Source organism: Eulemur rufifrons, chromosome 25, assembly GCF_041146395.1.
Source record: "Eulemur rufifrons isolate Redbay chromosome 25, OSU_ERuf_1, whole genome shotgun sequence".
Taxonomy (NCBI): Eukaryota; Metazoa; Chordata; class Mammalia; order Primates; family Lemuridae; genus Eulemur; species Eulemur rufifrons.
The window spans coordinates 15,621,086-15,765,264 of NC_091007.1; the positions used below are offsets into that span (position 1 = coordinate 15,621,086).

At 40.6% G+C, this 144,179-nt stretch overlaps 1 protein-coding gene across 1 annotated transcript; it reads left to right on the forward strand.

Annotated features, from left to right (window-relative positions):
• The first annotated feature begins 24,081 nt into the window (after positions 1-24,081).
• ARMC3 (armadillo repeat containing 3) lies at positions 24,082-103,688 on the forward strand. The gene is made up of 18 exons (XM_069458847.1): positions 24,082-24,127; positions 27,011-27,059; positions 40,156-40,273; positions 47,518-47,643; positions 50,319-50,387; positions 50,662-50,837; positions 53,214-53,408; positions 56,175-56,358; positions 63,997-64,149; positions 64,251-64,356; positions 79,344-79,593; positions 83,779-83,915; positions 85,101-85,269; positions 88,521-88,621; positions 89,670-89,771; positions 90,612-90,707; positions 101,428-101,628; positions 103,496-103,688. The coding sequence occupies exons 2-18, from the start codon at positions 27,012-27,014 to the stop codon at positions 103,686-103,688; spliced, it is 2,424 nt and encodes an 807-aa protein (XP_069314948.1). The 5' UTR covers positions 24,082-24,127; position 27,011.
• The last annotated feature ends 40,491 nt before the right edge of the window (positions 103,689-144,179 follow it).

A 144,179-nucleotide genomic window follows, 5' to 3' on the forward strand; every position in this document is an offset into this window, starting at 1 on the left:
GGAATTGCAGAGGATGAAATGACTTGCTCAAGGCTGCCCAGCTAGAAAGTGGTGGTGCTAGCGTTCTAAACAAGATCTACCTGCTTTCCAAGCCTGGACCACGGCTACTCCATAAAGAAGATAGGGCCTGCACCGTGGCTCTTTGGCATTGGATCCCTGACTTAAACCCTAAACTGCTTGGCAGAAAACTTGGGACCCTTCCCAGTTCTACCAGACCCTTTATCTTTTCCTAAAATGCATTTCAGGGGGAAGAATTTTACTGCAAGTCATCTGCAGAGGGATGGGTTCTGGGAGCAATGAAAATTCCCCTCTTGGAGATTCACATTATATAGTAGCATCGTAAAGGTTCAGGGAAGTCTTGCAGTAAGGAAACACTCTCTAACTCAGTGTTTGCTACACTGATTTGAATATATTTTCTGTTCCATAAAACGTATTAATGACCCGTGAAATTTTTATTCTGCAGAACACATCTTGGGAAATGGTGACTTAGAACATTTCCTGGGCTTTCTTTTTGGACTCCTGCTGCTATATTTCAACAGTTCTTGTATCTTTTTGGATATCACACTGCTCGAATCAAGCTGGAGTTTGCTCCATCTCTTTGGACACAAGGTCGCTCTCTCTAAGAGAATCAATTCTCAGCTCCAAACTCATCCAGATCCTCTATCTTTGACCACCCCCCATGACTCCATGTTGCCTAAGTCCCAACCACAACAAGAGTAAATTCATCTGAGATACAACAGTCACAAATGTCAAGATAAAAGAGAAAATAATCGAGAAAGATGATGGAAACAAAGGAAAATAGAATGAAAGAGGAGAAAGCAGGTGATTCAATTTTCCTGTTTGAAAACTCAACACTCATTTCCTTAGTGACATATGAGAATGTATTTGTAAACTTTCTTATTTTGGAGCCATTCCAAAAAGACTTAATTACATTTTTGTGTATAGAATTGCAAACTCAAAATGGGAAAAATTCTGTCTTCCACAACAGGGATGTCATTCAACGAAATAAGTTCTGTCATTCAGTGATTTGGAGCACCAATTTTCCGTAGAGAGAGTAATTAGCTCATTTATTCATTCAACAAATATTTACTGAGCACTTACTAAATGCTAGGCTTTTCTATGTACTTAAACAAATAGGTTAAAAATATTGTGTATTCGAAGGTAATAAGTACTATGGAAAAATAGAGTAGAAAATCTGATCAGGCATGATCTCTTTTAGGAGAAGGGTACAAATCACACTGGTAAAGTGGTGAGATCAGAGAAGGTGAGATGTGAGCATAGATTTGAAGGAATTGAGGAATTGGATATTTGGTGTATTTTTACAGCCACAACTTTCTTCTTCATCTCCTCCGCCCTCCTCCTTTCTTCCTCCTATTGTTTTTTTTTTTTTTTTTTGCCTCTACTTCCCTTATTTTTTAAAGTAAGTATTTTTAAATGCTTTGTTTTTTAAAACATGGATATTCAAATGATTCAGGAAAGTATAAATAAGAAAGAGAATGAGAAGTGATCTTACAAATGCGACTTGTCCTTTTCGTGTTGATTTCCTATGTGAGAAGCAGCAAAAATTTGTTATAAAACTTATTTAAAATAATACCTCCTTGGGTTTTCTTCTGGTTATGAATATTTTATAAGCATCTGTCTGGTCAACATATAATGTCTATCTATTTAAAATGGTAAAATCAGTTAACAATTCTATAACAAATATTTCTATTGTAAATTTTTCATCATTTCTCAGAAGATAAAAACGAATCATTGTGAGCATTAGTCTAAGGAAGGTTACTCTTCGAAATAGTTTATGTTTTTGACGTGGTAAGTAATAAAAAGTAACACTGAATGAGTGAACATCACATGCCAAGTGCATGCAAAATTTACACTGCTCGATCCTTACAAATCTGTGAGTTAGATGTCGTTACCCTCTTTTACAGATGGGGAAACAGGATCAGAGAGGCGAGATGCTGTGCCCACAGTTACAGCTCTATTCAGCGTAAGAGCCAGAATTCAATACTAAGTGTTCTCTCACGCTAGGGTCTGTGTATTTGAACAGTACATTGCTCTAACCCTCTGTCCAGTTGATTGTACGTGGCCTGTGATCATTTATTTGTTGACAGTTCTTCCCAGATAAATCATCTTCCTTTAAATTAAAAAAAGAAAAATCATTTTCACTTCCTTTAAATTAAGAAAAGAAAAATCATTTAAGGGTTTACAAGCTACAGAGGCCAGATTTTTTTTTCCCTTCTGGAAAATAAGCAGCCCTGAAAACAAGTGATGGATATTAGATAGTAGGTCTTGGTTTCTAAAATTTAATAGTGGTGCAACAATTTTTTTTTTTTAGACAAACCATTGCTCCTTACAAAGATAAAGGTAAAAAGATACCTAGAAAAAAAAATCACCCTAACGCACAATCTCAGTTTTGTCCACAAAGAAACTAGATCTGGAGAGATTAATATGTCACCAAATAAGAGAAAATAAAAGAAAAATGGAGTAATTAAGAATCACATCTCCGAGTCCACATAGCACAACCACACTACAGTCCCCTGTTGGCAGAAATACGCTATCATTTACTGCCAGAGATTATCACTGGGCACAATGTCCTTTATAGAATTATATTAGAAAACAAGTTTAAAAAGGAGGACTCCTGTGATTCACATACTGGGAAAATCTTGAGTATAAGTAAGGTAGCTCATCCTCTAGATTAAGTTGTTGATGTGTTTTGTGAAATGCATATGACCTGGGTTTCTCTTCTGATATGATCACGTCTCTCTTTCTTTCTTTCCTTCTTTCTTTCTCTCAAAATTGGAGAAGCGATTTGGATTTGAGGTTCTCCATTGTGGTGTCACTCATCGGGGAGGATGTGAATGCAGTCTGTGTGTAATAAAATCAGGATATTCATCTGCAAGAAATAAAGTCAAAATGATATTAATGAAAAAAATGGACATTATGACACCTGTCCCAGCACATCCCAGCTCTGCAGGCATTCAAATCTCGTCCGTCAGGGAGTGCTTACGTGTTCATGGATTGCTGCATGTACGTGCTGCACAGCAGGTGCCGTGCGGTGGGACAGCTAGGAGTGGTCCAGCCCCACTCACCACAGGCAGTGATGGGCAGAGGCAGCAAGTCTTTCCTGCCTATGGGCGGCAAAACACGTCTACCTATGAGAAAAGATATAGCCAGAGAAATGAAAAGATCTTTTCCCCAATTTTCTTCTTCTCAGAGCAGAGCTAGGGCTACACACGATGAGACCAAAGGAAGGCATCCATCACCGGTGTTACACACATGTAAAAATACAATGTGTATGTAAATAGAGATTTAGTACAAAGAACTGGTTCACATGGTTATGGAGGCTGAGAAGTTCTACGATCCTCACTTTCCAAGCTGGAGACCCAGGAGACCCAATGGCATAGTCCTCATCCAAGCCCCAAGCCCTGGGAACCAAGAGAGCTGGTAGTGCAAGTTCTGGTCTCCAGCGGGCTTGAGACGACTCGAGAAGAGCCGGTGTTTCCGCTTGAGTCTAAAGGCAGGAGAAAGACCCATGTGCCAACTCAAGCAGTCGAAAGGAGGAATCTCTCTCATTCAACCTTTTTGTTCCATTCAGGTCTTCAATTGCCTGAAGACATTAGGGAGGACACTCTGTTGTGCTCCATCTACCAATGCAAATGGTAGCCGCATTCAGAAACACCCTCACAGACACACCCAGAATAATGTTTGACCAAATGCCTGGGCACCATGTATCCCAGTCAAGTGGATACGTAATGTTAACCATCACACATGTATGCTGGTTCACACAGGTGTGCCAGCTCACACATGCCTGGAAGAGATGGTTTTGGGGTTGATATAAACATAATAGATTTTAAATTATAAACCTAAGGAGGATCTAAACATTAATTAGCATTACTTAACTATAGCTATTTCATCAGTCTACCTGCTGGTTCCTCTAATCAGAGAAATTTCCAAGGAATTTAGATGGGCTTTATACTTACATCATTTAGATTAAATATCAGATAAACTCAAGTTGATGAATTCCATGTCTTCTGGAAGATACACCATCCATTTTCTGTCTTCCTCCCTCCTCAATTTGACAGTCTCCTTTCTTGCTTACCTCTCTCATTTTCCCCATTCTTTTTGTTCTGAGTACCTTGTTTACAATAACACAGACAGAGCAATCTTTGAGTTAAGTGCAATAGTGAATGAAATATGTTTGATAGTGTTGCTACTTTCAAAGAATAAGTTTGTCTTGCAGATGCTGAATTTTTTATTTTTCCAATGTTAATGTAAAAATAGTTACTGTTACAAATAAAAACAACAAATTCTCTTACTGCAAACCCCTTACAATGGAAAAGCCCATTTAAGAGGGGAGATTAGAATCTCTGCAAACAGAAGAGTGCAGTTGCCATGATTCTTCCTTCACTCTTACTTACTGTACCCAATTTTCTCAAACTTCCCTTGATAGATGTTACCCCAGTGACTGTCACAGATGAAAACTGGAATTTTCCTAAGCCTACTTAAGCACTTTTCGCCTTGACTAACACTTTGGGGACAAATCGTGGTTTTTCTAGGAATAATATGTAACTAGTTTCAAAGTTTGCCAATAACTGGAATATATTCATATGTCAAACAATCTATATCTGTGATTATGTTGTGTTAGTGTGCCATTATATAATTAGCAATTTTTAGATCACTGTAATATTCAAAAGAACACATATTTTGGTAATGCACTGCATTATACGGCCCACAGAATACTGTAATTCTTTAGGAGATGCTTGCCTCTGAGTGTTTTGGAAATTTATACAGTGGAAAGTCAGCTCATCTGGTTTCTCAGCTGCAAACCACTTGACAAATCCAGAGTGAATTTTGAAAATGCCAACCCTGCTATGTGAAGAGCGTGCTATAGTGCCAGATTCTGCTGCTGGGGGAATGTTTTTCACAGCTTGAATATCAATTCTGGAAAAATATCCAACAGAAAGCAGAAATATTAGACAAAGGGGAAGACTGTAAATCCAAGGATGTTATTATCTCCCTTAACTGCAGTGGTTTTGCTCTCATGGTTGTCTGAATCCGAACTTTTCAGATTTGTCCATTTCAGAAATGTTACTTTTACTATTTTTAACTTGAAAACATTTTACACTGTGCAAGATCATTAACTCACAATTTAGTTGAGTGTTAATCAGAAAAAAAAGGTCAAGTATAATGCGTATATATTTAAGCCAAGTTTATGAATCAAAGTAAACAATTGTTCTTTCTTCCCCCTAGAATATATTCTGTGATGTTTCCATAGGAATTGAAAATACACAGTAGGTGTGAATGCATGAGGCCAGGATCTACGATAACTGACCTCACACCAAGCCTACTGGGAGAGTTAGAAACCCTAAGGCCAGGGTGTCCAAGAGAATATAGCAAGAGTCACCTACATAATTTCTAATTTCCTAGCAGCCACATTAACAAAGGCAAAAAGAAACAATTGAGATTAATTTTAACAATATATTTAACCCAATATATCTAAAATACATGATTTCAACATGTAATCAATACAAAAATTATGAATAATGTATTTGACACTCTTTTTCTTCATGTGATGTCTTTAAAACCCAGGGTGTATATTATGCATACAGCACACCTCAATTTGGACTAGCCACGTCTCAGGTGCTCGATAGGCGCATGTGGCTGGTAGATACCTTATTGGACAGCACACCTCTAGGTAGACCTAGAGGTAGACCTGCCATGGATTGGATGCCCTCTGCTTCTTAGACTTTTGGAAAACAAATTAAGTTTTGGATTTTTTTTAATGTAAACTTTTTTTTTTTTTTTTTTTTTTTTTGAGACAGAGTCTCACTCTGTTGCCCAGGCTAGAGTGAGTGCCGTGGCATCAGCCTAGCTCACAGCAACCTCAAACTCCTGAGCTCAAGGGATCCTCCTGTCTCAGCCTCCCGAGTAGCTGAGACTACAGGCATGTGCCACCATGCCCGGCTAATTTTTTCTATATATATTTTTAGCTGTCCATATAATTTCTTTCTATTTTTAGTAGAGATGGGGTCTCGCTCTTGCTCAGGCTGGTCTCGAACTCCTGAGCTCAAACGATCCACCCACCTCGGACTCCCAGAGTGCTAGGATTACAGGCGTGAGCCACTAAACTTTTTAATGATGCATAAAAATATACAAAAATGCATAAGTCATAAGTGCATTTTGATAAGTTTTCAGGAAGATCATAGCTGCTGAACTTGAACCCAGATCATGAGATGGAACATTAATAGGCACACACCCCCAGCTCCTTTCTGCTCCCCTTTGGATTTTCTTTTAATATCACAAATATCAGGACCTTGTTTTTCGTGCCGTCCACTTTCCAAAGCTGACTCACTTATATGACCAGGAAGAGGACGCTTTAGACACGTTGGAAGCCAATCCTTTGGTGCTCAGGGCTGTCTTCTCCCTGGTCCCGAGCCTGCATTATGGATCTTCACATATATGAGGCCGTGCCAGGAAGGGCGGATTAGGAAAGAAGGAAATCCCTGACTACTTAAAAAATTGGGTGTATCTCTATTTATCTCAGCTCTCATTTAGTTTCAAACACAGAGTGATTCAAATATCTTCTGAATCTGCTTTCTTTCTTCACATGGTCATTACATGTGAGAGAGGAGTAAGAATGAGAAAATAATTCTCAGTTACATCAACTTCCATGGGCTGTTGCCAAGGCTGTAATCATTTCTGATCAGGCAAAGTTTTCTCTTGGCATAAGAAGAACTGGGTATACAACATATACTCTATAAATACATGGCATGGCTAGGAGGGTGAAAGTATCCAAGCATTTTATGTATTTTTCTGTTAAAAAAAAAAAAAAAGCGCCCCACAACTTTTTTTTGGAAGGTGATCTCTGAGGTTTGTAGATGTCAGTTCTTTCTAGAACCAGGCAGAGAAGGGCACAGGAAGGGTCAGAGGGAGGTTAGCGTGGATGCACAGAGGCAAACATTGCCAAGCTAGAGATTCAGTCACACACCTCCCTGCCATCCCCTCCAGGGACCTTCTGCCTGGGAGAGGACACTGCATGCCTTTAAGGGTCTTTGCTCTACAGAGAGCAGGCCTCCAACAGCGCAAGTCAGCAGGGCTCCCCCAGAAACAGAACGCCTCGTTCCTGCTGTGCATGTGATGGTTCCCTCTCTCTCCTCTTTCCGGCTCATCCTTCCCTGTGGCGTACATTTCTTTGGCAGCAAAAGTGTCTCAGCTATTTGCAAGCACCTGGAGAATAACAGGGCCATCCTGAGAGCTGGTCTGCTCCATAGCTATGTAGGTGGTTAAATGTGGAGAACGATATTGGCTAAAACCCAGTCTTTCCTTAGCTTAGTGACTGTTTTGTCACACCCTGTTCTGGAGTGAAATCATTTGACACTGGTGTGGAGGGAATGAGACTGAGTGTTCCACCTTCTATCATTGTTTTATTTCATAGAATGGGATTGAACCCATGACGTATCTGGCCGGGCTGAAGAGCTGTGTTATCATGGCGTTCTGCTGCTCCATGGGCAGTGGGGCTGGCAGAGCTAGGTAAGCCAAGGGGTTAAATCTCTCCAGCTCCCCACAAAACTTTTGGAGGGGCTGCTGCCTGGCGGCAGACCTCTGGGGGAACTCTCTGCCCAGCTCAATCAAGGCGTTAGAATCTTCAGAAATAAGCCAATAGCATCTTGCTATGTGTGTGCAAGAAAGATTTTCAAAAAACAATGGGAGTTCTAAATTTACTTTAAATACCAACCACCAAACAGCTTGAATAATAAGAACACATCGTGCTGGACTCCACTGGTTCAGAATTTGTGACAGTTAGGATAGGGGCTGGGCGGAAAGGCTCGTGCTAGCCACACGGTTGCTGCTTGTATTGAGCAAGAGGAGAGGGGAGCCAGCTCCGTGGAGACAGAGTTCAACGGCAGCAGGAGTTTGATCCCCTGGTAACCCTCAGTAACCCCAAAACCCCACCTATTCCCGATACAAGCCTCCCTAACCTGCACCTGGACGAGGCAGGAGGGTGCCCAGGTGTGGAAAAAAGGAAGCCTCATAATCTGGAAAGACACAATCCCAAAGGCCATAATCCTGAATCCTGAAATCCTGAAAGATCAAAATCCCGAAAATATAATTCGGGAAGAAATAATAAAAAAAAATTGTGGGACATTTATTTACATTGTTAAAAGGGGATTTATTTGAGAAACATGTAAACACATGACAGAACACTTCATGGGCTGCTTTACACAATAAAATAGACAGTAACATACCTATTTTTGCAAGCATAAACGTGCAGCTAAACTAACGACGGTCACAGGGGTATAACAATTATGAAAACTGTATGCATTAAAGAAATACTTATATAACTGTGGTCATCTGAAATACCATACAACCTAAATCTTTCAATGAGATGGATCAAAAACTGAGATGGGTCACCATCGCATAGGCAGTTGCCCAAAGAGCCGAGATCTGAGAAATTTTATCTTTCACAAATCAAATGTACAAAAGGGACATCTCTTCATTATGGAGGAAGTTTCAGCATTTTTACGTACATGCACAGCGCTTACACAGAAAGTCACTGTTACCATTACACACCTTTGTGAAGTCAGATTTGCAAAAAAAATAAATAAATAAAAATGCGTAAAACAAGTTAGAACTCTATAAATAAAGTCCTTATAAAATTTATACCTCCAGTATTGGAAATGATGTGAAAATGAAATACATAACATAGTAAATTATAAGAATGATGCTGACAATTTAAAATAGTGCGAAAAAAAAACTAAACTAAAATAAAATGAAAACAAAACAAAAACCCAAAGAAAAAGCCTAAAAAGAAATTTTGACATATGAAAAAGTGTATTATAGGGATAGTTTATGGGCAATTGCACAGAGAGTCCACAAGAGCTAGATGACTTTTATGATCATTCACTATATTTTGAAGCTTTGAATTGCAACGAATACCTGCTTTTTTAGGACGTGGCTTTCCTTGGAGAAGAGGTTCACGTTCATTTCCTATGTGATGCTGTACTTTGTAAAATTCTTCTGTGATTCGATATGCATGGACATGAGCATTCCCTATTCTGCTAAAATGATGCAACTATCCTGTGATTGTGATTTCTGGGATTTTACATGTTAGGGATTTTGATCTTTGGGGATTTCAACATTTGAGATTATGGCGTTTGGCATTGTGTCTTTGGGATTATGATCCAAGCCCGGAAAAAAAAAACTGTGGAGTTCTACTTCCTCTCGTTCTTCCACCCAACTTCTGCCCCAACCTAACTGTTATGCCTTGATCAAGCTCCAGAGGGTTGTGGAGTTTGAGCAGAGGACATAGCTAAAGTAGTACCAGAGCTTCTCTTTGTGCAGTCTCTCCCTAGGTGAGTTTATCACTACCAGGGACTGGATTCCTTCTATGCACCAACAACTCCTAAATCTACATATACAGCACAAGCCTTTCCTCTGGGCTTCAGACTCACAAACATAGCTTTGTACTAGACATCTCCAACCACATGGTTTATAGGTACACCAGATTCAGCAAGTCCAATTGAACTTCGGATGTTTCCTTGACAAGCTTGTCTTCTTCTGTGTTCTCTGCCTCAATGAATAGCACCATCGTGTCCCTAGTCATGCCTGACACCCAGAGGTCATCCTTAGCATCTCCCACGTCAGCACTCCGGCTTCCAAACAATCACCAAATCTGGTTGATTCTAGCTCCTACAGATCTTAAATCATCCTCTTCTCTCCACCCCCCTTGACTGTGCTACTAGGATTACTCTTGTACAGTCATGTCGCTGGAGTGGATTTAGGGTCTCCTCGTGCACACTAAGTAACTATTAAAACACAAATCTAATTGTCACTGCTTAAAACCCTTCAAAAGCTTCCTATTTCTCTAAAATAAACTCCAAAATCCATAACAGCGTGCACCAGGCTCTGCATGAGTGGTCAACTCCTTCTTCCCTCTCAGCTGGCCCCACTTTCTGCTGCCCAGACACTGTAGCCCCCTTTAAATTCTTCCAGTGTTGTGCTTCTTCCTGCCTCAGGGCCTTTGCATATACAAGTCTCTTCTCCTAGAATGCTCTTCTACTTCTAGGGAGGCTTCATTGAAGTCTCTCTCTCCCAAAGTAACCGCAAAACCTAGAAAGGTCACTTGCTCCCTTCTCCCTTGAATTCAAGCCCTGCCCCGTACCTGGGAGGAGGTAACGCTACACAGAGAGGCCAAGAAAAATCTGAACAGACAGGCCTTGCGGAGTTCCCTCCTCTCAGTCTATTACCATGAGATCACACCTTTGTGTCCAATCACATTTCTACATGGCTGCCCACTCCTCATCAAACCTAAGTATAAAAACAGACGGTATTCCTGGGTCTCTGGGTCTCCATTTCTGAAGGCCCCCGGGTCACATAAAACTTTGATTAAATAAATTTGTTATTCTTTTTTCTTGTTGACCTGTCTTTTGTTATAGGCGCGTCGGCGATGATATAGGGGCAGAAAGGTCTGACTACTGTACAGTGCATTGCTGGGTATACAACAGACACCCAATAAATGAATGTTTGTTGAATGAATGAATGAAAGAATAAATGAAAAGTCACTCAGTGATCCCATGAGGACTGGAAGGAAATCACTGAGCAGAGGGGAAATAAAGAGCGGGGCTCCAGGCCTCCCCCTGGGGTTAGTCAAACTCAAGGTTAAAGGCACAGACCTCCTGAATGCCACAACTGCGCAAGATTTCTGATACTAGCTGCCAGTTCAGGGGTCCCCAGGGCTACCCTCACTTCACACTAGCTGGCTACAAATTTGGGAGGGCCCCAGGGAGCTTAGTTAAGTGAAAGAGTACAATAATTTTACCTTAACCTTTTCCTAGTGGTTTACAGCTTGCTAAGTGCTTCATATACCTTATCCCTTGGACTATTAAAGTCATAGCAGGAAAAGAGTATAAATAAATAATTCAAAAATTGAGTGGCAATTAACAGAACAAAAAGATCATTCAACTTATTTAAGAATTAAGTGTGCAAGAATTCCTTTTTCTAGCACCACAGAAGCCTCATTTACATAACAATTGATATGCTAATTAAGATTTATCTAGAAAATCTGCTATGGAACAATACTTTGTTAATATATTTCAACATATTTTATGAGTTTGAAAGTTTAAAATGTGATAGACAGTAGGTTTTTGAGTGTTTTTTCTTTAAAAATCAAACAGTGTGACATGAAAAAATTAAGGTAAAGCAGACAGTAAGATTTTCTTCTTAGAAGCAAGATATTTTCTATTAAGCAGAATATTTGCTCTTTTCCCTCCTAAATGACTAGAAATTCTATCATATCCTTTTTTGAGAATGTGTAAAAATTCTCCATATATTTTATATTTGTTCCTCTGTATGTAATGTACGTTTTTTCCTCTGGCTGCTTTCAAAATTTCTCTTTATCATACATTTTTGGCAGTTTGGTTATGATGTGTCTCAGTGTATTTTTGTTTTTATTGTGATTGGGATTTGTTAGACCCCAAACGCCAATAATTTGTGGAAACTAAACTTACTATACCCCGAACGATCTGCTGTGGAACCGGATCCATGCAGGGTGTCATGGCCCTCCAAGCAAGGAGGGTCCTCTAAATGCAGGTCGTGGGACCCTCCATAGATCAGGATGGGAATCTTCACGCCATTGGAAAGGCTTGAGCCCAGACTTCCTCTTCTAGCAGTAAGCGTGTATCAGTCATGACCTACCCTAAATCTCTAGCCCAGTTTGGCTAAGAAAGCCCAAAAGAGATTAGACCCAGGAACCTGGCCTCAGCAGTTCCAAGTTCGATAGGATTACCTTACAACCCACCGTAACAGGTGAAGAAGAGAGCTCGTAGAACAATTTCCTCTACTGTCAGCTCTCTGGCTTTCTCGGGGGAGCCCCTGAACCACGTTATACTCAATATAGTTTATTCCGGTGATTTTGAACCGGGTTGTATTTAGAATCAGCCCAGTTATTCTCAGTTCAGGGGATCCTTCCCTAAACAGGCACAATTATTCAGCTGTGTTTTTTCTAAGACACACTAAACGTCAGGAGCCAAACTAGGGGAATCACCGGCAGCATGGGTCACACATCCCGTGTAGAAGGCTGGGCAGGGGTGGAAGAAGCCATCCTGAGGCATCCTTCACAGAATGGGATGTTGTCTCAAAAGGATATGTTGTCTCAGACATCTGTTATCACTTTTTCTTTAATTGGGATGGAACCTATTGTCTCTTAAACCTCACATCCTCTAGCAAAGAGGCTTATATCTCCATAACGCAAATTCTGGAAACCGAGTTCCGAGTCAAAAGGATGTAAAAACTAGCCTAAGAACCAAATGACTGCTACTTCTGGACCTAATGCACTAAGTTAAGCTGATTTTCAAGGCCTGGAGTCAAGTACACAATGAGCATTATTTACTCTGAAACTCTATCGTTCAGGCTTTCAAGTGCTCTTTTCGTGGTGTGGCCACCTCTTGTGTGAGGGGGTCTTATCTAGGCTGTGCTGCTCAGTAGTGTCACCCTTCTGAATAGCCAACAGGGCTCCCCACTGTTTCACGACCATTTGCAGAACAGTGTCAGTCTCTGGAGCCATTAATTTTTTTTCTCCCCCAGTGCAAGAAGACAAACACGCTGAAATGGTGCCAAGATTTCACTTCAACCATAGCATCAGATGAAGAGGATTTACAAGCAAAGAACTCCCTTGAACAGCAGCCAAAAAAGCAGATAACTTTTTTTCCCACTGTGTGAGAATTTAATAAAGAGAGTTTTACACGTACGTGAACATGAGCAGGGCTTGGACGGGCCAGGTCCTACTGGCAGGCCCCAGGGCCCCAGAAGTTCTTTGCCTACAGCCAAAGAGTTCGTCTTGGGATGGGGGAGGCTGAATGGCAATCTTACAGGCTGGCAAGAGTCCATCTTCTTTTAGCAGTTGGTCCCAATATTTTGTAGAATTTATAGGTGTTTGGGATCCAATTTATATCAAGTCTGGGAGTTTGAATGTTGTCAGCTGATTATCTTGTATGATGTCATTATTAATTGTTCTGGCTCCACGCCCAAATGGTATTTGGGGATTTATTGATCACATCTGTGTTCCTCTGAGCCACAATGCTGATGGTTTTAAAGAAGCAGCAGTTATTCGTCTTAGTTTCAGACTGAAGAGCCTTGATTCTTACACATGTCCTCTCTTAGTCCAATCTTACCTGTCCCCCAGGAACACTTTAGGACTGCAGGGCATACCTGGTGGTGTGCTGGAGCTGCTTCACACCAGCTCATGAAAGCTGAAGATGCACATCACTTCCCAGTTCTGCGTTCAGTGACGTCACGTTGGTAGCTTGAAATTAGCCATGAAAGGAATCTTTACACCACAGGAATCGGCATATACCACAAATCAGGGCATTTTTTTCCCTGGGGAGCCTATTGGTAAAAATTTACTAGCACACTATTAATATAACTCTGTAGTTTTATCTAAGGGTTGTGGGTTTCAATCCTGACACCTCTACTCACAACCTGAACTACTCTGGTCAAGTGACCTTTACCCCTCTGAGCCTCCGATTCAGCATTTGTAAAATGGGGATAACCACACCCACTTGAACTTTTAAATAACACAACGTGGTAGAAGAAACTGCCTTATGGCAATCTGTTGAGAGGAATAGCAGCTATTTGTAGTATGTGTTGTCAAATTATGTATGCTTAAGCTCTACAAATGGTGAGAGGTTACCATACTGTTTATGGTTTTCCTTACAGGCCAACACTGAAACAAAGGTTACATAAAACAGAAGTCTTACATTTTTATTATTATCTTCGACCCATTTCAACTGATTGACAACCATCAACCATATGACTAATTCAACTTGAATGGAAATGAATTAAAAGAATACATTAAAAGGAACATATTAGGATAAATTACCTAGTATCTTATGGATGTATCCCCTCACTTGAAACAGATTTAAATTTGAAAAGTAGATAAGTAATAGATAATTGCTTTCTTTACTGAAGAGGTATCGTAGTTCAGGTTGTTATAGCAAATACCACACAAGTGGCTTAAACAACACACATTTATTTCTCACAGGTTTGGAGGCTGGGAAGTCCAAGATCAAGGTGCAGGCAGATTGGGTGCCTGGCAAGGGCCCACTTCTTGTGCACATGGCTGCTTTTTCAATGTACCCTCCCGTGGCAGAGAGAGAGGGAGATCTCACGTCTCCTCCTCTTTTTACAAGGGCACATCATGAAGGCCCCACATGATGACTTCATATAACCCTGATTACCTTCCAAAGGCCCCATCTCCAAATCCCATCACATGGGGGATTAAGGTTTCCACATATGAATTTGGGAGGGACACAAACATTCAGTTCATAGGAAGGTTTCTTATCTTTTTCATTATAAAGTGATTCATTCTCAGATTTCTCAAAATAGCAAATGCTCTTAATGTTCTCAAAGTATAATTAGATTTCAAAAATTCTTTCCCAAAACATTTTCTGGAACATGTCTGCTGAATCAAATGAGGTTTTTTATGCTAAGACTCTCAAGTTGCTAGCAAGGGAGAGTTGATACTATGATGTGGTTTAATTAGTTTCCAACACTAACGGCACCAAAGTTCCTGTGGGTGGTGCGTGAGGGTGTCAGTACCGGGGAACACGATTGTAAAACACAGAATGTGAGGAGACAAAATGTCTTCTAGCCATGGAAATAGCTGCCCTGACTGTGACACCGTCCAGGGGAGACAGATGCAGAGTCTCAAGGTCAGTAACAATCCGGATGCAAAAGAAACGTTTTCTACGGTGGGGTAGGAAAATCCATCAAGATTTCTCACCTCCCTTAGTCTTACTTTGTATTCATCTACAACTTTAATTATAACATTGTAAATTAACATAAATTAACGTAGTCAATTTGCTGCTCAAATAAACCAGGAAAGAAAGCTGACTGATTTAGAAAGGATGGGACTAACTCTTATGATACATTGTATAAAAGACACATTTAATAATCTCTGCATGTATACATAATGTCGAGTTACTAGACCAGGACTGTTTGGAACAAAGTTCAGTAGATCCAACCAGAAACTTCTAGTAGTGGGCAGCAAGCCTGTAGATCAGTGGTTCTCCAACTTTTCCACACTGAGACACACATAGAAAATGATAATATTTATAAGTCACATGGAGATAAACTGGAAGGATTTGGGGAAAGTTCAATGGGCAGCTTGGTGAAAAATAAATTATTAAATATTCCTTATGTTACATATTTATGGAAAGGAAAATGAAATAAAAAACTAATGTGGATATACCAAGCACCGAATTTGCAAAATATTGACAAATAAAATAGCCTCACATTTTTAAATGAGATAGTTGAGTTTGCCCCTGTAACTATTTTAAACACACACACACACACACACACACACACTGATTTGCAACTCAAAACTGCTACATGTAATTCCTGATCAAAATCTTTCACATTCTTGGCTGTCACCTTGGTCAGAACCGATGTTTACACAAGTAGAGGCAGCAAACAGGAGATTATCACTTTTTCCTTAATGAATTAAAGCTGCTTTCTTGCCCTTTATCAGATCATTTGATATTTGAACTTTTAAAATCATGTTTCATAGGTTTATCATTTTACAATATAACAGCTCTTTCTTTTCTTTCTTTGACAAATGCAACATTGAAATATTTTGTAATAATGAATGGGTTTCGGATCCTTTAGAATGTTTTCATATTAAGCATTTCAAAATTTTAATAAAGTTTTTCTTCCAACATAAATAGATATTGCTCCCGCTGTTCTTACTAATTCTTTAGTGTATAAATTCCAACACTTACTAAACATCAGTAGTAAGTTTCCTTTAATCCATTACTGTTGACAGGGCACAGTATTATATTTCACGACAGTCTGTCCAATCTTGGATTATATTTATGAAGATGCTCAAAATGTTAGTTAACACGTTTTTTAAGCCGACAACTAACCTTCAACTCTACAAAGTAGGAATCATTTATACCTACACAAATCTCAATTCCTCTTTTCACTCAAATTCTTAACACAATTTCTTACTGGTAATCCTCTTATACATGAACCAGCAGAGAGTTTTTTCTGATCTTAATCTTTTGCATAAAGCTTAAACAGATGTGACAACAGTGGCTTAGACTCATCATTTTGAGGGTTTCGTTTAATGCCGACTATAGATTCATGGACAGTTTTTACACCAATATTTCTCTGTAATTGAAACAACGAGTTCTCTCACTGATAGGGTTTTTGGAATAATCTCTTGATGGGAAGTCTTTAACCTACAACTAAAACATTATCACACACATTTAAGCAATGTTTCTAGTGTATCTTACTTGTTTCAACATATTCATATAGTACTTAAATATTTTATCTCATGAACTTGGTTTTGGTACCTCTTTGCAGATCAAATAATGTCTTTTTTCCAAGCATTTATCTTTAGGCAGTCTTAACTGGATTTATTAACTGGGCACTCCTAGCAATGGGCATAGATTCATCACTCTTTGATTTAACTATCTTCTAGCTTAGTGCCATCTCTTTGTCACCTCATGTCATAAACACATCTACTAATGGTACTATCCACAAGTGACATCTTTTCCACAACCTTGATTTGCTGGTCTCAAACACAGATAATTTTCACAGAGGTTGTTAAATTGAATGATTCTGTAATTATGCATGTTGCTTGGTTTTAGCTATGAAGCTAAGCTTTATCTAATAACTAGCATAACTGATTTCACAAAAGACTTTTGTTTCTTATTTTGAGCTTTCAGGTGCTTTAAAAAGTTCAAATTTTTTTTTCTCTTTAAGATCTACATTTTGTGGGGTGGAACTGGCCTGATTTGCTAGGCACTGTTGTTTCTCTTGATAACTTTTCCATGACCAAAAAAAAAAAAAAAAAAAAAGACTGACTGGGTTGAGGAGGAGAAGAATTAATGAAGAACATAAATGCCAAATTGAGATAATCCTCATTATTCTGCTTGAAAATGGCTTAGGCTTCCTGATTCCTTGGCTTTCTTGGTTGGCCATTTCTGCACTATTATTTTGAAAGTCATCTCTGAAAGCTGAGCCAAGAACCTGTTCCTCCAGCCCTTGCAAGATCACTATAGGTAGCTAATTCTCTGCTAGCTAGAATCGATTTTGTTTTCTGCAACAGAACTTCAAATGATGTAATACTTAGAGCCGGAAGTGGTTTTTGACCTTAGAAGCTCAAAGATGGAAATCTGGAACTGGTTGTCTGGCCTGTTGGAATTTGAAAATGGTGCAGATTTGCTTGCTTTGAGAGTCACCTGTGGTCTCCTAGAAAGAAGTACCTACTGGAGATCATTTTGGCAGACGAAGTGGCTACTGCCACAGCACAATGTGGTGGACAAAAGGACTACAAGGATGTGAGGTGGGTGGGTTACTTCTAATTACACTTAGTAGTTCAGAGACAGAAAATGACAGGTGTAGAAATTTAAATTCCTAGTAGAAGCCATGGCCAGAGAACTAGAGAGTTCCTATGACTTCCACACAATCTCTCCCCTCTTGGATCCACTGTCTGGACCTATAGATTTCTGATTTACAATATGCGCTGAATTCACAGCCTCACCAGGCTTCGGAAAAGGCCTAGAACCAATGACTAACCCAGTAGCAATGAGCAACCTAGTGTGTATATTATGGTTTCTAAATGTTATTTTCCAGTATAATGAACCTGGGCTCCTTGGATGTCAGTTTTGAGACAGAAAATATACAAGATGAGCTGGAAACATTTTTCATACTAGAAAACAGGGAAGCTATCAAAGACTACTCGAGTTACATCAAAAGGACACTGAAGCCAATTTAAAGGGGTTCCCACTAGCCAATATACGACAATTTCAGTATCAAAAAGAATAGTGACTATGATGGATTTAAATACATCTAATATGTTAGAAACCCATGAATTCATATTGATAATAAACAAATGACCAAAACTCATTAATTACCTTCAGAAGTGCTAGAGCAACAACTCATCCCAAAAAACTGGTAAAAACAAGAGAAGAATCAAATATTTATCTTGCCTTTCCTATATGAAATCTATTTCATGGTAATCAGATAGTAGATGAGGTAGATAGTAGAAAGATCCTAGAATTCTCCTGAATAAGCTCAGAAACAATGAAAGACATACAAGATAACCACTGTGCAAAAACCTAATAAAATAATAGACCTAGAAAATTATTCTCAAGGGCTGCTAAAGCGAATAGATAAAAAGCTGAGTGGAATGTGGTTATTGGTAACTTTTCTCTACAATAGTGAGAAACATAGCTCCCACCTTTACCACCCATTTATTTATTTGCTCAATCCCAAAATAAATGTACAGCCACTTTAGAATTGTTAACCTTCGTAAACCCCATGAGAAACAACTTTTCCAATCTGCTACTTATGTACAGTTCTGTTTGTTTTTAGTCTTACAGTTTCCATTTAAAACATAGTTTTCCCAAGTTAATTAGATCAGCTCATTTTCCTCACCCCCTTCAGTGAGGTTATGTCACATGTTTGTAATACAGTTAAGTTCTTTAACCACAGTCTGTTTGCCGTCCTAGGATCTTCCAACCTCCTGATTAATTTTACTTAATCTGCATGCATTAAGGTTCACTATTTGTGCTGTAAAGTTGTATGGGTTTTGACAAAGGCATAGCATCATGCATCTATCACTACAAGACCACATTAGTTCCGTCATCCTAAAAATTCCCTGTGCCTCCCCTCAAAATACTGCCTCCTCTATAAAATCTCAGCAACCACTAATCTGTTTTCATCCTTATAGTTTTGCCTTTTCTGGATTTTAATAGGAGTGGAATCATACAATTTGTAGGCTTTTTGGTTTGGCCATTTTCACTTAGCAAAATACATTTAGGATTCATCAATTTTATTGTGTGGATTAATAGCTAATTCCTTTTATTGATGAATAGTATTCCGTCGTAAGAATATACCACAGTTTGCTTATTCAATCCCCTCTTGAAGGACAACTTGCTTGCTTTTAGTTTTGAGTGCTTATAAATAAAGCTGCTATAAAACTTTTATGTGTAGGTTTTTGTATGAATATATAATTTTGAATCAGTTTTCAAATTAGCAATATCAGGAATGAAAGAGGGGACATTACTATAGATACTACAGATATTAAAAGGATAATAAGGAAACACTAAGTGCAACATGGCAAGAAAACTAAAACAAAAAACAAAACAACGCACACAAAAAAACCCAAGTAATCCAGATTGCAACAGATGAAACAAAAATGTCTTTATTTGTAGATGATATAATTATCTACATGAAAAATCCCAATTAATCTACAAAACATTGACTAGAATGAGTGAGCTTAAAAATAGCACAGTAAGCAAGATCAATATACAAAAATCAAATGTATTTCTTATACTAGAAAGGACCATTTCAAAATTGAAATTCTAAGAATCATTCTTTACAATGGTATCAAAAAATCACAAAATACTCAGGTATAAGTTTTTAAAAATACAAGTGCACACAGAGGGGGGATTTTAAAATACTCAAATAAATGGAGAGATGTACTGTGCTCATAAACTGGAAAACTCAATATTATTAAGCTGCCAATTCTCCCTAAATTTATAGATTCAATGCAATTCTAATCAAAATCCCAGCAGGTGTTTTAGTAGAAATTGAAAAGCTAATTTTAAAATGTGTAGAAAAATGCAAAGAACTTAGAGTGGCCAAAACAACTTGACAAAGAACAAATTTGGAGGACTTTTGTTACCTAATTTCAAGACTTAGGGTAGAGCTACAATAATCAAGAGATTGTGGTATTAGGGTAAGGATAGATGTATTGATCAAGAGAACAGAATAACAACCAGAAATAGACCAGCTTGCAAAGGATAAATTTATTTTTGACAAAAGGTGCCAAAGTAATTCAATATGTAAAGAATAGTGTTTTTTTTCAAGTGGTACTGGAACATTTGGACATCCATATGCAAAATTGTGATCCTCAAACCATCTCGTACCATATATAAAAATTAACTTGACATGGATCATACACCGAAATGTCAAAGTCAAACCTATAAGACTTCTAAAACAAAATGTAGGAGAAACTTTACTTTTTTCTCTTTGGGTAAGGCAAAGATTTCTTAGGTAGGACAAAAGCAAAACAAAACAAAATTTCTAACCTTTTTACAAAAATGAATGAATTGGACTTTATCAAAATTCAAAGCTTCTGATGTTCAAAAGATATTTTTGAGAAGTGAAAAGATAAGCCACATCAGCAAATATTTCCAAAATATATATCTGACAAATGACCTGTATCTAGATTATAAAGGGAAATCTTACAACTCAATAATAATAATACAAACAACCCAATTAAAAGTAGGAAAAATATTTGAACAGATTCTTCACCAAAGAAAGTACAGAAATGGCTAACAAGCACATAGAATGAGCTCATCACCATCAGTCATGAAGGAAATACAAATTAAAACCAGAAGGATACCACTATACACCCACTAGAATGGCTAAAATTAAAAGGACTGGCATTATCAAGTGTTGTCGAGCATATGAAGCAATTGGAGCTCTCATCCATTGCTGACGGGGACGCAAATATGGTATAGTTCCTTTGGAAAGCAGTTTGGCAGGTCCTTATAACATTATACATACACATGGCATAAGACCCAAAAATTCCACTCCTGGGTATTTTCCCAAGGAGGGGGAAACATATGTTCACACAAAAACCTGGATATTTAACCAGATTTATTTATAATAGTCCAAAACTGGAAAGGACTAAAATGTCCATCAACCAGTAAATGGAGTTTGAGCATCTATGCAGTGCAATACTACCCAGCAATAAACAGAGACAAGCTACTGATACGCGCAACAACATGGACCAATCTCAAAAACATTATACTTTCAGAAGTATAATTAAAGAAGCTGGACACAAAAGCCAGCATATTATGTGATTCCATTTAGAAGACATTCTAGAAACGGCAAAATTATAGGAAGAGGAAACAGATCAGTTGTTCCCAGGAAAGTGGGGTGGAGGGAGAGGTTTGACTTCAAAGGGGCATGAGAGAAATTTGGGATGATGGCAATGTTCTGAAAATTCATTGTGGTGGTGGTTATACAACTGTAAATCTTTGTCAAAAATGCATCCAAGTGTATATGTTAAAAGAAACATGACTAAAAAAAATAGACATACTCAGTAAGGACTAAATCTATAAAAAAAGAATCAAAACAGTAGTTTTAATTATTTCATAAAAATGCATTACAACTTGTTATAACACTGCATTTTCAAGATGGGGTGGTATGATGTATTGGTTCAGAGCACGGCTATGAAGTCAAGCCAACCTTGGTTCAAGTCTTGACTCTACCATTTATTAGTGGAGTGACCATATGCTAATTATTTCATTTATACCTCATAGGGTTATGACGGGGATTTAACGATGCACTTTAACAACTTCATAATTGCCTGGCTTCTAGTGAGTATTCAACAAACATCAGTTATTTGAAGAACAGTTAGAAACAGCCTAGGTGGGGAGACACATACATAGACAAATAAATTACAGTATCATGTAAAAATAATAAATAGAGCAAGTGTAAGGTACAGCAATAGCACAAAATGAGAAATGTTGGTGTCTGAAGAAACCAATAAAGACTTTCTAGAAAAATCATGACTGAGATACATTTTGAAAGGTGAGTAAGTGGTTTTCTGGCTGATTATGGGAGTGAAGGGCATAAAATGTCATGGTACTTGGAGAATGGTGAGCAGTTTGCTATTTTTTTGAGGGATGAGAGAAGCTATTGCAGTAGGAAGGAGACAGTCAGAACAAGGAGGATCTTGAATGCCAATTTAAGAATTTTGTTGCATTTCATCATGTGTGTGGTAGAGCCACCAGAGCCAGCAAGGAGAGAGACAAATTAGATTTGTACCTTACAAAGATACTTTGATCATCTTGGAGAAGATGAATTGAAACTAGGATGAGTCTAGAGGACAGAGACCTGTCAGAAAGCTTGTTAGGTGCATTCAGGTAAAGGATGGTGAGTTATAGGAATGGAAAGGTGCAAATAAATTCAAGAGACTTTTAGGGGAATCCAATAATTGACTCTATGTGAAAGAGAAGAAATCTAGATGACTCTGAGACTTGACGGTCGGTTTGGGTATCTAGGTAGGTGTTGGTACCCCTTAATGAACAGAAACACATACCTATACTGAGAAAATGATGAGTTTAGGTGGGTATTGTTGATGTCTGAGGTGCTTATAGACATGCAGTTGGAGCTGTCCAGCCAGTGGATGGATATACGAACCTAGAGTTCAGTATTGGAGTCTTACGGGGATATAAATGAGATAGTTGAAGTCACAAATATAAGTAAGATCACCCCAGAAAAACATGTAGTGTTGAAAGAGAAGCAGTGACAGATCCCTGGGAAATACTGACATTTAAGGCTGCATAGCAAAGACCTTAAATAATGGTCACAAAAGGAGGAGGAAGATTAAGGAAATCAAGGAAGGAGTTTCAAAAATGAAGTATCATCAAGAGAGTTGTATGAGGACTAAGAAGCATCCAACGGATTTGGGTAGGTTTAGTGCTGGGTCAAAAACAGATCACTACAGTCGGAAGAGTGAGTGGGAAGTTAAAAATGTGGTTGTATCTAATGCAGGGTACTTTTTTGGAAAATCATGATCAAGAATAGAAAGAGGACAATAGAATGACAGCTAGAAGGAGAAACAGGATCAAAAGGAGTTTGTTTGTTTTTTATATGCAGCATGAGAGAGACTTCACTATATTTATATATGGACAGGAAAAATCTAGAAGAAAGGGGGAGGCTGATGACACAGGTGTATATTATTCAAGGTCCAATCAGGAGACAGAAATCCCACCAGATATTTGACCATAGAAAATTCAATATAAAGAATTGTTAAATATGTATAAAGCTGTTTATCAAGTAATTTAAAAAGCGTGAGGAGAACATGAATATATATAAAAGTAGCCATTGTAAGAAGCATCTAACACTCTTAGGGCTGGGGGACCAACAGGGACAGGTGGGAGCTGGAGTTTGCAAAGTGTAAGGGGGAGTGAGCAAGAATTTTTGCTCAGGGCAATCAAAGAGTATTTTATGAAGACAGCATTCGAGCTGGGCTTCATAAGTAGAAATGAAAGAATATTCCCGGCGTTGCACATGACCTGGAAAATAGTGGGTACTTAAGAAATATCTGCTAAAAATGAAATGACGAATGAACAGAGCCAGCAAAAATCTATAGGAGAAAAGTATGGAAAATTTGGGGGGCACAGTGATTTTGGCTGGGGTTTGGGTGGTAGAGAGCAGTTGGAAATAAGGTCGCATAGACTAGGAATAGGGATGGGGCACACAGCCTGGACAGCCGAATGTGTTTAAAGTTTATCTTAGGAAGCCACTGACATTTGAGCAGGGAAGTGACTAGACTGGAATGACTTCTGGAAGGTTGGTTTGCCTGTGGTATGTAGAAAGAACCGGAAGGAGCAAGACACTGAAGTCATCTGCTAGAAGGCCAAAAACTGATGAGCTGGATTGAAGTGACAGTGAGGATACAGGAGAGAGAACAGGCAGGGAACAAACTGTAGGCGGTCAAAAGATGACTTAAACGATGACTTTTTTGAGGAGGCAGGGGAGGAAGAAAGGAAACAGGCGGCTTCTGCATCTAGGCGATTAGGAAGAATGGCAGAAAGGGGGGCGGGGAGGAAGAGAAGGGGCTTTTAAAGGGCCATGATAAGTTCTGTGGGGACAGACAGGACTTTGGGCGCGCTCTGCACAGAGACGCCGGCTGAGGCCCTGGGGGAGAATACAACAGTGTCTCAGAGTACTGAACCCAGGGCCGGTCCGCGGGCCAGAAACTGAGGCTGAACTGCCCCCTGATCTCCAGCTGTCACCTGGTTGGCCCTTACGACTAGGAGGAGGATGATTCCCAGTATGTTCTGCCCCCAAGCACTCACTGGGCTCCGGGAACTGAGGACCCGCTTGGCTCCTCCGGCACTTAGCGCCGCGCGTGGTCTGGGTAATACGCGCCTCCAGCAGCCCGGCACGTGCTCCCAGGGCGGAGGTGCGCAGGCGCGGCGCTGCGCTGCGCGACGTCGCCTAGCAACCAGGGACAACAAGGACCCTGAGGCGGGCGCCGGCGGCAGCGGCGCAGTTTGCTGGGTCTGAGGAGCTCCTGCTCCGCGGGACCTCCCGGCAGGTAAAGGCGGGCCCGCGTCTGCACGCGCACCCCCGCGGGGTGGACGGCCCGGGGCAGAGGCCCGAGCAAAACCTGGGGAAGGACAAGGTGCCGTGTGGCTGGGACTGTTGGGCCCGCTGACGGGTCACCTTGTTAGGGGTTGTCAGTCCCTGTCCCGCACCCGCAGGGTTAGACCGGGTCCAGGTGGGCTTCCTGAGCCTCCCAGCCAGCTGCCATTTAACAGGCGACAAAACTGAGGCCCCAGGAGGGGATCTGAGGGTCTAAGGTTCTGTCAGTTGGCCGTGAGCAGCTCAGGTGGCTTCGATTTCTCAAAGCCGATCTCCCCACTGGAAAATATTTCAAACCGGAGGCTGAACATTCACGAAGGAGAAATACAAATGATCCATAAACTCGTGTTTTCTCAATAATTGTAAAAAAGATGGCTCCAGTATTCAAGAAGATGCATATTTAAAGCAGCCTTGTTTGCATATCCAATACCCTGACCTCCATCCGTAGCTTTTCACCCGGTTAATTTACTGCTAGACATTTATCCTAAAGAAACAGTTGGGGGTGTGGATGAAAGTTTTATGTCCAAGGATGTTCTTTGCAGCTCTGTCCATAATTCCAGAACATTAAAAACAAATGTCCAACAATCAGAGACTGGCTAGATAAATCATGGATTTAAAAATATTATTTTAAAGGGCAAGTTATGCTGCTGCACTGGAGGTGATTGGAGCGAGAAATGGAGACGGAGATTTCATGGACTTGTCCATTCATTTAAGAATTTAGTAGGAAAATGGTCCCAGGAAGGGAAGGTGAGAAAAGAAGATAGAAATTCAGGCAGGATAGTAAAATCACTCAAGAAACACACAAAAAGAAACTATATCAAGAGCTCATCTTTGTGTGATTTTTATTTTATTCATTGTAACCTTCTTTGTTTTCCAAATTCTCTATAACGAAATGTATTACCTTTAGAAGAAAAAAAAGTCAGGGGCATCTCTGAGACTCATTGTCCCTGGCCTATGTTAGCTGTTTACTCTCTTCCCCCTTTAACGATTGCACCCAATATGGTGATAAAACACACGTTTCTACACTCACGGTATTGCCTAGGACGGGCTCTATCATTGCAACTCCGTGTGTTTAGCCTGTTCCCACCTCTGCACTCTTCATTATACAATTGCTCAAAAACCCTATCCTGAAACAGGAAAAATTAGTTTCTGAGTGAAAACTCAGATGATTTAAAACAACTTTATGGAGGTGTAATTTAATTGCTTCTTGAATATTATTCATAAAGGATTCTTTTATAAATCAAAGGCTGCTATATCTTGGAATTGGTTTTAGAGCACTATGAACTCATTTTTTCCTAGAGATTAATTAATTATAGGATAGATTCTCATTTGTCCAGAATAGTTTCCGTGTGTCTGCCTGGAACGTTATAAGCACAAGTCCCAGGGCCTGTGCGCTTTTCAAGCACCTATGAAAGATGTTTGAAATTTGAAAAAAGAAATATTGGCTCTAAAATATGAAAAGAAAATTGAAAAATTAATGTTAATTAAATGTTTTTATTAATGTTAAAATTTTATTACATCTGAAAACAGTTTTCTCATTTTGCAAGAATTTGCAGGTGTGCATACTGATTGCTGAATGATTTCAAATATAAATTTCAGAAAAAAAATTATGGTGAAAATTACATTTCATGGGGGATATGGGTACATTTTAACATTTTAATATATTGGATATAGTGTGACTAAGCTTGCCCAAGCCCTCAAAGATCTTAAAAGTAATGTGGTCTAAAGTTAGGGACCTGGAAAAGATACCTTTCCAAAGTCCCAGTGAGTTTCTATGAACATGTGGCTTTTTAATGTATGTGCTAAATTCCTGTCAGTGTCATTAATGCTAGGAGTTGCTTTTGACCCTTGACAAGCAATTTGAACTAACCCTGACATTGTAGATTCTCTCCAAGGATTTTCTACTTCCCAGAGTTTCTCTTGAGACTATGGTAATTTCCTTGAAGTGAGGCTAGACTATCTGAGATTGCTCTGATGCCAAACATAATCTCACAAACTCTAATTAGAGAAAACTAGAAAGATTTCTTGGGTTATTGTAACAGGCATCCATATCTTGGAAAGTTCTCTGTACCCAGGTGGAACTACTCCTCTGTGGTATGTCAGCCATGCATATATATTATTCCTTTGACTTTTTTCCAAAAAAAGGGTCTTGCAAGGAGTAACCTTGGTTTCGCCAGAGTACATCTCTTCAGATTCTCAATTGAGTTTTTATTGAGCTATGGATTACATTAGAGAAAACTTTTTGTTATCTGGGAAAATGACGCAGATGTTGATTCAGATTTGGTAGATCTTGTATACCATTCATAAAATCAGTACTCCCAGGAAAAACTGAGTTGATGGTTTCTATAAATATTGAATGCCTGCTATGTACCAGACACTGTTGTAGGTGCTTAGGATAGAGCAGTGCAAGAAAACAGACAAAAATCCCTGACTTTGTAGCACAAATATTCTTGCGGATTCCAAAAGTAAATTGGGTTAAGTCTCTCGAGTCCAACATAAGTGAGCTATAAGCATGGTAAACAATTGTTATATAATAACTGTTATGTAAGTAAAAGTTATATCACTAACATATTCACCTCCTTTCCAAACTGAAAGCCAGCACTAATGCTCACCAATCTGATGAATAAATTCCTTTAAAATTGTATCATTTGAAATGGGGATGGGATATAAGTAACATATTTGTACAGTGCAATAAGTTTCACATGTATTGCATGTTTTTTAAGAGCTAAAAATTTAAAGGGGGAAATAAACCTCTTCTAAGAGCATAGATAACATGAGATTTATACACATATAATGCACAAATGATGCTTTAACCATTTATTGCATCTTTTTCCAGGATGGGTAAAAAGATAAAGAAGGAAGTAGAACCTCCTCCTAAGGATGTGGTAAGTTTCTGATGTGAATACTAGTAGCACTTTAACAACCAGTTTTAGGAATACATTGTTCAGACAGTTTGGCATGTACCAGTATATACATGAATACATGGTGGCAGAAGTCCAAAATCTGACTAATGATAAGATTAGTCAGAGAAATCTAACATTATATAAACAAACATTTACAACATTGTCATTATATAATTAGCACAATTAGAGAGTAATTATTAGCTTTCCCAGTGTGTGGATGGCATGTTTATAGCCTACTTAATGAATAAATAATTTGGGTTATTCTTTTAAATACTTTACATTTACATTTGCGAGTCTCTCATTAATGTTAATTACCCAAGTGAATTTCCAAAAATAACTGGAAGTTATGCTGTAACTATTAGATATACATGTGAGGTTTTCTGGTAATGACCATTCGAACATGAGAAGTCCTGTATTTTCCAGTTCTATTGACAAGACTAGTCTGGGATCATATTTTTCTATTCCAAATGCTAAGCAATGCATTCCCCCACTACAGAAAGCTCTTCTCTCTCTCTTTAAAAGTATGGTTTTATCTGCTCTCTTTAAAGTTTATCAAACATTGAAAGGTTATATTAAAAAATTAAAAATGACCTTTGATAATTTTCAGTTTAGAAGCTTATTTTGAAAGTTCTTGAGATAAAGTATGATTTTCAAGTTTGGAGGAAACAGCTTCCTACTGAAATCTCCCCTGCAGCCTGGGAGCATTGTGGTTAAGACCTGGGGCTTTGAGCCAGCTCTGCCTCTCACCAACTGTGTTATTGTGGCCAAGTTGCCAAATTTGGCCAAGTTATTTCAGTTTGTCTTTATGTCTTCAATGGGAATTGTGATATCCGACTCATTTGGGTTGTTGTATGAAGTAAAACAAAATAAATTACATAAAGTTCTTAGTGCCTGGCCCATAGCACTTGGTAAATAAGATCTGTTATGATGGGAATCTTCTGGACTGTTTCACACCCACACACCTACACACCCCTCCCTGTGCAACCACCTAGGTATGATACTTCCATACAGCTGGGAACAAAAGCTATAGAAGTGCCTGTATGCCCAGGTCCGGGAAGGCTTTGCGAAGATTGCCACTGTGGTCTCACGATGCTTCATCGTTCCGGCTGCTTTCCTTTGGACATATTCCTAAAGTGTTGCAGATTCTCTTATTTTTCTATTGCATCCTAGGTTTGCATTACCCTACCTTTTGCTGCCAAATAGCATTATTGGCATCTTATTAGCATTAATGGACTCATGAACACAGTACTTGGCAAACACATTCTGATTAAAATTAGAATTAAGGGGCTAAAAAACACTAGATACACTTGTCTGATTTACTCTCTATAACTTTCTAGTGTCTTGCTGGTATTGCCCTCTGTACTCTAATTCTTGGGGACACAATTGGGGACTTGAGACACACAATCCTTGCATTAACAAAACACAGGTCTTGCTTCGTCAGTTCATAAGAGCCTTGCAGGTAGCCAAGGGCATGTGTAACATTTGCCAGTGGTCCCCGAATGTTCATTTTGCCTTTCCCAAGAGCCTGCCATCCATCCCCTACTCTGACCTTATGTTAATAAAGCTGATAGAGTGGTGTTAAAATATCAAAGCCTTTTCTACCTTATAAATTCTAATATTTCAAAGCAGAATGCCACAGTTTACAGTATCTTAACTTGGTACTTGTTCCAGGGTATACCTCTTCAAAGTCTATGAAGGGTTTGTTCTATAAATTGTAAATGAAAACCAGATTTAAAGAGGGATATATAACTACTGAAGAAAATAAAGTTTTCTCTGTCACTAACGGTAATTTGCTTCTTATGTGTTTCCTAGAAACATTGTTTCCAAAGATTTTAATTTTTATCAGTCTTTTGTCTACTGGTTAAGATGTGTAGTAGAGACAGCAAGAAGAGTGTTTGGTAATATGATTCAAACAAAAAGCTCCCTCTGCTTTTCTTAATATTCTCATTTGTCATAACATGCATTTATATATGCACGTATATGGTTTATTGATCTACATTTCCTTCTCATAAAAGAGACACTGGCTACGAAGATGCCTAGATGTGGAAAAGACATGGCTTGAATGACCAGGACAACTGTAAACTGCCTTCCCAAACCACTTGCAGGTCCGACCGAAAGGTCGTTTGCTATGCTTTAATAAAAGGCAAACTTACTGTGGAATGATTGCATACAAGAATTCCTAACAGGAACAACCCTATTAGGCAATATTTAGTATAAGACAAGATGTTCAGTGACTAAGAGTATCAGCTATGGGGTTGTGCTGCCTGAGTTTGAGTCCTCACTCCCTTCTTCACTCATGCCTTCCGTGACCCTGGGCAAATTTCCTAACCTTTGTGTACCACGTGAGGACTTAATTCATAAGAATACCTACACATAGCAGCAAAGTTAGGTTATATGCATGTAAGATGCTTAGGGTAGGGCCTGGCAGTAGGTAAGAACTTAGTAAATGTTGTTATTACTAATGATGTAGTTGAAGGTGCTGTTCATGCTCCTACAGAACCACACAAGTTCGTGGGAACTGTGGAAGGGAGGCAGGGATTTCGGCTGTGGAGGGCCAGCTGGCACTAAAGTTCCCAGAGGCCTAGGTGTGTGGCCGTCATGACTCGAGGTCAGGTCTTTGAGTTTGCAAACATGGAAATTATATTCTCTTAGTATTTTCATAGGTGATTGAGCTTCAGTGGGTAAATCCACAGCATCTAAACTCACAAGAGACTGTGACCTGACCCCGGAATCCTGGTAATTAAGCATCAAGTTAACTGAACATTTATGTTACTAAATCAGTACTTTCTAGCCCTAGTTACATGCTTAGCACAGGTGAAGCTAAGCATGATGAGTATTGAATCAGAGCAACAGGAAATAGAACATGATCCCTCACCTGGACAACCCGATCCAACTCCTTTGAGAGTGGGAGTGTCTCCTGGGGCTTGTTTTTCCCAGACCTTCATCAGTCTCAGAACTCAACCTTTAATTCTTTGTCATGGACTGACAAAAGTGCCATGGATTTTTTTTTTTTAAATAAATGAAGACTCATGGGGACTTATTTTCTCACATTTCTCCCCATCACAGATAAACAAAGCACCAGGAATTAATAAAAATAGAAATTCAGAAATAATATACATATGTAAAACTGTATAGATAACTATCAGCTTACTTACTTTACTCTGAAAGTTTGCTACTTTGATTCAGATTATAAAATAAACTAATGGCCATTTTAGCTATTTTCATTTTAACCTTTCGACTTTTTATCCGATTTTTACTAATGTCTAGATATTCTCTACTAAAAGTTTCTATCAGACGAATGCTGTTTACTTCCTTCTGTTTATCTGTCTCTCCTTTTCTCATGATTTGAGACCAGTGTTGGGGTAAACATGTTCAAACAGAAACTTCAAAAACTCTTTTATTTGTGCTTATTGGCAAATAAACATCACTCAACTACCCTGAACTGTTTTCACTGACTTCAACTTTATCCTTTTATATTTTTTTAGACCTGTGCTGTCTAATATAGTAGCCACTACCCACATGTGGTTATTGAAATTTAGATTTATAATAATTAAAATTAATAATTAAAAAGGGAACAGACTTAATTTCCTATTCACATTAGTTACATTTCCAGTGCTCAAGAGACACCTGTGGCCTGTGACTGCCGTATTGGACAGCACAGAATCAACATTTTCATCATTGAAATTCTACTGGACAGCACTATTCTAGACAGTTCTATTTCCTTCACAGAGGTATAAAGACATCTCTATAAATCTATGGCCTCTTTAATTGACTGGGCCTAAAATTCAAAGCTTAGCCAGGATGCTTTCCCCTTTCTTTTACTTTTTTGTAAAAATTTTGTCTTATCATTTATTTTATACAGAGTGTGAAATTGTAATTTCTCAACAAGCTTGTTGGTGACTGTGACTTCCCCACGGGAAAGCAGATGGGATATGTAATTACAGCACAGTATTATTTATTTAGTCATGTGGCATTCTGTTATAGCTATCATTGTATTCTCAGCGTCTTTTTAAATAAAAAATTACTGTAATGCTGTAGGCTCTGCAGGAGAAACAAATGTCATGCCAAGTCTCTCCTCTCTCTGCCAAACATTGGTATTTCTCCTCCTTCGACAGCTCTTTAGATAGTGACTCTCACAGTCTCAAGCTTCCCTTTAAGCTTCTTGTACGTTATGTGACCTTTTTCTTAGTGATGACCGGAAGACATGGCAAAATACTCAAGTGTTTTCTAAATCATCGAAGAGAGCTTACACGGTATTTACTGTAGCTTTTGTTGAAATGTATTTTCATGCACTCTACTCCTTTGAGACTTGTGGTCACTCTGCGGAGATCACAACATACCCATGCTTAACCGTCGTGTGTTTATTCACATGCTTATAACATCAGCTGAAAAAATATTGAAACATTAGAGGTCTCTGAGATGAAAGGCCTGAAATGGAAAGGAAATCGCTTCTGAGTGTGGGTGGTAGAGAAGGTGACCAGCCGGAATGTCAGGGAAACTGCCGCGGGTGATGAAGACCATCTGAGGCTGCGGTTCGCAGGGGTTTGGTGGGCAGCCAGGAGCCTTATGAAGACAGGACGGGAACCGTGGACCCTCTCCCCACAAAAATGCACTCCAGATCTTTTGCATGCAATTCCAGAGGGAGAATGTACCCCCAAAGCCCGCTGATGACTCCATCACCAACCTCAGATTTAGAACCTTCTTTCCGGACGCGAGCAGACAGTACACAGTTAAAGCACTGAGAGGCTATAAGCATAAAAACAGTTCCCAGAGGCACTTGAATTCATTCCTTTCCAGGCATTTATTGAATACTTCCAAATCCCAGGTATTGTTCTTAGGTAATGGAGACAGAGAAAAAACATGGTCGTTTGCCTGCAGAAATCCATTAATTTACTGGACGAACATTGAGTGCATGCCACACGCAAGTGTTCTTCCACATCCTGGGCTTAAAGATGGGGACAAAACAAAGTTCAGGCCCCAAGGCAGCTTACATGATAGTGAGAGAAGCAGTCAATTGACAAATTACGGTATAAATCAGGTAGTGATAAGACCTATGAAGAAAAATAAAGTGCACTGTGGTGTGGAGAGCGACTCAACTACTGAAGTAGACTCTGGGCCAGGGCAGGCCTTCCTGGTGGGGTCACGTTTGAAAACCACTGACATGAAATGAGGAGTGTCCCGTGCAAACGTCTGGGAGAACAGCCCAGCAGAGAACAGTAGCTAAACCCTAAGCAAGGAGAAGGAGGGGCCACAAAGGTGGTGCATGGTGGCAGTCACGTAGGGCCTTTTAGGCCATGTTAAGGAATTTGGATTTTTTTCCAATATGCAAAAAGAATTCATTGGAAGGCTATGAGGAGTAGCAACATCTGATTTATATTTAGAATGAAAACTAAGATCATTCCAGCACTAATGTGGAAGAAAGGCAAAAACCAGAACAGCACCTCGGAGGCTGTTACGGTGGTGCAGTGAAGACCCAGTGGCAGCTGGGACCAGGAGGTGCCTGTGACAAAGGTGAGAGGTGGCCTGGGTGAGGATACGTGTTGGAGGTGCAGCTGACAGAGTTTGCCGATGGATTGTACGGGAGTGTGAGAAAGAGAGGAGTTGAGAGATGTTTCAAGGTTTTAGGCCTGAGCAGCTGAGTAAGTGATAGTACAACATACTGAAGTGGACACGCAAGTCAAAGAAATAGTGCGGTGGCTCGGTGTCCTGACAGAGAGGTCAGGAGAATATAGCTGTGGAGAAAGAGAAAGGAGGGACGGAGGGAGGGAGGGAAGGACGAAGGAAGGAAGGAAAGAAAGAAGGAAAAAAGAAAGAAAAGAAAAGAAAAGAAAAGAAAGGAAAAGAAAAGAAAAAGCAAGCCAACCTGCCCAAGGATTTTCAATACCCACACTATCATGAATAAAACAATAAAAAATTTATCCAGAGAGATGGAGGCCTGACAATTAAATAAGCCATACTCCTCTATAGTTTCAAGTATTTTTTTATTATTTTAATTCTTTAAAGATGAAATAAAACTATCAAGAAAAGGTAGGTGACATGTGACAGGGTGGTCACAGATGGTGGCCTTAACGAGAACTATCTTGGTGAGTTAATGAGGGTGAAAGTCAGATTGCATATGCGCAGCAGGGAGTGAGAATGAGAAAATGGGGAAAAGTAAATATTCATAAGATTTTTGACTGTGAAAGGGAAGGAAGGAGAGTATGCTGTATGGGGGATGATTAACGTCTAAGGAAAGTTTGGTTTTGTTTTAAAATAAGAGAGTTTTGAGAAATCAGAGTGTCAGGGAGGATAAGGTGGCTGGAATTTGCAGGACCAAGTAGCAAAAAGAGGAGAACAACATGGAAAAATAGCCCCAGAAATCTGGTTAATGGTCCTCTTGACTCTTTGAATTCTAAGCTGTTCAGGGTGAAACTCCACGTGGCAAAGAACATGCATGAACAACTCTCAGGAACTATAAGCTGAATCATTTTTGGAGCGCACACAGGTCTGAAAGGCTTTGTCATTTGATCAGAAAGCATGGAGAGCCTTACTGGACATCGGAGACAGAAGAATCCCCAGAAGGATCATACCTTAATAGCAGTACAGCTAAACTAGCCCTACAGTAAAGGCTTTCCTAGACCCGCCCTAATAAAGCTTAAAAACAGGCCTTAAATAGATCAAGCTGATCTGTAAGATAACTGCCTGGCAGAACAAAATTCAATACCCTTTAAGAGAAGACTCTTCCCTCTGCTGCCCCTGAAAAGAATCTATTACAGACACTCAACTACATAAATTTCACAATGTCCAGTATCTAATGAAAAATTATGAGATATGCAAAGAAGGCAAATGTCACCCATAACCCGAAGAAAAATCAGTTGATAAGCCAACAGAGGAGATAAAATAGGATATTTAAAAAATTCAATTATCTAGAAGAAGACAGGAGAAAATGAACAGGGAACAAGTGTGACAAAGTAAGAACAAATAGCAAGGTCAGTTAAAACTCAACCATGTCAATAACTACATTGGATATAAATTATCTAATATTCCAATAAAAAGGGAGAGATTGTCAAATCAAATAAAAAAGCGAGACTCAACTCTAAGCTTTCTACAAGAACCTCTTTTAAATATAAAGATACACATAGATTAAAAGTAAAAGATATACACCATGCGAGCTGAAGGGCCTGTGTTAATACCTGACAAAATATATTACAATTACAGGACCAAGAATATTACCAGAGAAAAAAAATGGACATAGTGTAATGATAAAAAAAAAAAGGTTCATTTTTAATGATCCTAAATGTTGTTCACCTAATAACGCAGTTTAAAATACATGAAGGGAAAAAAAGCTATGCAATAGCATAAAAAGGAATGACATACTCAGACATAAGTTTGACAAAGTAAAAGCAACATCCATAGGTTGAAAACTATAAAACATTGCTGAGATAAATTAGGGAAAACCTAAATAAATGAAGAGATAAAGTACTATGCTGGATACAGATACGTTGCTGATGGGGATGCAAATGACAAAACTACTTTGGAAAAAAAAAAATTGTATTTTCTTGGAAAGTTAAACATGCACCTGCCAGGCAAGCCAGAAATTTTACTCCTAGGTATTTATGCAAGCTTAATGAAAACATTTGTCTAAAAGAAGACTTGTATAATAATGCTCCTTGCAGCTTTATACATAATGGTCCCAAACTGAAACTAGCTGAAAGTCCATCAAGCAGTTGAATGGATAAAGAAATTGTGATCTGTTCATACAGTGGAGTACTGCTCGGCAGTAAAAAGTAATGAACTGCTGATCATGGAACAACGTGGATGAATCTCCAAAACATTCTGCCAAATGAAAGAAGCTATAGACAAAGGGAACCTGTGCAATAATTTCATTAATGCTAAATCCTAGGACAGGCAGAACTCATCTAGAGTAAAAGAAAGCAGATGAGTGCTTGCCTGGGACCAGACCTGGGAAGGAGACTGTTCTGGGGCACAGGAAATTTCACAGACTGTTGGGAGTAGTTGGCAGTTGTATACATTTCTCAAAGCCCATCACACTTACATTTAAAATAGGTGCATTGTATTAAATCTAAATTGGCCCTCTGTAAAGTGGATTCAAAAGAAGTAATGAGAGAATTCAGTTGATAGGGAGAAGTTGACTGGCACTTACAAGGATTGAATAAATGTTTATCGCATGACCGAGTGAATTAAGGTGAATGCGTTAAAAATCCAAAGCACATATTAGGGATTGACTTTAGGTAGTGGGAGAAATATTTTCTCTAATGTAACAGAAGAAATGTATAGCTATAGGTAGATTTGAATATGCAAGTTAGAAGCTGATGAAGTTTCCATCTGATAACTTTATTTTCTCTGCAAGTTTTGCTGCGTGAGGAGGAAAAAAAGGGGAGAGGTAGGAGTGTTAAATGTTCAAGGATAGTAGAAAGGTTTGAAATAATTTTTGAGAAGGGGAAATCAAGTTTACAAGAGAACCTGGTTTGCAGTGAGGCCCTTCTAAAATTGTTGATCATGAGTTTCTAGCAATACTAATTTTCCTGTAGTTTAACATTCTCGGAGGATGGTTGGACACTTGGGTGCAAATGTAAAGAAAGCAAATACTAGTGTTTATTCATGGTTTGAGTTTCGTAAGATGGATTTGATGAAAAGACAGAAAGACAAAGGGGTTAGGGTTTAGCAAAAGTGTTACTAGAATAACAGATCATAAAATTTAAGCAGTTTAATGAATAAAGTGAAAAAATGAGGAAGCTGATAAAGTGAGAGAAAGTAAAGGGAGTGACTAGACTAAATGAAATTGGTGAATAGCTGTAGTGGGAGTAGCTGAAAACCCAAGGCGTGCCTTTCAGGAAACCCTCAGAACCTGTACACCGTGGGGACAAAAGGAAACCCACCTGTGAGTAGGCAGCGAAAAATCAATGGGATATCAAGAATAGTAGCAGAAGATGAAGCTGAATGATAGATAGATGCTATTGAGTAGGAATTAGTAAAAGAGAGAGAACTTTCAAAAGCAATGAGAACACCTCTGCTTCTGGGACATAGTAGGAGTGGGTGGCAGCTGGCATTTTCCCAACTACAATAACTATGAAAAGCAGAATATGATCGAAAAGCTGTGCAAAGGCAAATTTAAAAGACTGATAATATTAATTGTTGGTGAGGATGTAGAATGACTGGAATTCTCATTCACAGCTGGTAGAAATGTAAATTGATAAAACCACTTGGGAAAACTGTCCAACAGTGTCTATGAAAGGGAAATATCCGTCTACCCATGACTCATCAATTCCATTACTAGGCATACACCCAAGAGAAATCAATGCATATATCCATAAAAAGACATGGACAGGAATATTCACTGCAGCTTTATTTGTGACTGCCCCATACCAGAAAGGAAAGAACCCAAACTGGTGTATTCATACAGTGGAATACAACAGAACATAGAAAATAGGACTTAGCTGTACAAGCAAAAATGTGAATGAATCTCAAAGGCATTGTGCTGAGCTAAAGAAGCTAGTCATGAATGAATGCATGTTATATGATTTCATTTATATGAAGTTCAAGAACAGGAACCATGAATTGATGTTTTTAAAAGTCAGAATATAGGCCGGGCGCGGTGGCTCACGCCTGTAATCCTAGCACTCTGGGAGGCCGAGGTGGGTGGATTGCTCAAGGTCAGGAGTTCGAGACCAGCCTGAGCGAGACCTCGTCTCTACTAAAAATAGAAAGACATTATATGGACAACTAAAAATCTATATAGAAAAAATTAGCCGGGCATGGTGGCACATGCCTGTAGTCCCAGCTACTCGGGAGGCTGAGGCAGTAGGATCGCTTAAGCCGAGGAGTCTGAGGTTGCTGTGAGCTAAGCTGACGCCACGGCACTCACTCTAGCCTGGGCAACAAAGTGAGACTCTGTCTCAACAAAAAAAAAAAAAAATAAAAATAAAAGTCAGAATAATGGTTATCTCTCATGGAGGTGGGGAGGTTTGGTGAAGGAGTGTGAGGAAATCCTCAGAGGTACTAGAAGTGCTCTATATGTTGGTCAGAGAGATCTGAATTGATTTTCTGGAAAATAAAGCAGAAAAAAATATCTATAAAAAACAGAACAGATCTTTGTTTTTTAATACAATCTGACATCCTTTAGTTGAGATTTATTTACTCTCTGGATGTTTATTTTGATCATTGACATATTTGATTTAATTGCTATCATTTTATTTGATGGTTTTGATTTTTCTTTGCTATATTTTCTTTTTTTTTTTTTTTTTTTTTTTGAGACAGAGTCTCACTCTGTTGCCCAGGCTAGAGTGAGTGCCGTGGCGTCAGCCTAGCTCACAGCAACCTCAAACTCCTGGGCTTAAGCGATCCTACCGCCTCAGCCTCCTGAGTGACTGGGACTACAGGCATGCGCCACCATGCCCGGCTAATTTTTTCTATATATATTTTAGTTGGCCAGATAATTCCTTTCTATTTTTAGTAGAGACGGGATCTCGCTCTTGCTCAGGCTGGTCTCGAACTCCTGGCCTTGAGCGATCCACCCGCCTCGGCCTCCCAGAGTGCTAGGATTACAGGTGTGAGCCACCGCGCCCAGCCTTCTTTGCTATATTTTCATGTTGTATTTCTTTTATATTTTTTTTCTTTTTCTGAATTGAATTATTTTCCTTTGTTACGCTTTCCTTCTGGTAACAAGGAACTTCTGTTGCTTGTTGGTAGCCTGTTCTTTATACATACTTTAACTTCATTTTTCTATTAATGTAAAAATAAATAACAGCTAGGAAACATTCCCTTTTTTTTTTTTTAAACCAAAAGCTTCCTTTATGCATTTAGTTGGAAAAAGTCTAAATTTTAATTCCAAGTCACTATTTTTTTTATTATAATGTGTCATTACTTCAGGAATCCTCTCTTAAAAATTGAATTTTGATTCACAATGTCATTATCAACATTTAGTAAGTTTAACAGTAAAGTATATTTTATCTGTATTTATTGATCCACGACTGTTGTTTTTATATGTTGGCCCTCCCCGGTTTTGGCTGGAGATCTTGACTGAATAATTTGTTTTAGAGTGTTTGGTTGATACACTTTTTGAGTTTGTGAATGCCTGAACACATACATGAATGATAACCAGATATAAACTTCTAGAGTCACAATTCTTTTCCTTCTGAACTATGTTGATTGTCCTCTATAAAGAGTCAGAAAAGGTATAGGTCATTTGCTGAATTCTTATCTTTCCTTATCATTCAATATTATTTCTGCTTTCTATTGTGTATTTTCTATTTGGTCAAGCTAATATTTTATCCACCATAAATACACATTTATTCCCATTTTAAACCTTTCTAGTGTCATTTTCCCCATTTGAATATCCTTCCTCCGGACCTCAATCTGTCCCATTTTACCTATTCTTCAAATGATATCTGAAATTCTACTAGCTCCTTGGACCTTTCTGCATTTACCCCAGTTCAAATTAATTTCCCCCTCCTCGTTACAATATTTATTGTCTGTGCCATATGCTTTTGCGCTCCATAGAATCCTAGAATGTTATATCTGGAAGAGACTGTATAATCCAGTGCCCTGATTTTTCATATTCAAAAAGCTGTGGTCAGGGAGCCACATGGGTAACCCGGATGATATGAGGTCCTTGGGCATTCTGGGGCTACCCTCTAATACCTAAATAAGGTGGTTCTCAAGCCCCAACCCCAAGTACTTTCAGAAGTTCTCCCTTAAAATTTCTGTGGATGTCCAGGGCCTCGTGCTCTCCCGATCAATGTTGCAGCCAGCATCCCAGCCATTGCTCTTGGCTCTGCTAGAGGCTACCTTTTCTCACTGGGTCATGTCGCTGGAAACTCACAAGTGTCAGCAGCCTGATGTGTAAGGCAGAAGCTTTGTCTCCCCAAAAGGAGTCTAAGAGGCTTGGGAACAAACATGACTCTTGTAACTCCTATAGCTTCTGGAATAGAGTGAGTCATAGATGAAGGGTAGCATTAATTTGGATGTTAGACAGTGCTGTCTTAAAATCCAACAGCCATTTATCCTCCAAGGGGAGTTTTTTATCCTGGCTAAGTCCTTTCAGGTCATTGTTTATTGCCATCTTCTCTTTCCTCTTCACTCTTTCAACATCGCACAGTTATGTTTCCTTATTTGGAGTAATCTGTCTCTCCATTCTGTACCTAAAACTAAACATCACATTTTTTTTATATCCTGTAGCATAGTAAGACGTCCATATAGGAAGAGCCAACACAAAGAACCAGCTAAAACTTTGAAGTACAGTTTTTTTTTTTCCTTTATCATAAACGGAACTCCCTCCTTTACCAATCTCTGGAAATGGAAGAAAAATAATATAATAATGTATTTTCTCCTTGCCCACAGAAAACCTTTAGGGGGCAGAAATTCGTTGTTGTTCATTTCAGCTACACATGAATTCCCCGGGTCTCATGGTAGGACCTAGGTCTTAGAGTCCTATACTTTGTCTTTATACTATATTGCTATTCCCCTGTTCCAGATTTTATCCAGTTTTACATTTTTATATGCTCTTTTCTATTGCATTTTCATTGTTTCACATATTCCTGCTTTTCCAGAATCTATTGGTTGGAAAGCAAGTATTGACTGTTGAGATAGTCAGGGCATCAAATACATACAGGTACTCAAGGAATTCTTGTGTATTGACTAAGAATTAGAATAATATATGTTATTGAATGAACATCTGGTATGTGCCAGATGTGCTAAGTGCTTACATACATGATCTCTAATCCTCTCCTTGATCCTTTGAGATAGGTAGTATTGTCCCTGTTATACAGAAAAATAAATTGACATTCTAGGAGCCTGAGAAATTTGATTCCATGCAGCCGAAGTGAGAAACTAGATCTGTTAGATTCCAAAACATTTTGCTCTTCCCACCATATCCCAGGAATTCCAAGCCACTAGTACTGACAATTGTTTCTCTAGCAGTGATGTTCTTTAAAATAAAAACTTTATAATGCACCTGTTGGGAAGTGCCACATACTTTTTGAAAGACTATATTCTCTTTAAGTTTTAAGATACCATTCATTTTTTTATGTTATTTTTAAAAGATATATGTGAACCTAGTATTTTTCTTTTTGCCTTTCAGTTTGATCCATTAACAATTGAAAGCAAAAAAGCAGCAACCGTGGTGTTAATGCTTCATTCTACAGAAGAAGAAATTTTGGCTAAAGCATGTGAAGCCATTTATAAATTTGCATTAAAAGGTTGGGGTTTTTCAGTTTACTTTTCTATTTCGTTAGTTTCTTTAAATATTGACTACATAATGGGCACTTTTCTCCCTAGTCTTTAACTTACTTCCTGTCAGATGAATTCTTTAAGACAACCAGAAGCTCACGTAAGGCATCATCTGAAAGTAATGCGTCTCCCTAAGTGCCTAACTGCATCTTAAGGAGTAATTTAGTCACGTGATAGAATAGTCATTTTGAAGGTTTCATTGTAGTTTAAAAAATTGTAAATGTCACAGGAGCTAAGAGAACTCCCCGTGGTCAAAGCTGAAACAATTTGGGCAACAAAACAAATAAAGTAGTATTGGATTATAATCCAAGTAGAAAATATAAATCTGAGTCCACACTGATATGAATAAATGATTGAATAAATAAATAAATGGAAGAGAAAAGACAAATGTCCCACAAAGAATTCCAAATAATTCATGTAGATACTCAGCCCTCAAGGAGGTAAAATACAACTTCCCACTCTTGAGGTGTAGGGTGGCTTCTTTCCCAAGAGTCCCATATAGAAACAGAGAAAAAAGAATGAGCTTACAGTGGAGGAACCTGACAAACACTGCCTCAGCCAGGTGACCAAATCAACACCAGCAGTGAAAGTCATGTTGATAATAGGTGTCCTTGATATGATGTGATGAAAATGGCACATTATTTCTGTATTATTTTGCCCCAAAATCCATAACCCCAGTCTAATCATGGTAAAAAAAAAAAAAAAAATCAGACAACTCCTAATTCAGGGACATTCTGCAGAATACCCTATCCATACTCCTCAAAACTGTTATGGCTATCTAAATCAAGAAAGTCAGAGAAACTCTCACGGCCAAGAGGAGCTAAGGACATAATATGACTAAATGACACAGGGAACCCAGATAGGATCCTGGAACAGAAGGAAGATGTTAGGTTATAAAACTAAGGAAACCCAAATAACTAATGACTTAATAATAACATATCAATATTGGTTCATTAATTGTAAACAATATACCATACTGGTATCAAATGTTAATAATACGGGTAACTGGATCTGGGGTATGTGGGAACTCTCTGTACTATCTTTATAATTTTCTGTAAAACTAAAATTATAAAACAAGTTTATTAAAAAATTATAAACATTAAAAGTCAGATTCTATGGAAAGGTTTGTTTGTAGAGAATTCACAAACATACAAGGTTTTAGTTCATCAAATGGTGATAAAATTAGACTTTTATATTGTGTGACATTTTAATAATTGAGAAAATTTGAAGAGAGTTTAGCATTTTTAATAAAATATTTCAAACAAAAACAGGAACAATTTTATTTTAAAGAAATGATACTTTAGACCTTGGTTAAGAGAACAGCAAATCTTTCAATTAGCAAATGGCATAATACTCACCTTGCTTTGTTACTCTGGTCATCATTGGGAATCCAGATGAAAAACAGGAGTGTGGTTCTGGAACATGTCATGCCTTCATGAGTGGATTGTGTGGATTTCTGGGTCAAATTTCAGGGAGATGTTGGATTATGCATCTATGGCAGAATAAATCCTATTCAGCCTTGTAGAGTCATCATATGTCATCTGGCTGTCATATGTATCTAATTATAGATTATGTCCTTTTGTATAACATGAGGTAAAGAAATAGGCATGTATTTCATGTGAAATCAATATAGAAATTTTTGTAAGTCTGGTGTTTTATACTATTAGTAGCAGTATTTTCTAAAATTTTTTTAAAAAGATAAATGGTGGGACTTTGCCTTCTGGCCAAGATGAAGCAAGGGACTGGATTTACCCTACTGCCTGAAACGACAACAACAAAAACAGACAAAATATATGAAATAACAGTTGGTAAGATACCAAACATCAGACAATAAAAGACAGTGATCACTGAGAGACAGGAAACGAAGGAAATAGGCCCTGTGATTGTCCCAGCTTGTTGACTACAGAGAGTTTCCAGGCCATAGCACAGGAAAGGGTGACCTCGTGGACCCTGTGAGTTGAGAAGACAGACCTGAGAGTCCAGAGAGACAGATGCATTTAGAGTTTTCAGGACAGAATAAGGAGAAGAACGAGTTTCACAGACAGAAAACTTGGGAGATCTGAAAATGGTTCCACACAAGTATTCAGCTGAGCAGCACATAGATGTGAAGGAACTAGTTGATCAAACGAAGAGGCACCCAAAAGCGTTGAGGTAACAGTGCCTGGTGCTCACATAGGGCTAGAAGTAGTGCCTGTTCTCATCAGCCAGACTGAAAAGCCTTGAAATTCATGGAGCATTCTGTAGAATACACAGAGGAGTCTTGCCTCAGCATGAGAAATGATTAGTCCTATACTGAGCACTTCCCATACCACCTAACAAACATTAAAAACAAGACCTGAAAGGATTAAACTGTTTCCAAGTAACTTAATTGTGTCCCTGAACAAGTTTCAAGAATACATGAATATCCATTTCCCAACAAGGTTAAAATTCACAATGCCTGGCATACAATAAAAAATTATCAGACATGAAAGAAAGCAAGAAAAAATAATTCATAGTAAGATATAAATCAACTAGTAAATCAAAACTGACCCAGATGTTAGAATTGGCAGAAAATAACATTAAAAGATTAATTACAGTTATAGTCTATACATTCAGAAAGTAAGTTAAGATTAGGAAGATATAAAACAGACCAAAAAACACTAAAATTTCTAGAGATGAAAACTTCAAGGTCTGAAATGAAAAATACATGGGCTTGGATTAATAGCAATAGAAATTACAGAAGAAAAAGGTTAATGAACTTGAAGACAAAGAAACAGAAGCTATCCAAAATGAAGCACAGTGAGAAAAGAGATTTTTAAAAGATGAACAGAGATTCAGTGAGCTATGGGAAAAATTCAAGGTTTCAATATATGTGTGATTGGAGTCTCTGAAAAAGGGAGACAGGGACAGAAAAAGTATTGGAAGAAATAATAGCCAATTTCCCCAAATCAGATGAAAACTCTTCAGTCCACAAATCCAAGAAGCTTGTCAAAATGCAAGCACAAAGAATATGACGTAAACTCTACCAAGATACATCGTAATCAAATTTCTTAAAACCAGTGATAAAGAGAAAATCTTAAAAATAGACGGGGGGGGGGGAGGGGAACATGTTACATTTAGACGAACAAAGATAAGAATGACAAGAAATAATAAATAACAAATGATAAGTAAAGATGATTTACCGTCAAGAATGCTACAAATGAGAAGTCAGTAGAGCAACATCTTGAAAGTACTGAAAGAAAAATAAAAACTTTCAACCCAGAATTTTATACCCAGAAAAAAAAATCTTTCAAAACTATAGTTGAAATAAAGTCTTTTTTTTTAGATATACAAAATCTAAAATACTTTATTGTCAGCAGACCCACACTACTAATTATGGTAAAAAAGAGGCCCTTCGAACAGAAGGAAAATAACACCAGATGGAAATATAGATCTACACAAAAGAATACAGAACATTAAAAATGGTAACATATGAGATTTTTTTGTTACTTAAATCACTTTAAAAGCAAATTTATTATTTTAAACAAAATAATAATCATATATTGTTCAGTCTAATACATGTGTATAAATTAAATATATGGCAACAACAGCACCCAGGTAGAAAGGGGAAAAATGGAAGTATCCTATTGTAAGTTTCTTGCAATAGATACAGTACCACTTGCAAGTAGACTGTGATAAGTTCAAGACATATGCTACAAACCCTAATGCAACCACTAAAATAACAAAACAGAGAATATCAAATAATCCAACAAAAGGAAATAAAATGGAATCATAAATAATTTCCATTTTTACAAGAAAGGCAGAAAATGAAGAAAAAAGGAAAACAAGGAATAATGAGACGAACAAAAAAAAATAATATGGTAGATTTAAATATTAATATAACCATATTAATAGTGAAATAAAATGTAAATTGTCTAAATATCTTAATTAACAGGGAGAGATTGTCATATTGGATAAAAAGCCAGACCAAGCTACACGCTGCCTTCAAGAAGTGCACTTAGAATATAAAGGCATAAATAACTAAAAAGTAAAAGGATGAAAAAATTAATGCTAGCATTAATCAAAAGAAAGCTGGAGTATTAATGTCAGAAATAGTAATATGAGAAAAGTAAACAGAGAAAAGAGTAGAACTAGAGATAAAGAAAGTCATTTTATGATCATAAAGTGTCAAATAATCAAGGGGCTGTAAAAAGTCCTAAACAATTATGTACCTAATATCAGACCTTCAAATTCATAAAGTTGGTGATGCAAGGAGAAATAATATCCACAATTAAAGCTGAGAATTTCAATACCCCTCTCCCAATAAATGAAAGAACAAGTAGACAACAATCTATAAGGATATAAAAGATTTGACCACCAATATCAATGAATTTAACCAAAGTGATATTTACAGGACACTCAAAGAACAGCAGAGCACACATTCTTTTCAAGTGCATACAGAACATTTACCCAAAAAGATCATATTCAGGGCCCCAGATAAGCCTCAATAAGTTTTAAGTGATTCCAATCATACAAAATATATTCTCATACCACAGTAGAATTAAATTAGAAATCAATAACATAACTGGTAAATTCTACCAAATATTTAAGGAAGAAATAATACTAATTATACACAAACACTTTCAGAAAATTGAAAAGGATGAGATACTTCCCAATTCATTCTGTGAAGCCACCATGATCCTATATCTGAAACAGAAAAAGACATTACAAGAAAAGGAATCTACAGGTCAATATGCCTAGTGAACATAAATGTAAAAATTCTAAACAAAATACTAGCAAATTCAGTTCAACAATATATAAAAAAGCTGATACATCATGACCAAATGACTCTTATCCCCAGATTTTAAAGTTGGCTTAACATCTGAAAATCAATTAAGGAATTTTACCTTGTGTGGCAGGTATTAGTAGATAAATAACCCCAAAATATCTACATCATAATCCGTGGAAGCTATGAATATATTATGTTACCTGGAAAGGGGGAAATGAGGTTGCACATAGAATTGAGGTTGCTAATCAACTGACTCTGAGATGAGGAGATTATCTTGGATTATCCAGGTGGGGTCAACACAGTCACAAGGACCCTCAGTTGAAAGAAGGAGGCAAGAGAGTCAGAGTCAGAGAAGATGTGACAGTGGAAACAGAGGTCAGAATGCTGTGATTTCTGGCTTTGAAGATGAAAAGGGCCCACCAGCCAGGGAATGCTTGGAAAAGAAAAGGAAATGGAATTCTCCCATAAACTTTCAAAAAGAAATATAGATGCCAACACGTTGAATTTCACCTACTGTGACTTCTTTCAGAATTCCGACTTCCAAACCATAAAATAACAAATTTATGTTGTTTTAAACTACTAAGTTTATAGTAATTTGTTACAGCAGCAGTAGGAAACTAATGTACCTAAGATCAGGAGCAAGAGAAGGATGTTTTTATTCAACATTGTATGGGAGGTTCTAGCCAATCAGTCAAGAAGAAGAAACAAAAAGGCATCCAGATTAGACAAGAAGAAGTAGAATTCTTTATTTGATTTCTAGAAGATGACATAATCTGGCTTTGTTCACTCTGCCTAATTATTTTGAGACTAATCCATGTTGTAGCATGTATCATAGTTCATTCATTTTTATTGCCAAGTACTATTGCACTGTACCTATATACGACAAGTTGGCTGGATCATATGGTAGGTGTGCATTGACTTTCTAAGAAACTGCCAAACCATTTTCCAAAGTGATTGTCCTATTTGACAATCTCACCAGCATTGTGTGAGGGTTCCAGGTTCTCCACACACTAGCTGACACTTTTTCATCTTTTTGATTATAGTAACCCTAGTGGGTATGAAGTAGAATCTCATCATGGTTTTAATTTACATTTCCCCAGTGACTAATGATGTTAACCAAATGTGCTTTGTTGCCATCCATATATCCTTTTTGGTGAAATATCTGTTAAAATCATTTGCTCAAATATGTTTTTTTAATTTAGTTGTTTGTTTTCTTATTGAATTTTGAGAGTTCTGTATATATTCTGGATATAAATCCTTTACTCTTATCAGATATATAAGTCACAAAATTTTTCTCACAGTTTATAGCCTTTTCTTTTTAATTACTAGACTTTTTTTCTGCAAGCAGTTTTAGGTTTACAGAAAAATGAGTGGCAAGTAGAGTTCCCATATACCTCATCCTAGTTTCCCTTATTATTATAATCTTTTATATTGTATCGCTCTGGGTTCCCTAGAGAAACAGAACAATGGGTCATATATAGATACATACAAGGAGATTTTTTATGAGCATGGCTCATGTGATTATGGAGGCTGAGAAGTCCCATGATGCTCTGTCTGCTAGCTGAAGAACAGAAAAGCCAGTGGTGTAATTCAGTCTGAGCCCAAAGGCCTAAGAACCAATGCTGCTGGTATAATGTCCTGGAGTCCTAAGGCCCAGAATAGGAGTGCCAATGTCTGAAAGCAGGAGAAGATGGATGTACCAGCTCAAGAAGAGAGAATTTTCCTTTCTTCCACCTTTCTGTTCTATTCACACTCTCAACAAATTGGATGTTACCTGCCCACTTTGGGGAGGGCACATCTTCTTCACTCAGTCTACAGATTGGAATGCTCATCTCTTACAGAAACACTCTCATAGACACACCCGGAAATACTGTTTTAACCTTAGCTCCCTTAGCTCCCTTAGGCATCCTTAGCTCAGTCAAGTTAACTATAAAATTGACCATATCACATATATAGAAAATCCTATTGGATCTACAGAAATCTGCTAGAACTAATGAATGGTGCGAATGAGGATTTACTGAGTGTCTACTACAAGACCGGCACTGTGCTGGCACCGAGGATGTGAGAGAATAGGGAGAAAGAGTGTCTGTCCTCATGGAAAGGTAAGTTAGAGTGGAACAGGCAAACGAAACACAGAGGTCATTAAGCAGGATAAAGAGAGATAGGAAGGACTTGGACGTGGTGACAACATCCGGCGGGGTGGTCAGGAGGGACCCCTCCAAGGAGGTGCATGATGAGAGCAGAACTGAAGACAAGATGACGCCAGCTTTGCAGACAGACGTCAGGGAGAAGGGAGAGCAGGGCGTGTCCGGGCCACCTGTGCTCTAAGTTTATTCTGAGAGAAATACGGGTGGAAGCCAAGCAGAATGTGAAAGGCAAATGGCAAATAAATTGCAGTGACACAGAGAAGAGTGCTGATGAGATTAATGATATCCATGTGTGATTTTATTTTACCTGTGCTGTCAGGTGAGGAAAATAAAGCAACCCTCCTTGAACTTGGAGCTGTGGAACCTTTAACCAAACTGCTCACCCACGAAGACAAAATTGTAAGAAGAAATGCTACCATGATATTTGGAATCCTGGCTTCTAATAGTAAGTAGCAACTTTTTAAAATAAATAATGTCATGTAATGCCTTATCTTTCTTTTATTTTCTATTTATTTATTTATTTTGAGACAGCGTCTCACTCTGTCACCCAGGCTAGAGTGCCGTGGTGTCATCATAGCTCACTGCAACCTCAAACCCTGGGCTCAAGCGATCCTCCTGCCTCAGCCTCCTGAGGAGCTGGGACTACAGGTGCATGTGACCACCATGCCCGGCTAATTTTTTCTGCCTTTAGTAGAGACGGGGTCTCGCTCTTGCTCAGGCTGGTCTCGAACTCCTGAGCTCAAGTGATCCTCCTGCCTTTGCCCCCCAGAGTGCGAGGGTTACAGGCATGAGCCACGGCGCCTGGCAAGGCAAGTGCCCACTTCTCCCCAAGGGAGACTCGAACCCCAGTCTCCTGCATGACAGGTGGGGATACTCACCACCACTATACTAATGAGGAACGAGCTGCTTTCTTTTAAATCTAACATTGAGGGATTTATTTTAATTTTATTTAAACTGACTTTAATGTTAACAAAAAAGTTAAATCAATATAATGGAATAAATAAATGTATATTTTGTATTTTAAGGAATATTTTTAAAATATAAAAATATGCACAAATGTATCCATGCAAAAACTCCTAAGTTGGTGTTGTATATTCCAGTCTTACAAGTTGGGAGAGCAAACCTTTTCTCTCCAAATTAAAGTAGCTTTTTCCTTGAGTTAGTGTAATGTTGTTTGCCTGCCCATATGTATGTCACACTTCTTATATATCCCATAGTGAATGAAGCCCAGAGTAAAGAGTTTCAATAAATTGATTTTTTTGAAACTGTAAACTATATTTTGCCAAAAATAAATGTAGATATGTATTTACTTTTTGAATCAGACCTATTACTTGTTTGGAATATTTTCATATATTTAATGTGGTAGGATAATAGTATTAGTTAAAACATGGTATTATGTCTATTAGAATTTCAGTTTGACTAAAATCATGCCAATAAAGTCAGTCTCTGACTTACAAACAGCATATATTTTCTTTATCATTTTCCTAGGTTATAATGGTAGTTTTTGAATCAGCTGATAAAAGCCTTGTAACTTATAATAAATCTTAAATGACAGCATTAGTGGGGACTGATTTCTAACGTGAACCTCACTCAGGCTTCTAGGAATAAACATGTGTCTCTACCATGGTACGTGGCTAAAATCATTATACTTTCCCCTCTTCCCATGGTCTCAGTAAAACACAGCACAGATTCCTTCCCTGACTTCCTGCCCCTTTTTCCTGGACCCTGGGTGATGACAGTGAGGTCTCCTTATTCCTGGTGTCCAGCAGGAACTGGGGCATTAGTGTCTTCAGAGACCATTATGAGTGGAGGATGGGCAGAGGAGGGAAGGGAGGTTGTGTGTGGCATCTGTGTCATTACAGCCTTAGCCGCAGAGCCTGGGTCTCACAGCACCTGCACGCTAAGAGCAGGGGGCCATGTTGGGACAGTTAGTGGACGGCAGCAACTTCAGGAGCTCTGACGGTGGCTGTGCTGGAAGGCAGGGGCTCTGGGAGTGTTTACCCGGAGATGCCAGCAGGACGAGGACAGTCATGGCGGAGTGGGTGTCCCACCAACTTAGATTATGATAACAATACTAGTTAGCACTTACATAGCACTGACAACATCCCAGGCACTGTTCTAAGTGCCATTTATATGTCAAATAATTTAATCCTAATAAGCAACCCTGTGAGGTAGGTGCTATTATGATTTCCTTTTACATATAGGCAACTGAGGCATGGAGAAGTTAAATAAGGGGGTAATCACTTGAATTATGGGGCCTTCGTACATTTATCTCAAGGATTGTCTGTATAATAACTCTATATTAGAGCCATATTGAATGTATAACCAAAAGCCAAAATGAGAAAATTTATAACCAAAAAAAGGGAAGATTTTAAAATTTCTTATGTTTTATAATGAATTTGAGAAACAAAGTTACTTTGAGAAACAATGGTACTTCATAATACCTCTTGTGCAACTCCTCATTTTAAAAATAGGAAAGATACCGCAAAGGATTAGGTTTCTTGTCCCAAATCAGGCAGGTGGTTCATAGCAGAACTGAGGTTAGAGCCTGGCGCATGGGCGTACCTGTCCTGCCTCAGTTAGGCTAATGCCAATAGCACAAAAGTGCACTTTAAAAAAATCAGTACACTTTATTATATTTTTAAGCAGTTTTGGCATTTCTAACAGTCCAATGAAATGTAAGCAATCAAGAGGTATGAATCGAAATAGGCCGGGATAATTCTCATCTGCATTCTGTACAAGTTTTATGAAAACCAAAATTTAAAAATAACCTCCCAGCAAAACAAAAGAATTATAATGATATAATAAACAAATATGGGGCACAGTAGCTCAATTTTTCTAATAGGTGTCCTAGGCACATTTCACACATTTACAGTTATTGTTCCTAATGTTTTGGAAGGTGGTACAGCTCACGACCAAGGAACATAGGTTAGAGTTTGTGTGGGGTCAGGCTGACCTGGGTATGGAACCTGTCATACCCGCTTGCTGTGTGATTTTGAGCTTCAATTTCCTTATCTGTAAAATTAGATAATAATATTGCCTATCCCATAAGAGACTGTTTCATAGCCATTGCCATTGTTATTATTAATAAACATTAATGTTCTGTTTCTTCCTTTGTAGGTGATGTCAGGAAATTGTTAAGGGAGTTAGATGTCATGAGTTCTGTCGTTGCCCAGCTCGCTCCCGAAGGTAATTTTGCATGCTACATCTGTTTCCAGAAAGAAAAAAAAATGGAATTAGTTTATTTTTTACATTTGATTAAATTACATATTGAGAATAGTTCATGAAATATCCATTATGAATTGTCATTAAAATCTCTCAAGCCACGCTCCATTTTGAGTTTATAAAAACGGTAGGCTCTAAACAAGGTGTGATTTGTGGAGCTTTGGTTTTCAAAGCATATTTTAAAGCAGTGGTGGAATAAGCAATTGTCATTCTTGTGCTGTTTGTTTTTGATGTACAGAAGAAGTCGTTATTCATGAGTTTGCCAGTCTTTGTCTCGCAAACATGTCGGTAGAGTACACTGGTAAAGTGCAAATATTTGAACACGGTGGATTAGAACCTCTCGTCAGACTTCTGAGTAGCCCAGACCCGGATGTAAAGAAGAATTCTATTGAATGCATTTACAACTTGGTGCAGGTAAGGTTAATTTCTAAAAAGTGTTTTGACAAAAGCTGATTACAGAATTTATTTTCCCATTTTAAAAAAGGGGGAAAAAGCTTTTAATAACTCACCTGTTTTACATCATTAGTTCTTCTTAGTACTATTAATATGTAGTATTTATCACTCGGAGAAAAAATAATGGAAGTTTTGTGTAAATATCTTTCAATTTCCATGTTTTATAAAGTAATTGTTTCCCATGAGCAAGTGTTTTAGAAATGTATTTCTATTTTTAAAGAACAGAATGGCAGCAAATTAAGGTGGGATTAGACTAGACAAAATGTACTTTTTCTGAAACAGGAAATCTAATATTCCTATTGAACCTGGGCAGTTCCTATTATTGATCTTCCTGGTGATCTGAGCACATTGGATGTAATATATACCCTACTCAGTGTACCAAGATTTTGGATTAGACTTATTTATCGGTAAAAACCTAGTGATTTGAATATACTGAACAGAATTCATTGTTCACAATAGCAAGAGGCTACCTCCATGTGCTGTTTTCCTTTATAATGGAAAGAAACTGCCCACCTTCCCCTCCCCCATCATCCTGTCCTCCCCCCACAGCCCCTCCAGCTCGCAGCCCCTCGCACCCGCAGCAGGGCAGCTTCCCCCAGGCTCTCGGGCCGACCTCTCTGCTGCTTTTCCTGCTCAGCTTCCTTAACGATGACCACACGCATTTGATAAGCTTTAGAGCCGCTGAAAACACAAAGACACCAGTTTAAATAGCCCTATGTTTTTCTTAAGTGAAAATAGTCACCTCCACAATTGTTAATGACAGAAATGCTAGCTAATTACAGTGTGCCAGTTTTCCTAGGGCTGCTGTCACAAAGTTCCACAAACTGGGTGGCTTAAAACCACAGGCAGTCACAGTTCCGGAGGCCAGAAGTCCAAAATCAAGGTGTCGGTAGGGGCCCTCTCAGACCGAGTAGAATCCTTCCTCACCTCCTCCCAGACTCTGGTGGTGGCCGTCACTCCTTGGCCTTCCTTGGCTTGTGGCTGCATTCTAGCAATCTCTCCCTCTCTCCCTCTGTCGTCTCTCTTCTTATGAGGACACCAATCTTATAAGGACACTGTTAAGAGCCCACCCTACTCTGGGATCAGCTCGTCTTAACTAATTACACCCACAAAGACCTTGTTTCCACTAAGGTCACATTCTGAGGTACGGGGGTTAGGACTTCAGCATGTATTTTGGGGGGACAAAATTCAACCCATAACAAAAAGCAATCTGCAATTATTATATCTAAAGGAAGCTGAATATTAGAGATCAGTTGAAGGATGGGCAGGGTAAAGCTAACCAGTAAGTGTGGCCTTTTCCACCTTTAATGGTGTTTTGTGTTTGCTACGTTTTGATTAAAGATGTCACGACTTAATAGTCAGTGTTGGAAGTTTTCCCCATTGCTCATCCCAACCACCCTCTCCCTCCCTCTCACACGGCATCACTCTCAGACACGCATGCAGAACAACTTGTCTAAACCATCATGATGCTTTGATACTGTAAATGTCTTTTTTTTTTTTTTTGAGACAGAGTGTCACTTTGTTGCCCTGGCTAGAGTGAGTGCCGTGGCATCAGCCTTGCTCACAGCAACCTCAAACTCCTGGGCTTAAGCGATCCTACTGCCTCAGCCTCCCCAGTAGCTGGGACTACAGGCATGCGCCACTATGCCCGGCTAATTTTTTCTATATATATTTTTAGTTGTCCATATAATTTCTTTCTATTTTTAGTAGAGACGGGGTCTCGTTCTTGCTCAGGCTGGTCTCGAACTCCTGACCTCGAGCGATCCACCCGCCTCGGCCTCCCAGAGTGCTAGGATTACAGGCGTGAGCCACTGCGCCCGGCCTGTAAATGTCTTAAATCAAGGCCATGTATTTGAACTAAACCTGCTGTAAATCTGCATGTCCAAGGCCTGTCAACAGCACTGCATGCAGATAGGTACTTCATGAACAATCCATTTGAATGGAGTCAGTTCCCTCATTTCATCAATTACTATCTGAAACAGTGTTTCAGAGTGTGAAAAGAATTTCATTATGCAGAGATTTTATTGTAACGCTGTCTATAGTAATAGGAATTTGATGTACAATAAAGAAACAATGGGTACTATAATACAAAAGTCATAGATCACGTATGTTTCCTGTTGTTGACAATGTCTGCACTGTTACAAGGAATAGTTTGATGTTGTCAATTGAGAGTTTGCTTATTTTTGAGTTATTGTGAGTTATTTCACAGGGGAATGTGGAATAAAAGATGGGAAAACTATAACTTATGTCCTTTGTCAGAAAATAGAATTTCTCCATTCTTGAGACTGTATTTTGCTTAAAAAAATTACTGATTTGATCATTTCTATTTCATGGCAGGATTTTCAGTGTCGAATTACACTTCCAGAACTAAATGCAATGCCTGCTATATTAGAGCTTTTGAAGTCAGAATATCCAATTATTCAGTTGTTGGCTCTCAAAACCTTAGGTGTTATTACAAATGATAAGGAGGCCCGAGTAATGCTAAGAGACAGTCAAGGATTGGACCACCTTCTTAAGATCCTAGAAGCGAAGGTATTTTCAACATTCATTCAACTCTCTATAACGAAACGCATCGCTGGTAAATGTTGTTATAAAATGTGAATTGTAGAGTATTTTTAAAAAGTGAAAGTTTATTATATTTAAGCCTGGTGTACTAAGTCAAATGGACTAATTTGCTTATTGCCACATAAAGTTAATTTGCCTGATTAAATCAGACTAATTGTAGAGGCCATTATGAACTAATTTTAAAACGTCTTCTGGTTTAGAAGATTTAAGATTTTAAAATTCTTGTTTGTGGTCTTCCTCCTGATTTCCTGAAACACCTAGAATGAGTCTTTCAATCTTTGTCTATCATGGTTTTCTCTGGAGTAAAGCAAGGAGAGTAATTTACCCTGTAGACACATCTTGATAAATATTGGAGCTACATTTCCATAATTGCTAATAAGTTCCTTAGGAATGAATTACATACTTTAAGAATATGTATGGCTTCTAGTATCTCCTAGTTACAAAAACCAATCTAACAATTTATTAAATACCATTTAATTGATTTGAAGTGATTCAGATAGCTTCTAAAGTGTCCAACATCTTGACTCCACAGTGAGATGGTAATAAGCAGATTTCAGATCCATTGTCCCTACTTGAATATTTAGTAAATTAACTTAACTCTAATGACAGAAATCTACTCTTAGTACCTCTCAGAAATTCAAGAGACAAGAATAGATTGAAGGAGAACAAACTGAAGGAGTAACAAATTTGTAATAAGTTTCAAACTATCCAGTCTTTATATTTTTTCCTAAAAAACCAACCCCCAGAGCTTAATAATACTGAACTGGGAAAACAAATGTAAAACGATGTAAAAGAGCAGTAATGGTATAAGTGTGTTCCCAGCCATGTAGACCTACCTACCTTTGATTTGTTGAGCCCATACATGATCCCATGTGATTATATTAGTGATACGCTATTCTAATAACAACTACATAGCAAATATTTTATCCTGTTTTTAAAAATAGAAACTGAAACCAGAGAGGTTACTGAATTTGTCCTATGTCACATAGGTATAAAGTGATTAACTACAGGGATGAACCTAGGTTTGTCTGATACGTCACAAGATGAAGCTTCGCTTGCTCACCTGCTGGCCTGGGGCTTGGGGACTGCAGGGTGACTTTATTAAATTTGTAATTCTTTGAAGAATGTGATATTATTTTTTATTTATAAATGGAAGTAAGGATAATGATTATATCATTATACATATAACAATATAATAATTGTATCATCAATCCCATTTTAAAAATTTGAAAAATGAGGCTCGGAGAGGTTGAATAACTTCCTTATGATCAGAGTTAGGAAATATATGAGAAGGATATTTTTTTCAGGACAAATATACATATATTCTAGTGGGAGAAATTCAAAGAATACAAAAACATACAGAGCGAAAAATAAAAGTGCTTCTCCCATCCTCACCTAAGATTGGGTTTTTCTTTTTAGTTTTTGTACTTTTGAAGTCTAAAGTTTCCATTTTTGAACTTTCATTTCTCTGTTGAGTTTTCCTCTGTGAACATATTTATAGTAGCTGCGTTAAAGTCTTCAACTACTTGATTCAACAACATCCGGCCCTATTCAGAGTGGATTCCTACCGACTGCCTTTTTCTCCTGAGTTTGAGTAACACTTCCCTGTCTCTTTGCATGTCTAGTCATTTTTGCTTAAAAATGAACACTGTAGATAATATATTCTAGCAATTCCAGGTTCTGTTGTCTTCTTCTGAGGATTGCTGATATTTTGTTCTAGGAGGCAGTCGGCTGCAAGCTCTGTCTCTCTTGTGGTGTGCACCGGCTCAGATCTTAGGGTTTCTAGTTGCTGCTGTATCAGCCTGACTTCCTGGAGGTCTCCCCAGAGCTTCTGCGATTTGGTGGTCAGCATGGCTCTTCTGCCAGCCTCGGGCTCTGACCTCTGACACCCCAGGCCAGTGAGGCTTCAGCTTTCTGCCAGCTGAGCTGCAGATGGCTTGAGGAATGCACCCTATTTAAAAAGCAGTAAATTAACAGATCTCACCTAGCACAGCTCCCTCTTTCCTGGACAAGATATATATTACTTTCTGGTCCCTGCCTGTTTATTTTCATCAGGGCCCCTGGGGTCTCCTCTATGCTTATATCAAGCCAGCTGCTTCAGGAAGGTGGGGAACATGGTAAAGCCAGTGCATGCCTTGAACATGGGCCACAGTTTATTGCCACAGTTTATTTGCTGCGAAGTGAGCTCCTTGGTCGGAAGCAATGCCATGTGGAATGCCATGATGCTGGCTCACCCATTCTGTACTTTTCGCACTTTAGGGATTTTCCCCTTAGATTTCTAGCTGTACAGGTAAGGCTGTGGTTTTCCACTGCCGTGGGGATTTGAGAAATTCTTCAGGCAAGATAGCCACAAACTCACAACACTCCCCTCTACTAGTTGTAAGTTTAAAGGACTGTATTTTCATCAGCTTTTGTCTGCTTTTTCAAAAAATACTTTCTCCTGATTTTGAAATAGTTTTTGGTGGATTGTGGGAGCAACATCACTGGCTACTATCACTAGGAGTTTTCTCTCTAGCATTATTTTTTGCATGCCCCATTTTGCAGTAAGAGAAATGAGAAAAGATGAGGCAAATGGTTCGGAAGAGTGATATTACTTTGATAAACAAAACTCCTATTTCCTGAGGCCTCTGTCACAGCAAAATTAATCACATTGTGTCCCTCTTGCAGTAAAGTTTGGAAAGTGTAAAGTTCTTTTAGTACAGTTTCTAAAGTTGTATTTGCCTTTGTTATTAGGAATTGAATGACCTTCATGTCGAAGCACTGTCAGTGATAGCCAATTGCCTGGAGGATATGGACACGATGATGCTTATTCAGCAGACAGGGAGTCTTAAAAAGCTCCTGTCATTTGCAGAAAACTCTGCAATTCCTGATGTGCAGAAGAACGCAGCAAGAGCAATTACTAAAGCAGCTTATGATGGTACGTCTCATTTTATATAAACTAAGCATAAGTATTTCTTCTTGTATCCTTAATTTTGATTAGCACTAACAAACATTGGAGTATTTGTCTGCTTTTAAATAACCATTTGAGAATAGCGCTGTTCTTCCATCTTAAGGCCAAACTCAGCTCACTTCCAATGAGTTAAAGTAGAGATTGCTTTGTTAGGGATGTAATTAATAGGATTTAATTATAATCTTATTTTTTTAAAAATTCATTCTTAAATTAAGTTTTAAGCCTTTATTTCTCTTGAATTTAGAGTTATATGGAATGTATGCATTGTTTCTGAACCTGTAAGTCTTGTTTCAAGAAATACACATTCAGAATGTTATCTACAAAGTCATTTTCAAGTTTCACCTGGAGCCAGTTAGGGCCGTGCTATGCAGCTGTGAAAAGTAATGTGCTCGTACTATATACATAATACAATTCTCATTTCAGTGACAAGCTATGTTGACATAAATCTGTAAAATATGAGAGATTAATTATACCATGAGTGCTGAAGATGAAATTACAGTTTTAATTTATGTATTTTTGGAGTCTTTTATTTAATAAAAGATGTGATTTTATTTTTCCCCTTCCACATCACTACTCTTACAAACGATGACAGTGTTGACTATTTTAAGTGATTTATATTCTATGCATGTATACTCGCATCCGTATGTATGTCTGTGAGTATATTACGGGAAACACTTCCTCTCCAGCCCCTGCTGGGTGTCTTCAAGGCGAAGCTCTGGTGCAGGCCGCAGAACCCCACTGTCCGGCACGTAGCGTGCACAGAGGGGCTGCACGAGTCACATTACAAATGCCCAATCTAAAGACAGGCTGTGAAATTAAGGTTTTTAATATTGGCAAAAGCTGTTTTATTCCGTATTCTGTCAAATGGAATTTAGACAGTGCTGTAGCTGGTCAGTTCTGTTTTCCGTCTATTCCAGGCCTTCTTAGCTAATTGAGACCCAAGGAGAGGTGTAATGGGACAATAGGGAGAATGTCAAACCTACAGTTTTTGTGTATCGCAGCTTCTCTTTGGAGAATCTGTATGTGTGTGCGTGTGGCCAGGTCATTCTGAGTCTGTTCCAGCCCCTCTGGGCTGAGCTCCGCAGTGCCCCCTCGTTGCCATGGTAACAGCAGGAGCACTGGCCGTAGCCCCTGGTGTTCCAGTCCTAGTACCAGTTCCACTGCTGGCACCGCAGTGACCCAGTTATGTGACTATGAGCGGACTACAGCCTGTCTGGATTTGTTTATTAATTCCTTTATGAATGATTTATTGGGCCCCCACCCAGAACAGGCAAGTAGACAGGCAATGGCAATACAGTGTTCAAAGCGCTGAATGAGGGAAACAGGACCCCCCAGGAAAGCCACCCAGCGCAGACCTGGATCAGAGAAGTCCAGGTGGAACAGGTGACTTACAAGCATTAATAGGACCTGGTTTAAGTGCTAGAGAGCGGCTGGGCAAGGAAGGTCCAGGTGGGGTGGAGGAGGATGAGTGTGTGTAAAGCCGGAGGAGGGACAGAGCTTGGTGAGTTCCAGAACTGAAAGTTTTCGGAGTGGCTGGTGAGCAGAACGTGGAAAGCTGAGAGTTCAGGCTGTAGAAGTAGTGAGGGGCCAAATGACACTGGCTATTACAAACCATTTAAGGACTTTGGACTTTATTTTAATGACAATGAAGAGCCATTGAAGTGACTGAGAGAAGGGAGGGAACATTTAAAGAAAGAGCATTTTTGCAGCAAAGTGGAGAGGAGATGGGAAGCTTGTAGGCCCAGACATGGAAGAGCAGGAAGGGGTTGCTGTGGTGTCCTAGGTGAGATGCGGAGGTCCCCGAAATGGAGATGTGCTGGTCCTCACGGGCTCCAGGCGTTTTGCAAGAACCACTAGCACTGTGCTTGGCACGTTGTGAGGACTCTGTAAGTATTTGTTGAATGACTACAGGGGTTGAGGGAAGCAGAGGGTGATGTTAAGGATGAGGCCATTTCGCAAATTAACTAGACTATACATTTTCAGCAAAAAATTTCTTTTTTCAGGAACATCCAAGAGTGGCATGTTTTTGAGACCTTACCTTACCTGTGAATATGTTTGTTGCCTTTAAACACATATGACAATTTAACTGGGTTTGGAATTCTTGCATCATCATACTTTTTCCTTAAATATCTATGAACCTTGCTTTTGTAGAGTCCAAGTCTGAGGCCAGCCCGGTTTCCATTATTTTGTATATGTGATTTTTTCCCCCCTGTGTTTGGGTAGAATGTTTTATCCTATCGGTTCAAAACTTTTGCCACAATGTGTCTGAATGTCCCTCTCCACTCTCCACAGCGCAGTAAAGCCTTCTCCCCCCTTAACTTAGGAAACTCTATTTTTCTATTATATTCTTGACTGTTGTTTTTGTTTCATTTGATCTTTTTTCTCCCAGGAATACTTGTTATTTTTAGACCACCTCTGCTCTCTGTCTTCCACACCTATTCACAATTTCTGCTTTTACTGTTCGCCGTGGCACAGAGAATGGATGCTCTGTCCAGGCCTGGCTTTAATGACTAGACAGGCTTCCAGGTCCCCTCCGCCTGTTTTTTCTGTCAACTGAGGTGACAGTGGAATCCTCCAGCCCAGCTTTGGATGAGGCGGAGACTCCCCTTTGATGTGGTGTTGCGACACCAAAGTTCCACGTTCTACTGATCCCACTGCTTGTGTAGGGAGAAGGTGACAGAAGTCTGGAGCATTCTGAGAGGCCCATAATAGTTTGTTGGCCAGGGGTGATGTGTGGAAATTTGTTTCTCCCTCTCTTACTCAGGGTTCTCTTTTTCTCCTTTTCTTCTCTGTCAACCCCTCTGATAGACTAGTCGGTTTTAAAGCCCACCTCTCCCTCTCGTCTCCGTGGCCTAGCCTAGGTGACTTCTGCTCCCGACATTCTCCCAAAACAGTCCTGGTAGAATTGGACGTTTCCTCCCAGTTCCTAAATCTACAGACACATTTTCAGTGCTTTTTCCTTGATCTCTGTGTGGCATTTCTCACTGTCAATTGTCCCCTCCTCCTCAAAACTCTTTATCCCTGGGCTTCCAAAACCCGTCTCTGCTGACTGTCCTCCTCATTGTCAGACCACCCCTTCACTGTCACCGCTCCCTCTCCTCTGCTTGTCCTTTCAGTGTTAAACTTGCCTGTCTCTTCTCGGTCTCGCTCTCTTTTAAATCCCCCTGAGCAATCTCACTTAGGACTGACGTTTCGGCTGCCTCCGTCTTTGCTTTTGAATTGTTTCTAATTCTGACCTGTCTTGGAGTTCCTGCCTATATTTGTGACAGCTTCCAAGCACATCCAACTACATTGCCCAGAGTTGTCTTTGAGGAGTCTTGAATTTCTTTGAGAATCTGAACAAAGAGTGGCCTTGCCAAAATGTACATGATCACGACATTCTGCATATAATTTCAGGGAGTTCATGGACTGCTTAAAGCTCTTCTGTGTCTTCTGGATCCATTGACCCCAAGTTAATGGCTCTTGGACTAGAATAATCAGGATCAAGTCCGGGTACCCTCCTCACTTGGCATTAGAGATTCTTCCATTTCATGCAATCACTTGGCCATTGGTTATTAGTTTGATCTCCATTGTGTTCTGGAGCATGTAATTTACGCTAGACTCATATAACCTGTGCTGTACTCACTTGCCCTGGTTTAGGCCCTTAGTCTGGATTCTGATTTTGGAAATCCTGTTTTGCTTTATTGGTATCCATGCTCTTCAATTGGCTAGATTTAGAGGTAAAATCAAATTTTCTAATTACGTTGATTCTCAAGGTCTCAGTGAAATAACTGGCTTCTCTTTCTGCCCGTAAGAAATTTAAAAATTTAGTTTCTCATGCTTTAACATAGTCTAGCCCACTCTGCTTTAAATATGTTATTAGTTTCCTCACACCAGACCTTCATCTGTCCCTACTATGATAGATTAAAGCAACAACCAGTACATGAACTAAAGTAATCTGACCCTGCTGCTTTGGAATACCGAGCTCGCACAGCACAGAAGTTAACTTCCGTTGCTTAGCAGAATCTCCATTTTCCAGATGGCAGAGATTCACGTCTACCCTAATATCACTCAAACCACTGCCCATCTGTCCCACAGTAGGGCTCCCTCACCACTGTCTTGCAGGTCTCATCCATTATGGTAAGAACTTTTGTTTTATAATTTGACTTACTCAGCTGGTAACCTTCCTCCATCCTTTTTGGCATAGTCTCCTTTCTTCCTAAATTGTTTCCACCTTTGGTGTCTGTATGAACACTGACAAGGTATGTTAAATGGATCTTCAAATCCAGTGGGTGCAGAGATGGTTTAATTTTCTTATAGCCTAGGAGATATCTGGTTTGAAAGCTTGATTCTTGATTCTTGGAGCCTCTGGAAAGGTATATGATTCCCTAAAAAGTCAAGCTTTCTCTCTAGGGCTTTGAGAAAAATTTCTCCATTCCAGAAGCAGAATTCCCCTAGGGACTCTGAACTGCCTTAGCCATACATTGTGGGCGGAACTCCCCGATTCTGATCAGGACACGATACTAGGCCAGAACCAACATCCCTAGGGCAATAGTGCTAGAGAGTAGGTTGGCATCTTCCTCATTTGCCTGATAATTCTCTTCTTTTTGTTGATTTGTGTTTATGTACCTCTTAATCCACCATAGCCATCTCTGCCGCCCTGCCTGGGTTCTAGACCTGCCTTCTTTTCAGGTCCTACCTCTATTTCTTTGTATAATCAATTTGTCTAGTCCTTTGTCTAATCAATTCTTGTCTACCATGACCTCTGCCTGCCAGACCCAGCCAGCTGAACCATACGTGTCTTATTTTATATTAGTTACAATGGTGAACTCTAAAACCTTAACAAGGATTAACAAAGTTATCGCCTAACATTTCTGTATTGAAAGTAAATAATCTTGGAGAAGTCTTAAGAATTTCTCACAGTTAGAAAATTCCATTCCTAAGTAGGTTTTGACAAATATTGCTCCTCACGCTGTTAAGAACAGTGTAACTATCAATATTAATTTGTAACTTTTTATTACTCTCCATCATTGTAAGAATTCTTTTTAGATGACATTGTATGTCAAAAACACAGTTGAAACATACAAACACACAACACACACTCTCTAAGTTTTGTTTGTTGAGTAAAGTTTTAACATGCACCCCTCCCCGCCCCCCCCCAAAGCCCAAATCAATATGTCAATATGCTTTTGACCTGGTACCAGTAGGAGGAAGGTGTTAATTACTATGTTGCCAAGAGGTTTATGAACTGGCATTAACATCTCAGCAGGAGCAAAGGTGGCACAATAGCAACTTCTGAGAATGGGAGAAGAAAAGCATCATTACATATAGATTTATTTTCAGTAACGAAACCTCATGCTTTTTATTTTAGTGATACTGAACAAATGTTATTTTCAAAGGACATTACTCTATTAGTACCAATAACTATCTTGCCATCTTTATGATCTGCGTAATTAAAACACAAATACTTTACTTCTTAGTGTAGCAATTCAATGAAAGTACTTGGTTAATATGTTAATTCATCTCTTAAATCTATTATAGCCACACTGCAGTCAGCACATTTGAGGTTTAGTGATCCCAGCTGGATTTTGAGAACACTCCCAGCAGGGTTGAGAAACTAATTGCCCACAGTATTTATTTACATTATTTTTTAAAAAAAAATCTTTCCAATAATTGCATATATACTGTTTTTTGAATGCAACAATTACATACTCCAATGTTAGTCTTTTCAAATTAATTATTTTGGCCAATTTTCCTGATGGAATCTACACTAAATTGCTGTTTAGGAAATCTGGTTTAGAGCCGTCAGGAAAGCCTTAATGATAAATCTAAGCATTTTAGGTCAGAGACTCTAGAAAAGTTTCAGATATTGTATCTTCAGTGAAAAATAATAAAGATTACATATATTTTAAAATATTTGAGGAGCCACAGACTTGAGTTTTAAAGTATTAACTGCAGCTTTTTTCTTATGAAACACAGTTATGCCTGAATTCTAATGTTAAATGAAAATAGAAAGGGGTTAAAATGATAGGATTACAGTACATAGCTCATGATTGGTTTAAGACAAATAAGCAGAAGTGTTAGTAACTTTCCCTGCACCAGTTATGGCCAGGTTGCTTGGTATACGTCTGTGTATCAGATAAACAAAGACCAAAAGTATTTGCAACTATGGTGCCATCTGAGTGTGATACTGCTCCTGTGCAAAAGGGCTATTTTTTTTTTTGAATCATTGTTAAAGGAAGTAAGAAATCATATCTTAACTTTAACGTAGAAAGCTAATTGCTATTAATTTCTGAAAATATTCTTGGGAAAAAAGCTAATTAAAATATGTGTAAGTAATGAATTAGTTCCACATGAGATGTTGTAATCTAAATTATCAGCATTTTTTTTTTGCAGAAATTCTTATTCTAACAGAATATTCTTCTCTTAAATATTAATATCCTAAGAGCACATATCACACATTCTTCTATTGTAATCATGAAAATTGACTTTATAAAGGTTAATTTTATAAACTTTATGAAAGTTATTAATGGAGAATTAAATCTATGATGAAATTTTTAAAATAACTAAAATAATTTAGCAAGGAATTATTTGTAAGCTATTTCTTTTCTTACTCTGGTACCTCTTTATGGCATTAAAACTGAGTTTGGTTTAATATATTTTTTCTAGTATACACTTAAATAACTAGTAACATCTTTAGAATTAACCTAAACCACAAAATAAAAAAATATTATTTCAATTTAATTGAACACAAAACAAAAAATAGGTTTTAATATTCTAATTTAGCTTAATGCAATATTTACTTTTGTATAGTAATAAGCTTGTCATGTATAAAAAATCAAACTAAATCAAGAGAAAAAATATTTAGGGAACAAAAGAACATTAAAAATACTTCGGTTTCAAATGTAATGTTTTAAATGGGGTGAATATCATGGTATGTATAATACTTGTTTTCAAATAAAGGAAACTATTCCAATGTATTTTTAGATTATGTTTACGGTTTTTTATCAAATAATTATTTTCATTTTTGCTACTTAAGCATGTACTGTAATTTGAGAGAAAGATGATTATGATTTTTTGATTTAAGACTACTAAGTTCCTTAAGCCTCCTCGGGATCTTACTTCACTCCTTAGTTTTACTGTCTCCTCTCCTCTGTTCTTCTCCTGAAGTCTTAAGCATCCAGCTCACCAATTTGCACACCTTAGGCATTCTTCAAATATTGAGTTTTGTATTTAAAACAACCATCAAAGAAATCAGTTTTTGTCCTTAGTGAGAAGATCACCTATGTGAACATTAGACACCAGGCCAGGCACAATATTTGTGTTAAATCAGTGCTTGCTAAATCTGAAAACTAGTATCTTTATTATTATAGAATTTTCTTTGCCATAATATTGATATATATGGGAATAGGAAAAAATGCAACATCCATGATTCATCATGCATAATGACTGTGTTCTAAAGTTAAATAGACATATATTTTGTTTAGTTTAGACTCTAGTATTATAACTAGAGAGCTACCAAATGGTTTGAATTCCTGTCCTACTTTGGGTGGGTTAAGTAGTAAATACTTGCACAGTTGTTGCATCAAAATTCTGAATTTTTCTTTTCCTTTTGGTTTATGAAAGCTGAAAATAGAAAACTTTTTCACGAACAAGAGGTCGAAAAGTGCCTTGTAACCCTTTTGGGTTCTGAAAATGATGGAACTAAAATTGCTGCTTCCCAAGCTATTTCAGCAATGAGTGAGAATTCAGGCAGCAAAGATTTTTTCAATAATCAGGGTAAGCAAACCGGAAACAAATATTTTGAGCTTTTTTAGATTGTCATATTTCAGTGTACATGGGCATTGTAAAAATCACATTTTACCTTTGTTTTTCGGTAGGGATCCCACAGTTGGTTCAGTTGCTAAAAAGTGAAAATGAAGAGGTAAGCGAAGCTGCCGCTCTAGCCCTGGCAAACCTGACCACGTGCAATTCTATTAATGCAAAGTAAGTTCAAAAACCCTTACTCAGTGCTGAGTTGTGGGATAAGTCACAGTCCAGAATGTTCTAATTTTAATATTTTGGCTTTCAAGATTGTTCACATATTTCTTCAGATAGTCTATCTTGGGTTGTGAAAATAGAGTCATCAGATTAGCCTATTTTCCAAAGATATTACAAAATCTTGACTGTTTCCGAGTTTGTTGGGAAAATGTATGGGCCATTTGATTCAGGCAACAGGTTTACTCTTGTAGAAGCTTCTACTACAAATAAAACTGGATAATGCTGGAAATACTAAAGAGTATTAAATAAACATTTGACAAATCTGGAAAATTTTAAAAGATCCATTTTAAAGGGATGTAAACATTGGATAAATATAGAAACATTTTAAAAAGTCAATTAAAGCAACATCTTATGGGCAAATAATATGAAGAAAAGAGACAGGAATGTCCTCTATATCCCAAGCACTCTGGTATGTGATTTTTATTCATTGAAAAATTAATTATCAAAATAATCTGTCAGCAATTAAGGAAACAGATTCTGCAAGCTTACCTAATTTTCCTAGGCACACATATTTATTAAAATAGCTGAGCTGGAAATTCATTCCATGTCTGTTGGACTCCAAACTTTGTGTTCTTTCCTCTACAGAAGGTAAAATTGCCTTATAAAACAGAATTTCTTTAAGGCAACTTTCATAAATAAAATAACTATTTGCCGTCCTCTACATCTCATTTGGTATGTTAGTCAACTTTCATCCATTATTGTTTTATGACATTGTGGCTAAAATTACCCTTTTCTAACTTGAAATAACTCCCCTTTGCCCTGTCACATACTTAACGTATTTCCTAATCTTTCTTTCCCCTTCTCTACTCCCACACAAATATCTTATAAGACCTTAAGGACTAAAAATCTAACAATGCCTGATAAAAACATAACAGAAATGCACAAGCATCAAAACGAAACTGTGGTCTTTTAATAGCTACAATCTTTGACATAGTAATTTCCCAAATTAAGGGTCATCATTATCTCTATGAAACACACAAAATTCTGGACTATTGAGTCATAGTAAGTAGCAATTTGAAAATAGCATATTCAGTGATTTTTCCAGTATAGTCCCACGGTGCAAAAAAATCATACCCACAACACTAAATTACTTCTGTCTCCAGTTCATTTAGATTTATACATCATCTAAAATACTTTAATAGGCCTCCAGAGTGTACAGACATCTTGATTTGATATGAATTTTCCTGGGTTCTATTGTTTCACAATTTTATATAAAATCATAGAAAATTAGGATGGGAAGTGGTTCTAAAAGGGGCTGCCTTCAGATTTCCTCTTTTAGTATCTGTTTTACAGACTTTTGTCATCTGAATCTATAGTTCCATTTTGTCAATATAGAAAGATCAGTTAGGCCTAAATGATGCCTGACTTCTTCCCTACTACAATGAACTTTATTTTTGTAATTTGATTTCATTCTTATAAATTTTTAATTGCAGTTATTTCTTCAACCTATTATATACTGTCTGTTCTGTTTTTTTTTTTTAATTTGTATTTGATAAGGGAAATGAGACATGTATGAAAGTGGTTTTCTGGATGTTCTTTGAGGTCTATATAATTTTTACTTTGGACTTTCTGAGTTAAAGAATATTGAGAATAAATGTTTTTGATGAGGCTATGGAGTTAGATTTGACACATCTGTGCCAAATGCTAACGGCTGGAGTTGAAACAGATTCCACAGTCAACCAGAAGGAATGAACACAAATAAGTCACATTGTTGATCCTTCTAGCAAGCCTCCTAGAGTATTAATAATGCCAAACACGACAGAAGTGACAACAAAGATAATTGGCTATTTTTTTTTTTTTTTTTTTTTTTGAGACAGAGTCTCACTCTGTTGCCCAGGCTAGAGTGAGTGCCGTGGCGTCAGCCTAGCTCACAGCAACCTCAAACTCCTGAGCTCAAGCGATCCTCCTGTCTCAGCCTCCCGAGTAGCTGGGACTACAGGCATGCGCCACCATGCCTGGCTGATTTTTTCTATATATATTTTTAGCTGTCCATATAATTTCTTTCTATTTTTAGTAGAGGTGGGGTCTTGCTCTTGCTCAGGCTGGTCTCGAACTCCTGAGCTCAAACGATCCGCCCACCTCGGCCTCCCAGAGTGCTAGGATTACAGGCGTGAGCCACCGCGCCCGGCCGATGATTGGCTATGTTTAATAAAAAGTGTTTTCTGCTCAGCTCATCTTTAAAACACTGTTAGCTTAAACTCAGCACTGGCGAGTGTCTCCAGCATCCCTTTGAGAAGCAGCCCATTCCGTCGTCTCTCCTGGCAAAAATCGGGGCTTCGCTGCTGGGCTGGTTGGAATTGGACCTTCCTCATTGCTTTTCTGTCGCTCTAAGTAGTAAGGGAAGGAAGCAAAGACCCAGAGCTGAAATCCTCCAGGTGCCTTTGGCAACTGTTTGGGCATCTGATCATTGCTAGCTTAGTTAAAAAAAAAAAAAAAAAACTGCATTTAAGCACTGTTAATACTAATTCTGTGTATATTAAAATGTAACCCCTTCTCCTACACTCATACTTTGATATGCCGAAAATGATTTTCTAATTCTTCAACTCAGGGCATCTTCTGGAATTGGAAGCTCATTTCAGGCATTGAGTAATCACTGGTGTTGCTATGGTAACATATAATGTTGGTGCAGTTTCCTTTATGTAATGGATTTTTGCCTGGAAAGTTGTGGGTAAATCAAAATTTCCTAAATTAAAGAAAATAATCAGCCAGGGAAAGGAGAAACATACTTTGTGGTGACTATTTCTGTAAAACTCACAAATGCTTTTTGTATTAAGACATTTTTATAATCTGAAAGTAGAGTTTTATAATCTACATGTAAATTCATTTATAATCTGATTTCAGATTTTCCCACATCTTGCTTTCTCACAACAAGAAAACACTTAAATGTAATGAAATAGCTTAACAAGGAGCAATTTTAGTAGCAATGATAAAGAAATAACCAGACCATCCATACCCCATTGTGGAAGATTTTCAACTTTAAAATAATTTGAACATCACCTTAACCGATGCCAAGAGAACTTGCCCATTTGGTATTCTCTGTGAATGAGGCTTCCTAGATACTCAAGTTTTCTGGATAGTTCAAAATTTATTTCTTTAATCAACAAAACATTAAAAATTTATAATGAGTTTGAACTAAAATCTAAAATCCTTCCCTCTCGACCTTCTGAACTGATGACACTGTTATTAAACTTTGGTGGGGAGGGTCATGGTTGTCCTTTTGAGTAACTGGCTGTCACATGCTCCCCAGTGGTGTTTCAGGGCCCCTTAGGGGAGGTGGGACTACTTGCCCCGCTCGCCGAGTGTAGCTTCTGGGTGGCACTTCCTTTGGGCCTTGATGCATTTTGTTGACTCTTTATTAGACTCCTAATAACCATCGACTATTAATTCCCACTGCTGTCAGTGGATCTGATTGACTGAGCCTCTAACTTCCTCCTTGCCAAAGTTCCTTTCAAATCCCTTCCTTTCCCATTAAAACTTGGATACCAAGTGACCCAGCTTATCAAATTGTATATAAAAGCCATAAAGGAAAGCCTGAGGCCTTTTCTCTAAGTATATATTTTGGTTTCTCAGAGGCCATTTCTTCCTCCCCTTTTTTTTTTTTCTTCCTGATAATTCTCATGTATGTTCTGGATATGTGACGTTTCCAGGTATTTGAGTTATTATGAGTGAGATTGTAGTTTAAAAATTGTTAACAAACATGAATCCCTTTACTTACAAATAAGCTAATGTTGTGGAGTAAAATGATGAAGAGTAAAATGCACCATAAAATATATTCTAGAAGTTGTTCAACTTCCAGGAGTATTTTGCCTTAGGGCTTTTGTGGTGACCTCCCTCTTGCCTGCAAAGCTTTTTCCCAGACAGCCTGTGGCTCACTCCACACTCCCTTCAAGTCCTTGTTCCAGCGTCACCTTGGCAAAGTGACCATTACTACACTGTTTAATATCGTGACCCACACGCATATTCTCCACCCTCCTTCCTTGCTGCCCTTTTCACATAAACTTATTATCTTCTAACATACTGTATAACTCACCTATCATATTTATTATCTATTATTTATTTTCTGTTCCATCATCGCCACCAGCATCCATGAAGGGAGCGACCTTTGTCTATTTAATTCACTGATGCATCCCAAGCATCTAGAACAGTGCGCGCAGTAGGCGTTCGGGAGGAAACAGGCTCACAGCAAATAGACAACCAAAAGCAAAGGACAGTGAGGAAAACACAGTCTCTTTGACATCAACCAAGGCCCATAACTTAAAACAAAAAGTAATCATGAGTGTTGTTTTGTTTGTTTTTATATAATTTGGATCACAGAAGCAACAGTGGAGGCTCACCTAGAAAAGCCTTCTGTTGATACTTTTCAGTCTGTATTTATCTGCAGAATGAAGGCTTATGTGGGTAAAAATATGAAAAGGCAATGAATAAGAATAAAAGTAACTATTTGAAGGCATAGTAAAGAGGACAGCCAGATTCACTTATTAGAAGTGAAAGAAGGAGAAAGAAAAGTAAAATTATTTTTAAGTGAATAAATGAAAAGTGAATAGGCTAAAACAATGCCCATATAAAGGATTAAATGGCAATGGAAACCAAGAAGCAATAAATAATTCTATATAAAAATGTAATCCATTAGATAATTTGGACACATATCCTTTCTTGGTACACTGCTAATCTCTTTGGCAAGTTTCAATTTGTAATACTTTTTGGAAATGAGAAAGCTGTTAATTTTTGAAATAGGAAATATTATTTTCAGCTAAATTTTATGTTATATTTACCCTGAATGCTTCTATCCAGTTAATCGTATCAAAATTCTACATTATTTATGCAAGTACTGAGAGAATTATTCCTGGTTAATTTAACATTCTTCTGAGGAGTGGATCCTGCATATTATAAGAATATTTTAAACTATTAATTTATAACATCACTGCCATCTGTTGGATCTGATCAGAATTAGAGAATAAGTTATCCCAAGAATAAAAAGGGTTCCGTGTTTCTTACATCCCTATGGCAATGCTAACTAAAATTTGGCCATTCATAAACTATGAAAATATTAGAAAATTAGTATAAATATTGGCTAGATATTTTTCAAAAGATGCAATTATTTTAGGAAACAAAATGCAGTGAGTAAAATAAAAATATAAAAAGTAATAACTATTTTAATATGTATAGATAAGTGAAAACTGTGGTTTTGCTATAGTATAAATACATGATCAAGTCTCCATTGTTTATACATAGATCATACCCTGATTCTTCATACTTAATACTTCGTAATTCTTAGAGACCCTTTCATCTCCATTTTTTTGTTTCTTATTTTTTTACTTCTTGTATCCGCTTCTTGGTTTCTCACAGCAGCAGAGACCCAGAAAGTTCTAAATGGTAGCACACAGAGTGGTTACTTAAAATGACTGGTTGCTAGGCCACTGCCAGCCTCCCCAGTACCACAGAGAGCTCTGCTTAGGGACTGTCTTGCTGTCATGTGGCCTATGGTCAGGACCACCCAAGGGAAATGACGAAATGAGTAAGGAGCACACCCCAAAGGCACTCCTGAAAGAAGATGGAATGCCCCAAAATTATATGAATGTGCATTTGAGTGCTTTGGGCACTTTTGAATATCCTCATTATATACGAATGACCTGTCATTTTGTATCACCAGTATTAAAAATTATTTTTGCTAACAGAAATAAAGCATTAACTAATTTTAATATCTACTAAAATTATTCGTGGATCATCACGCCTAAGAAAGCTGTGCAATTTGTAGAGAAAGATCTAAAAAGTATGCCACATACAGAATTTCATGAAAAACCAGTACTGCATTTAGTCAGTGGCCAAAGTCCTTACCAGTCACGTCAGTGTCACCAGGGAGGGGCATGATGGTAAGTGATTTCTTGGAATATTAAATCTCACTAGCATATATAGGAAGCATTTTTCAAGCCTTATTTTTAATTCCCATCTCATTAAATAAAGTCGGTGGAAGATAATGTATTAATACTTGTATATTTATTTTTACCATTACTTTTTTTCTTTATTCTGTAGATTTCAGGCTAATGCTTATTCCTTAGAATTGCCTATATTTTATTGTGGAATGAGGCTGTAGTGCAGTGAATGATGACGGTCATTCTGAAGGGGGTAAAAAAATCCTTCTCTTAAAGTTGGCAAAATACTACAAGTTTCACTTCTCCCTCTCCATCCCTCAGCAGGAAGAGAGGAAATGGCCAGACATGTGTACAGCTACCCTTTGAAAATCAGATTTTTAACGCCCTGCTCCCAGATCATATTCGTTGGCCAGTACTCACTTAGAATATGTAACCTTGTCACTTAGAATATGTAACCTTGTCACTTAGAATACTTTTTATTAAAGAAACATTGGCCATAGAAATAATCCAGAGTGACTTACAAAATTATAATGTAGTCTGATGAAAAACGCAAGCTCATGTTATAGGTTTGATGTACAGGTTGCACCTAATAATGCTAAAGTTGTACAGTTACTGTCTTTGTCGCATAGGGTTTTTCATAAGGAAAATGTTTTCAGCGAGTTCCATTTTCTCTTCTAACAATGAGAGGAACCGCGTCTTCATACTGACCCCTAGTGGTAGTTTGGGAGGAAATTGGGGGAGGGGCAAAAAGGTCCTGGAACGATTGCTCTGTATTTTAATGAAACATAGGGGCGGTAATTGAATTTGAAACACTCTCCAGTGTACCTAAAATAATATTTTTAAACATTCTTAAAATATTATGACCTGGAAAGCATTTCTTTGTGATGCTTTCTGAAGAGATAATATTCTACTGCTAAATGTGTCTTTAATGGATGCTTGTATTTGTCTTTGGCCCTTTTTAAGGTGTGGTCACTTAAAAATGTTTTGACAGATACAATGTACTGGTAGCTGGAAATCTGCTGTGCTATATAAGCATGTAGGGTAAATGTAGAACACCTGAACAAGCTAAAGTACTAAATCTCATTGCTATCATAGTTCCTGTAGAGTTGATTTTTTATTCTTGACTTTCTGTAATAGATTATTTTGTTTTAAATTCTTATTTATATCACCTTTTTGTATAATTCTAGATCCTTCAAATTAGAATGTTCACAATGAGTATCTTGCAAGATAACTTGAACTAGTTTCATAACTTTTTAGGAGGTTCGGTTTTGTATTTGGGATGATCTCTTAAAGTGTTATTGAATACTTTAAAAGGCCTTGGAAATTAATAGATAAAATAGATGGGAAGAGCCTTCGTGGTCAACTTGAGAATTATTCCCGTGTTATTTCCACCCAAGTTTACTGCGCGGATGCTTTTCATTTCTACCCCTGAGAGCCCAGATTGCTCTCTCTGCCTGATGGAATCTCGTTCAAACATTGGTTATAGTGAACTGGAAAAATCCTAATTGATTTGAAAAACATATAGAATTAAAAGCTGAATTTTGCAATAAAACAAGTTGATTCTACATCCCCGTTTTGTCTCGGTTGATGCCTACCCGACCTTGACAACAGTTTGAATTTGATTGGCTGCCAGTTTTTGAGGCTAGGTGAATCCCATAGAAGGTACAATTAGAAAATTATCTGCGCCACTTTTATTGCCTACAGAGCAGAGCTGCCCCAGCTAAAGCTCTCTCTCTCCACGCTAGCAGCTTCTCTTACACTTTATCTCCCGCTCAATGCCTCCAGGGCTCTGAAGGTCTCCACATTTCTCACCAGAATGTTCCCTTTGCCTTCATGATCTGAATTCCTCCAGCCCCGACAGCCAGCGCTCCTTGTACTCAGTGGGCACCTTGGCGGCGTCTTCCATTCCTCCCTCCCCCTTTGTCCCCGTTCCTCTCCTCCATCCCCTCTCCTCCGCCCTCCTTCCTCTGCCCCCTCCTCATGTCTCATCCCCTGGGAATGATATTGCGAAGCGAGTGGATTCTGTTGTTTGATTCTGAAAATTTGGTACTTTTTAAGCTTAAAAGATCGATAAATGGAAAAAGTAATGGAGTCAGAAGACCATGGTTTTACTCCTGTATCTGTTGATTAACTTGCTTTGTGAGCAAGTCTTAGTCTCTCTGAATGCTTTCCTTTTTGACTATAAAACAAACAAAAATGAATCTAGATAATCTACTATACTTTGGGCATCTAAGTGATCACCTCCTTTCTAGGACCACAGGGAGTCTGGAACTCAACTTCCGCTAGGGGCCAGATGGGATCTCTCTCTGTACAGCTTTTGTCATTTTATCCCCAAAGCTAAGGACATTATCATCTTGAACTTCGGTTTCTTTTGCAATTATCCTACCACGATTTGGGTGTCCTTTATGTGCTGGGCACTGTGCTACGCTGCAGGGACACGGTAGGGAAGGAGACAAAGGTTCCATGAAGCTGTTTGCACCAAGCTTAGGTTTTAATCAGGGAGACAGGCAGTACAGGAGGAATTTGAGAAAATTTTAGCAATTGCAGAAGTGATAAAGCATAAATTAAAAAGACAGCACAATGTCAGAGAGAGGGGCATGACCCCGGGGCCGTGAAAGGGGCCTGGGGAATAATATAGGGCTTGTCAAGGAAGGCCTCTCTGAAGAAGTGACATCTGAGCTGATAAGACTAAGCCAGTCCTGGCAAGTGCCAGGGATTTTTTATTTGCTGTCACCCTAGCGCATTCCGCATCCTTATTATTTAGTTAATAAAATCAACAATGTGGTATCTCTAATTACTTTGGGATTGTGTCCCTTGTCATCGACAGATATATAAATAGACCGATTTCCAGGCTAAACAAACATGTGGTAACTGCAAAAGTCATTTATTATGAACATCCTAACTCCTTGACCATTATTCCTATTTTATTAGGAGACAAGTCAGCCATGCAAAATGAAGAGAGTTGTTCTTTCTCGGTGGCGGGTAGTTAATTACTGGCAGGGCATCCTCGCTTTTGCAACAGAAGGTAGCATGTATGGAAGTGGAGGACTGTGATTGAACAGACAGGTCAATAAAGACTCCGTGTCATTTGTAAGAAAATTACGTTTGATTTCCCCAGACTTTGATTGACTGTCTCAAAATCGGCAACAGAAACATGTGTGCTGTTTGTGAAAGTGTGGGGTTGCACGCACCGTTTATCCTCTTCGCAGTTGTGCAGTTCTTTTTGAGAAACCGTAATGTTACAGTAGTTCTCACATCAAAATGCATTCTGAAAGTCTCCAAATGATACCTGCTAAGGCACATCGATATGATGGTACCAACTTGGTTTCACATATTTCTTAGACTATTTATGTATTTATCTGCATTTTTCTTATTTTCCTCTAGGATGCAAAACACCATTTTTTCCTGTGGCTGGGTTTTACTTCAATAATTGCATGTTACTTTAAAATCCTTCGAAAAAGCATTCGCCTGCAATTAATTGTGATTCTCTTCCTTAACAGGGAAAAGCTTCTTTAAATATATGTCTTTAAAAGGGGAGAATTCTCTTGGCTAGTTCTGTCAATGCTGGAGATCAGCCACGTTTGGGGGTGTGTATCCCAGCCTTCCGCGGCTGTGGGACTGCGGTGGGGCGACCGTTGTTTTGGACTCAGAAATTGCCCAATTTAGCGAGCACACTCCGCTTCTTGGATCATTACCTTTGCTGAAAAACGGGCTGGAACAAGAGTCAGGAATTCTGTTTACGGCATTCCCAATCTGGCTGTGATAACCAGGAGACATGCTTATCGTACCGGCCAGCGTTCCACCTGTACAGACTTACCGTCAGCCTGTCAGGCTTAAAAATGCCAACCCCGAGTCGCCGCCGCCTGTGCACTTCCCCTGACCGCTTGCAGCGTGTCTGCCGCCAACATGTCTTCCTTGGTGTGACAAAACTCACAGAGACATATGAAAAGTCATGCTGGTGGGAATGGTTGTAATCACTGTTAACAAACAAGGTTCTTATTGCCAATATTACCATCTGTTCCATCGGGTTCCACATATTACCCTGTATGTGGGCTCTGTTAAACAGATTTCTCTACTGCCCAAGGTCACCCTTGATTCATGTAACCAGACTCTGCAGATGGGTTGAATGTGAACCTCAAACAGCAGCGAGGATCCAATTCTGAAAGGTACCAAATGGTGTCATCTGGTACACGCTCAAATGATCACAGTCAACAATGTCTGCAACGACAAAATATAGACACCCTTGATATAAGAAATGGATATATTCCTAAGAAATTGTCTCAAGTGCAAAATTGTATTTATTGAACTCTGTCTGGAAATTACCACACCATATAATTGGAGAAGCATCAGTGGTAGGGAAGGAAATAAACTGATTTCAAGAGCAGCTGTAAGTGATAAAATTGGAAATCCCACGTTGTTGGGTCCTAACACTTCTTGCAAACTTAAAGCAGAGCTAAGCACTTTTTCCCTCCCTCCTTCTCAACACCCGCAGAGGTTTTCTCCGTCACTCACCTTGAGTTGATTCAAGTAAATTAAAATATATTGATCATCTCAGCCCCGGAGATACAAGTAAGACTCAAATATCACCTCTGCAAAGGGTGCGCCAGGTATAGACACAGCGCAGAGGAGGGAATGATTAACAGGGAGGAACAGTGATGGTCACAGTTGCCTCTGCAGAGGAAGAGACAGGTGAACAGGTAGTGAAGAGTGACCAGAGTTCTCCAGGCAGAAGGACAGGAGGCACAGGGAAAGGTGTTGGGGACCAAGGGAACACCAGTGCAAAACACAGACATGAATAGCATGGTATTTTCAGTGACCCATAAATAAATACTATTTGTGTATTTGAATTCTTCCTCAGTGATATTCTTTTTTTTTTTTTTTTTTTTTTTTTGTTGAGACAGAGTCTCACTTTGTTGCCCAGGCTAGAGTGAGTGCCGTGGCGTCAGCTTAGCTCACAGCAACCTCAGACTCCTCAGCTTAAGCAATCCTACTGCCTCAGCCTCCCGAGTAGCTGGGACTACAGGCATGCGCCACTATGCCCGGCTAATTTTTTCTATATAGATTTTTAGTTGTCCATATAATTTCTTTCTATTTTTAGTAGAGACAGGGTCTCGCTCTTGCTCAGGCTGGTCTCGAACTCTTGACCTCAAGCGATCCACCCGCCTCGGCCTCCCAGAGAGCTAGGATTACAGGCGTGAGCCACCGCGCCCGGCCCTCAGTATTATTCTTGATACGCTTTCTGTAAGTGATTTTTCATTGCCAGGCTTGGGCACCTAAATGAAAAACTGTGCTGGATTCGTTCCATAACAACTGCTGCAAAAATATTTTAAAATCGTTACTTTTCTCTGATTGTGAATATTTGTGCCAAAACATCATTTTTTAAAACAAAAAGAAATGCACATATTTATCACATGAATGCTCCAAGCTCATGTGAAAAAGAGACCTAGTTTAGGGATCAAGAAATGCTTTGGTGAAGAAAAGACATTTGTGCTGAAATATGAAAGATGACTGGGAATTGTGCAGGAGAAGAGTATGTCAGGAAGTGGGAGCAGCAGGGGGGAGTACCCCGAGGTGGGAAAGAGCCTGGCATGTTGAATGTCGCCAGAGAGGCCCAGGGCACGCACAGAGAAAAAGGAAGAGGCAGATGGGGTACGTGGGCCGCTCTCGCAGGGCCTCAGGGGCCACGGCAGAAATTTGGGGCTTTATCTTGAGTGGTGGGAAACCATGAAAGTTTTAAGCAGGGCAGCAATGTGATTATATTTTTAATTTTAAAAAGACGACTTTAGCTGTAAGATGGAGAAAGGAGGACGGCAAGAGGAGAGATGTGTTATATATGCTTTATGTATTATTTATATCCAATCCACAAGAGAAGATGTTGGTTTGGATTCAGGAGGATGGAGAGAAGGGAGAGATTTGAAAATATGGAAGAGAAAAATAGTCAGGACTTGGTAATAGACTGAGTACACATTACATGTCAAACTTCACCTCTGTTTACATATATCAAACGATACAAACTGAAATTTTTATACATTCCCATATTCGTTTTTTAGTTTAGTTTTTTTTTCAATTCACATTTTAAACTCTTACTTGATTGAACTCCAACTGGATGGAGACTAATGATAGTAAATATCAGAAAATATTTTCAAATCATTGCGATGACATATGGCCCTATAATTCTGGATTTTGTAACAAAGCAGTTTGACTTCCATCGAATTCATTTGGATAATGCTATACTATTTAGGAAACTGAAATGTGTTTTTAAAATATGACAGGCTTCAGCCTGTGTACATATTAGACAGGGAAAAATCAAACAGAATGTCTTGGGCTTGAAAGAAACAGAATTAATGCAATTCTTTTTTTAAAAAAGTACAAATTCTGCACTCTATTTCTGTAAATGAAATTAGTTTATTTTTTTGGTTAGGATTATAGTTTGATTTTTCCACCATAATAAGTTAATCTCAGTTATTCTTTTTATACTTATACAGAGCTGCACATAGCAAATTCCAGGCAGATACATACACATGAGGCAAGTTGTTCCTCCCAGCTGTGCATGCGTGATCTGTCTTCCTGCGCTGGCGTTTATGTTCAATTTGGTAAAAGCTATATTCCACTGTGCACTAGGATCTTTGGATTTTTAAACAGCTAGGTTTTTATGTATTTCCCTTTACTGTCTCCATAAAGAGCAAAGAAAAGAGCAGAAGGTAGAGTTATAAATGAACCAAGTCAAAATACGCCTTTGTACAGGAGAAAGAAGTAAAATCAAACAGAAAGGCTGAGTGCTCAGGTGCACTTGGTGTAAATGCCTGCCTCTCAATGACCCGATCTTTCTTAGCTTCTTAGTTTTCAAGAGAAACTAAAACGATGATGTGTGATCCTATGTATTCTTTAATTTTGCAAAAACTCCCTGATACACACGAAAGACAAAACCTTTGAGAGTTGATTGGTACGCATTTGTTTAAAATACTCCATCTTCTAGCACATCGAAGTATCTCCGTTGTATGCTCTTTTTTAACTCTCCAAGACATTTTAAAAAGTGAACATCATCAAAGGAAAAGCCACTAAATGACAAAGAAATCATGCCTTTTGGCCAAGGCATGTTCATAATGATTAAAAAATACAAAGTATTTGGTTTAAGCGACTGATTGCATTCAGTACCTGAAAAATAAGTCCAAGGAAAAAAACGGTTTTTGAAAAGGTTAAGCATATATAATTAATTAGAAAATCTGCATAATTTAAAATTCTTGCTGGCAGTTTTAAAAAAATATTCAACATTTCAACTGTAAAAATATGTAAGTAAAAATATGAGACGTTTCTGATATTTCCATTATTCATAAAATCAAATGACTACCATGTCAATTAGTAACAGGAGAGAGAATTAAAAGTGAGATTACCTTAAGAGTGTTTATTTTATCCGCTAGGAAAGGAAATTAAATGCTGGCCCTTGGGCTATCCTAGTGAGGTTCAGGGTCTTCCAACATTTTTGTATAAGTAAATTTTGGTTGTATGTCATCCAGCTATAATTTCATTTTCATTTTAAGGGACATCTTTCCAGAGAAAGAATGAGAGATACCACAAGAAGGGTTAAATGCACACCAAGGACTGGAGAATGAGTAGAAAGGGACTAGTCACTGCCTTTGCCTTTGTCTCAGTGTGGTCTGTTTGATGGACTGGTTCATATGAGCCAGGGAGGGGTGGCCTTTCAAGGTCAACCGTGAGTGACCCTTCATTCTCCAGAGCCGCCTCCTCTGCTCCCCTCCTTCCTGTCCCAGCCCTGTGTCCCAGCTCCCCTCAGAGTCACTTTGTGCATAATCACAGAACCTCCTTGTCCCCGGGCCTCTGAGTCTCCTGATTGGGATTTTATTTGCTATCTCCTCTTTGATGGACAATTGTCATGTCTGTTTTTGAGTTGCCAGTGCTCCTTCACACTTAAGTGATAGAAAGAACCAAATTAAATTTAATTCATCAGAACACAGAGTGGTGGGCTACATCACACCGCCCCCCCCCCTTTTTTTTTTTTCAATTTTGGTTATTATACGATCCTAAATGGAAAAAAAAAGATGTCAAATATAAACTTAAAAGAGATTTTCCTATTATTGGAGGAGGTCTCAAGTATTTTTTTTTATTGTCTTGACGATCTCTTACCATGATGATTTAAATGGATTTTTAACACATAATTTTAGATCTTCCTTTAAAATAAGGATGTTCTGTATATCTTATTGCTTAGAATATCTCCTATACGAAGCAATTCCAAACACTGACAAACATAGTGAAATAGTCTCCCATTCATTAAAATGCTCTAGTTTTTATTTTTACTATTATGAGTTTTTAAAGTGATTAGAAAACAAGGACTATAGAAAATACCGTGTTCTTAAAAGACGACTTAGGCTTTCTAATTATGAAAACAATGTTAATATGTTAATGATAACTGTAGTCTTTTTATACTAGAAACAGGAAATGTAGCTGAATATGCCTATATTACTGAAATTATTTATATCAATATCATGACTTTCATCTTTGATGTTTAATTTGTACAAAGCAGCATTCACATGCAAAATGATTTGCTGGTGTTAACCTCTGCCTGCAATTAACAACCTAATTTGAAGAAGGGGAAGACAAGCTAAAGAATTTTAACTTAAATCAAGAGTTTCCATGCTTGCTCATTCTTCCTGTTTCAGGCTTTATTTTCCCAACGATTAGGAATATTCTAATAGACTGTCTTTGAATGGAATTTCCAGATCTCCTAAGTATCACTGAGTTAAAAAAAAAAAAAAATAACAGTTGTACTGTAGTAGGATTTTTAAGAATTAATAGTCATATTTTTTTATAACCAAAAGCTGGAGAAGTAGGAAAAAGATAATTTATTAATAAATTCATTCACACCTGAAATTTTCCCAGACTCCACTTAAATCACCAGCACTCAATCCTGGGTTCGTCGCATGGCAAATTAATTTATTTCTAAAATCGTATTTCTGTACTCATTTGTTTTATAAGCTTAGTTGCATGCTCCAAAGATAATTTCTTGAGCTCAGATGAATCACATTCATCTCTCCTTCATTTATTCAGAGCTGCTGCCGAAGCCGATGGGATCGATCCATTAATAAACGTCCTGTCTAGCAAACGAGATGGAGCCGTTGCCAACGCGGCCACGGTGTTAACGAACATGGCCATGCAGGAGCCCCTGCGCGCCAGCATCCAGAGCCACGACATCATGCACGCCATCATCGGCCCCCTGCACTCTGCAAACACGGTCGTGCAGAGCAAAGCTGCGCTCACTGTCGCCGCAACCGCCTGCGATGTTGAGGCCCGGACAGAGGTGAGAGCTTTATTTCATAATAGCATTCATGCTCCCATTTTTCTGGTCTGTACCTACTGGTGGATTAATTTGAGACATTTTCAAGTGTTTGAACCTACCTGTCATTGAAGTCCTTCAAAATTGGTACGACAGTTTGGAAAATGAATCGCCATTTTTTTTTTTTTTAGCCAAGAAGATGAGCACATCAAATGTATTAACATAACCTAGCAATTCCATTTCTAGCTCTATACCTGAGAGAATCTCTTACCTCTGTGTACCAGGAAGCATTATTTTAATATCTAAACAACTGGAAACAAACCAATTGTCCACCTGTTAAGGGAATGATGAATAAATCGTGCTGTATTCACGAAATGGAACCTCATGTCCGTGAAAATGAACAACAGCTACATACATCAATGGATTTCACAAGCATTATGCTGGGAAAAAACAAGTTGTAGGAAAATACATACTTATAATTCCATTTCTATAGCATTCAGAAATACGAAAAACTAAGCGATATATTGTTTAGGCAGACATACATGTAAGTTAAAGCTATGAAGACAAGCAAGGGAACGATGGATTCCCAATTTAAGAAAGGGGTTGCCTCTGGGAGGAGTAAGGGGGGAGGTGACTGGGAAGAACACAGGGTTCAATGTCATTGAAATGTGCCATTTTTTTTTTTTTTAGAATTACTTTAATTTTATTTAGCTAAATCAGAGGTTTAACTGTTTTTTGGTTTTTGTTTTTTTTTTTTTGAGACAGAGTCTCGCTCTGTTGCCTGGGCTAGAGTGCTGTGGCTTCAGCCTAGCTCACAGCAACCTCAAACTCCTGGGCTCAAGCGATCCTCCTGCCTCAGCCTCCCGAGTAGCTGGGACTACAGGCATGTGCCACCATGCCTGGCTAATTTTTTTCTATATATATTTTTAGCTGTCCAGATCATTTCTTTCTATTTTTAGTAGAGATGGGGGTCTCGCTCTTGCTCAGGCTGGTCTCGAACTCCTGACCTTGAGTGATCCTCCTGCCTTGGCCTCCCAGAATGCTAGGATTACAGGCGTGAGCCACCACGTCCAGGCTCTTTTTTTCTTTTTTTTATTTCAGCATGTCCCCGGGGGTACAAGTGTTTAGGTTACAGATATTGCCTTTGCCCCACCCGAGTCAGAGCTTCAAGCGTGTGCATCCCCCAGACTGTGGCACCATGCCCATTAGGTGCAAAAAAATATGCCATTTCTTCAGCTGGGTGGTAGAAAACAGGAGTGCCTCTACTAGGATTCTTAAAATTATGCATATTGGTTATATATACTCCTGTATTTCTCATCTGTTTCATAATTTTAAAACACAATTGCATATGTTTTGAAAGTCCATTATATAAACATGTTCTTGGTGCTTACAGGGATCCTGTTAAATTTTCATAAAAACTTGATTTAAACTGACAAACATCTTTTTTCTCTCTCAATGTTCTCATATTTACTTGTCACCATGGCACTCACGGTGACCAAAAAAACCCAAAGCCAACATTTATTTATTGAGCACTTATTATGTGCCAGGCACTGGACTAAGCACTTTACATACATTTAAGCCTCAATTGAAATAGATATGTTTATAATCCCCATTTTTCAGATGAGGAAAATGAAGTTTAAAGAAATAATTTGCTGGCCGGGCTCGGTGGCTCATGCCTGTAATCCTAGCACTCTGGGAGGCCGAGGCAGAAGGATCGCTTGAGGTCAGCAGAGCAGCCTGAGCAACAGCGAGACCCCATCTCTACTAAAAATAGAAAAAATTAGCCAGGCATAGTGGCCCACACCTGTAGTCCCAGCTATTCAGGAGGCTGAGGGTGGAGGATTTGCTCCAGCCCAGGAGTCTGAGGCTGCAGTAAGCTATGATGACACCACTGCATGCCAGCCAGGGCAATAGAGCAAGACACTGTCTCAAAAAAAAAAAGAAAGAAAGAAAGAAAGAAAAGAAAAAGAAAGAAAGAAAGAAAGAAAGAAAGAAAGAAAGAAAGAAAAGAAATCATTTGCTCAAAGCAGAGCTGGCAGATCAGGGATATGAGAACACGTCTTTCTGAGTCCAAAGCCCAAGCTTCACCCTGTGCTGCCTGCCCAGACAATGACAAATTTGGCCTATCCCCCTTCTCTGTCCCCACTCACTCAGTCCATTTGCACTCGTCCATCCAGGTAGGAAGCTAGAACCAGATATGTCTTTATCAGCTACTACATGCCAGGCACTCTGAGGCCTCGGGAGCATGGTGACAAACAAGTGTCCTGGTCATACCTTCCTGCTGCCTGCAGGGAAGCCCATCTAGTTCCCAGAATCCCAGGGCTTCGCTGCTCCCTTCTGTTTCCTTCCATTCCCCTCGCTGCCTCCAGACCCTCACCGCCTCCTTGCACGGCTTTCCATTACCACCTGGTAAAAGTTAAACTGCTCTGCGTCACGTGCCAGGGCCCCCGCTGACCTGCCCCTGCCCCTGCCTACCTAACAGCCTGTACTCCCACCCGCGCAGGTGGAACTCTCCTCTCCAGAAATGCCAGGCTACCTGTGATGCTGTCCGAATGCTCTGTTCTCGTAGTTGCACCTTGATTTCTCCGCTTTCTCCCTTTTTTCTACCTGCTCAAGTCCCATTTCTCCTTCAAGAGCCAGCTCGACCACCCTGTCCTCCACGAGGCCTTTCTTCAATTCTCAAAATTGAGTTGCATCTTCCTCTCTGCGCCCATTACACCCATGTGTCACCCCTGTGTCTTCCTTTTTTTGCATTTTATGGTTCCTGTATGAAAGACTACAAGCTCCTTATGGCCTTAGGGAAGGGATTGGAGATGTCTTTCCCTGTATCCATGTCAATAACATACACCTGGTGCATAATGTACGCTGAATAAACAGTTGTTAAGTGAATGGAGAAAGGAATGGATGGAGGGATGAATGAATAAATTAGACCCTTGCCAAAAGAACACATGGAATTAGATTGTATCCTGGTATCCTGTATTATACCCAGAAATAAAGATGCTCAGAAATCTGGCTCGCTAAGCAGAGCATGCTTCACGGGAACTTTTCTAAGCCGCCCAAGTTGCGTGTGCTAACATGTAAGCCCTGCCAGAGTCCCCGTGTTTGAGATGAGAATGACTGAAGGCGGACCTTACTGTCTGTGGATACCTCACATATAGGCTGGTAGAATATTCTTTCTATCCCCCAGGCTCAGACAATGCAGTATTGCATTTCAGATTCAAGACAGATCCTTTTATTTTTCCCTGATTGGAATAATTTTATACATGAGTAATTGATTTCAATAATGTAATTAATGTCGTTCCCACCAATCCTCTTCTTGTTCTTTTTCTTCTCTTCTTCACTCCTTGGAGAAAGGAATAGAAGACACTGCGTAAGGGTAGCGAAGACAGGTCTTTTTCTAGAGAATTGCTTCGGTGTTGCTCTGGCCACCCGGCTGACTTGGCTAGCGGCCCCAGCCTCAGGGACTGTGTTAGTTTCCTGTCGCTGCTGTGACAACTTATACCACGCAGTGGCTCAAAGCAATGCCAGTCTATCATCTTATAGTTTGGGAGGTCAAAAGTCCAAAGCTGGGTCTCCGGGCTAAAATCAAGGTGCTGACGGGGCTGCGTTCCTTCTGGAAGCTGGAGGGGGATCCATTTCCTTGCCCATCCAGCTTCTGGACACTGCTGCGTTGCTTGGCTTTCCACCCTTCTTCGATCTTCAAAGCGTGTCCCTCCAGCCTCTGCTCCCATGACACCTCCTTTCCCCGCCACGTGTCTCCCTCTTACAAAGATCCTTACGATCACGTTCGGCCTACCTGGCTAATCCAGGCTAATCTCTCATCTCAAGATCCTTAACTTAATCACCTCTGCAAAGTCATCGTTGGGGGACGCTTATTCTGTTTACCGCAGGGCCAAATGAGTATTCAGTGTTCAGGAGCGGAGAAATACACATAGGGCAGTTTAACACAGGCAGCGAGAAGACAGGCGCCTGCCCCAGTCCCCGGCCCACGCAAAAGCAGGATGACCTCCCTCTGGTACTTTCCTGGGGCCAGAAAACCGGGCTCCTGTATGGAAGGGTTTGCATTCGATTTTTTCCCCCTGAATTTTATAAATCTAAATATAAATTACATAGTAAAACCTTTTAATAATCAAATAATGAGATTTTTGAAAAGCATAACTATTTAAACTCTATACTCTTCGTGCGTAACATTTTGGTCCCTGCTTTTAGTTAAGAAATGCTGGTGGGCTGGAGCCCCTGGTGGACCTCCTGCGCTCCAAGAACGACGAGGTGAGGAAGCACGCCAGCTGGGCTGTGATGGTGTGCGCCAGCGACGAGCTGACGGCCAACGAGCTATGCAAGCTGGGGTGAGTGGACGCCGTCCCGGGTCACTGGCGCAGGTGGAGGGCAGGGGATGGGGACGCACTGGAAGGCCAAGCAGAGGCTACACTGCCCCTCTCCGGTGGCACAGTGCTCAGGAGCTCTACGGGTCCCCAGCAAGGCCTTAGCTCTGAAGGGACTGTCCCCATTCCTGCCCACCTGGGCACTCCCCCTCTGCCCGTTACAAAATCTCCTTCAATATTCGAGTCTCCGCTTCTTCATCTTGATAAATGCTTCTCCTTCCCTCTCCTCTGCTGTTGCCAAACAAATCCTATTGTCTCTCAACTTTCATGGTTAAAATAAAACGGGTGAGGGCCGGGCGTGGTGGCTCACGCCTGTAATCCTAGCACTCTGGGAAGCCAAGGCGGGAGGATCGCTCAAGGTCAGGAGTTCGAGACCAGCCTGAGCAAGAGCGAGATCCCGTCTCTACTAAAAATAGAAAGAAATTAGCTGGACAACTAAAATATATATATAGAAAAAATTAGCCGGGCATGGTGGTGCTTGCCTGTAGTCCCAGCTACTCGGAAGGCCGAGGCAGAAGGATTGCTTGAGCCCAGGAGTTTGAGGTTGCTGTGAGCTAGGCTGACGCCATGGCACTCTAGCCCCGGCAACAGAGTGAGACTCTGTCTCAAAAAAATAAATAAATAAATAAATAAATAAAACGGGTGAGCCATGACTGCCATCGGTTTTTCCGCCCCACCCATCCAAACCTTTCCTCCCGAATTCCAGATTTAACCACCCTCCCCGAATCGGCTCTCCTTACCACCAGTAGATGAGTTAGTGCCTTTAGCATATCAGCAAATAAGGCTTTAAAGTTCCACAGTCAGATTTCCTCTATTAATTTCTAAACATTTTGATTCTTTGCATCTATTGCTTGGTTAGCCAAACAAGTGGGATCCAATACAACTTTGCTTTAAATGAACAAAGAACTTTGTTTCCTGAACGTGTCCTTTTCAACTGTTTGCATGAGTTACTGCATGGCATATATTATCCTCAAGAAGGGCAGATTTGTCTTCACAGTTCTGTCAGTGTTACTTTATCTGAAAGGGCGGGGGAGGCTGTAGGCTTTCCATCTCAATTCTCCCTTCAGGATCTAAAGCAGGTATGTAGATGGGGACTCAATGTCGGATTGCCTGTATAAAGTAAATAATGCCTTTTGCTTTTATTGACAGGGCTTTAGAGATCCTTGATGAAGTTAACCTATCAGTAAGTCGAAAAAATAAATTCAGTGAGGCAGCTTATAACAAGTTGCTCAACAACAATCTTCCCCTGAAATATAGCCAGACTGGCTATTTGTCATCGGGTAACATAATTAGTGATGGATTCTATGATTACGGCCGGGTAAGTGGCAGCACATGTTTGTATTTTAGGATGTAGGATAATTATATTTTCTTGAATCACGATGCCATTACATTGCCATTGTATCACCACCTAATGTAATTTATATTTTAGCAGACAGAAATTTGAAAATCAGCAAGTCATCCTTAACCTTGTCCGGTTATAAGATTTTGTGGTTTTGCACGGTTTCAATTAGAATCTGATTACTTATAGCTGAATCCGCTTGCTAATGCCAGTCTCAAGTTTCGGATAAGATCTCAAAGAAAAGCTGGGTGCGGTGACGCGCGCCTGTAGTCCCAGCTATGCGGGAGACTGAGGCAGGAGGATTGCTTGAGCCCAGGAGTTCTTCTAAACTATAGTGCATGCTCGGATCGCACCTGTGAAAGCCACTGCCCTCCAGCCTGGGCAACACAGTGAGACCCCATCTCAACCAAAAAGAAAAAGAAGACGATATAAAAGAAGGGATCATTTTTAATTTTGAGTTTCTGTTACTTCTAGGGCTTAGTGTTAGTGATAAGAAGTATTTTTCTTATTTTATTAATTACAATGTAATTGTAATTAATCAAATTTTAACACTGGATTTAAAAATGTAACAAAGAAGAATATTATTTTACGTAACCACATTTATAATTATGATTTTAAAACAATATATAATGTCATTCAGTGAGAATGTTGAGAAAAGTGGGAAGCTAAAACTTGAAATCTTGGGGACTTTTTGACATGGCTGGCTAAGTGAGCATTTTCTACTTCTTCTGGAAACCAAAAGCAATAAGGAGAATGGGGAAAATTTTAAAAACCCACAAATCTCATTTTAGGCAAGACTAGAAAGCAGATTTGGTCCGCAGACTTCAAAAAATTTTAAGGAGCCAAGCATGGTAGCGCACCCCTGTAGTCCCAGCTACTCAGGAGGCTGAGGCAGGAGGATCGCTTGAGTCTAGGAGTTTGATGCTACGGTGAGTTATGATCATGCCACTGCACTCCAGCCTGGGTGACAGAGCAAGACCCTGTCTCAAAAAAAAAAAAAAAAATTTAAAGGTCACCAAAAGCCCCTGAGATCAGGTTGAAGCTGTGCGGTAGGAAAAAAGGAAGAGGTGAAAAAAATCACAGAGAAGAACAACACCGCTCGTGATGGCAGATCTCAGAAAGCATCATCAAAAATACATGCTTCCTCAGGTGACGGGAGAGCCCAGAAGTGTAAGAGCAGCTATACGCTTTGTCTGCCAGGCAGGTGCAAGAGCTCAGGCCTGGAGTGGGCAAGGCTGGCAGCAGAAGCCCTCTTGGACCAATCTGGCTCCAAGAAACAGAGAGGACAAGGTCGTAAAAGAGTCCCATAGCTGAGCCGCACTTGCAGGAAGCACCTAATCAGGGCAGCAGAGAATGAGAGCGATCTTGAATAATGAAAAAGAGCTGGCCTAGAACTTTCCTCTGACTCTTCCTTCTGCCTCCCCAGCCTGCGGTCCCTGCTGCCTCCATACCCCACAGCAACACCCTGTAACACACGCAAACCACTGAGAAACCGCTCCTAGAAAGCCCATCACTTTCAACGATGCTTAATTTAAAAAGAACCAACACTAACATCAGCGCAAAGATGCTTTCAGAAAACTGAGGAAAAGAGCCCAAAAAACCAACACAGAACACTTACCAGGAAAATGTTGCCATAGATCCGATAAAGGCGTGACAAAATATATTTGGTCATGAGGTTTTCAAAAAATGTCATGAGATAGTATCCTTTATAAAGGAGAATGCTCTGATTCGTTCATTCGGTAAATAGTAAGTTTCTGATATTGGAGGCTTTGAAAATGTCAATGAACAAGGCTGGGCGCGGTGGCTCACGCCTGTAATCCTAGCACTCTGGGAGGCCAAGGCAAGAGGATTGCTCGGAGGTCAGGAGTTCGAGACCAGCCTGAGCAAGAGCGAGACCCCCATCTCTAGTAAAAATAGAAAGAAATGATCTGGACAGCTAAAAATATATATAGAAAAAAATTAGCCGGGTGTGATGGTTCGAGCCTGTAGTCCCAGCTACTCAGGAGACTGAGGCAGGAGGATCACTTGAGCCCAGGAGTTTGAGGTTGCTGTGAGCTAGGCTGACGCCACGGCACTCTAGCCCAGGCAATAGAGCAAGACTCTGTCTCCAAAAAAAAAAAAAAGTCGGTGAACAAAAGAGACAAAGGTCTCAGCTCCCATGGTACTAGTGGAAGGGGACAGAGAGTAAACAGCAAACACGACAGATGAATGAGTGAGAGCCCAGGTTAGAAACAAGAACCGCCATAGGGGAAGGAAGGCAGAGCAGAGGCGGGTCGGGCTCGGTTGTGCTGGGGAAGCTGGAGAGGGTGGTTGCAATTTTGGAAATTGTGGTCAGGTTGGCCTCACGGAGGGTGATATCAGAGCAAAAACTTGCAGAAGGTGAGGGACTTAGCCAGGGGCATAGCCGGGGGAAGAGCTTTCTAGGCAGAGGAAACCACCAGTGCAAAAGCCCTAAGGTGTGCATGTGCCTGGTGTGTGGAAGAAACAGCAAGAAGCCAGCACAGCTAGAGCCGAGCGAACAAAGCGGGAGGATCAACCCGGGAGGATCCTAGAGACGAGATCAGAGAGGCAACGAGAGGCCAGGTCAGGTGGGTCTCGGACACCACCGGAAGGACGTGGACTTCACTCTGAATGCCGTGAGAAACTGTGGCAGGGTCCCGGGCAGAAGAATGACAGAATCTGTCTTATTTTTAAAGACTCACTTTTGCCTTATTTTAAAAGGATCATGAAAAGCATCTTGGATGAGAAAAGGAGCTAACCATGACTTGAGTGATTGGGAAAAGATCTCGGAAGGCGACGCAGTCTAGCCCCTTCTACCAGCCTGCCACAGTTGCCAGCACAGGGCTTCCTCTGGCCTATTCTTAGACATCCTCACAACACTTCGTCATCTGTTTCAGTACTTAGTTGCTCTTACAGACAGTAAATTCTCCCTTAGGTATATAGATGGATTTGCAAACTCCAATAGTTTCAGGGGACAAGATGATAATTATAGAATGAAACAGCAAAGTGTAAAGCAATAAAGATTTTCAGGAATTGGATATATCCTGTCCAAAGGCAAGAATGTCCACAAGCTTCAGGTTCCTTTTCTAATTTTATATATATTTATATTACGAGTGTGTGTCTGTGTGTGAACTTAGGCACATCAGTTGAAGACATATTCTATCAGTATTCATTTTAAAAAATATGACCCATGCAGATAACTACTTTTCAGCCCTTAAATTATCTTACAGATAAATCCTGGCACCAAACTTTTGCCTTTGAAGGAGCTCTGCTTACAAGAACCAAGTGACCTACGGGCTGTGCTCCTAATCAACACGAAACCTTCTGATGTGTGAGTCTTTGGGGGAGGGTGGGATGCAGGGAAGCATGTATTTATTTTTTTCTGTTTGTCCAACAACATGTGAGTATGTAAAGATTTCCAGATTCTTTTCTCCTGAATCTAGCACCACCATGAAAATAAACACTGGTCCATGAACTCATAGCCTGGCATGGAATAACCACCACCAAAATCAGCGTGCCCTCTGCTCTTTCCCTTTAACTCCATATTACCGGGCAATTCCAAATGCATTTTTGCCATCAGGGCCTCTTACTTGGGGAGTAATTGAAGAACGTCTAAGTGGGGGCAACCCAAGATGAATGATGCTCACAGGTCTCCAGAACTGTGTGCTGGAGTCTAACTATCGCCCAGCATTTTTCTTATTTAAAGAAGTAAATGGGGCCGGGCACGGTGGCTCACGCCTGTAATCCTAGCACTCTGGGAGGCCGAGGCGGTGGATCGCTCAAGGTCAGGAGTTCGAGACCAGCCTGAGCAAGAGTGAGACCCCGTCTCTACTAAAAATAGAAAGAAATTATATGGACAACTAAAAATATATATATAGAAAAATTAGCCGGGCATAGTGGCGCATGCCTGTAGTCCCAGCTACTCGGGAGGCTGAGGCAGGAGGATCGCTTGAGCCCAGGAGTTTGAGGTTGCTGTGAGCTAGGCTGATGCCACGGCACTCACTCTAGCCTGGGCAACAAAGTGAGACTCTGTCTCAAAAAAAAAAAAAAAAAAAAAAGAAGTAAATGGTAGAGCTGGAACTTAAAGCTTTCACATTCTTCTTTAAAATGATCGTGTACATCTATATATCTATGTAGTATTATACTTATGTGATACATTTTATACAAATATTTTCTCTTCTAGCTTATGAAAAGCTTTATAATATTCTTTTTATCTCATAAGTTCCCCTTTATGCTTTTAAAATAGTGTCTCACTGTTAAAAAGTCAGCTCCGAATATGACTTTCAGGGAAAAAAAAAAATCTGTTTTGAGGAACAAAGCCGATATTGATGAATAAATTATTTTAATTTGTATGTAATTTCAATCGTGTAAAATTTTAGTTCTCCACCTCTGTCTATGGAAGAGAAATCATCAGACATTGCTTATGGGCGAAGTATGTCTTCTTCATCTTCCTTAAGAAGATCGAGTAGAGAAAAGACCAAGTAAGAAAATGATGTTTTTCCCTATACTCAAACAACTCTCCCCTTAATTCAGGAGTGAAAAATTATTTAGATTGTAGGTTTTGGCAACTTGATTTTTCTTCTTCTTATGGTAATACGGTTGCATCATTGCTTTTCAAGTTGCTGCGAAAAAGATCTCTGCACAAGGAGCCAGGGAACCTGGTTTGCACTCTGTCTGCTGTGGACCTACAGTGACTGCAGCCACGTGACTTAGTGTCTGTTAGCACGGTGGTCCCCAGCCTTTTTGGCACCAGGGACCAGTTTCATGGAAGGCACTTTTTCCACAGGCCAGGGTGGGGGTAGGGGATGGTTTCGGGATGATTCAAGCATGTTACATTTATTGTGCACTTTATTTCTATTATTATTACATTGTCATATATAATGAAATAATTATACAACTCGCCATAATGCAGAATCAGTGGGAGCCCTGAGCTTGTTTTCCTGCTCCCTCTGATCTGATGGGAGGCGAAGCTCAGGCAGCGATGGGAGCGGCTGTACATACAGGTGAAGCTTCGCACCCTCACCTGCCGCTGGCCTCCTGCCTTGTTCCTAATAGGCCATGGACTAGTACGGGTTCACCCCCCCCAGGGGGTTGGGGACCACAGTGTTAGCAGGTTTAGTCCCCTAAGCTGCAGAGGAAACGATGCCTGGTCCCCTGCTTCATAATGGCAAAAGGAATCAAATCATAGAATGAAGTGAAAATGCCTTATAAACTTATAAAATGCCTTGCAAATGTAACTTATTGTTATTTTTCCATATGATTGATTGAACTTGGTTGTGGTTTTTTGCAAATGACGAAGAAAAAAATAGTTTTCGTTCTAGTGCTGGATTTGGATCTCCCACAGAAGAGAAGTCAGAATCTACTTCTGGACGAAACACTGTTCTTAGCAAAAGTGCCGGGAAAGAAAAAGGATTGAGGTAGGAAAGGCATCCTTGTGTTCCTAATTACCCAGGTGAGAGGGAGGGGCGGCTCTTAAGTAGCAAGTTTCTCTTCTGAAATCATTGTGCTGAACTAGGCAAGACTCATGAGATATAATTTTAAAACTACTTTATTTTTGTTTCTCACCATCTCTTTCAAATTTACCCAGAGAGAAGTTCTTCTCCTGACTCAGGATGAGAACTCAGGTCGCTTTGATCACTTTCGGGAACTACAAAGTCCTACAGTCACTTTAAGTCATAAACAACAACAGGAGGCTAAGTGAGGTGGCTCATGTTTGTAAGCCCAGGGCTTTGGGAGGACGAGGCAGGAGGATCGCTTGAGGCCAGGAATTCAAGACCAACCTGAGCCAGAGCGAGACCCCGTCTCTACAAAAAATACAGAAATTAGCCAGGCATGGTGGTGCACACCTGTAGTCCCAGCTACGCGGGAGGCTGAGGCAGGAGGATCGCTTGAGCCCAGGAGTTACAGGTTGCTGTGACCTGTGATGTCATCACTGCACTCTAGCCTGGGTGGCAGAGCAAGATCCTGTCTCAAAACAAAAAAGCAAAACCAAAAAAGCCAACAACAACAGGAACAGCGGTCTCTAGTCAGTCATTGGAGAGCCCCAGCCCGGTGGTAGTCAACTGCTGCCTTTTGCAGGGTAACCCGACACCACACACTGTCGCCCTCTCCTTCTCTGCTTTTGCTTCCGTGCCCCTCCCCTCTCGCTCCCTGAGTCTCCAACCCTTCAGGGTAGAAGGAACAAGAAAGAGCAAGAGGGGGAAACGGGGGAAAGCTCTTACCTGGTTGGAACAATCATAATGTGCTTTTGCACTTTTTAGGCCTGGAGTATTTTAAACATTTTCTTCTACATGCTTACATATCTTTAAAACATATTTCTTCTCCTGTGAGAACTTTCCTGGATTCTTCAAAAAAACCATTTGGCCCTCCTGCCTCACTGCGTGACCCTTTAATTACGGTGGACGTCAGCCCCCACGACTGGCTGTGATACCAGAATCTCTGTGCGACTTAGACCAGACACTGCTTTCCGAAGCGACTGGACCCCGAGGCCCCCTAAGGTGTGGGCAGCGGCCTGCTCGCCCCTTCCGAGCTCTTAACTTTCCGCTCTGACTTTATTTTCTCTCGTCAGAGTCTCTGTTGCTTAATATTTTGATCACGGCTTCTAATCTACCCCCTTGTCCCTGGCCTGCTAGCGTTCACGCCTCCCTCCCTCCCCTTCCTTTCCCCTCTGCTCCCCTTCTCTGTCCTGCCTCGACCTGCCCTTTGTCCCCTCTGAGCATCTCCCCTACTTGCCTGAACATTCCTGGAGACCAAGACCATGTTCTTATTCGAATAATTTCTTTCCTCCCCTGTGTTTAGCGCAGTGCTTGGCTGGCGTACGTAGGCATTCACCTTTACACAAGAGAAGAGAAATCTGAACTTTTGCAGGAAAAGGTTATTTTGGACAAGTTCCGCACTTACAAACTGTGTGGATTGAGCAAATAGGTTACCTTCTCTTTGCCTGAGTTTCCCCATCGGTAAAATGGAAATAAAAACAGTTCCCCACCCCCACAGCGTTGCCATGAGGAGCAAATAAGCCACAACACATGAGGAGCTGAGCACAAACGCGGCTCCTCGTGGGCGCTGCATTATAAACAGGTGCAAGGAGCCAAACCCCACTCGCCCCTGCAAGAATCCCAAAACCCAATGCAAGAGTGTGTCCTGCGAGTCTGTCTCTTCTTCTTCCTCTGTCTCTCCATTTGCACAATGTCTAGTTGACAGTCACTTTGTTGTCATCCTTGCTTTCTTTCTGTGGCTGCCTCACCCATAACTATAGCATGTACCTGACTTTGGTTTGCCAGGGGACCGAGTCTGGCCCCAATTCCAAAACAGCTTTTGGAACATTCAACAACATTCAAGTCCATTCTCTGTGTCTCTTTATGCATTGTCATGAGAGACACAATGTGACAGAAAAATGTCACCATCATCCCCCATCAAAGCTCGCACAGAGCTTTTTTTTTTTTCCATTATCTTATTTTTCTCACAGCTCTGTCTGGTTCTTAATCTTAAATCTTTTGGGCAGTGCTTTTGGGTTGAAAGTCATTTTGTGAACTTGTAAATATCCAAACGGTGATCTTCGGACACCCTTGAATTGCTTTGCTGTGTGTGATATTCGACGTGGACATTTTTCTGTCACACTGTGAAGCAGTCACAGCTTTGTCTCACTGGATCCCTGTCGGTTTGAGCTGCGGACACCTCCCTTCTCCTTTGGCCCTGCTGGTTCTCGCCTCGTCCCTCGCGGCACCTGGAGTCCCGCTGTTCTCGGGTTCTTCCTCTGCTCCTTTCCCCGCTCTCCGCAGATGTAGCTGCTTACTGCTCAGGGCTACGTCCACACCTGTGCGTCCCGTGGCCTCTTGGCGTTCTCTGCACTGTCACCCTGGAGGCACCTCAAGTTCCGCATGTTCCGACCTGAAATCATTGTTCCCCCCAATTTGCAAACGTCCTTCTCTTCTGTTCCCTGTGCTGCCCCGTGTGGACCGTGTTCCCGAGCCTGGGGCCCGTCCTGCAGCCTTTCTCCTCCCCTATGCCCGGTACCAGGCGAGTCTCTTGGTCTCGCCCATCCTGCATCTTCGCCTCCCTCTTAAGTCTATTCCTTCCCTTCATTTTCACTTTCACGTCCCGGGTCCAGGCCTTCATGTTGTGTCTCAATTCCAGTAGCCTCCTTGTCGCGCTGGAGAGAGTCCTGCCCTCCGTGTAGCGCCACGGAGCTGCCCTCCCTGTCCCGTGAGCTCCCTTGTGATCCTATTACTTTGCCCAAAACAACGTTTCCTGTCACCTTCCCGATGAAGCCCAGACTCCACCCGTGGCCCACTGTGGAATAGCCTTCCTTGTCTTGTGTGTAGCAAGTTCCTCTTTTTTTCTTTATTTTCTTTATATTTCTGTTTTTGTGAAGCCTTCTCTGATCACTCCAGGTTAAACATTCTTAGTGCCCGCTCCTGGCGAATTGGCTTCTTAATTAATTAATTACATTTTCTAGCTTTATTGAGGTATAATTGACAAATAAAAATTATATATATTCACAGTAGACAACATGATGTTTTGAGATACGCATACGCTGTGAAATGTTTGCCGCAGTCAAGCTTATTCACATATCCATCACCCGACAGAGTTACCTTTTGTTTTCTGTTTTGTGGTGAGAACATTTAAGATTTACTCTCCTAGCAAATTGCAAGTATACAGTAGAGTATTATAATATAAAGTCACCATGCCGTCCATTAGATCTACAGAACTTGCTCCTTCTGCGTGCCTGAAACTCCTTTATGAATTGATTCTAGCTCTTATGTATGACCTGCGCTGATGGGTGTTGATCTATTTTGTTGTCTTTCCTCCTAAGCAATGAGTGCTGGAGGCCCAGGACCACGCCCTTTCCATCTTTGTATCCACAGAGTCTAGAACAGCAGCAAGTACATCAGAGGCAGTAACGAAATATTTACTGATTAAATATTCACAAGTTACTTTAATTACTGAATGCTGCTTGTTGAGAAGAATAGATGTTTGACTCCCTGACAGCGTGCCCAGGGGGGAGAAATATTGACAAGTAAGGATAATTATTTCTCCTTCACACGGTCTCCAATTTCCCTCTTATCTCTACGTATTCTCGCAGCTCTCTCCCCACTTGAAGATAACCGCTGATTAGCTCCCAACATCCCAGGGGATTGTTGGCATGAAGGAGAACACACAGACTCTGGATTCAGACAAGGCCAGTTCTCGGTTTTCTCAACTGTAAAATGGACATGATGAGATGACGGCTGGGAAGTGGCTGGACCGTCATCTGGCACACTTGGGTGTCAGTGTTTGTCTCTTTCTCCTTCCCAGCCTTGGCCCATGGGGGACGGATTGGCCATAAACCTGCTGTCCTGTTGCCTGTCTTTCGTTCAACCCTTCTTGTCTCGTGACTGTTAAAACTTTGGACTCCTGGGAATAGAGGGGAATATTTTAACTCTATGCATCTGATAATACTATTAAGAATGTTTTGGCTGGGCGCGGTGGCTCACGCCTATAATCCTAGCACTCTGGGAGGCCGAGGTGGGCGGATCGTTTGAGCTCAGGAGTTCGAGACCAGCCTGAGCAAGAGCAAGACCCCATCTCTACTAAAAATAGAAAGAAATTATATGGACAGCTAAAAATATATATAGAAAAAATTAGCCGGGCATGATGGTGCATGCCTGTAGTCCCAGCTACTCGGGAGGCTGAGACAGGAGGATCCCTTGAGCTCAGGAGTTTGAGGTTGCTGTGAGCTAGGCTGACCCCACAGCACTCACTCTAGCCTGGGCAACAGAGTGAGACTCTGTCTCAAAAAAAAAAAAAAAAAAAAAGAATGTTTTATGTTAACAAAAGGAGTGAGAGACACTGACAAAAAAATATCAATAATGAGACATCAGAGGCACAAAGTAACTAAATATTTGAAAGGAAGAGGAGAGAAGAGACGGGAAACAAGATTGATTAGGTGCAAGATGGTCTAACACAGACAGGAGGAAGTGAAAGTGAGCATTTCTCTTTTTCTCCTCGTGAATATCATCACCATATACCATGTCAGCTAAAATCCCTGTCTCCCCAGGTAAGAAACTCTCCCTGGGTGACCTGCCGGCATATTATTTTCATTTTCGACGGTTTGAGTTACACTCCCTTTCATGGCAAAACCCTCCTAGGGGAGGGGATTCATTTGTTCCTGTTGATCCTCTCACCTTCTCCATACCTTCTTAGGCTTCCCTGCAACAAACATGTCTGATATTCCTTCTAAAGCTTTTCCTTATAAAGGACATTTAAATGTAAACATTTAATAGTAACACTGACCGGACCTGTTTGGGAAATGCATTATGTGTTCCACCTATACTGTACTTTTGTATTCAGACCACTTTTCATAAATATTCACTTGATTGTATGTGAGTTTGTTACACTAAAAGTGTATTGTTTTTCTGTCTCTTATTTCATATCTTCCTTCTAGGCTGCTCATCTCTGATCTCTTGTTGTTGTTGTTGTTGTTTGTTTGTTTTTTTTGTTCACAGTATCAGAACATATCTGACCTCTTTTAGATATTTACAATGTATGCTTTAATATTTCTGCTACTCAGACAATCTTGGCCCCCTTGATAATGGCTTCCCCCAAATTTTTGTTTTTAAAATAATTTCCCACAAACCTTCTTTTTACCTGTACATTAACTGTTTTCATTTCTTCCCCAAAGTCTTGACCAGCTACAAAAGCCTTTCAGAAACAGGTGTTGTCTATTAGTCACATTTTAATACCATCTCACTTTCCTTTCTTGAATGTATTCGTTCATTCGACAAATACTTATTGGGCACAGGTGTGTGCCTGGAATTGTTCCAGTGCTGGAGACATAGCAATGAACAAAATCCTTTGCCCTCACGGAAGTCACATCCTAGCGGAGAGACAGACCACGAACAAAATAAACTACACGTACACACATGCACACACACTACCCAGAAAAAATCCTATCTCCACTTTAAACAATACCCTCTTCCTTTCCAATCTTTTAGAATAGACTGGGTAGAATTGGACATCAATGGAGTAGATTCCTTTTAGTACCATACTCCTTGACTTTCTTATCTTTATCATTCATGTGGAATTTATCGAATGCTGCCTAGTATTGATTATTTCCCACCTACCAGAATCTTCCTGCTTAAACTGAAACCCCAAGTGGGCTGGGCTTATGATTTGTATCTCTCCCACCAGCCTTGTCCTGGAATCTATATATTTAAAAAACCTGACGGTATCAAAAAGGAGCATGTGATTAAAGTGGTTTGCAAGTGTCAATACACAATTTAGATCCAGCCAAATATTCTACATATTTATCTGCTCTCCTATTCAGCCACCTGTGGATGTAGAAAAATATCCATGGGGTTTGGGATCCCACAGTTCTCTGAGGTCGTTGTGCTAAAGTCTCTGCAGGAAAGGCAAACGTTCCACTGTCTTTCATCATAAACTGCTGCTCCTTCTGAAGATTAATTTTACAGGAGTTAATTTTGTAATTTTCAAGTGTCTGTTTCCATCTTCATTTAGAAATGAAATTCATTTAAGTATTGAAGCCCTTATTAATACAACCTGGCAGCCTGCATGGGAAAGAAGTCCAAAAGAAATGCTTCTATTTATAGCAGCAGGAAACAATTCAGGAGTTCAGTAAATTATCTCTTTTTAATCACTCAAGAAGATTGCCCTCCCCCGAAGGGGTGCCAGATATTAGCTCCTCCGCGCCAAGTGACTCTCTCCTCTTACGTCAGGTGACACACTCAGTGACAAATACCCCTGCTTCTGTCTTGTGGGTGGCTCTGAGTAGTCATAGGAGCCGAGTGCTCCAGTCTCATAAAGCTGCCTTTCAGTTTAGAGCACAGGCAAACCTGGCTACGCTTTCTGCAGTTCTGACTGACATGCGTAGTGTTAGTTTACTAAACTATGTGTATATGAAGTTTACTAAAAACTATATATATGAAGATGTCCAATTTATTATTTTTTTAAAAGAAAGGGGTTAAGATGATATATCTGGGAAATATTAAGCTTTCCTTAGTTTAATATATGATTGGAATATTTGCTAATACATGATTGGTATCTCCTTTGCTTCGCTGCAACAAATATAATATTTAATTAGAAAATAGAAAGCTTGTAGTACTTGTTGTAGTTAGTAGAGTTTTGTAATTCTCAAATAGCAGTTGACAGGGTTCTATTTCTATTTCTTTCTCAAAATAAATTAAAAAGAAAATTCATACGGACTTCAGTTGCTCCCCCCTGCCCCCCCCCCCGTGCTTCACGTGATACTTAAAGAGGAATAATCGCTCCCCTGACTTACTGTTAGCAGAACCGATGCTCGAGTTTGTGAGTGCATAACTGAGGTGATTCCCGCCCACCCTGGCCTAACCCTAGTCTTCACTTTCTTGACCCTGTGACAAATTTGTTGTTAAGTTCCTTGTTCTCAATAAGGTAACAAAATATGAGCTGAAATAACAGCTGCTGTTTAATCTTAATACTGTCAGATCCTATTATAATAAACAAGGTATATAAGAAAGTCTTCCCCCAAAACGTAGAGAGTTGTCACAGCGCATCATACATAAAGGAAGAATGAGGTAGAGATTTAGGGAAAGCAGCAATTCTTCTTCCTCACAAACTGAAGTGTGCATTTGCATAGCAGTAGTTCCATAATAAAATTCTGCTGGAGAAACTGAGATGTAGAGGTAAGGCCAACCGGAGCATTCCACGCCAGCTCAACCCGCAGTGGCCTTGCCTGTGAGTCTGGAACCAGAAGCCGGATCGTCCCCCTTGGAACTTTGGAACTCTACCCAAAGTCCCACCCTGGCCTGTTCGGGGACTTCAGGCAGGGGAGCAGGTCTGTGGTCGCGGCTGGGGGAACAGGGCAGCCTCCCGGCCCACACTGGCGTCCACCAAACTGCCGGGACTCCTGGGAACTTAGGGGCTCGTTTCATTCGTTCTTAGATCCACTGCTCAAGGTCATGTTCAGCCATAGGTGGCTGCCTCTTGATCTGCCTCTGTGTGACGTGGGTAAGCCAAGAACCTGTCTGCTTCAAAGGCAGAAATGCATCTGTAAGAGCCTCACATATTAGACTTGCACCTTGGTAATTATTAAGGAAAAACGACTAAAGCTAAAAAATGTGGAAAGGGACAGGCTGAGCCCTGGCCCCGTCATGAAGCGAGAAGACTCTAACTCTCCCGGCCCCTGCACCGTCCCTTTTCAATTTCCGTGAATTCTTTGCAAAGCTGCTCCAGCAGCGGCCCAAAAATTATAGCAACATCTGACACTCAAGACAATGATATTTAAAGGTGGAGAAGGTAAAAAGGGACCTGAATGGAGATCAGGTTTCCACACTTCACTTGAAGAGGTAAAATGTGAATACCTGTACGCTGGGATAGCTATATCTGTATATTGTAACAACCACCATAACCACTATAAAACCTAAGCAAAGAGCTACATTCAAAAACACTATGAATAGGCCAGGCGAAGTGGCTCATGCCTACAATCCTAGCACTCTAGGAGGCTGAGGCGGGAGGATTGCTTGAGGCCAGGTGTTCAAGACCAGCCTGAGCAAGAGCAAGACCCTGTCTCTACAAAAAATAGAAAGATTAGCTGTGTGTGGTGGCATGTGCCTATAGTCCCAGTTACTGAGGAGGCTGAGGCAGGAGGATCACTTGGGCCCAGGGATATGAGGTTGCAGTGAGCTATGATGATGCCACACTGCACTCTAGCCTGGGTGACAGAGCAAGACCTTGTCTAAAAAAAAAAAAAAAAAAAAAAAAAAAAAAAAAAGGAAAGAAAGAAGGAAAAGAAAAGAAAAGAAAAGAACTATAATAAATCAAGCTGGAATCCTAAAAAAATGTTCACGTAACCCACAAGAAACCAAGAAAAGGGCTGGGTACAGTGGCTTATGCTTGTAATCCTAGCACTTTGAGAGGCTGAGGTAAGAAGAAGGCTTGAGGCCAGGAGTTTGAGAAAGCAAGAAAAGAAGGGCCGAGGAATAAGAACCAATCAAAAGACAGAGTTCATTGACATAGGTAGGTTGAAAGTAAAAGAATGGACAAAAATAAACATGCAAACATTAATTTTTTAAATAGCATAAATGGCTTTTTAAATATAATGTAGACCACAGTGCAAAGAAAAGTACTAGAGTTAAGGGGAGACATTTCAGAATGATAAAATGAATTAACCCATGAGAAAAACATAATGATCTAATGTGTATGCACCAAACAACAGAGCCTCAAAATAAATAAGGCAAAAAACTGATAGAGCTGAAAGAAGAAAGTGGCAAATCCTCAAATATAATTGCGGACTTCAGCACCCTCCTCTCAGCAAGTGGCAGAAATTCTAAGCAGAAAATCAGGAAGGGTATAGAAAATTTGAGCAATACCAGCAACCAGCAACATACGTGGAACACTCCAACAACAGCAGAATACGTGCTTTCTAAAAAAAAAAAAAAAAGTCATGTGGAAAATTCACAAACATTCTAGGCCATGTAACAAACCCTCATCAAATTTAAAATAATTGAAATTATACAGAATACATTCTCTACTGTAATAGAATCAAACTAGAAATTAATAACAAATACAAGAAAATCTCTGAACATGTGGAAATTCAATGATACCTTTCTAAATAATTCATGGGACAAAGGATATCTCAAAGGAAATTAAAAGATATTAATACCTAGAACTGAATGAAAATGAAAATAAAACATGTCAAAATTTGTGAAGAACAGCTAAAGCAGTGGTGAAAGAGAAATCTATTGGACTAAATGCTTACATTAGGAACAAAAAGAGGTCTCAAATCGATAATCTAAGCTTCCACCCCAAGAAACTAGAAAAAAAGCAAAATGAAGCCAATATGAGCAGAAAGAAATAAGTAATGAAGGTCAGAAATCAATGAAATTTAAATCAAAAGCAATAGAGAAAATCAATGAAATAAAAATCTGGTTCTTTAAAAAGCTTAACAACATTGATAAACCTCTAGCAAGGCTTACAATTAATAAAAGAGAGGCTTAAATTACCAATATCAGGAGTGAAAGAAGGAATTATCATTTTAAACCTCCCACACATTAAAAGATCATAAAGACATTCTACAGGCACCTTAGTTCAGCAACTTAGATGCAATGGACCAATTCATCACAAACTACCAACTACCAAAACTCACCAAAGATGAAACAGATAACCTGAATAGTCCTGTAACTATTAAATATATTGAATTCACTTATTAAAAACTTTCTAAAAAAGAAATCTCATGACCCAGGTAGTTTCATTGGTGACTTTTACCAAACATTTAAAAAATTAGCATCAATTCTACACAGTCATTTTCAGAAAATGGAATTTACTTAGTAAACAGTAAGAATACTAAACTTTGGATGAGTCTCTGCTCCTGTATGACATGGAAATTATGTGCTGTTCTTATTTTGTTTTTTGCTTTATTTTCACGTTTTGGATAATTTTTCCAAAAAATAGTGATCCAAATTATTCTTGCAGAGGGTCTTAATTGAACCAAGAGATGATATAAGACTGGCTTAGACTCTCTGAGTATGCAACCTCATTTTTTCAAATTCAACAAATATTTATTATATACCTACTATGTGCCAGATACCCTGCTAGGTAACTATACAAAAATGCAATATATGATTTTAATAAGATGTATCAGTTACATAGTATTCTCTTGAAAATTAGTTTCTCTGCCATAATATATACTCTGTAAAACTCTACCACTGTCACTGAAAATGAAAATTTGAAAACTATATACACATGGTTGTTGATGTATAAAATACACTTATCCCCTCATATCTGTGGGGGATTGGTTCCAGGAAGCCCTGCGGATACCAAAATCCTACATACTCAGGTCCCACAGTCAGCGCTGCAGAACCCATGAATAGCAAAATTGGCCATATGTATCCACGGGTTCCACATCCATGTCTTCTGCATCCCTGGAATATTGTATTTTCCATCCACGTTTGGTTGCAGGTGCAGAACCAGTGGATTTGGAGGACCAACTATATTTACCTTTTAAAATCTGCGTGTAAGTGAATCCACAGAGTTCAAACCCATGTCGCTCAAGGGTCAACTGTACCTTATTTTTGTGCTGCTCTTTAACTCAGAGCATAGTTAGCGCTTGTCCATTTGTTTAGCTGAAGATGTGATTTTGATGGCTGCTGTTTACTCTCAAAGGAAAGGCAGAGGAAAAAAAGAAGAGGAAAAAGTGAAAGAGGAGGAAGAGCTTTCGACAGTACCAAAATTGGTTGGTGAGGGAAGCCCTGATAAAGAATGGTACCCTCCCTGTGATCCTAATTTCTGCATGTACGTGTACGAGGTGACCAAGTCAATACTGCCCATAACCAATATTAAGGAACAGATTGAGGTTCTTGCAAAGTAAGTTGTCTATCTTTACCTGTACATTTTTAATTTCTGAAAAAAAAATCTGAGTGGTGTACATATTTTAGGCAATTTTCAGACAAATATACCATAATAAAATTGAAATTTACAGCACCCCAGCTCTGACTCTGAAGCAGAAACACAGTGAATTGAAAAAGTTCTCGATTTCTATTTTAGGTCATATTTCCACCCAGAATCAGAGCTAGGAGCTGGAAATTGCTTAGAGAAAAATGCCTGTTCTTTTCTTCTGCTAAATCATTGAAGGTATCTTTCAAGGTGATCCCGAAGAAGTTACGAATGAATCAAAAGTTTGAACATTAAATCATTCCTTAGCTGTACGGGGTACTCATAATTTAAAGGAATCCTACTGTGAATCATTTATAAACTTGTGAATTATTTTCTAATACAGATACCCAACCTGTATGTTTCGGCTGTATGTTCTCCGTTGCTCTGAGGCGGGGCGTGAGCGTTCTGAGCTCGAGCTGGCACAGGGCTCTGTATAAGCCAGAGAATCTGTCCTCTTCATTAGCGAGTTTAATCTAAATTCCACTAAGGGAAGGCTGGGAATTTAACTTGGGAGCTGCCAGGGATTAGGACTCACTAGGAGCGGAGGGTAGGCGTCAGGACTGACACCTCCCAGTGGGTAAGCTACTGGCTTCTGCGACAGCTGCAGTCTCCGTGAGAGCCTGTATCCACTCCAAATAGCAGCGAGGTGCAGTCATCAAACCTGGATGTGACAACTGCCAGTAACACAGCTGCCAGATCATTGACTTCTTGTCAGCCAGAGCTAGAAGAGAACATTTTTTGGCAACTGAAGTTTTCCTGATGTCCTTGAGAAGTGATGGCTTAAGCAGAACACTGCTACAGCCCCTGTCCTCATGCTTCGCTTCTATCAGAAACATTTTTCATCATTCCCCAAATCATTGTCTTTTTTTTTTTTTTTTAACCTGAGCCCGCGCCAAGCTAGAGAGAGAGGCAGAGATTTGTCCCCATGGCTGGGGGTCCTTGGCATTCATTAGAGCCCCCCTGACTGGGTGGAACTGCAGTCAGTTCAGCAGCTTCCTCCCAACCCTTTCTCTTGGGTTTTTTAAAACCATTGTTCTCCTTCACTTGGGTTCACATACATCAAGAGGAAATCCTTTCTTTAAAATTTGCAATTCTGCCTTTACTCCAAGGGTACGGTGGCCTTAACTGACAGAGGATTTTGCAGGTGTATTTACTGACTTCTTCAGTGAGAGCCTAATACTAGGCGAAACCCGCAAACAATTCACCCTGTCTTACCCACACATCTGTTACTTTATTTTCCTTTTTGCCTCTTCTTCTCTTTTCTTCTAACTTCAGTATTATGCAATGCCATGTCTTTCTCTAAATTATAAAAAGACAAATACATTTTTAAAGGAAAAATAATAAAACTTGAAAATGTTTGGGAAGCTAATGGGAAAATTTTCTGTGTGTTTGTCTTGTCTCTAAGTTTAAATTCCTTGAAAGAATAACCACATGTCAGAGCAATGCCTTAGATTTCAGATTAAAACATTTAAAAATGCTTTTCAATGGTAAGGTAAAATTTTAAGACTGCATTGATATTTAGTGTGACACTGATTTGTATCTTGTTGTAGATATTGGGAAAATTAGCATTCATTTTTTTCTTTGAATGAAATTTCGAGAATTTCAGTTTGTATGTGATGGTTTGAATACAGTAAGCATGATGTTAACATACTTATTGTGAGTATATTTTTTAAAGTAAAGCAAACAATAAAAATCAGAGGGAATGTAGTTTTTACACATATCCAGGTACATGTAATTATACTGAAATCATCCACAGTGAGATATTGAACTTGATTTGATCTCAATGTAATTGACACAGGTATGTGGCAGAAAAAATGGGTGGGAAGATTTCGAAAGAGAAACTCCCTGATTTCAGCTGGGAACTTCACATAAGTGAACTAAAATTTCAACTTAAATCCAACGTTATACCAATTGGACTTATCAAAAAAGGAATCTTCTACCATCGAGCTTTGCTTTTCAAGGTATTTAAGATATTTTGTCTCATTTGCTAGTAGGTAAAAATGTTTTGTCTTTATCATATTGCAGTGTGCCCGTTGCTAACATTTAACAGGATGATACTAATCCCACCATTTAGACTTACTTATGTTGGACATACATCTGTATATAGACATACACATGCTCCCACCCTCCCAATGAGTGGTCTCCTCATTGTCTTGCTTAATATATCAAAGAATTTGTCTTCCATCATTTTCTTTCTTGCCTACTTCTTTCTTTACTTATTTTTATCCTCTTTTGCCACTTCATCTCAATCTCAATCTTCTATGCCTCCAAAGGAGATCCCTCCACCGCTCTTAACTATTGAGGTTCCCCAAGGTTCTGACCCAGGCACTCTTCTGTTCCCCTGTATGCCCTCCTCAGGGTGAGATCTTCCTTCACATGGCCTTAAACGGTCCCCAAATTCCTAAGGTTTACAGATCCTTTCCTCCACCCTTCCCGATTCCTCCCGATTCCGGATCTATGGACCTGATGGCCCTCCAGCGGGGTCCATGTGAGTGTCCCACAGGCACTGTATTAGTCAGCTTGGGCTGCTGTAACAAAATACCACACATGGGGTGGCTTAAACAGCACACATTTATTTCTCACAGTTCTGGAGGCTGAGAAGTCCAGGATCCAGGTGTCAGCAGATTCAGAGTCTGATGAGGGCCCTCTTCTTGGTTTGCAGACGGCGGCCTTCGTGCCATGTGCTCATATGGCAGACAGAGGGAGGGCTCCGGCCTCTTCCTCTTCCTACAAGGGCGCAATCCCACCACCTGGTTCCACCCTCACCATCCCCTAAATCTAATCATCTTCCAAAGCCCCACCTCCAAACACCATCACACTGGGGAGTAGGCCTTCAACCCATGGATTTTGAGGGGACACAAACATTCGGTCCACAGCAGGCATCTTAAGCTCATTATGCCAAACCGAATTCATTACCCTCACACCTCACCTGCGTCACGTGACTGATTACCCAGCACTCTCCCACCGCTGAAATCCTGATCCCCAACACTCGGTGATAAAATCTCTCAGCCTTCCACCCCTCTGACATCTGGCTCCTCGGTCTCCGGGCTGCGCTGCCGGCAGTTCAAACCCAGGCAGGCCAAGCCAGCTCTCCTATTCACTCTGATGTGGCTGAGAAGTTTCCAGATTATTTTAAAAATAGTTTTTTTTTTAATAACCTCAAAATCAGGCATCATCAGAGGGCAAATTGAAGAGACAACGTCCAAGAAACCTAAGCAACCTCTGTCGAGGTGGCAGCAAGTAGCCCAAGAGGGACCAGCCATTCCCAGCTCTGTCTCTCCTGCTCCACGGCACGCAGAACAGGCGGGCTGGAAACGGGTCCCCCGTGCGGTCCCTCCCGTCGGTCCCCCTGCACGTGTCAGCCAGAGACACACTGAGAGGCACAGAAAGACCGGTAGATGCGCTAGTGCCGACAGCAGGGGAATAGCTTTCCTCCAACCGCCTTGCCCATCTCGTGGCTGATACAATACGGTGTGACCGCCGCAGCAGTGTCACCCCCCGGGCAGGACCGCCACAGAGGTTCTGAGTCCACAGACTCTTGAGGGACAAGGGAGCGTGTCCCATCTGATGGGACTATCGCGCCATAGTCCGCACTTGAGCCTCCCATCTAAGTGTTTCCTTGCAAGAAAGAGCTGTGTGTTTCCCTCTCAGCCGAGGTGGGTTCCCAGCTGGCATTTTCGGGCCGTGTCGCCCTGACCGGTCTCTCCTCCTCCCCGCAGGCTCTGGCCGACAGAATCGGCCTCGGCTGCTCCCTGGTCCGCGGCGAGTACGGCCGGGCGTGGAACGAGGTCACCCTGGCGCACGAGCGGAAGGGGCTGCTGGGGGGCGTCTCCCCGCCCGACGTGTACATCGTGGACCTCATGTTCCACCCAGGGGGGCTGATGAAGCGCAGAAGTCGGGACGCCGATCTTTACAGGTTCCTTTAACCTACCCGGCCACCGTGAGCGCGGGGCAGCAAAGTTCACCGGTTGATCTGATTTCTTTAAATAAAAGCATTAGAAATGTTCTCTGTGTGTAGCAATGAGGAAACTTGGAGCGAACTCTGTCGTGCTTCCGAGTTCAGGCCTTTGGCCAGAGTCCACGGCCTTCCTGGGTCGCCCTGTGCCACCGCCCTCACAGAAAGCTTGTTACCGTCCAGATTGCCCACTGTTTGCTAAGGAACAGCTCTGTCGTGTAGGGACCGTTTGTATCACTCAGCTGCTGCTCCCAGGACAACACGGCGGCCTCGCGACTGTCCTTCCTCATGGGACTGTCCTTAGGGACACTCTGTTAAATGACTCAGTGGATCTTTAGCGTCCTTAGTCACCTTGTCTCACTCTCATTAAGATTTTGATAGTATGAATATTTATAGATCTATTTTAGTATTTACAAATGCCTTTTTAAAAATTTTTTGTTTAGAGTTTTTTTAAAAACATGTCGTTAAGAGCACTGTTTAGTATATTTCACTGAATTAAAAATATTTCAAGAAAATATTTCCATAGAACTTCCATGTCTTTGTCTTTGTCTTGTCTATGTGAACTTGGAAATATACCTTCAGTCAAAAACAATTTTGATCTGCTGTTACACATCATAATGCCGGGCCCCTAGAATGTTATTTTAAATTTACAGAACTTAAAAATCCTTATTTTTTAGACAATTTTGGAATATTAAAATAGAGCAGATCTTTGCTGAGGAACTGTGTTTTCAGTCGTGAGCACAACATGGTAAGACGTTTTACCTTTCAAATGGTCAGACAAATAAAAACCAGTAATCTGATGAATCTCATGAAGGGTTTATTTCCTAATCAGGCTTTGATTCTGAAGTTGACCTGTATAATCATTTTCCTAGGTGTTTTGAAGTGAATATGATTTTAGAAATTAAAGTTAAGTTTATTTTGTATGAGTCAATCTGTAATTTTAAAGGCTGTGTAATTCTTTATTTCAAATGGTATGGTAATTATATTTATCATGTAATTTGATAAAAGTAGAACATGGATTATAGAATACAAACCCATCGCAGCATTTTCGAGTCCGTTCTGATCCAGAAAGCATTTAAAGTGGATTACAAAGATTTAGAAGAGGTAACAAGAAAAAAAAAATTAAAAACAGACATAAGTATAGGGGGAAAAAAAGTCCAACAAGGCCAGGAATGAGCTTAGAATTCAAAGCTCATTAATGAAAATGCTACGCATTTGTTAGAGATTAAAGAGAATTTGACTCTAAACCCCCTGGCTGCCAAAGCAGAGAGAAAGGTTTTTCGTTGTGTGATTTATCCTGGTGTCCACGAGCTACCAGCACGGAGCAGTTTCTTAGGAGGAACAAAGACCAGGGGAATGTCTCATTGGGAACTTTATAGTGATGGCAAAATGTAACGTAGAAAATAGCATCTTCAAAAAGCAACCTCCTAGTAAGTTCTGAAAAGAATTTTCACAGGCCAGTGGCCTAATGTCAAAGTGGAATTAGGCAAAGTTCTATGCAGAGCCACTGGGATAGGGCCCAGGTAGACACCACTTTTTTTAAACTGGTACATGACAAAAGCACTTTTTTTGTCGTTTTGGGGTTTTTCTGGGTTTTTTTGTTTGTTTTGTTTTTTTTAATCTTTGAGACAATTCTGTAGTATGTCTCTCTCAGCTAAGTTCTAAATAATTATCAAACCAGAATAGTGTAAGTTTTATTCTCAGAAAGGTCTTTTGAAGTTCATGGATTCTGTTTTACTGTTTAAGTGTACAGCCATAAAATTTAATAATCAGCCCAGTATAAAAAGAAAATACATTTGCAATAGCAGCAGAAGTTATAAAATACCTAGAAATAAATCTAACAAGAAATATGCAAGAAGAACTACAAAATTTTCATGAGACCTGAATAAATGGAGATATATTACATGTTCTTTGACGGGAAACTCAGCAGTATAAAGATCTCAGCACTCCCCATGTTAACATATTCAATTAGTATAACTTCGCTTAGAATCCCAACACATTTCTTTTCTGGACTTGATAAATAGCAAAATTTATCTGGAAGAATGAATGTGTATGAATACTAAGAATATTTTGAAATAGAAAAATATAGAGGAATTGGCTGATCACATATCAGAACATTATTAAAAAGCAATGAAAAGTAAATTAGTGGCTGGGCGCGGTGGCTCACGCCTGTAATCCTAGCACTCTGGGAAGCCAAGGCGGGAGGATCGCTCGAGGTCAGGAGTTCAAGACCAGCCTGAGCAAGAGCGAGACCCTGTCTCTACTAAAAAAATAGAAAGAAATTATATGGACAAAAATATATATAGAAAAAATTAGGCACATGCCTGTAGTCCCAGCTACTTGGGAGGCTGAGGCAGGAGGATTGCTTGAGCCCAGGAGTTTGAGGTTGCTGTGGGCTAGGTTGATGCCATAGCACTCTAGCCTGGGCAACAGAGTGAGACTCTGTCTCAAAAAACAAAAAAAAAAAAAAAAAGAAAGAAAGAAAGAAAAAGAAAAAGGAAAGTAAATTAGTATGGTACAGGTATGAAAATTTAAAAAAATTAAAACTCCAGACACAGATCCACATATAAAGGTAGAATTTAGTATTGATAAAAGTAACTTTTTTGCCCAGTGAGAAAATCATAGGCTATTCAGTAACTAATATTAGGAAAACTATAATCTGGGCAAGGAGAGATCCTTTCTATGTATGGCAGAAAACAAAGACCCATAAAAGAACATATATGACCAGTTTGGCTACATAAAACTTTTAAATTTCTGTCAGCAAAATATACCGTAAGCAAAATTATAGACAGAAAAAATTTGCTGCCTATGTCACAAAATGTTAATATCCTTAATAAACAAAGATCTTCCAAAAATCAATAAGAAAAAGATAATCCACTTGGAAAATAGACAAAGACAACTATACATTTCTACAGTGGTTAAAAAAAAAGAATCCCTAGATCTCAGTGGTTTAAGTTCAAAGTCTTTTATCATACTACGTATCAAACACAGGTCAATAGAGGGGGCTCCATTCCACGCAGTTATTCAAGGATCCAGGCTGACAGAAGCCCCTCCATTTTGTAGCTGCTGTCTCTGGAATACATGACCTCAGTCTACAGTGGGGGAGGAAATTGCTAGGGTTTCCTTCAGGAATTACATGCTTCGGCCGGGAATAACATGTAACCTGGTCAGAACTAGACCTAGACAATATGGGGGTAATGTCTGGGACCACAGAGAGTTGAGTTAGCATCTTGACTATTGCTTAAAACTCTGGAAACCCTGGCAACTGTTGTGGTTATGAGGTTTCAAAACCAATTCTGTAGAGTAACTTGTAGTTATTCTGTCAGAATCAAAAGCCAGAGTTTCACTCCTGGAGATCAAAACATTTCATTAAAATTAATAACTAACTTTTAAAAATAACTATTAATTAGAGAATGGACATTTAAATAGAATCCTTTCCAAGCTTTCAGTCTTTGAGCAAGTGTCAGAAATGAGACTCACGTTTGCACTGTGCTTCTAGTAACTACACATCAGCCTTCAAATGTATTATTTCCTTGCCAAAGAAACAGTATTGTCATCCATGAAAAATACTTTTCTAGAAGCTCAAGGTGATATGTAAAACCAAATGGATACTAACTTTTTCCTTTTATTGAGACAGAATTCTTATAAATAGTAACTTGTTTTTCAGCAAGATATCACTGTAGTATTCCTCTGCCAAAGACAGGAATCTAGGGATAAAAGAGAAATTTTCATTTTTCTCGGAACCATCCCGAGAAAGGCTGTGTTACACACACTGTGTGTTTTTAAACTCAGCTGAATACTGGACGTAGGGCAAACTGACTAAAGCTATATAGAAAATATCCCTGTTCTAGGTATAGAATAGTACAATAGTATCAAATCACTTATTTAGGGTTTAGTATTTAAAAGTACTATTCTTTAAAATGACCCGAGTATTATTAATATTATATAGATCACTAGCAAAAGTTTTGCTTAGGCTTATAATTTTAAAGCCATGAATATAATTAGTTTAATAATAAAAGTGGACTTCAAAGGACAATCCTCAAAGTGTCAGGTGTGAATATGTTAATATAGTGAATTCAAATAAAGTTCTGCGGGAACTCACACAGTACCAGAGACCTGTACGACCTGCCAATGAATAAGCCACAAATCACAATTTAAAAAATAAAAAGCATTGCTGGAAAAAGGGAAAAAAATTTATTGTAGTGATTTTACTTATAAATTCAATAAGCCTTTCTTATGGAGAAGCAATATAATATAATAGTGGGGGCAAAAGGCCTAGGTTTTGGATCAGAGCTGAGATTAAGTCCTGTCTTTCCCTTTTTCTAGCTGTGTGACCTTGAGAAAATTACTTAACCTCTCTGTCCCTTAGTTTACTCTTCTGGAAAGTAGGAGAAAATAATGATAAATATTTACATATTGTTTACTACGTGCCAGAGTCTGTTCTATGCAGTTTTAACTCTTTCAGTAACCCTATGATGTATAGGTAGTATCATCCACAGTTAACAAGTGAGAAAACTGAGGCACAGAGAGGTTAAGTAATTTACCCAAGATCACACAGCTTGTAAGTGGCAAAGCTTTCAATTTAAACTTAGTCTGGTTCCAGAGGCTACGCTCCCAACCTATGTGTGTTGTAAGGCTGCTGCAAGGGTGAAAGGAGACCGTGCATGTAAATGACAGGCAGGGGGTGAGGGGGTGTGCATGTGTATATGTGTGTGTGTGTGTCTATTCTGTGTTCACATAATGTTCTCTTCTGTTTGCCTTCAGCACGATTTCAGGGAATTCTTTATTCTTCATGTATCTGTCTCTTCCTTTAGATCCCTGCATAGGGCCAGACAGTGAATATTTCAGGCTTTGCGGGCCATACAGTCTCTGTTGCAGCCACTCAACTCTGCTATTGGAGCACAAGAGCAGCCACAGATAAGACTTAGACAGTGAAACTGTATTTACTAAAACAGGCGGAGCCAGACTTTGCTCGTGGGCCATAGTTGGTCACGAGCATTTTGAGGACATGGACACGGAAAGGGCTTCACTTTGCTCAGCCCAGTCCCTGGGCACCTTAACTAAACATTCGAGGGAGACTCCACCCTGGCATTTTGTCTTTCTAGGTTTCTCTGGGCTCCAATATGGATCTACTTGACATTAGTCCAATGGATGCCAACATAGATGCCTTACTTTTCAGTAGGAATAAGGACAGATTTGACCTATCCACATAAAAAAATAGACCTTCCTATCTCCTGGTACTTCTGTCAAGAACGGTGAAGGGTGTGAGATTTTACCCTACTTGCAAGCTAACTGCCACAGTTTGCTGCTTGCTGCCATAAGACATGAGATACGTAGGTCAGAGACAAAGGGCTTTGTTGCTCACGGCATAGCGAGCAGCATGAGTCAGCTTGTTCTGCGTCAGTTCTTTTTGCTCTCATGTCTCATGGGGTCAACCTGGCTGGACCCAGATGGATGCCTGCAAATGCAGTGAGTTGTGTTACAGAAGAACCCTGAGCTTAGAGAACCCAAATCTTTTATCATGGGCAGGAAGGGAGACACCATCTCTATCTTCCAAGGCTGTTCACCAACATCCTTGAAAAGACATTCTGGAGCAAAGGGCAGTCAGGAAGATGTGCAGAAACAAGGGAGACCCATGGAGAATTGTCTTCATCACTTCTTCCAGTGAGCAAGGCTTTATGGAATTTCTCTCATCTATAAAATAGAGATGATTCATACATGGTTATGTGAACTTAACCAGCCAGTATCCCTATAATATACATATATAAAAATAAAAGTTTTATGCATATATTTTATAATTATATTAAAAAAATCAGAATAGATCAGCTCAATGACTCATGAGGCCAGTTTTCTTTCTCTGGCATCACCAAAGGAGTATTTGTGATGGTTACCCTCCACGTCCTAGTACATCATCCCCCTCATCTTTTGTCTGCAAGTTCAAGTCCAAATTCAGATCAAGCCTCACCTTCTTCCCCTAAGCTCCCACTGATGCCTTTTGTTACACTGATGACCTTCTATAACCGTGTCTTTGGCACTCATTTTGGCATTTCCCGTGTGCTCACTGCCTGGCACTGCTATTTTCTTAAAGCACATGTATATTGCATGGTCCTTGGAGTTAGAGAAACTTGGGTTTGAGTCCCACTTCTTAGCTGTGGGATCGTTAACAAATGTCTTGGTTTCCTCATCTGTGAAACGGGGACGTAGTAAGAGTAGCCGCCTCATAAGGCCGCTCTCGGGAATAGATAAGGTGGCGCATGTGCAGTCTGAACATAGCGTCAAAAATACAATCAGATCAAGGTAGAATTTAGGAGCTTATGGTGCACACAGAAGAACAGTTCACAAAACTGGTAGACCCCAAACAATGTTTCAATCTTACAGCAGTTAACAGCGCGGTTTATAGAGCATAAAAGGGGACGTGTTTTGATCTCCTTCCTGATTGGCTGTCGTATATTCTTTCGCAAGGCACAGCTGTGTAAACTGATTCGTTGACAGCTGATTGGTTTCATTTCATTGGATCATGCTGATAAGGACGAAAAGCTTACACGTGTGTTTGGTTTATGTTTACGGTGAGAGTTTGGGGGAAATCAGGATGACTTAAGCTTTGGTTACACGGCCACGGGAAGTTGGCCTTTGAGCATATGTAAACCGGGGACCTCTATTTTTCTTTTTCTTTAACAATAGTAAGCATTTGACAACGACTAGCTGTTACATTTGATCTCCTCCCATGAGATGGACAGCTGTCTCAGATCACGTTTATGACTTAATTATCAGAGTTACTAGCACAGGAATAACTTGAATAATATTTGTTGGCTGTCTTTCTGCCATAAACCAGCTGGTCTTAAAGACTAAAATGGGATTTTAATTAGTTTTTATTTTCATCCAGATACTTTTGAAAGTAGTCGGGTGGTGAAGAAAATCACTCCCCTCTCTGATTCGGTACTGATTTCCTTCTTCTGCCTTTCAGGGTAGCAAATACGATGACTACTCAGCCACTTGTCCAATACGATGTGAAAATGCAGAAATTCTTGCTCTTTGCAACCTCTGTCTGAAATCACTCCCTGTCACCAACACTTTGCCTACCTGTGTGTGAGTGCCTCGTTAGGAAGGATCTAACGTCGCTTCCCAGGGTTTTATGACTTAGTGTTGCTGCTTGGTGGCCAGAGCCGGTCTGTGATAGTGAGTGACTCCCCTCGCGTACTTACCTTTTAAAATACAATTTGTTTGTACAGTTAAAACTACTCAGATTCTTGTTAACCTGCTAACAATGCATAAAACTCCATGTTGGCTAAGTTCTTTCTACCAACCAGCACGTGGAAAGGAACAGGCCCTTGTGTGTTTACATGTCCCCAGTAAGTAGCATCTGCTTTAGGTATATTTCAGTCCTGAACGTCTGGGTCTGACCTCGGAGACATGAGCTGAGAGTCGTTAATTTCCTTTTTCAGGTCATAGGTATCAGCCCCCAAGTCCTGCAGACAGTCAGGCTCTGATTATCTTGAGAGAGCCCCAGTTTGTTTTACACGAGAACAGCTGGCATACAAATGGAGCCGGGCACTTTTAAGCAGTCGTTAATCATGCTGATGAGAACAGCTGAAACAAACAGCAGTCTCTGTAAGTACTCAGGGATCTGACATACAAATCGACTGATAGTCCAATTAGTTTATTTATAGGTTCCTTTCTTTGAAAAATCTGAATTAGTGTCTATCTTTCCTTTTGATTCCATAGTCTTTACTTTTAAAAAAAAACTTTGCAAAAGCCAGATGAATGCATTTATAACTGTATTATCAAGTCATTTATCTGCCAACTCATTGGTAGTCATTATCTGCATACACAATTTTCTAGCTCTGTGATTTTATTTATTTAGCTTTCCAGAAAGTGGTTTTTTTAAAGTCTCGTTTTATTTATACAAATAAGGGAGAGACAGAGAGATGAATATGCTGGTTCCTTCGACACTCACAGCATAGAAGGCTTCGCTCGAATTCCTTGTATGCAATTATTTACTCCTCTGAGGATTAGGAGAGGAAAAAATTAACTGTTGAATGAGATGAGGAGATTTTCCTTATACAGTTATTATTTTCCTTAGCTAAATAAGACAATAATCAAATGAGGAATAAAAAGGGAGCTAAGAATTGCCAGAAATAGACTTTGTTGTCTCACTCAGAAGCAGTAAGATGAACCCCATCTTGGCTGGCTCTAAGAGCACAAACTTACCAACAGTAAAACCCTCCCAAGCCCAGGAGCCGTGACTACAAGCTCCGTAAACACTATTGGTGCGTTAAAGATATTTACGGGAGGACTAAAATGCTCCCTTCTCACACGTGTTCTTTACAAAATGGGTGCCCCAAGGCTCAGGTTCGCTGTGTCTGATGCTGCTACACCATTCCATTCAGAGAATACGCTTGCTAACACAAATCTCACAGAGAGGAAATCAAGAAATCGGGAAGGCCTTGGTCAATCGCTTGATATCGACCATCTGATTTCTTTTAGGCTTAGTTTTAGTCTCACCATCAAGTAATTGGCATCGTGGTAAAATGCAAAATTTCCACTCTCTTCAGAGGCCCCAAAGCTGTGAGCAAAATTTGAAATGACCCTCCACCTGCACCATGGTGGGAGATGAGACATGCAGTGCAGTGGTTTCGAGCTGACGTGCAGGCCCAGGACGTCCCAGGTCACATCTCGGGCTCTGCTACTGACTCTTTGAGTGGCCTCAGGCAGGTCACTCCCTGGCCCTCAGTTTGTTTGCCTGGAAAATGACAATGACAACTGCTCCCTTCTCACAGGGTTGTTGTGAGAATTAAATGAATGAATGAACGTAAAGCGGTGCAAATGGCGCCTGGCACAGAGGAAGCTGCCCCTGGCAGGAATGTCACCTCTCCTCAGCCCACTCAGGCCGAGCCCTGGGACCCAGGTTTGCAGACATAAAAATAAAGGCACACAAACACCCATTTTGATAGGAGAAATTAGACCTCGTGTTTGCTAGATCAGTAGGGCGACTATCGTGTATACTAATCTATTGTATATTTCAAAACAGCTAGAAGAGAATACTTCGAATGTTTCTACCATAAAGAAAAGATGAGTATTTAAGGTGATGGATATCCCAAATACACCGACTTGATCTTTACAAATTAGGTGATTGTATTAAATTATCATATGTACATCTATTATATTATGTATCAATAAAAAATAAAATTAGTTTTAAAAAGTAAAAAAATAAAATAAAAGCTGGTAACCCATGGGGTTAAAAATATAAAAAGGAAAAAATCTGCAATAGAAAACAGTTCACAGCCTCCTTCCATTCATCTCTCTCTCTATCGGTCTCACTGCGCTTTGGAAGGGCGAGCGGGGGTGAGGACAGGCATGCCCTCTGATGGGGTACAGAACACGCTACCCCCAAAATGGCACTTTGGCATATTGAACATGTGCAGCTGAAGGAATTTGGGAAAACAGCAGAAGCAGGAAGGTCTCTCTCACCATCCCCCGAAGCAGGTCGTAAGACCTTCTGGGAGAGGTGCCTTCCCTGCATCCAAAGGAGAGAAGACTCCTTCTCTCCGGAGACAGAGGGACGCTGAGAGCAATTGGAACGCGCAGGCCTTGCCAGGGTCCCCCAGGTACCACCTTAGTTCCCACGCCGTTGTCTTATCACGTTTTCCCACGACTTTCCACCCTCCATCAAACCCAGTACAAAAACACCCAAGTTCAACCGTCAAGGCTTCCTTTGCGTTCCACGGCTCCCAAGTCTTGTAAAACTTACCTTAAACAAATTAGCGTGTCTGCTCTTGTTAATCTGCCTTTGGACGGTCTAATTTGCAAGGGCCCAGCCAATGAACCTAAAATGGGTAGAAGGGGAGGGGAAAAAATTTCCCTCCCTACACCTCCCACGCTTGTATCTAGAAAAAAGAGGAGCCAGCCGTGAAAAGGAATGGAATAACGTCTTCTGAAGCCACTTGGACGCCACTGCAGACAGGTTCTCACTAATACCTGGGAGCTAAATGATGGGCACGCAGGAGCATAAACACATAAAGGACATTGGAAACCAAAAAGACTGGGTATGGGATAAAGACTTACCCATTGGGTACAATGAACACTATTCTGGTGACGGGCACCCCAAAAGCTCTGACTTAAGCATTACACAAGGTATTTATGCAACAAAAACATGTGTACCCCCTTAATATTTAAAAATTTTTTAAAAAACCCAAAGAGTAGGAAAATCTGACCGCATGGTATCTGACAGCCCTAGGAGTATGATAAAGGGCTTATTATTATTATTATTATTATTTTTCTTAATCACACAGTGTCAGGAGCTGGGGCTTTGTGTTCCAAACACCCAGAGATTCCCGCTTCCTTTTCTGGAGCTCAGGACCTGAGCCCTGGAAACTCAGGGCCCGGGAGAGGCCGGAAGACTCAGGGCTCCCGGATCTCCAGGGCTCCAGGCAACAGCTGGGCTTTCCAGGAATTCAAGTGTTGCTAAACCGGGAGGCTTTGGGGGAGGGAGGCTGCCCTTCAAGTCGGTACTTGAGATCCGAAATGTGCTGAGTCACCGGGTTCAACTCCTGGCAATCCCTGTGGGAGGCACAGCCGGTTTCCCAACCCACCTTCCAGCCACCCCCGCCAACACCTCCTTGGGCACAGCAGAGCTGCCCCCGGGGGGCCACCAGCTGCAAAGCTTTAATTCTAGAAGGATGAGCTCCTCCCCCGCTTGACTGCAACGGGCACCTTCTAAGAGGGGTGGCATGTTGAAAGCATAAAAAACGCGAAGCCAAACGACTGACTCTTTCATTGTGGGATTTCAAGTATCGCTGAACATGTAGAACACGTCTTACTCTGTTTTTAAGAGGTACATGCTCATGATAGACAATAGGAAAAATATAGCAAAGAAGGAAGAATTTTTCCATCAACCACACGGTATTTGTGTTTTGATCTCTTTCTTTTCAGTCTATTCATGGGAACATTTTTTTTTTTTTTAAACTTAATGGCCTACTGAATATGCAGATTTTGTTCCTGTCCTGAGCAGGCATTTCCGTGGGAAGGATGTTTCAGGAGAAGGGCTGGGGACACGCAGCGTCTTCCTGGGTCTGCAAGTCGCACCGCCATCAGCAGCTGCTGTCCCGGATCCGACCCACTCTCTCCCCGTGTTGGAAGGAAAGCTGAGCAAAGAGGAAAGAACTTGGACCCGGTACATTTTGGACCGTCCTCTTCCTGTGCTTTGCGACGCCTGTCCTTTCTCCAAGGCCTTGGCTTTGCGGCGTAGCAGCCACAGGCCGTGACAGGCTGGGTGATAAATAGGATATTGATGGGCAATTACCTGACACCAAATAGCTCCATAAATCAACGTGCTGAAGCTGGTACCACAGTCAAGGGCAGCTCCGAGGAATGCGCTGCAGCCCTGCGTGGTGAGGGTGGGAGCAGGGTCAGCCCTTCCCAGACCGCGGGGAACGGGGGTGTGTCCGCGGGGGCCCCTGCAGCCCCGCGGAAGGCAGGTGGCCGCCGGTGCCAGGGTTGGGGAGCTGAGGGCGGGGTTCCAGCCAAAGTGGGGCTCCCTTCTGCCGACAGCCAGCTAGCCCCCTAATACCGTCTGACCTCCTCTAGAATGGGGAGCTTTAAAAATAATTGGTGCGTTAAGATTCTAAAAGCAATACAGCCTCATTGTAGAGAATTTTTAAAATGTAGACAAATGTATAAGAAAGCAATTAACAATTACCCACGATCCCATGAGCGGCAGTAACTAACCACTGTTAATATTTTGTCCCCTTTTTGTAAGCTTTAAAAAAAAAAAAATGATGTACCCGTAATTCTGGATGCTAAGGAGAGCTGCATTTTCATCCTCAGACCTCCCCTCCCCACCCACCCATTTCCCCTGCCAATTCATCTCTCCCTTGCCCAAAAGGCAGAGAACTCAAATTTTAAGCAACCACTTTCTTGCCAAAACATAGCCCCCAAAACTTCGAGCTCCCCTGATGCCTGAGATGCAAAATCCTCCCTGCTCAGTCTCATTCTGACACTACAAGATGTGTCGTGCCAGCCACAAAATACTGACTCAGACAGGAAAAGTTATTTTAACCACCCCTCCAAAGAAAAAACAAATTAAAAAAAAAAAAAATCTTCTGAAATCCAGGGAAATCTGGCCTTAAAAATATACGTTTTAGGCACTCCAAGCAGATCTGTTTGTAAAAGAGAATGGCAAACCAAAGTCATTTCCAAATGTCACCAGAGTAAACCTTTACTGAATGACTCCAGTAAAAGAGAAAAAGAAGAAGAACAAAGACCCTACTCCCTTAAAGAGTCATATTTAGAAATAATAAGTGAAGCTGAGTTCGTATGACATAACAAACTCCTCTAATACAGTTATTTTGTGGGTAGGCACTAAAGCTTTTAAAGAAATCCCTTTATAACATATTAAATACATGAAAAATAGAATTGTCCAGAATTAATATTCCTTGAGATACCCTTATTTTCCAGCCAATATCTACAGACCAATCCAGGGCACAGGTTTTTTTTTTTTTTTTCACTTGCTATGGTGATATATCTCATTTCACGTGTGGTTCCTTATCAATTACCGCCTAGATGGAATTTACTCTTTGTGTTCATAGTCACACAAGCATGTCTAAATGAAAAACACACCTTCTCCAGGCCCCCTAACAAAATCAATTCCCCAGCAGGAGAGGTGAAAGCTTGTCTAGGATCCTGCATCGAAATGCACATTTGCATGCTAATTACCCAGAGAGCTCCTCCAGTTCACCGGTGTTATGGAAATGTTAGGCTGGAATTCCAGGAGCTTTGGAGAGGAACAGGAAACGAGGACGGTTTAGATAGAGGCAACTAGATCCAATCTATTTTAAAGTCATTTTTAAAATCCACTTTAGCTGAATTAGTCATGTCAGATTAGCCAGAGAAAGTACTCTTGGAATTGACTTGATTGTCTCTACATCAAGAGCAAACAGCCTAATTTTTTGTATGTCATTTATAGCTTAAGAAGGAGGCCTTTTCACTTAGGCTCTGAAGTCTCTGTACCTGAATACCAAAAAAACAAAAAACAAAAACAAAACAAAAAAACACCATGGCAGGAAAGGAAATACCTTTCTTTCCCTTGGCCAGGTTCCCGCCGAGACCCCTACAACAAAGAACAGATTAACAAAAGGAAAGCATCCAACTTTATTTAATACAAGTTTTACATAGCACGGGAACCTTCCTAAAGAAATGAAAACCCAAGACACAGAGAAGCCTGTGTATTTTTATTCTATGTTTGATGAAGAAGTGGATAGTTGTGGAGAAGTATGATTGGAGAGAGGGGAAATGATTGATTGTGATAAACTGTGGGGAGAACTTAGCAAGGCCTGTTTGCTCAGATTCTTCTTGGTGTCCCTGTGTCTTCAGAGATAAGGGTAGCTACAGTGGTATAGGGTGGACACTTCTCAGTCCTTTGTCTAGGGAATTGGGTCTGCCCATTGGCTAGGGATGAACTCATAGGGTTGAAATGATAAGGAAGACCCTCATCAACCTAATACTAACCTATTACCTGGCTTCTGCAATTGCATCAGTCACCTGAGACCCCACCCCTCGGCCACCCCAACCTAATAAAAGTGGAAAAAAACCAGTAGACGGGGCTCAGAATTTGGTGGCAAGACCCCTCTGAGCCGGCTTGATTCTCCCACTCTCCGTGTGCCGCTGGGTTTGTCCTCGGAACCACCCGCTGTAACACTTGCTGTAACAGAAAAGCAGAAATTGTCTTCTTGTGCCAAGACAGTTCCTGTGTAGAGGGTTCCAGGACCTCTTGAGTCAGTTCCCACCCACATATGGCTACTGGTCCTGTTGGCATCAGTTGGTCCCTGCAAATGCAGAGTCTGGAAGACATCTCAAAGACCAGTCTTAGGTTTTACAATAGTCATGTTATCTATAAGCAATTACCGTAAAGCAAGCTATGAAACAATTTCTGGTTAACTTTTAGCTATGTCTATACTTCTTGTAGAAATCAACTTTTGCCACCATGCTTGCCTTCTGGCCATGGATTACTTTAATATAGGTGGTTTCAACAGCAGGGTCTTGTGACTTACTTAAAGGAAGAAGAGTGAGGGAGAGGAGGGAGAGAGCTTCCCACGTCTGCTGTTGTCTCAAATGCCAAGGTATCATATTTGGGGTAGCATGTCCTGGACCTCATCAATACAAACATCGAAACTCATGGACTGCTCCAAAAACCACTTGGTTACAGCTCAAAATTTCTGTTCAGTAGCTGAAAATATATTGTTTGCAAATAGGGCTATAATTGAAAAGAATTCTGTTCTGATTGAATCAAAGGAAGCTACCTCTATTCAGCAAAGTCAATTTATGCATACGATTTGAAAACTGCTTTCTTCCACAATTTGAAAGCTGCTTTCTTCCACGAAAAACAACAAGGTAAAAATGGGGCACCTACTTTTACTCATGCATATAAATGAAAAGCAAAAGCCCTTTGGTTTTCTTAATTTTCTCTATTTTCTAGATGTGAGGGTGAGTGGCCAATATTTTTTCCTTTTTCCCTTTTAAGGAAAATGCTGTTTCTTTTGTTTTGCCATTTTTCTGTTTTGCTTTGCAAGGTTTTGAAACCCGAAGAATGCCAAACAGAACTGGAAATTCTCTTTCCTGGTTCCTAGACTTTGGTGGCGTTTTAGGCTCTGATTTCTTTTTCCATTGGTGCCAGCCTTTCTTCTATCCTGAATGTTTGTTCTCTGACACACCTGTGGTCCCAGAGATTCTGTGCACCTCAGGACACTGTTTCCATATTAACCAGAAACTTCTGGAAAGCAGGGCTAGCGTGCCTGCTAAGGCACACCCAGACCAGCCCCACCTAAGCCCCTGGGCCCAGAGGCCTGCAGGGAGGAGGCAGGAGTGATAACAGACACCCCCTTTGCTGTCCTCTCAGTTCAAAATCTCCCTCAATATTATCTGAGCTTTTAAATCTTGAATTAAAAGTAGTTGATTCAGACCCTAGAAAATTCATTCTCCTGTTTGAACTGCTCTAGAGACAGTATCACTGAGCTTCCAGAACAGGATCCTAAGTGTGCACGGAGTTGCAGTAGTAAGAAACAGGGTGGGGTATGGAAACATGCGGTGTAGACAATATGATCTGTGGGCCTTACTGAGTGTGCATTGAACACAAGTGAACCACACACAGGGTTATGGAACCTTTTTTCTTAGGCAAAATTATGCATCTGTGAGTAATGCAGGAGACATTCTAGCACTTACTTTCACATGCTAAATATTCTGGGATGGCAGCTATTTTTTAATAAAGTTCAGCCCAGTCCAGGTGGTTGACTGAGATGTAGTTTCGCCTTGTATTGTGTCATCCAAGGTTTCTGATCAAACTCCCCTGCAAATACGGTGTTCACCAAGCTACTGATCTGAGGATTGCGTCTCATTCACCAGTGGAACTTACCCCCTCACTATACCCTCGCTGAACCCCCATCATTTAATTTATTTGCAAAACAACGATGAAGAACTTATCCTCTGATAATGACACTAGACATTCACCTAAAAAGGATTATACTGTCCTGGAAAATAGATTATTCTCCTTGCTCCAAATAATCTACTTAAGGCTTATTTAGAGCTCACTTATATGAAAGGCCTATTGATTTTTTTCTTTTTTTTTTTTTACTTTTTCAGAAAGAATTTTGATGTATTATCTTCCTTATTGCACAGACACCATCATCATTAAAGGTAGAAATGACAAGTCATAATATGCTTAAAGCAACTAAGGCATCCCTAGAGCAAATGAGGGTTTCAAATCTACAGTTAATAAAACAGAGGCCGTTGCCCCAGTGAGATTTAATAATATTATAACAACAGAGTTTTAGAGCTTGAAGGATTCCTAGGGTCCATCTTGGTCAAACTTCTTCATTGACAGTGAAGGAAAACTGAGGCCCAGAGAAGCGAGGTGATTTGCCCCAGGTTTTTGATAAACTCCTAGAAATGCTGATTCGGAATCCAGATCTCGGCACGCTGTGGCCTCCGCCAGAACCTGTCCCTGTCCCCCCACACCAACCCCATGCCCCTCTCCCAGGAGCCATTGTAGTACTGGATGCCAAGAGAGTGTCCCATGTGTCCTGGGTGAGCAGGTGACTGAAGGGGCAAAGGCAAGGGACGAGCTTTCGTCTTAGCCCCCCGGGAGCCTGGCGACAGCACCCAGCCTGGTGACAACACTCAGCCTGTCGCCTCCACAGGCCTCGTGTGCTCACCTAGGAAAAGAGAGGTTGTGTCAGAACTCACACTCCTGCAAGCGCTTGTGGTCCACCAAGCACTGTCCTGTCCAGATGGGATCCACGTGGTGGTCACAGCTACAAGAAGTGAGGCCCAGGGAAGGGTGTCACCTGCTCTGTTTTGACAGAACCACTGAGCAGCAAAGCCCAGCAGGAATCTAGAAGCAACCCCGGGCTCTAAGTCACCCACTTTCTTCTACGCCAGGCTGTGGCTGCTGCGCCGGTTCCCAAGGTCGTCTTCAATGACAGGCAGCGGGAAAAGGAGGAGAGGAAGAAAAGGAAGTCGGAATCTACAGCTTTGTGTGTTCGCGGACTTTGCACGTCTCCTTACTATGATCACTGGTGATCAACCATTGCAGGAGAGAAACATTATCTTTTTCCTCTACCATGGTAGGTTCTTGGCTGAGACCGAGGTAAAAAAGGAAAGATGAACAAGAAAAGAGCACACGAATTTATATAATACGGTTTGCACGACACAGGAACCTTCATATGGAAATGAAGACCCAAAGAAACAGTTCAACCTGGGAATTTTTTGCGAGCTTGGACAAAAAGTGGACAGTGGCGGAGAAATAGGATAGGATGAAAAGGGTATGATTTGATGGCGATCAACTGGGGGAGACCCAGCAAGGCCTGCTGGTTCTGATTCTTCTCTGGGCCCCTGTGTCTTCCGGGATAAGCATGTTCATTTCCTCCAGGTATCGGGAGGGCACCTGTCACGCGAGGGTCTTAGGACCTGCTTCGGGGGGAAGGGCGAGGGGAAAGTCAGAGAGACCTTCCTGCTTCTGCTGTTTTCTCAAATTCCTTCAGCTTAAAAATATCCCCTAAGCCAAGGGGCCACACTACGGGCTTGCCTGTCCTAAGCCCCCTCGTCCTCATCATTCCATCACGGGCACAGTTGAAAAGAAAATAATTTATGTTACAGTTAGACTCATAGCACCGTGTCCACATTGTATGTTTTCCCAGAGTCAGAATATTCTAGAAGTCGTGGCAGACTATTGGCCTTGAGCCACGACCACCGTGGCCGGCCTCTTCCTTGTCAGGAGCAGGTGGGGAGTGTCCCAGCCCCGGGCCGGCTCCTCCGCCTTGCCAGCTTTATAGAAATTCTCCCATGCTCTGGCCACGTCGGAAACCGGCTGGGATGAGGGAAAACTCTCTCCACTCGGGGAAGGAGCAATTTGTCTCTGGCTGCAGCGTGTAAAACATGCCCCTCTCCCGCCCCTCCCCGTGACACCGAGCAGCACTTAAATCACTTCTATTTTCCTTTTTTATGATGCCATTGCAAATTAGCTATTTTTTGCATTTGTAATTAGAGGCCAGAACAGATGGGGAGGTCGTAGCTGGGGAGATAAATTTGCAGCAGTCACGGGGCTGCTCAGAGTCCCCTGCTGTGACTCACCCTCCGCCTCCCACAGAGCCAAGGCCCCGGGACCACCCTCCTGGCCAACTTCCCCTTTTGCATTTGGGGAGACTCCTCCTTCCCAATTATTGAGGGAAAACATCAAAAGTAGAACCTCTGTTTGTCACAAATCCCCCTCCCCAGCTCCCACGCAAGAACTGTGTCCATCATAAATAAACACTGGGCATTGGTTTAAAAGTGACAGAAGGAAGCGTTTTCCAATGAAATTAAGCTGAAGAGCTGATCTTAAGTCAAGAAGTGCATTGGAGAGTGGTGGGGCTTGCGGCTAATCACTGACACCTCATTTGGCCTGAAGAAATAGTTGTCCAAAGTGTCCCCAGCACCAAGCATGGTGCCACATAGTAGGCACTTAATAGATGCACATGGCAGGATGCTTGGCTGGGGTTATAAGATATATAGGAGCTGAAAATTCTTTTTTTTTTTTTTTTTTTTTTTGATGAAGCTATTCCTGGGCTGGACGACCAGGCACCCCTTCATTTCCCCAGGGAATCTCATCGGCTCTGAGAGCACGTCCAGCTGCAACCAAGAGATCGGAAGGCCTCGGCCACTGAAAGGTAAACTTTCCAAAAGGCTCGGCTCCTTTTTCAACCCTGCGGGAAGAGGTTTACATTCAGGGTATCGGATAGCAGTGCGGGCCCAGTTAACACGTCTCTCCCACCGCAAATCACCCCACTGCCTTCTCAGATGACACCGGCCCGACAAGCGCTGGGTTTGCAAGGCCGTGCCTTTGGCTGAAATGTACACCGTGGGTGGGGAGACCGGCTACGCTACACGGCATTGGCATGAAAATCCCGCACCGATCTGAGACCCACTCGGAGTCCTGCTTCTGTTCTGCCTGTCGTGAAAATATAATCTTGATGACATGGCGTCTGGGTCATTCCACATGGCCTTCCCTAGCCACCGTTCCTGTCCACCTTAAACCTGTCTGCAGAAAGTCGCCGACAGTCAGCAGCTGAAGGAAAGCCTTTCCGCTGGGGGCAGAGAGCAGGTGTTTGCAGGCTGACGTCTGGGACGGGGCAGGGCGCTCTCTTTGTAAGTTAAACCTTTCTATGTGTTACCACGTGGAGAAGACAGAGCAAACAGTATTAGAAGGAATGAGTTTCTAAGAAAAAATAAACCATTCTCTGGAACTGGTTTAAACTTCTTAAGAATACATGCCATGGTACCCAGGGTAGCAAGAGAAAAAAATTAGATGTGCCACTTGTCACTGGGTATTTCTTTTTGGATGACTCAGTCTCTTCCAGGCAAATGATCAAGGTGGCAGACGCCCTCCACCGAGTTTCTTCCCCAAGATGGCGTCTGCAGAGCCACCGGGTCGTGTGCAGAGACCCCTGCTGGGAGATGCTGCCATCTGGCCTTTCTCTAAGAAGGGAGGGTATGTTATGTTGGCTCCCTGGCCCCGGCCATTTGTCTCTGGCCACAGATTCCATGGGGTTTCTGTCTTCTCTGTTCTAACCTCGGGCTTCTGTCTGTCCACGGACCCCCTGGCTGGGGCATGCAGTAAGTTCTAGATCCTCTACACACTCTACCTGTGGAGAGCCAGGAGCACAAACTGCTACAGGCCACTGGCCCAGACCCCTCTCCTTGCCAAAGCACCATGACAGCTTTCTGGCATGTTGACAGAGTAAAACGCAGGCGTCCCATGATGTCCTGGGGGTCTTGGAGCTGTCCTGCCGCAGGGAGATGAGGAACGAGAAATGGTTGGCCAGAAATTACCACCAGGCAGCTGGTCTTCTCTGGGTCGGCTTTCCCTCCCCTTCCCGGGCCCCCAGCCACTCGTACCCAGCTCTCTCTAACCCAGAGTTCAAGGGGAAGTGGCCACACCGTCCCCTGGTGTCAAACAGGCAGATGTGGACTGCTGGCACTCAGAGGGACACGAGGAACCACCCGCTCTCGGGGCAATTTAGTGCATATTTAGCCTAAACCAGTGAAGGGCCTCACTTTGGCTTCTGTTGAAAGAAACAAAATTTATGCAGATAGATCATCTGACTTTGGGGTGCACTTTATACTATTAATAATGTACACGGAGCTCTGTGCTCCCCAGCGATGTCTAGAAATACGTGGTCAAGGGTCGCCTACTTTCCCACCAGGTCTTGGTGCAGCCTTGAGATTTGCTGCTAGGATTTTACAGGCACTTTTAAATTGCTACAATTTAAGGTTAGTATTTTAGTGTCTGGAGGGCGCAATGTCTGGAATTCATAGTCTTTTCAGGAAGCTGGGACAATATACAAAAAATATTCACGGCGGCTTCCTCATAGGTGGTGGCACTCCAGGTGATGTTTGTTTTTGTCTTTTCTTTGTGCTTTTCTGTATTGTGTTCTATATAAAATAGCATTACATTTGCATTCAGCAGAAAATTGAAATGTACTTTTCTTCTCAGCAATTTTGTTATTATTTTGAAAATAGTCATTTTTTCATAAAGATGTTATTTATGTTCAAATGGAATGGGTTTATTACTGTTATTTTCAAATGAATTAATAAATATTGAAATTTCTCTGCTTTAGTTTACAATGCAGTAAATCGCAACAGATAAAACCTACACAAACAATATTCTTTAGAGTCTTCAATAATTAGAGAATAAAGGGGTCCTGTTTCCTTCTCAGTGTTTATAAAAATATAAAAAAGACCAGGTGCTGTGGCTCACCCCTGTAATCCCAGCACTTTGGGAGGTCGAGATGGGGGGATTGCATGAGGCCAGGAGTCAAGACCAGCCTGGGCAACATAGTGAGACCCCATCTGTACACAAAAATTAAAAAGTCAGCTGAGCATGGTGATGCACACCTGTAGTCCCAGCTACTCGGGAGGCTGAGGCAGGAGGATCGCTTGAGCCCAGGAATTCGAGGCTATAGTGAGCTGTGATGACATCACGGCACTCCAACCTGGGAAACAGAGTGAGATCCAGTCTCAGTAAATAAATAAATAGGTCCTGAGACCGAAAAATTTAAGAACAGTGTTGTACAGGACATAATAGGATTTGGAGATAGAGAATCCGAATTCAACTTTCAGTTCTGTCGCTTAACTGGCAATAATTTTAATTAGGTTACTGAAGTGCAGGCTCTGAAGTCAGACTGCCTGGGTGCATAATTGTCGCTGAGCTGCTTGCTGGGGGTGTGACTGTGGGAGAGTCATGTCACCTCCCTCAATAGGGCCAACGTCAGTACCGACTTCGTCAGGTTGCTGCGCGCCTTACATGGCATTCGATTTTTAAACACTTATAACTGGACCTAGAACAGAGAGCTCCGAAAATGCCAGCAACTATTATCGGTCGGAAACATATTTAAATGGGACAAACTGCCCTCCTTTTTAATCATGGCGTAGTTCAAAACTGTCAGTAGTAAAGAGTGGCCCTGAATGGCTGGGAACCATTACAAACCCGCCGTGTCCCCCCTCACCTCCTGCTTCCCGGAGGAGCTGGCATCAACATGGGACATTGGGACGTCGTTGTTTCCTAGGAGGACGTGAGCAAGGCGAGTTGTGACTACAAAGCGACAGAGAAGTGATGACGGTGGCACAGGGGCATGGGGAGGCCCAGACAGCAGGGCCTGTGGGACGCCTAAGACCCCCAGACCTGGGAGACCCCCAGCGTCCCCTAATTACGCCCAAATCCGGCTCCTCTTCCTGTCCCCTGTCACACCATAATGGTGCACAGAAACACCGTGTTCCAGGGTCTCTGGAGCTCCGCAGTCCCACAAAGAGCGACGTTCCCTTCCCCCTCCCTCCCCTCCCCCCTTCACCGGTGTCCTCTTGCCGCTTTTCAACCCCCTGCCTGCTCCCCGATCGCCCTCTCCACCTCCCCTCGGGGGCTGGCGGTGCTCTTCTCCGTGCAGCCCCCGAGGGACAGAGGAAGGCGTTGCAGGGGCATTTGCAGCGCCGGAGCCCGAGGCCACCAGCGGGGCGCGCACCCGGCTTTGCGGAGAGCGGGACGATTCCGAGGCGCGGGGCGCCCCCTAGTGGGCCCCGCAGACACAAGGTGCCTTTAGTTAGGATAAACGCAGGTTGACAAACTAAAGATCCTGTGCTAATAATGCACCGAAACCGTAGAAACCTTCTCTGATCCTTCACCCTCCAAGAGATTTTTTAAATTATAAGATAGAGTCAAAAGGAACTTGTTAAGCACAGAGCCCCGGGAAGGTCACCAACCCCAAAGCGTGGTGAGACACACTTCGCAGGCTACAGACACGCAGAGATGTGACCAGAGCAAGCAAAGGGCAGGAGAGATGTCGATCCAGCAATAAGTGAGGCTGGACACAGCTCTGGCACTTTGTGCCTGCTGATTTATACTTGAACGCAGGCGCAAGAGCGAATCTCTCTTCTGAGCCGGACCCCCTCCCTCTCTGAACATCTGCTCAGGGGGCCCCGGGATGAGTCCCAGCCACAGACGCCGGCTCCCTCCATGGCTGCAGACCCCGTTCTCTTCAAACGGCAGATTGCTCCACCTGAGAAATCTGTTCTGTGCGGTCAGCCCAGGATGCAAACAGTTTGCTTTAACTTGTAACTTTGAAGGTCAAGTTGTCATAATCTGGAACTCTGAGAAGCATCATGATGAAATCATAAAAGCTTGTGCTTGGCTAAAGCGATATTTTCTTGTGTCAATAATTCACGCGATCCTGTAAAAGTGCGATTTTAACAGATGTTAGTACATACACGGGCCGGTAGGGCATTTCCATTAATAACTGTCTGCTTGTTCCGGGAGGCGGGGGAGACCGCCCCTCAGCTGCAGGCTGGGTTCAGGTTGGGCTGGAGATAGAATTTCCACTTAGACATTTTTAAGGTAACAGTAGTAGAGGCCTGAAAGTTCCTGACAAATGGCAGGGCATAAATATGCGACCAGTGTAATTTTTTTTCATGAGTTCACACGGACAATTATTACTCCTTGGATTTATCGGATACATGCTAATTCCTACTTTGTTCAAATTGATTTGATTTGAGGTCTCTGGGTCTCACAGTGACAACAGGGAAACTAAGAGGAATAGTGACATTTCCCAAGAAAGAACAATAATTCCCACATGTGAACCGTCCATCGTTGGGGCAGAGTGGTGGTAGCAGCTCCAGGTATAGGGAGAAGCCCATGGCTGGGGGCAGAAGCTGCGGAACTGCGGCACCAACCTTTTCCTTGGCAATTGCCCATCTCATTAAAAGCAGGAAGTTCCAGGGGGAGGGAAGACTCTCTCCTAGTTAGGCTGGGTGCACATGCTCTTCTGGCTATTCCTGGAAGTTAAAGCCCAGAAAGATCTATTAAGCATGCTTATGCCAGCACTTATCTTTTAATTGCACATTGCAATGTGACACTCCTGTTGCAATTTTATAGGGACTGTTGTAAAATGCAGACACAGTCATGCACTTAAAACAAGGGTCACGGAGGCTGTGTCTAAAGCACACAGAAATACAGAGAGGAGACAGAGACTGGGTGACTCAAATGCTCATATACTTCTGCCTGGCGTATCAAGCTTGCTGCAGTTCAAGAAATAATGTCGCCTACGGTATCTGGTTATTTGTCTCCAATGTGCCCTCTGTCATAGTTGGGTAATCAGGCGTGGGCTGTGCCCATGTTCAGGTGTCGCTCCAGAAGACTGGTGACTAACCACCCAATTTGTTGACACCATTGTCTCATTGTAAACAGTCAAGTCATTATTGACACCATTAACTAAGGCCAAGGAGTTATGTCCCTAAAACCACAGGCCACTTTAAAAGAAAAGTGGTCCTCGATGTTCTGTCCATTAACTATTAATACTATCTTGCATTAGCTAAACCTGGATAGATTCTGGTGCAAGAAGCTAAAGTGTGTTCACTGCACTCATAGCCTGATTCAGTTCCAGGCACCTGTTCTCACACTACGCTGAAGGCGCGGTGGTTCTCAAACGTTAGCAAGCGTCAGAATCTACTGGATCCTGGTGATTCCTGGGCCCCCAGAGTTACCAATCCAGTAGTCTGGGGTGGTACCTGAGAATATGCATTTGGTACAAGTTCCCAGGTGACCCTGACTGTGCTGGTCCGGGGCCACCCTCTGAAAACCACGGACCTAGAATCTGAAAAACTCTCTTTCCCAATATTTGTGTACTGAGAAATGACGCTCATGCTGCTCAATCCTGAAAAATTAACTGTCACCTTGACTCGTGACTGAAGGAGATGTGCAGTTCTGAGAATTTCTGAATTAAAATCTCTCTATTAGTAACCCATAGAATTTCCATTTTAGCCTTTTTAATGCCGTGAAGAGATTATCAGTAGAAACAAGGGAAGCACGAAACGGAGAAATGGATCACCTTCCAACGGCAGCTGCCACCACCTCGAGGGCATCTGAGCCAAAGAAAAGTACACTCCACTTTCTCTTATTCTGCACACTGAATATATTCAGTCGGCAGAATCTCTAAGATGTCTGGGATAAAGAGCAAAAAGTAAAGAGTTAAGATCTAAATGCAACAATTCAAAAGTAAGAAACGAGATTTAGAAGCACGTGATAGCTTTATTATTCTACATTGCCCATTTTAGGACAGGATTTTTACATTGGAAAAGAGAGAGCAAATTCTACTTCTGTCTGTATCAACACGGCTCCCTCCATTCACTCACTGCCCTCCGGCTCTGCAGATTTGTAAGTTCATAATATGCATGGGCTAACGTGTGTGCCCTACATGTGTGCGCTCAGAGTGCAGCCTCAGCTGGACCTTCCGTTTCAGGAAGATGCCCCCAGCTATGAGCTCTGCAATCAGGGGCTTGCAGGTTTGGCCCCCACAGCAAAATGCTTGGCTCCAACCCGTGATCGCTGAATGATGACTTTGTATTTCCATAATTAGTGATGGTCATGAGATACCCAGGACTATCTCTACAACTAGCTAGGTGTGTCTCTTAGTGGATTGAATTGCTTAAAAAAAAAAAAAAAGGCAGATGACACATCCAAATTCAGTTGTAGGCGTAACTTCTGTGCCTATTAAAAATTCTATCACATTATTTCATAGTTAAACTTTATGATGTTCAAAATATTTAACTTACATCATAGTGAGATTGGGTTTTTGGTAATGGCCGTGATCTCCTTGAGTTTCAAGACCACAGATGTCATAGCCTAGTGAGATTATGGAGTCCTGGGCTCTTCAGAGCTGAGGGGACAAAGAGGAGAGAAGAAATCTCAGGATTCCAGAAAGGAAGCAGACGAAGCTCTGAGCTGGCTTCTCACCTAGCACAGACTGCCCAGGAACTAGGAATGTGAGAGGGGGTGAAAAGCCACATATGAAACTACTCTCGGTCGGGTGAGGTGGGTCACGCCTGTAATCCTGACACTCTGGGAGGCCGAGGTGGGAAGATCACTTGAGGTAAGGAGTTCGAGACCAGCCTGAGCAAGAGTGAGACCCCATCTCTACTAAAAGTAGAAGGAAATTAGCTGAACAACTAAAAATAGAAAAATTAGCCGGGCATGGTGGCACATGCCTGTAGTCCCAGCTACTCGGGAGGCTGAGGCAGGAGGATTGCTCAAGCCCAGGAGTTTGAGGTTGCTGTGAGCTAGGCTGACGCCACGGCACTCACTCTAGCCTGGGCAACAGAGTGAGACTCTGTCTCAAAAAAAAAAAAAAAAAAAAAAAAAAAACCAGGAGAAATGCAAAATTCTTAGTCTGTAAAAAGAAAACATGTCATTCATTGGAAAAAAGCCTTTTCTCAATTTTTGGGTCAAAGCAACTTTCATGCACGTACATTCTTACGGTAGATGCCCCGGCCATGCTGCGGTAGCCCCATCAGAGAACGAACACTGGAGTTGGCATCAGAAGCCCTGTTTGAGTGTTGGCTCCAGCTGGGTGATCTTGGCTCACTCGCTCGCTTCTTATAAAGTAGTAAAATATACTCCACTGCTAGCATGAGAATTAAGATGAAATAAATGAAGATTGCAAAGTGATACTGAAAGGCAAGGCATTTAAAAAATTATGATTCCTTAATCGTCGTTTGGGCCGTCCTTGCCATTAAAGTCATTGCCCTCCCACACATCCTCCCTGGTCTCAGTGGTCCACAGGTGTGCTTTAAATATATGGATTCAAAATCAGCCCACATCCTGCAGGGCTGATTTACGCTGGGAGCCTCGCTCTCAGCAATCAGTAACTGCGAACAGTCCCTGATTTATGACAGCACTTCTCAAGTTCAACCTCTTGATCAGCAAGTCAGAGATTAATCTGAGAAACCTGTTCATGTGTTCATTTGTCACAATTTCTACTTTTGGCCCAGCCTACTCCACCCATCCTTTTTCGCCATCCTTTCTTCATAACGTAGCCTGACGCGACATGTCACGAGGGCTCTGCCCACGCAGCGAGGTCTAAGGCAGAAAACCGGTCATGAAGGATCGTGCAAGATTTTATTTAGTTTTTATTCAGTTTTTAAAAAGGCATTACCCCTTGTTCCTAAAGCCACATGGAGATGATGTCAACTGCTTATTTTAAAAGGGTTGATATAACAAAAGATTGTTTTCGATCCCAAATCCCCAAAGACAAAATATATATCAAGTTAAAAGCGTTACAAAGCCAAGATGAAAATTTTAACAAATGAAAATCAAAAACGGAGACTCGGACTTGTAAATAACATGCCAACATCACTGGAATTTCTTCTATTTAGGACTCAAAGAGTAAGGTGCCACCTTGGATGGCAATCTTTCTGAAATGAATTATATATGTAACTGACTTAGCAAGGAATTTAAATTATGTTAGAGTATAAAGATATAATTCTTCCCTTAACCGCAGCTTGCAGTGGTGCTATGTTAAGTGAGTTTTTTCCCTTCCTGATGACGTCTTTGCCTGGTTACTTTCAGCTTGCAGTGGTGCTATGTTAAGTGAGTTTTTTCCCTTCCTGATGACGTCCATAATTCCTGGTTACTTTCAGTTATTAAAATATAGTCTGCTACATTCAAGCTCTTTCTGTCTTTGATACAGGCTGGACTTGGGGGCAGGGGGCAAGAACTTGGAGTGTGGTGCAGGGTATGGTTTTTTCCTCATTCTTTCTCCCACCCTTGCGTGTTGGATTTGGTGAGCAGGTGGAGGGGCTGCCGGCCCCGCCCCTGGGTCCAGCTGTTCTCCAGTGAGGAAGTGGAGGAAGATGAGGAAGTGCCACAGACTCGATGAGTGGCCCTTGTGATAAGGAAATGTCTTGTAGGAACTGATGTTGGAATGCTTTGCAATAACTCGACGCTTAGCTGGATATTCATCCAAGTGCAGGTGAACAGATGGATTTGACACGTTGTTTTATAGAACTCAGAGTGGTGTCTCTCTGGCCTGCTGTTGGTTTGCTCAAATACCGGTGACCTAGACTGACATGGTGGCCTTAACATAAGGGGTCTATCCTCTTTCCTTGGATGGTGTTTAGTTTCATCCCAACCCCCTCTGTCACTGAAGACCCTTCAGAGAGTAGTAGCCTCATCTCTGCTCAGCCTCACTGGCAGTCCACAGTGACAGCTGTTTCTCAGGATAGAGCGCCCCATCATTTGGGTTGGTGACCCCTGGGACCACAGCTCAACCTTCTCTAGGTTCTGTACTCCTTCGTGTGGAGCCGTGGGAGTGGCTGGGATACTCTTCCCTTCTCTCCAAGGAGCACAGAGAAGTTGGTTGGGGCAGGGCCGTACCCTACTTCTCCCCAGGCCACTACCACAGTTCCAGACTTGCTGGTGCAGAAGACTCCACAGTCTCTTCCTCCTTCAGAACATTCTAGACCAAAAATTGGCAGCAGGTGTTATGTGCTTGTATGCCCCAAACTCCAGAGAATTCCCATTAAGTATTTCAAGAATCCTCTCCCCATGCTTTAATCTGGCTCATTAAGCCTCAGGCCAGGGGATCAGAGGCAACTCTCCCCTTCTTATAGGCACCCCAATTTCTATAAATGATGATCTTGGAGAAAAGGAGAGAATTAAGTTAAAGGAAAAAAAAAATAAATAAGGAAGGTGGGGTTTGCTTAGGTCTTGTTCCAGAACACATTTTACCTGATCAGGAAGTGGAATAGAATAAAAGTCCTCGGAAAAAGAACTAGAATAGTGTTTCACTTCTCTCAAAGATGTTCTGTGCCTTGAAATTCTTAGAATATTGACTTAAAATAGGATTACATTCTGATTTCCTTCTTAGTGGAGCTCTCAGAAAGATTAGCTCCTCAAAAGTTTGGTATGAGGCCGGGCGCGGTGGCTCACGCCTGTAATCCTAGCACTCTGGGAGGCCGAGGTGGGCGGATCGTTTGAGCTCAGGAGTTCGAGACCAGCCTGGGCAAGAGCGAGACCCCACCTCTACTAAAAATAGAAAGAAATTATATGGACAGCTAAAAATATATAGAGAAAAAATTAGCCGGGCATGGTGGCACATGCCTGTAGTCCCAGCTACTCGGGAGGCTGAGACAGGAGGATCCCTTGAGCTCAGGAGTTTGAGGTTGCTGTGAGCTAGGCTGATGCCATGGCACTCACTCTAGCCTGGGCAACAGAGTGAGACTCTGTCTCAAAAAAAAAAAAAAAGTTTGGTATGAAGAAGAAAAAGAAACAACAGTGGTGCATGGGACCGTCTGGATTTCCATTGTTTATCATAATTTTCTCTTTGATTGGGTGGGAGCCACACTCGCTCTTAGCCTTACAAAAGGAAGCTCCTTAGACATTGTGTCTTACAACACAGGAAGATTTCACCTCATGGAACAAAGAGAACCTTCTGCTGGCCTGACTTGTCAGCATTCGTGGGCTAGGATGATGGAGAAGTTAATGAATATGCATAATGGCTAAAGTTGTTCATTAGTGGCACATATGTGTGTGTGTGTGTCTGTGTGTGTATGTTTGTATGTCTGTGTGTGTGGGGTTAACATTTTGAACTTATCATAGTTTGGTCAATGACACAAGCTTGTTAAAAAAAAAACCTAAATAACAGAAATTTCCCTTAAGGAGATGACCTACCAAATTAGAGTCAATGCAAGCATAATATATTTTATACCAACTATTAAATATAAATATCTGTCTCAGCACAGTGTGGCGCTCAATAAATGTTGCTGACTCATTATTAGTCTACGTGGATATTCTTATATTCTCTAAAAGATAAGAACGTCTTATTCTTTTTTTTTTTTTTTTTTTTTTTTGAGACAGAGTCTCACTCTGTTGCCCAGGCTACAGTGAGTGCCGTGGCGTCAGCCTAGCTCACAGCAACCTCAAACTCCTGAGCTCAAGAGATCCTCCTGCCTCAGCCTCCTGAGTAGCTGGGACTACAGGCATGCACCACCATGCCCGGCTAATTTTTTCTATATATATTTTTAGCTGTCCATATAATTTCTTTCTATTTTTAGTAGAGATGGGGTCTCACTCTTGCTCAGGCTGGTCTCGAACTCCTGAGCTCAAACGATCCGCCCACCTCGGCCTCCCAGAGTGCTAGGATTACAGGCGTGAGCCACCGCGCCTGGCCAGAACGTCTTATTCTTGCATGGAATAAGTACTGAAGAAATTTTAGTTTCATGAATGAATATCTACCATTTTGGTAGATTAAAATATTAACAAATATATTGCCTTTCAGAGATTAATTAGATACTGGTTTCTGTGGTGATGTTTATTGTTGGAAATCTCATCCTCCTCAGATTTTCCATCCGAATGTTCAGTGTCCTTTGTTTCCAGTAACGTGACACACCTGCAAAAGACAGGTAGCAATTCAGCTGCGATCACGTCTCAGGATTTATTCTTTATCAGAACAGAATAAAGTGGAAGGGTGGAGTATTGCTAAAGCCACGTTCAACTTTGGCTGCAAGGAGTTCTGGCCTCCCAATCAGCAGAAATGATTTTCAGCATGTGTGATTTAGACGTAAATGTGGCCAATCATGTTCAACGATGGCATATTAACCTAAATGCCAGCAAAAGTGTTTTCCATGCAGCAGGTCCTACCTCAGGGACTGGGGCTAGGGTTTTCCTTCCTGTCTATCGTGGCCCTTCCACTCCTTCAACTTGACTTTTTCAAGACCTGTTTCAAGTCTCACCTCCCCTTCGAAAGGCAGTTAGAAATGTATTAATAATATTAGAAGCTATAATAATCACGGTTACGATGAAAATTTTACATGTGACTAAATAGTAACCTCACAGTACTATGTGTCAGAGGCTAGAGCTGAGGCTAGGAGCTGGAGGAGGGTGGATTTCAGGAACTCCACGCTGAGTAAAACTGAAATGTGATATTAAGTAGAAGTCTTCACAGCCTTGCAGTCTGCAAGGCAGGTGGGCAGGTGAGCAGGTGAAGGCATTCAAGGGTAATACTATTTGAAAAATCCTGGATAGGAAGCAGTCCCATGGCTCCACACTGTTGAGGAGAAAAGATGCCAACATTTAGCTGTTTTCCTATCTGATCCCCGGGTAAAGGCAGTATTAGAACCCCGTAATTCAGAGCACCTGATTGGAGCCAACCTGACTATTAAGTCTGACCCTCGACTGCTGCCTGTGGAACCTAAGGTAAGTCATTTATCTCTCTGAACTTCAGCTTCTCCATCTGTGAAACGGGGACAGTAATAATATCTATTTTCTATTGAAGTCAGAGGATAACAACCTCTGACTCATCACTGAGGAGGTTAAATCAAATCGAAGGACGCACAGGGATTGGTGGCGTGCTTGCAATTTGAGGCATGTTAGCTACTGGTTCTCACTTACCACCTAATGTCAGCCTCCAAATAGCCTGCTTGCTTTTCTCTCTGTTTGCTCTGCTACTCTTGCTTTAAATGCTTTCCTTCCGGCTTCACGAATTCTTTTTCTGTACCTCCCTCAAATGTCTCTTCTTCTAAGAAACTGTTCCTGGCTTTCCCAACTTCTCCACCCTTGTGTGTCCATTCCAGTGAATCTAACACCTTGACTGCCCACCTTGGTTCGAGATCTCACGAAGACAGAAATTATACCGTGTCCTTTGTTTGATGAACTTTCACAAGCCTGTAACAAATATTTTTGACTTAAGCCCTTAAATGAGGTAGCAGTCACAGTATGCAGGGTTTATAGGGGGTGCTTCTTTAATTCCTAATTTGAAAGTATAAAGTTCTATAAAATTATAAATAATAAGTAATCAAGAAGCAAATGATTTTTATTCAAGGGAAGAGTATGAATTAACAGAAGCATGAAAACAGATGATACCCTGTGTGGGTAATTACTAGATCCACACGAACTTGGCTTTCATAGAAGTGGGGTACGATGTGCCGTTTTTAATTTGTAAGTCAATCATCCCAAAGCTCAGACAGATTGAGGTAAGAAAGGAGAAATGAGGTAAAATGTAAACAGAATGGGCTGCGCTGGGCTGCTTATTCAGCTGTTAAGACATGCAGTAAAGTGGATAATTTTAAACAAAACATATGCATTCATGATAACATAAAAATGAATATGTTCAATCAAACTATGGCCTGTAGAGCGATAAACTGAAAGCTAAGAAATAGAAATGCATCAAGATAAGACAAAATAGATATGATCATTTCTGTCATCTCCATTTCACCATGGCCCTCCCACAGAGTTCAATAGTGCGTAGAACTTGTCCAGAAACATAGCTTCACCTCTAATAAAACAAGGGAGCCAGCAGGGGTAAGTCTTTCATTTGCATAGTGAAACATAAAGAATCTGCACTAAAGGCCAGAAAGCATAAGCGATCGACCTGCTTCTGATCCATCAGGTGTGTGAAACTAGGGGAAGCATCAGCCACTACGGACCTCATTTAACTGAAATGCAAATAAATAGGTTGAATTTGATGATCTCTCAGGCTCCTTCTACTCTAACATTTGACACAATACTCGCATGGCCTTGGAAGGATAAACTCCTATTACACTACGCGATCAGTTCTTAATGATGAATGTCAGGATTGTGGCATCTTTAAAACATTGTCATTTCATGAATCCATAATGGGTCCACTACTCTCTAGCCTGGTGGTGGTGTGGTTAGCGTTGAAAGTGGGGTTTCACTTTAATCATGACTGGAGTTGAGCATAGACCATAAAAGACACTTTCCCAGACTAGAAAATGAATCAGAAGATGCAGAGAAATTAGAAAGCTGGGTCTTGCCTGAGAAAAAGACAAGTTTTTGAGGCCACTCTTGAGCAGTGAGAAATTAGACTGTGCTCAGACAGACATAGCATGGAACTGGGAGGAAAATAAGCCAAGCAAGTTTTATGAAAGCTGTGTTTCCCTAGGCTTTCTAAACCTAGTTGTTTATGTACTTCATATACATATATCCCTCTCTGATTCTTTGTAAGTAAAATTCTAGTATACGCAGACTTACTGCTGCATAAAACTCTTCTGTAGTTGCCAGAATTTCAGTTTGCGTATAAGCAAACCTTGAGTCACCCCTATCAAGGATAATTAGAAAAAGAAGGAGCTGGATATAGAAAAGAGAAGAGGAGAAAAAAAAAAATGAAAGTCATAGAAACTCTTTTTCAGTGCCACCTTAGAAAAACAAACGAAAATATAATATTCTCTCCCCAAAACATGAAGGTTTATAGTTCTAAAAACTCCTAAGCTGACATTTGGTTCTAGTCTTGATGAAGTAACAAATATCAGACTCATCCTCCCAAAATTAAAACTACAAAACCGCACAAAATATATGAAGCAACAGTTTTCAGTCAGTAGACAACAGATACCACAGGGATGTGATTTTTTACAAAAAGGAAACAGTACATTCGTCCTGACATTCTACCTAGGGAGGTTTTCTAAACTTGGAAAAAATGGAGCCCAAACAGATGGCAGTGATCTCACTGGGCTGAGGGAACAGAGATGTTTGGTTCAAAAGTGTTAAGGCAGCTAGAATTTGGGGATTAGAACACTACAGAGGAGGGAGCTTCCCAGAGAAGAAGCTGCAGAAATCTTGAATTTTCAAAGGGTCCTCTAAGCCCTTGAGTTTTTGGCTGAAGATTAAACTGTGCATGTGTAAGATGAGACGCTGTAGGGCAGAGAACAGCTACCAAAGGACTCGGAGCAGAAAAGAGGTTTCAGAAATCAGGTAGGGCTGGGCGATGTTGGAGTTCAGTTCCAACCAGCCAGAGTGGAGGGCACTTGCTTAACACCTCAGATATTCAGTTGAGAGGCTAGAAAAGCCACATCTACAACAAACACTATCCAAGACCTGCCTTAACATATCCCAAAACAAGTCTGAGCAAAATCAAACTGATCCATCAGGAAATTAATTGGACACCAGAAGTTGAACTCAACACACTTTAAAGAGCAACATCAAAATTCAGCACTAAGCAGCATTCTCAAAGCCCAGCACAAAAATTACTAGATACGACAAGAAGCAGGAAAAAGTAGCCCACCATCAGAAGGAAAAAAAGTTAATAGAAACAGACCCAAAGATGACACATGGTAGAATTATTAGACTACAATTTAAAAGAACTATTATAAATTTGCTCAAGAATTTAAAGGAAAAGATGAACATAAGGAGTTAACAGACATGGAATCTCAACAAATAAAATGTATAAAAAAGGGAACCAAATGGAAATTATAGATCTGAAAAATAAAATATCTAAAATATAAAATTTCACTGCATTTATTTAATAGCCAACTAGATATTGCACAAGAAAAGGCCAGTGATCTTGTAGACAGGATGATAGAAACTATGAAAACTGAAGCACAGAGAGAAAAAAAAACTTAAAAACATGGACAGAGCCTCAGTGCCCTATGGAACAGCATCAAGTAATCTAATAAACATATAATATAGAGGAGGAGGAAAGAGAGATTGAGGCAGAAAAAGGTATTTAAAGAAATAATGTCTGAAAATTTTTCAAACTTCTGGGAAAATTTCAACCCGCAGATTCAAGAATCTCAACAAACCTCAAGTAGAGCATAATGATAACCACATCTAGGCTTCATAGTCAAAATGCTGAAACCCAAACAATAAGTCTGGGGTGGATCATGTTACATGTAGGAGAATAAAGATAATTGTTGACACCCCACAAGGCACAATGCAAGTGAGAAGTCAGTGGAATGACATCTTTATACTGAAGGGGCAGGGGGGCGCATGTAAGGACTGTTAATCTAGAATTCTATAACTAGTTAAAATATCTTTCAAAAATGAAGATGAAAAGAGACACTTTCAATAAAGCAAAGCTGAGAGACTTTGTTGCCAGCAGACCTGGGCTACAATAAGTGTTAAAGGATGTTCTCCAGGCTGAAGGGAAATAATACCAGTTGGAAACTCAGATCTACACAAAGGAATAAAGAACACCAGAGGGGTAAATATATTTGCAAATGTAAAAGAACTTTTTTTGTTTTTTAAAAATTTCTTTCCAGGTAAATTGACCATTTAAAGCAAAAATAAAACAATGTATTGTGGGGTTATGTTAACGTAAGATTATAACAATAATAATGCAAAGATGAGAAAGTGGTAAGTGGATGTACACTCGTCCTAGGAGTCACCAGGAATTGGTTCCAGGATGCCCTGTGGGTACCAAATCTGCAGATGCTCAAGTCCCTTGTAGAAAACAGCAGAGTATTTGCATATAAGCTCCTCACATCCTCCTGTATACTTTGAATCATCTGTAGGTTACTTATAATACCTAGTACAATGTAAATGCTATATAAATAATTGTTATCCTGTATTTGTATTATTTTTATTGTACTTTTATTTTATTTTATTTTTTTAAATATTTTCAACACACGTTGGTTGAGTCCACAGATGCAGAACCCACAAATATGGAAGGCCGGCTGGGTGCGGTGGCTCACGCCTGTAATCCTAGCACTCTGGGAGGCCGAGGCGGGTGGATCGCTCGAGGTCAGGAGTTCGAGACCAGCCTGAGCAAGAGTGAGACCCCATCTCTACTAAAAATAGAAAGACATTATATGGACAACTAAAAAATCTATATAGAAAAAATTAGCCGGGCATAGTGGCGCATGCCTGTAGTCCCAGCTACTCCGGAGGCTGAGGCAGGAGGATCGCTTGAGCCCAGGAGTTTGAGGTTGCTGTGAGCTAAGCTGACGCCACGGCACTCACTCTAGCCTGGGCAACAAAGTGAGACTCTGTCTCAACAAAAAAAAAAAAAAAAAATATGGAAGGCCAACTGTATTCGGTTTAAGATTTTATATGGGAAGTGGTATTATAAATGTGATAAGTTAAGGATGTAATGATAATCTTTACAGCAACCATTAAAAACAAAAACAGAGATATAGGCCAGGTGCGGTGGCTCACGCCTGTAATCCTAGCACTCTTCGAGGCCGAGGCGGGAGGATCTCTAGAGGTCAGAAGTTCAAGACCAGCATGAGCAAGAGTGAGACCCTGTCTCTACTAAAAATGGAGATAAATAATCTGGACAAATAAAAATATATATAGAAAAAAATTAGCTGGGCAATGTGGCACATGCCTGTAGTCCCAGCTACTCGGGAGGCTGAGGCAGGAGGATCGACTGAGCCCAGGAGTTTGAGGTTGCTATGAGCTAGGCTGACGCCATGGCACTCTAGCCTGGGCAACAGAGTGAGACTCTGTCTCAAAAAAAAAAAACAAAAAAAAATAACAGAGATATAACTCAAAAATCCACCACGGGGCAACATGGAATACTAAAAAGCAAAAAATAAAAAACTCAATGAATCCAAAAAAATTAGGGAATGACATAAAAAAACAAAAACAAAAACAAAAAACAGATGGGACAAATGGAAAACAAATAGCAAATAAATCCCTGAGCCAAGTGTAATGATTCCTGAAGGAACTCAGTTCCTGTGGGAAAAAACCCTTATAAATATTGTTACGGTCACTAAATCACATAATCTGAGCAGTAATATCTATGAGAATTTATACATGTAAAATTAGTATAAATGGGTTTTTAATACTTTCCATTTACTATTTTGTTCTCAAGAGAAATATTAATTGTTTCATGGTCAGAATAGCATTAAGTGAAAAAATTTAAAAATAAAAAAAAAGGGGAGAAATTTTTAGAACCTCTTACCCAGCAGTTTCAGCAAGAAGCTTGGAGATTCTGCCTTGCTGCAGATAAAATACACCTTGAGACTAAGAACTATTTCTCCCATCATCCAGGTATTTCTGATTCTGAGACTGGGAGTTCTGTGGCTGCTCGAGACAATAAGCTTTGGGTACACAGACTTTTACTTAAGTGGCCCTGCCCAAGAGGTTGTGAGTCTGGGATGCCCTCACCTCCTGAAGGAGGGGTGGTGGGAGAGAGAAGACTTTAGCAAACAGATGTGCAGTGGGAGCATTGGACAGTCCTCTGCATGAACCCTGAGGTCGCCCAGCTGCTGGACCACAGAGAAAGACGACGAGCCAGGTGCAGATGTCCTCTGCGAATGTGGGAGAGTGACCCGCAGGTTGACAGATGGCAGGACTGAGAAACAGATCACGGGTATTGCAGACATCAGTAACCTGAGCATCAAAGCCAGAGTTTGTTTATGGCAGAACTGGAATTCCAGAGGGCACATTGGAAAAGTTTATGTGGAAGGGAAGTGTGGGAGGAAAGGTGAATCTGGGGTGCAACACAATCAGCTTATGGGAGAGGATAAAGGTGAATGCAGAAGACTCAATTCTCTGTTTATTTCCTTCTGATTTTCCTTTTGCATTTACTCATGTTCTTTACAAATTGTTAGTCGGCCTGGGCTGTGCACTGGGGAACAGTATACTCCTTTGTAGCTGTTGTTTATGACAGAGCAGGACATTGGACACCAATTGCTCCCCAGGGGAAGGCAACGCCCCAGGGAACAGAATCAAGACCAGAGTGTGGACCCTCCAGTTTAGGAGATGTCCCTCTGGATCTCTTCTCTGCAAAGCGTAACTGAAGGGCTCCGGATTTCATGTGTGGAGGCAGATTCTTTCTTTACGATGATGTCTCAGATTCAATTCCATCGCTGCTGTTGATACGTGAACACGGGCAACTTAACCTCCACGTGGTTCATTTTCTCTATCTATAAACTGTGGAATGGGATATTTACAATGTACCCAACTGATGGGGAGTCTCATAAAACAAAGTAATTACAAAGACTTTTATGTCGTGCGTGTGTGATAAAATAAAATTGACTCCATTTCTCCAGCCTTTAAAACAATGTGTAATGAAGTCAATGCGCCATTTTACAGTGACTAATGAAATCCAATTTAAATACAAACTTAGTAATTTATAAAAGTGGGGGGAAAAAAACGCCAAGGACTTGGTGTTTTTACATTAGTCAAAATGTATGAACGTTGCTTTGTTATTTTCCAATGACGTCTTGATAGTCATAAAAGCCAAGCTACTACCTATGTAAAAAATTTTGTAAGTCTATGAAGTTTCTAGAGGTGATTTTTACTCTAGTATCTGAGCAGTATTTCTAAAGAGGCATTGAGTGCAAGGTCTAGTCTCTGCTATGTCTGCTTTCCAATTCTGATTTCCTTGTTTCCAGTGGAATTTAGTAAGCTTTATTTTTTTAGAAAAATTAACTTCCTCGTAGTCATCAAATTCAAGAAAAAAATTTGTTCACCTCCACATTTTTTCAGAGGTAAAACTTCCTCTTCAGTCCTTGCGTCCAAATTGGACTTTTATGACTTGCTGATGGCAGTCGCCACTGTAGCGCTGTCCCCATAACCTTGCTTCTTGTTGTCTCTGACCAGCGGCCAAATAGGCAAAGGCAAGTCCATAACGTGATTATTTTTCAAACCCAATGTTTTCAGCCTTTGTTTTACTTTTAAACGTGGCCAATTTCAAATGCCTCCAGGCTCATGAGTAACATTAAAACAAACACAGACACACACACACACACACACACACACACACACGAATGCAGAGCAGCCGGCAACTTCTCTCCTGCTCAATCAGGCTTCAGCTGTCTGCATGGCAAAAGTCCTGAAAGAAGGATTTTGCACAAAGCTTTTGAGGTCAAGAAACCCAAAGCTACGTAGAATCATTTGCTCTTACTTCTTTTTTTGTGGTTCTGATTTTTAAGTATAGGGGATTACCCATTGCCTGGAGCTCATTAATCACGGTAGCTTTTGATTATGAAAAGTGCTATCCAGAAGACAGTCCCCTGGGGACTTGGCAGGGAGGGTCTATGCCCGTCCCCTGAACGTGCCAGCATATCCTGAACTCTGCCAACTCTGATTACACTCGGCATTAATTGACGATGCTGCGAGATATAAACCTTCCCGAGTGTAGCCACCTGGTGCAGATTAAAATCTGGGTCCTGCCGGTGAGGAGGTCTGAGGGATTGGGAATACAAGGCAGTTTTAATCTTTTCCAAGTCAGGCTGTTTAGAAATATCCATACATCAAATGTTCATGGATCTCATGCAATTTCCTTCTCAGGGGAGAATTCAATTACCAGTAACATGAAGTGGGATTAACTTGTGGTGGTGAACCATCTGGAGAGAGAAGATTCACCGGCCCCTGTAAATATGTTCAGAGATTTGGCACCAGGATGGGGAAGAACTTGCTGAAGGTGCTCAAAGCCTTGTTCAGGGGCCCAGTGGAATTCAAACGCCACTAGAGGAGAATCTAGACCTCCCTCGAGCCTGAAATATATTCCTTTGGCACAGGATGGTGATATTTGGGTTTGAGGAGCAAAGGAACAAATTTAGAGGAGCCCTGGAAAGCAGAGGACCCAGGGGAGCATTAGAGGCAGAGAAGGTCTTCACATTTTAATGGTAGAAAACTAACTGGCAGAGTCTGGGGATACAGACAAGATGGCCCAGACATGGATAGCCCAGGAGACCAAAGGCCAAGGCCAGAGTTCTCTTGGCCAAACCCAGGTGCATCCTGAAATGATGCCAGTCTGCAGAGTAGGAAAGATGCCAGGCCTCTGGAGGGAGTACTAACCTCTACTAAAAAGTAAATGATAGCCGTAACAATTTGGCCAGGAAACCTCTGTGATATGAGGACAGAATCAGACAGATTAGAAAAATAAAAGATTATTTTAAAATTGGTTTTATTAAATTTCACCATCCTTACAATTAAAATAACCAAGAAACCATACACAAAGTATCTTCTTTCATTCATAAATACTGATACATC

Coding starts and splice junctions, on each gene's coding strand:
- ARMC3 (XM_069458847.1), top strand. CDS start 27,012: ATGGGTAAAAAGATAAAGAAGGAAGTAGAACCTCCTCCTAAGGATGTG. Junction 50,388..50,661: donor TGCCCAGCTCGCTCCCGAAG/GTAATTTTGCAT, acceptor TTTGATGTACAG/AAGAAGTCGTTATTCATGAG. Junction 90,708..101,427: donor GGGAAAGAAAAAGGATTGAG/GTAGGAAAGGCA, acceptor TTACTCTCAAAG/GAAAGGCAGAGGAAAAAAAG.